General features: G+C 47.1%; 2 protein-coding genes and 1 long non-coding RNA gene across 3 annotated transcripts; 2 read left to right on the forward strand and 1 right to left on the reverse strand.

The window, feature by feature from the left end:
- The first annotated feature begins 3,168 nt into the window (after nucleotides 1-3,168).
- Nucleotides 3,169-9,974, forward strand: LOC121292801 (cysteinyl leukotriene receptor 1-like). The gene is made up of 2 exons (XM_041215218.1): nucleotides 3,169-3,339; nucleotides 8,102-9,974. Exon 2 carries the CDS (start codon nucleotides 8,112-8,114, stop codon nucleotides 9,243-9,245), a length of 1,134 nt encoding a protein of 377 aa, XP_041071152.1. The 5' UTR covers nucleotides 3,169-3,339; nucleotides 8,102-8,111; the 3' UTR covers nucleotides 9,246-9,974.
- A 1,714-nt stretch (nucleotides 9,975-11,688) lies between these two features.
- LOC121292807 lies at nucleotides 11,689-12,126 on the forward strand. Its single transcript, XR_005946330.1, has 2 exons — nucleotides 11,689-11,759; nucleotides 12,031-12,126. It is a non-coding gene; the product is annotated as an uncharacterized LOC121292807 (long non-coding RNA).
- Nucleotides 12,127-35,073: 22,947 nt separating this feature from the next.
- Nucleotides 35,074-103,553, reverse strand: aadac (arylacetamide deacetylase). Its single transcript, XM_041215203.1, has 5 exons — nucleotides 103,190-103,553; nucleotides 52,878-53,100; nucleotides 42,231-42,300; nucleotides 36,878-37,049; nucleotides 35,074-35,682 (listed from the first exon to the last, which is right to left on the reverse strand). Exons 1-5 carry the CDS (start codon nucleotides 103,325-103,327, stop codon nucleotides 35,074-35,076), a joined length of 1,212 nt encoding a protein of 403 aa, XP_041071137.1. The 5' UTR covers nucleotides 103,328-103,553.
- Between the last annotated feature and the right edge of the window lie 40,626 nt (nucleotides 103,554-144,179).

Genomic DNA, 144,179 nt, shown 5'->3' on the forward strand with positions numbered 1-144,179 from the left:
CACAGGATTCCCAGTCACTATAGGGCGACACCTATAGTAGCACTGCAGAACCTTGCCAAGCATAACCATGGACCAACACATGGAAGTCCATGATTGCCATGCCCTCTTAGGGCATAGTACTTGAAGAGAGAGAGAGAACTTTTGAGACATAGTCACTGTTGTAGGGTAAGGAAATCAGCAGCGGACTATACATATAAGCTCCCACAAACAGCAATGAGATAAATGACAGGAATATCTTTTCTAAGGTTTTGGTTGAAAGATAAATATTGGACAAGATACTACTCAAGATACTACTGTGGCATATTTTACATCCATCTGGGAGGGTATAAGAGTCACCATGTCTCACATGGATTTAATTGAAATTTTCTGGCAAAAACAGCTGTTGCGAAAATGTCTAATCTAATGATTCACGTTGTAGGAATGTAACTTGTGGTTTGGGGGCTGAAGTTTCTAAAAGTAAGATAATGAAAGCACCTGGGTCTGATAAACACCCCTACGATAATTACCATTCAAAGGATGGTCCATGATTACTTAAAGAGGTTATAGTTAGAGGTGTAAAAATAATAAACAATAGGTAATCCTCTCATGCCTTTGGAATGGAGCCAGTGAGTCTGGTACGCTTGAAGGTGTCTCCTAGAGTTTCATGTAATTTCATGATCATAAAAGGTTGGAAAGCAACTGATAACAGGGAAAGGTCCTAAAGTATCCATATACTTTTCGGATCAAAGGACAGGTTTTCGAAGGTGAAGATAATTAGTTGAAATCTCTGTCTGGGACATCCCATGTTCCCATGGAGATAGGTTGCAGGAAGGTAACCTTTTGCTTTGGGTTTATGTATGTGTTTTCTCACAGATATAGGCAGTTTATATCTGGAACTAGAACAACTTGGAAACAGGTAGAGAGAGAAAGCTGCCAACCATTGCAGTTGGAGCCTAGAAGCAGCTTTGAGAAGCAGAGAGATAATTTGCCAGACACTGTAGACTAGTGGTAAAAGAGCTATCAAAAACCAAGGGTGTTGAAATAAAAACAAAAAATGCTGGAAAAACTCAGTAGGTCTGGCAAGGTCTGTGGAGAGAGAAACAGTCCATATGACTCTTCTTCAGAGCACGTGAGAAACAAAGATAACATTTCGAGTCCATATGATTCTTTTACAGATTTCTAGCATCTGCAGTATTTTGCTTTCACCAAGGGTTTTGGAATCATTGAGCAAGAAAGCAGTGAGGCCTATGCTGGAGATAGGGTGTCCACAATTGTGAGCTGCTTAAATGCTAGCAGAAGGACCCCAAGAAATCTCACACCTCAGAGAATAGCAGGAACACTAAGGAAAATCAAAGTGAATTCCTGAGAGTTGTGGCACACTCTGGTTTAGCTCCAGGAGAAGTGAAGGAACCCCTAAGATCCTGTAAAGTGTAGGGGAACTCTTTGGGTGGAAGTAACATTAGAACAAGGAGTGTGCAGTCGAGATTTCAGGGCTTAAAGTATAAATGTTTATAATATTTAATGTTAATGTAATGTTAGTACTTGCTTTGTTTAACTCTTGTACAGTAGATGTTTTAGTATAAATCATGAAAACTTGTGGAGTAATTTTTTCAGTTAATAACTGGGAGTTCAAATTTCTTTTTAAAAGTTACTGGCCTCTCTCAAGATCATTACACAGCTAATAAATTTGAATTCACAAAATTGGTGAGCTTGGTTCCATTCAAGGAAGTGTATTCAGCACATTTAATTTCAACCTTCCAGTTATCTATACCTTGCCTTCTCATTGCAGTGTGACTGGATTGTAACAGTCCCTAGTATACTAGCCTCAATCACCATTTCCTGGCAACCTGCCCAGATATTGAGTGCCTCCTCTATGTAAAGAAATATTCCATAACATTGTCCCAAATCCCAACCTTTTACAACTCTGAACCTGTGTCTTCTTGCTCTGCTGCACCAAAATGGCAAAAAGTACTAAGCATTTCTAATTTGTGGGATCTTAATTAGACAAGGAATCTCAAATTTATTTCAAGGGGTACTAATGCATACTTAATACATTTATCTAAAAGCCTTCCAACTCTATTCATATGGAACAACTAAGTTGTTTAAAATAAATGTGGTAACACCATGGAGGGGAGAGGATTAACATATGAGTGACTGCATTTAAAGAAAGACTTGCATTCATATAGTGCCTTTCCTGAGCTCAGGATGTCCCAAAGCGCTTTGCAGCCAAAAGAGTATTATTGAGGTGTAGCAACTGTTATAATGTAGGAAATGCAACATCCAATTTATGCACAGCAAGGTTCCACAAACAGTAATGAGCACACAATATTTTTTTAGTGATATTGGCTGAGGGATAAATATTGGCCAGGAGAACACCCCTGCCCTTTTTTGAGATAAAGCCTTGGGATTTTTTTTTTTAAACAGCAGACTGTTCATCATATTATCTACAAGACATCACCTCTGACAGTACAGTATGTGCTTAGTAGTGGTTGGGGGAGGGGGAGGGGGATTGGGGGGGGTGGTGTGGTGGCTGGTGTGGTGGAAGACAGCCAGGACTTCTGTGTTCAAGTCCTGTGGAGTGGGACTTCAGCCCACCACCCACTGAGGCATGGCTAAAGACTTAAATCAAGTGTCCCCTCACTTCTCATTGCAGCAATTCAAGGCCTATGTTAAAAAATAGAGGAAAGGCAAAGGGAAATTATAAAGCAGAACTCGAACTGTGAACAGGAAAGCTGTAAGATTTGTAGACATCATAACTTTCCTTATTAGGGTAAAAAGAATAAAAACAACTTTAAACACCATGAAAAGGAAAACTGCAAGGGTCATTCCTCTGCAGCTGTTGTGAAGTCTTCTTTACTGATGGTCCTGGTTGTCTGGCACCTTTCCCCTTTTTATTTTGCTGGTATATTTTAGTCAAAATGAAGTTTTGGTGATGTATGGATTTTAAAGAAATGCCTGCATGGTATCCACCGGAACAAAGGAATAACTCAGCTACATATCTTTAACTTAGAAAGAGAAAATCACATGTCTGGTTCGCACCGGTTGATCAGTTTGTACTTCTGGCTCAGAATGGTGAATTTAATGCATATGACTGTGTGTTTTGGCTTTTTGCAACTCACTAGATTTTCATTAGTTCCTTGTTGCATATGGTGCTCCTGATACAGCCTCTCCTGGAAGCTGCTGTTGTGTGTTGTGGAAGCTGTGTGGGCGGTGACTGCACTGTTGACCACACTGCTTTTACTCAGATAAATAGCAGTGCCAAATGTTGTAGAAGTAGAGTTGTAATCGAGTTCGAGCAGGAGGACAGACATCAGCCAGTAGCTGTCCAACATATCTAATCACTTGGAGACAACTTGAAATGTGAGTGTTGCCTTTTACACTGTGTTGAAAGTACCATAATGTTAAGTAGGCTGCTGTTTTGAACTCAAAAACTATTAATTGAATACTAAATTGCTGATTAATTTATTATGGATTAATTTATTATTATGGCTTATGGAAGCTGATGGCTGTCACAGATTTTTAGAATGAATTAACGTTACAACACTGAAGGAGGACATTTGGCCCATTCTGTCCATACCAGCACTTTTAAAGATCTATCCAATTAGCTCCGTTTCTCCTGCTCTTTCCCCATAAACCTGCCAATGTTACCTTTTCAAATTTTGAAAGTTGCTATTGAATCTGCTTCAGCCACCTTTCAGGCAGTGCAACCTAACTCATAACAACTCGCTGTGCAAAACAATTCTCCTCACCTCTCCTTTGGTTGTTTTGCCAATGATCTTATAACCGCGTCCCTCTGGTTATTGACCTCCCACCAGTAGAAATGGTTTCTCATGTCGAAGTGCAGACGAACTTTTCAACATTTCTGAACCGGTACATTTCACCATTCTGGAATGTCCTGGAATCCTGTATTTTGTCATATTCAGTCCTCCCAGCCAATGAACATTTGTGTTGAAATCACAATATGAGTAACAAATGACTTTAACCTGTATTATGTGGCGTGCCGTCAGCTGTCGCAACCCATTCATTTTCAGTGGGCTAATTGTCAGGATATTTAAACAGACCAAAGATTCCCATACAAGTGGCTTTGGGCACTGGCTTGATATCGGCCCAGCTCCGACAGCAGCTCTCCCAGCTGTTAGACTGCATTGTTGGGACTACTACAGCCATTTCACATTTGGAAAGCTGGTCAACAGACCAGAAGCTGCAGTGAAAAGAGCTGAAGAGAAGGGAGAGTAGAGGAGGTGAGTCAAGAGGTTCAATGTTAGATGGCACCAACTTAGGCTGCTTAGAAATCTGTTGGCTGAGGGAGGAAGGGAAGACTGAGTGAAATAGGGAGTTTCACACTCCCAAGGTCCGGGTAAAGAAAGTGTTAGGAATGTAACTAGCACCTATCTAATGCATGACTTCTACCTGGAAGTTCAAGGGCAACCAACACATGGGAATACCACCACCTCCAAGTCACACACCATTCTGACTTGGAATTATATCACCATTCCTTCATCGCTAGTCAAAACCTTGGAATTACTCCCTAGCAGCACTACGGGTGTGCCTACACCACATGGACTGCAGCAGTTCAAGAAGGCAGCTCACCCCCACCTTCTCAAGGGCTGTTAGGAATGGGATTAATGCTGGCCTCGCCAGCAATGCTCTCATCCCATGAACATATAACGCCCCACTGGATTTGTTGCAGGCAGCTGCAGATGTTTTCCTACATTAAAGGCGCAAAGTAAATAGTTGCAGCATGGACTTGGTCATATGGCTTAGTGACTGGCTTCAAATTCTCCCAGTTATTCTGTGCTCTGACCAGAGAACAAGGCTTAATTACGTATGGCTTCAATGCTAACAATGCTAATGGATGCACCGTTAAAAAGGGTTACTCAATATAGAAAGAAAGACCCTGCATGAATAGCATCTTTCATGACCCCAGAATATCTTAGACCGTCTTACAATTAATTAAGTAATTTTGAAATGTGATCACCATTGTAATGTAGACAACATGGCAAGCCACCAAAGACAGCAGTGACCAAATAATTTGTTTTAGTGATAATTTAGATTTATGCCTTAAGAATCGAGAAGATTTTTTTTTTACTAAACAATTTGTTATGATCTGAATTGCACTGCCTGAAAAGGGTGGTGGAAATAAATTCAATAGTAACTATTGAAAGCGAATTGGATAAGTACTTGAAAAGGAGTAATTTACAGGGCTATAAGGAAAGGGAAGTACAGTGTGGAACTAATTGGATAGGTATTGTGGATGTACCTACACCACAAGGACCATGGTGATTCAATAAGAGAGCTCACCACCGTTTTATTTTTCAAGGGATTAAATGCTGGGTTTGCCAGTGGTGCTTAAATCCCATGAATGAATTTTTAAAAAAATTTTCTTCTCTATCAGTTTGAACCCTTATCAGCAATAAAATATACCAGAAGAATGCTTAGCAGAAATGTAGCTCTCCCTCCCCTCTCTCCCCGCCTAAGAGTGACAGATGTTTTTGACCAGTTACTGGAACCATTGGCATGTTCACCTCACTGTCACCATTTAACAGTACAGTTTGAATTAGGGTCCGAGTGAGCAGAGGGAAGCTGAATGTGTATCGACTGCATCAGTTGCTACGACCGTCAGAGCAGTCAGAGCTGTTTTATTCCACAAAGCCAATTGGTGAAGGATGATCCTGGAGCCAGTCTTTAGCCTCAGTCTTACATTTATTTACGGAGTGAGACATTACAAGCATTAACTTAACTACACCACAGTTTCAAGAAGTTTCTCTTATATTCTTTTGAATATACCAATTAACAAAAAAAGGGGACAAATTAATAAATTAACAAAAGGTCAAATAAACTAACAAAGAGGATAGCCCCTTAAAAGGGGCACTGTAACTAAGGGGCAAAACTACAAAAGGAAACTTAAACTCAAACAAAAAAGTCGTTATGGAGGCCAATGATGCACCCGAGCCCTCGCAGTGCCCACTGATCACAGAAGGGCACCGCGTGCTCCCTCTAAGTTTCATTATGTGTGCTCAAATGAAACCCCAATTAATGCACTCCACCTACTTACTATTAGTCACAATTAATGTACAATTAACAGAGTAACAGGCTGGGCACTTCCTTCATTGTGGATCTTGGTGATGCAGTGGGATAGACCTCTGAGGTCTAGGTCCTGATCTGCCTCAGACTAACGAGATGAAAGTTTCTCAATCACTTGTCTTGGATCTTTGACACCAAACTGTAATTATACGTCGGCTGGAGTTTTACAGCCACTTTGCGGTGAGGATAGGGCTGCAAAATGCGGCAAGCTATTCTAAACTCCACTGACTTCGGCTGGGACAGTGGAATCCCACCGGCCTAAAATTCCACCCGTCGATTCATTCAGTGAGGCCACAAGGTGGCTGGTGAGGGAATTGGGAAAAAAAAAAAGTCATATTGCGTGAGGAAGCAGGGTGTACATGTTTCTGGAACATAGGAACATAGGAGCAGGAAGAAGTCATTCAGCCTGCTCCTCCATTAAAACAGGTCATGCCTGATCCTCTACCTCCATGGAATTTTTTCCCCACTATCCCCATATCCCTTGATATCATTAGTATCTAGAAATCTATTGATTTCTGTCTCAAACATGTTCGATGATTGAGCCTCCACAACCCTCTGGGTTACAGAATCCCAAAGGTCCACCAGCCTCGGAGTGAAGAAATTCCTCCTCATCTCAGTCTTAAATGGCCTCCCCATTATTACGAGCCTGTGACCATTGGTTCTAGGCTCACCCACTCAGCAAATTTGGAAATATTTGGTCCCCATATCCAAATCATTTATATAGATTATGAGCAGCTGTGGCCCCAGCACTGACCCTTACAGTACCCCACTAGTAACAGCAGGTTAGGGGTAAAGCATGCTGTTACTACAGAGGACAGGAGACTTTACACTGTATCTGGTTTTGCTTCTCTTGAATCTATTTGATGCTGATACTGAATGCCTGAAATGTGAATAATTCTATTCACCAGCGCTAACCTTCCTTGCCGTGATGTGTGCAACTTTATTCTTTAAATAAAAGTAATTAATTGATATGCCTGAGAAATCTGAGCAGGCACTCTGTAAACACAAATCTTTCTTTCCCATTTAACGTATGAAACGAAAGTAAGAACTTATATTTGCAAAGTATCTTATTAGGACATCCCAATGAAGTGTCCTTTGAAGTGTAGTTACTGTTGTATTATAGGAAATGTGACAGCCAATTTTCACCTTGTAAACTGGGCAGCGCAGCAAAGGTTCACCAGACTGATTCCTGTGAGGGCAGGATTGTCGTATGAGGAGAGATTGGGCCGACTAGGCCTGTATTCACTAGATTTCAGGAGAATGAAAGGGGGTCTCATTGAAATGTATAAAATTCTGATGGGGATGGGCAGACTGGATGCAGGGATGATGTTTCCCCTTGCTGGGGGGGCGGTGGGGTGGGGGGGGTGGGTGGGGGGGGGTGTGGTCTAGAACAAGGGGGCACAGTCTCAGGCCATTGAGGACTGAGATGAGGAGAAACTTCTTCACTCAGAAGGGTGGTGAACCTGTGGAATTCTCTACCACAGAAGTTTGTGGAGGCCAAGTCACTGAATATATTTAAGAAGGAAAAAAATAGATTTCTGGACGTCAAGGGATATAGAGAGAAAGCAGGAGTATGGCATTGAGATAGAGGATCGGCCATGATCATATTGAATGGTGGAGCAGGCTCGAAAGGCTGAATGACCTACTCAGAAACATAGAAAATGGGAGCCTAAGTTCCGACAAACAGAAATATGACAATGACCAGATAATCTGATTTAGCGCTATTGCTTGCTGGATAAAATATTGGCCAGGACACAGCTAGGAGAGAACTTCCCGTTGCCCTTTTCTGAAATAGCGCTGTGGGACCTTTTATGCCCCCCTGTGAAGGCAGAGGCGGCCCTCAGTTTAACATCTCAACCAAAGGATGGCACCTGGGGCAGTGCTGCACTCCTTCAGTAGGGCACTGACAGTGTTGACCTGGGTAAGGTGCTGATGCCTCTGGAGTGGATCTTGAACCCACGACCTTTCTGACCCAGAGATTGAGCGCGGCTAAGACCTCACCGCTGACTAATAAAATGCCTATTGATGTTTTCAACAGAGACGAAAGGATGTTGACCAGCGCAGTCCCTCATGAAAGTTCTACAATGACAAACACATCGCACATGAATGGGTCAGTCTGCCTGGAAAATGAAGAGTACAAATACTGGGTCTACTCCACCGTGTATAGCATGGTGTTTGTTGTTGGCCTGCTCTCAAACACACTGGCTCTCTTTGTGTTCTACCGCATTGCAAAGAGTAAGAATGCCAGCACCGTCTACCTAATGAACCTTGCTGTCGCTGACCTCCTCTTTGTCCTGAGCCTCCCCTTGCGGATTGTCTATTATCTCAGAAACGGTGACTGGCCATTCCAGGATTTTTTATGCAGGCTCTCCACCTACACATTCTATGTCAGCATGTACTGCAGCATTTTGTTCCTGACCTGCTTGAGCATATCACGCTACTTGTCCCTGGTGCATCACACGAGGCACCAGAGGATATTCACCTTCCGCCGGTGCATCATAGCGTGCATCGTCATCTGGCTGTTTGTGGCAGTGAGCGCTGCTCCATTCCTGAACGCCGGGAGTCAGGCTTTCCACGGTAAAATCAAGTGCTTTGAGCCGGTGCTCAAGGTGTCCTGGAGCCGCATTGCCAAAATGAATTACTTTGCATTGGCCGTTGGATTCCTCATCCCTTTCGTGGTCATTCTGGTGTGTTACAGTCTGATGATAAAAAACTTAATGCGAAGCAGCTGGCAGTCCAGGCGGGTCAAGAGGGACGTGGCCATGATTGTGCTGGTCCTGGGAGTGTTCCTGCTCTGCTTCCTGCCTTACCATGTGCAAAGGACGGTGCACCTGCATTTCCTGGTTCACCACCACACCAACTGCGACCTGGAAAACATCCTCCGCAAGTCTGTCGTGGCCACCTTGTGCCTGGCCGTGGCCAACAGCTGCTTTGACCCCCTGCTGTATATTTTCGTGGGGCAGGGATTCAGGACGTTTGTCAAGGTGTGGCTGAAGAAAAAGGAATCGAACGTCTCGTACAGCTCTTCCAGCAGCAAGCTCTTCGTCAGCCTGGCGTTTGTGCAAGAGGGCAGGAAACTGGAGGCGTTGTCAGCAGGGCCGAGCAAGGAAGCCGAGGCTTGGCTCAGTGAAGCAGGCCAAGGAGAGCAGAATGGCACAACCAGCATGGAAGGTACATTTTAACACCCAGCAAAACCGCCCAACACGACTTCTCGACTCCCTCCATCGTCCTAGTTAGATGAGAAGAGAATTTTGTCCCCCGGGCCCTTGGCTCACTTGACAAAGAAGCGTTTAAGGCACAAAACAGTGGAGTATCATGATGGCGACAGTTGGGAAGATGGGAATATTTTCCAAAGTTCACAACCTTGTCAAGAGACCAATGTTGCCCATGTCATCCAATGAAGGTGTTAAAAAGTGTGTGGTGCGGGGGAGGAGGAGGAGGAGGAACTGGAAGGGCTGCCATCCTAGTCACTTGTCTTTTTTTTAATTTGTTCACAGGATGTGGGCTGTGCTGGCTAGGTCAGCATTTATTGCCCACTCCTAATTCCCATTGAGAAGGTGGTGGTGAGCTCCCCTTTTGAACTACTGCAGTCCATTCGGTGCAGGGACTCTCACGCTGCTGTTAAGAAGGGAGTTCCAGGACTTTGACCCAACGGCAATGAAGGAATGACAATATATTTCCAAGTTCGGATGGTGGGTGACTTGGAGGGGAACTTGCAGGTGGTGGTGTTCCCTTCTATCTGCTGCCCTTGTGCTTTTAGATGGTCGAGGTTGTGGGTTGCTATCGATGGAGCCTTGGTGAGTTGCTGCAGTGCATCTTGTAGAAGGTACACGCTGCTGCCACAGTGCGTCTTGTAGAAGGTACATAATGCTGCCACAGTGCATCTTGTAGAAGGTACAAGCTGCTGCCACAGTGCGTCTTGTAGAAGGTACAAGCTGCTACCACAGTGCGTCTTGTAGAAGGTACACACTGCTGCCACTGTGCATCTTGTAGAAGGTACAAGCTGCTGCCACAGTGCGTCTTGTAGAAGGTACACGCTGCTGCCACAGTGCATCTTGTAGAAGGTACACGCTGCTGCCACAGTGCGTCTTGTAGAAGGTACACGCTGCTGCCACAGTGCGTCTTGTAGAAGGTACACGCTGCTGCCACAGTGCGTCTTGTAGAAGGTACAAGCTGCTGCCACAGTGCGTCTTGTAGAAGGTACACACTGCTACCACAGTGCGTCTTGTAGAAGTTACAAGCTGCTGCCACAGTGCGTCTTGTAGAAGGTACACACTGCTGCCACAGTGCGTCTTGTAGAAGGTACAAGCTGCTGCCACAGTGCGTCTTGTAGAAGGTACAAGCTGCTGCCACAGTGCGTCTTGTAGAAGGTACAAGCTGCTGCCACAGTGCGTCTTGTAGAAGGTACAAGCTGCTACCACAGTGCGTCTTGTAGAAGGTACACACTGCTGCCACAGTGCGTCTTGTAGAAGGTACAAGCTGCTGCCACAGTGCGTCTTGTAGAAGGTACAAGCTGCTACCACAGTGCGTCTTGTAGAAGGTACAAGCTGCTGCCACAGTGCGTCTTGTAGAATGTACAAGCTGCTACCACAGTGCGTCTTGTAGAAAGTACAAGCTGCTGCCACAGTGCGTCTTGTAGAAGGTACAAGCTGCTACCACAGTGCGTCTTGTAGAAGGTACAAGCTGCTGCCACAGTGCGTCTTGTAGAAGGTACAAGCTGCTACCACAGTGCATCTTGTAGAAGGTACACACTGCTGCCACAGTGCGTCTTGTAGAAGGTACACGCTGCTGCCACAGTGCGTCTTGTAGAAAGTACAAGCTGCTGCCACAGTGCATCTTGTAGAAGGTACAAGCTGCTGCCACAGTGCGTCTTGTAGAAGGTACAAGCTGCTGCCACAGTGCGTCTTGTAGAAGGTACAAGCTGCTGCCACAGTGCGTCTTGTAGAAGGTGCACACTGCTACCACAGTGCATCTTGTAGAAGGTACACACTGCTGCCACAGTGTGTCTTGTAGAAGGTACACACTGCTGCCACAGTGTGTCTTGTAGAAGGTACACACTGCTGCCACAGTGCGTCTTGTAGAAGGTACAAGCTGCTGCCACAGTGCGTCTTGTAGAAGGTACACACTGCTGCCACAGTGCGTCTTGTAGAAGGTACAAGCTGCTGCCACAGTGCGTCTTGTAGAAGGTACACACTGCTGCCACAGTGCGTCTTGTAGAAGGTACACACAGCTGCCACAGTGCGTCTTGTAGAAGGTACACACAGCTGCCACAGTGCGTCTTGTAAAAGGTACACACTGCTGCCACAGTGCGTCTTGTAGAAGGTACACACTGCTACCACTGTGCGTCTTGTAGAAAGTACAAGCTGCTGCCACAGTGCTTCTTGTAGAAAGTACAAGCTGCTACCACAGTGCGTCTTGTAGAAAGTACAAGCTGCTGCCACAGTGCGTCTTGTAGAAAGTACAAGCTGCTGCCACAGTGCGTCTTGTAGAAAGTACAAGCTGCTGCCACAGTGCGTCTTGTAGAAAGTACAAGCTGCTGCCACAGTGCGTCTTGTAGAAAGTACAAGCTGCTGCCACAGTGCGTCTTGTAGAAGATACAAGCTGCTACCACAGTGCGTCTTGTAGAAAGTACAAGCTGCTGCCACAGTGCGTCTTGTAGAAAGTACAAGCTGCTGCCACAGTGCGTCTTGTAGAAAGTACAAGCTGCTGCCACAGTGCGTCTTGTAGAAAGTACAAGCTGCTGCCACAGTGCGTCTTGTAGAAGATACAAGCTGCTACCACAGTGCGTCTTGTAGAAAGTACAAGCTGCTGCCACAGTGCATCTTGTAGAAGGAACACACTGCTACCACAGTGCGTCTTGTAGAAAGTACAAGCTGCTGCCACAGTGCGTCTTGTAGAAGGAACACACTGCTCCAAAGTGCGTCTTGTAGAAAGTACAAGCTGCTGCCACAGTGCGTCTTGTAGAAGGTACAAGCTGCTACCACAGTGCGTCTTGTAGAAAGTACAAGCTGCTGCCACAGTGCGTCTTGTAGAAGATACAAGCTGCTACCACAGTGCGTCTTGTAGAAGGAACACACTGCTACCACAGTGCGTCTTGTAGAAAGTACAAGCTGCTGCCACAGTGCGTCTTGTAGAAGATACAAGCTGCTACCACAGTGCGTCTTGTAGAAGGAACACACTGCTACCACTGTGCAGCTAGGAGATGCACAGTCATTGTGCTGTCACTGTGTGTCAGTGGATCTATTGGTCGTACAGCCACATAGACAGAAGCCATGGTAGAATATGACTTTTAAAAGAGGGAGGACAAAGGAAACTCCTTAATCATATATGTTAAAAAACTTAAATGTAAAACAAAAACTGCCACATACATAATTTTCTCTTATTTGTCTGGACATTTTTATGCTTTATCACTCCAAAAATATTTAATCAAACGTCATTGTCAACCTGCTGAAGAATTCCTTCAAAATCTTTTGTGGACCAATCTCACCGTGTGCTTTTGGTATAAGTCATACAAAAGCCCAGGCTGTTGTGATGCCACTGTTCACCACCAGGGCAGCAGTTGGATTGAAGGAGATGTATGTAGACCTCAATGCCAGCAAAGATATGTTGGTCAGAATGGCCTGGTTCTGCATTATAATACCTATATAGTCCTATGTACTGCCACCTACAAGAGGTGCTACCATCCACAAGTCATCTCCAGACACTGGGAGTTGTGTGGGGGTGAAGATGGTGGTGAATAATTTACAACTGAAGGATCAGGCAATCTCTAAATTACACGAGGACTGAGGATTGCAGAGGGACCACATGGAGGGATAAGGGAACCCAGATCCTCACAACATTAGATCTACCACCACAGGGAAGAATATGTAAAATGAAAGCATGTACCACTGTCACAAAATTAACACTTCCTCCACCACCCCCTTCAACCTATCAGCAGCTCTGTGCGCCAATTAACTATGTTCGACCAGTCCCTTTTTTTAAATGCTTCAAATATAACTGGAAAAAGTATTATTTTGTATGATTGATACTCAATTATATTAGTAAATTGTTAATTTAAAAAGCTTGATGCACTTTTCTCTACTTGTTCATGTAATATTAACAAGTGTAATGTGTTCACTTTGTAAATGTGAAGTCACAAAAATTGTTGCTCCTTTGTATAATTCATTGTGTATTATTATTTTATAGATTATATTAAATTACTAAGGCGATTAGCTTCCTGTGTCAGCTCCAGTTCTGTGAGTAGTACATCTGGCCATTATATCAGAAGATCATGAGTTCAAGTCCCACTCCAAATACTTTGAGCACCATAATCAAGGCTGATACTCTAGTATAACACTGAGCAAGATGCAATCTTTTGGATGAGGCATTAATCTGAGGCCCTGCCTGTCAGGTGCCATTAAGATCCCATGGCACTTTTTAAGAAAGATTATCCCGCTCAACATTCTCCCCTCAACCCAACATCTGGTTGTTATCATATTGCTGTTTGTTGGAACTTGCTTTGCGCAAGTGCCTGTTGCAGTTCCATGCATTACAGCAGTACACATGAGAAGTACTTCATTGGCTATAAAGTGCCTTGGAACGACCTTGAGATCATAAAAGGTACTATATAAATGCAAATCTTCTTTTACATACAACACATTTATCAATAATGTCTACAATAGTTTTAATTCCTGTTGATTCATGATAAATACATAGATGGGAATTCTGCCTTTAAAACAAATACAAGCATATTGAAACAACTTGCTTACCAAAAGTGTGCCTCCCGTACAGACAAACAGTGCAGATGTTGACTCTATCAACATTGGTGTATCCATCGTTAATTACTGGAAGTTACATGACTGTTTTCCTCTGGCCTGTTGTTTGAGTGGCTGCTTGAAAGCAGTACAATAAAAAAATAACAATTTACAATTATAGGCCACGGGGGTGAACTTTGATTTTGGTGACACAGGAGGGGTGTGTAAGAGACTGACAATTCACAATTGTCCATCACCCACTACTGCTGAAGTATAATTTCGTGACTCCCGCCTCCACAAGCACATATTTTCTGCAGCTCTTCACTACTCTAATTTGATGTTGCCGACCTTAATAACAAGCTTGGGAATAGGAACACAGTGGGTCAGAGTGGGTCCTGTTTTACACAGAAGATACAGCACAAATAGACTATTCAGCCCAACTAGTCAGTGCTGGTGTTAATGATTTTTTAAAAATTTATTGATGGGATGTGGGCATTGCTGGCTAGGCCAGCATGAATTGCCCATCCCTAATTGCCCTTGAGAAGATGGTGGTGATCTACCTTCTTGAACCTCTGCAGTCCATGTGGTGCAGGTACACCCACAGTGCTGTTAGGAAGGCGGTTCCAGGATTTTGACCCAGTGACAATGAAGGAACAGGTGATACATTTCACGATGGTGAGTGGCTTGGAAGGGTACTTCCAGATGATTGTGTTCCAATGTGTCTGATGCCCTTGTCCTTCTAGATGGTCATGGTCATGGGTTTCGAAACTGCTGCCCAAGGAGGCTTGATGAGTTCCTGCAGTGCATCTTGTAGATGGTACACACTGCTGTGTCGGTGGTGGAGGGAGCAAACATTCGTTGGTGGGGTGCCAATCAAGTGGGCTGCTTTGTCCTGGATGGTGTCAAGCTTCATGAGTGTTGTAGGAGCTGCACTCATCCAGGCAAGTGGGGAGTATTCCATCACACTCCTAATTTGTGCCTTGTAGATGGTGAACATTTGTCTCCTCCCATTCTATCCACTTCCCTTCAGCCTTGGTTATGTATTAAATGAGTGTTATTGAGGCCAATTAATGGCTTCTTAAGGACCTCTCCCTGCCATTGCTAGGATTTTACCCACAATGGGGGAAGCCAGCATTGAGTATCCAGACCCACCCAGTAAAGCCTGGCGAGCATTGTTGCCAGGCTAGGGGCATGTTGTCTTCTACTGAGGCACCTTGTGCCCATCGAAGGACCACCACCAACCACCCCGCCCCCCCCCACCCCACAAGGTCTTTCACAAGCCCGTGTTTCCCCTCCTCCCCACCTTGTTGATCCCAGACCCTCCATTCACTTTGCCAGGGGCCTGCCAACCTGGCCCAGTGAGACCCCAGGGTTTACCTGCGGTACCAGCAGTGGACACAGCTCCCAGTGGCACTGCTGGGACAGAAGAGTTGCCAGCCATCTGACTGGCCAGCTGCTCTTAGAGGTGGAACTTCATCTCTAATGGGAGTAGAAGGCCTGTCATAAGCCAAATAAAGACCTGACCCCTGCAGGATGAGCCGGCCAAGTGCAGGCAGGCTCGTCACCAACTTTTGCGCCGGGGAGGGTGGGGACAGAATTCCTGAGCACCGTTTTCAGGAGTATAAGGAGTCTCCCTTTGCTTCCTCTTTCACAGTTCACAGTGGTGGCAGCATTCCTGTCCCTAAGATAAAAGTTTGTGGCTCCAGTTCCGCTCCAGGACTTGAGCGCAAAAATCAAAGTTGACACCTGAACGCAGCTCTGAGGGAGTGCTGCACTGCCAGAGATGCTGCCTTCCGGATAAGGTGTTAAACTCAGATCCTGTCTGCCTTCTTGGGTGGACGTAAAAGATGCTATGGCACCGGCCAATATTTATCCCTCAGCCGACATCACAAAAACAGATATCTGGTCATTTTCACAGTGTTTTAGGGAGCACGCAAGATGCACGTTTGGCTGCCATGTTTCCTACAGTACAACAGCGGCTACACTTCAGGAGTGCTTCATTCGTTGTAAAGCATTTTTGAACATCCTGAGATCATGAAAGACGCTCAATAAATGCAAGTCCTTTTTTTACCCCAGGATACTCTATATCATTGCGAGTTGGTATTCTGAGTACTTTCTAACAAATGATATAGGGGAGGAGGTAGCATAGTGGCATTGTCACTGGACTAGTATTTCAGAGACCCAGGATATTGTTCTGGGGCCCAGGATATTGTTCTGGGGCCCAGGATAATGATCTGGGGACCTGGGTTCAAATCCCACCATGGCAAGTGGTGAAATTTGAATCAAATAAAAATCTGCAATTAAAAGTCTACTGATTGCTGTGAAAACCCAGCTGCTGCACTACTACTCCCTGAACAAGGGCAACTAGGGATGAGCAATAAATGCTGGCCTGACCAGCAGTGCCCAACTTCCCATGAACAAGTTTTATTCTTAAAATAAAGTGGTAAACAAAAAGTAAAACGCCGTGGGTGCTGGAACTCAGGACTAAGGGGAATACTCAGCAGGTCAGCCAGTGTCTGGAGAGGGACAGAGTCGATGATTCAAGTTGACGTTCTCTCATTGAAAGCTGAAACGTTGGCCTGACAGGTTGTGGCTCAAGGGGATGAGCTTGCTAATAAGAGCCACTGTGTAGGGTCTCTTAGATTTAATTAATGAATCCAGTCTCATGAAATTTTACAGCATTGAGTGTCCGTTGGCAGAACGTGTGGTGGATGAATCCTTCCCTTCAAGGGCTTTGAAAGTTTTATAATTGTTTCACAAGAGTAGAGGAGAGCAGGACAGAGGAAAGAACATTTACTGATAGAGCAGCAATCCTGCTCCTCCCCTGACCCATAAAAAAAGCACCTGACATTCAAATTAACAACTTACTGGCTAGAGTGACCAACTCTTATGAAATAAAATGAGGGATGCTTTAACCATGGATTTAGAGGAGGGGGTGCTGGTGATCCTGGAAGCAGGGTGGAGTGGTGGAGAGGTGATCAGATCGCCCCCTGGTGGCCGAAAGCCAGAGCACTCATGTTCATGAAGAGAAAAGAGTCAAAGGCAAGAGCAGACTCCCAGGCTCAGTCCCCACAGGCTGTCCTAGAAATAAGGAAGCAAGGTATGCAGGGCAGTCAAAATAAGGGACAATCCCTTAAAATACGGGACAACTGATCAACCTGCTTCTGGCCCACATTACACCTCTCGGCAGGTCTGGACTAACGGAGAAGCCATGTTACTGCTTCCCAACTCAAGACCTGACTAAAATGGCAGATCAGGTTCTGGTGGTGTAATTGTGGCCTGATCTCTGCATATTTTAATGAGAATTGGATAAATACTTGAAGGGGGAAAAAGAATTGCAGAGCTATGGGGACGGAGCAGGGGAAATTGGGACCAACTGAATAGATCTCCCGGTGGAATGGGCCAAATGGCCCCTCTCTGTGCTATGTGGTTCTTTGATTCCATGACCCTGTTGTCTTTCTGCGGACGTTACACACACTGGCTCAATATTGGAATAGGGCAGAAAGGCAGCTTGATCAGAGGGGCTCTCATTGTTGCCACCAGTTTGGGGCTGGGAATTAAAACCAGGATCCCAATACCTTAACTACTTGCTGTCAGTAAACATTTGAAGATTTATAGGGGCGTCTTTGTCATACACGGGAGTAAACTTTTATTTAACTACCAGGGAAACTGTGGCCGTTCTCTTTAGAGCAACAAAGTTTAAGGGGAAATTTGATAGAGCTGTTCAAAATTATGAAAGGCGTTGATAGAGTAAATCAAGAGAAGCTGTTTCCAGAAACAGATTTAAGGTGATTGGCAAAAGAAATATTGGCAAACAAGAGGAGGCATTGCTTTACATGGTGAGTAGTTCTAGAATGCTCTGCAAAAAAGGTGATGGGAGCAGATCAAATAATTACTATCCAAAGATAATTGGATAAATATCTGAAGAGAAAAAAGTTATAGGGCTGTGGGATAACTTGGAAAACTCTAACCAAAGAGCCATCACAGGTACAATAGGCCAAACAGTTCCTTCTGTTCTGTATGATTCGATGATCCTGCTTAGGGCTAGAATGCAATATTTTGATCTTGAAACTTTCACTGTCTGATGGTAGCCTACAAATATTTGACATACCAAATAAAAATTCCTTTTCCTCATTTTAACAGAGGCATTAATCTGCTTAAAATATTTGTGAAGCTCACCCCTAAGTGATCATGAAGGGCACATAGCAACTGCAATCTGCACATTTCAGGAATTATAACTCTGGCTCCCCACATAACATGACAGACAACTTATCCTTACACATATAAAATGGCCTGATTTCTAAATTCAGTGTTGGTGTTGGTCACCCATTTGCAATATAGTTGTATACCTTTGCCAATTTACATGGTCCCTATGAGTTGTTCTAATAATGACATCTGCTGTGACTGGCAACTCATTCACATAAGAACATAAGAAATAGGAGCAGGAATAGGCCATTCGGCCCCTCAAGCCTGCCCCATCATTCAATAAGATTATGGGGCTGATCTCCTCAACTCCTCTTTCGTGCCAGCTCCTCATAGCCCTCAGCTCCCCAATATTTCAAAAATCTATCTACCTCCTCTTCAAATACATTCAGTGATCTGGCCTCCACAACTCTTTGGGATAGAGAATTCCAGACATTCACTACCCTCTGAGAGAAGAAATTCCTTTGCATCTCAGTTTTAAATTAGTGTCCCTTTATTTTATAATTATGTCCCCTAGTTTGAGATTCCCCCACTAGTGGAAACGTCTTCTCAACATCTAGCCTGTCAAATCCCCTCAGAATCCTCTACGTTTCAATAAGTTCACCCCTCATTCTTCTAAACTCTAATGAATAAAGGCCTAACCTGTTCAGCCGTTCTTGATAACTCAATCCCTTCATCCCAGGAATCAGCCTCGTGAATCTCTTTTGAACTGACTCCAATGCCAATATATCCTTTCGTAAATATGGGGATCAAAACTGTACACAGTATTCCAGGTGCAGCTTCACCAACACTGTACACTTGTAACAAGACTTCCTTATTTTTAAACTCCAACCCCCCTAGCAATACAGGCCAAAATTCCATTTGCCTTCTTAATTACTTGCTGCACCCGCATGCTAACTTTTTGTGTTTCATGCATAAGAACACCCTTGGTGCTGTCTCTCTCCATTTGAGTAATAGTCTGCCTTTTGATTCTTCCTACCAAAGTGCAAGAGCTCACACTTCCCTACATTAAACTCCATCTGCCAAGTTTTTGCCCACTCACTCAACCTATCTATATCCCCTTGCAAATTCCTTATGTCCTCATCATAACATGCCTTCCCATCTATTTTTGTATCGTCAGCAAATTTGTATACATTACACTCAGCCCCCTCCTCCAAGTCATTAATATAGATAGTAAATAATTGAGGCCCTAGGTCCTTGTGACACTCCACTAGTTACATCTTTCCAACCTGAAAAAGACCCATTAATCCCGACTCTCTGTTTTCTGTGTGTTAACCAATCCTCAATCCATGCTTAAACATTACCCCCAATACCGTGAGCTCCTATCTTGTGAAATAATCTTTTATGTGGCACATAATCAAATGCCTTCAGGAAATCCAAATACACTATAGCTGCCAGTTCCCCTTTATCAACTCTGCTTGTTATATCCTCAAAGAACTCGAGCAAATTTGTCAAACATGTTTTCCCTTTCACAAAACCATGTGGACTCTGTTTGATTGTGTTAAGCTTTTCTAAATGTCCTGCTATTTCTTCCTTAATAATGGGCTCTAGCATTTTCCCACCGACAGATGTTAGGTTGCCTGACCTATAATCTCCTGCTTTTTGTCTCCCTCCCTTCTTGAACAGGGGCGTCATATTAGTGGTTTCCCAATCTGCTGGGGCCCTCCCGGAATCCAGTAAGTTCAGGAATATTTTGACCAGTGTCTCCACCATCTCTGCAGCCACTACCTTTAAAACCTTTGGATGCAGGCTATCAGGTCCTGGTGACTTGTCTGCCTTTAGCCCCATTAGTTTGTCAATACTTTGTCCCTCGTAATAGAGACTGTTACAAGATCATTCATTAGCTCCTTGCTTATCTGATAGCTTTGGGATGTTTATAGTATCCTCCACCATGAAGATCGATGCAAAATATCAGTTTAAATTATCCTCCATTTCCCTGTCTTCCATTATCAATGTGAAAAGAATAGATACATCTTCCCTGTTGGGCTCTAGCTCAGAGAGGGCTGGTAATCTGGACATCGCATCAGCATTACAATGATCTTCCCATCTTCTGTACTTAATATCGTGCTGATAAGCAGACAAAATCAAAGCCCATCTCTGCATTTAGGCTGCAGCTAACATGGGTGCTGGAGACATTAGACTCAAATTAGCCATCAGTGGCTTATGAGGAGTTTTGATTGTGAAACTGTGACCATACAAATATTGATGAAATCTTCTTATTCCAGAAATCAAAGAGAGTGCTTCACTTTCTCTCTGAGCATAATTCCACTCACTGGCGCTGAGGGTCCGTGAGGCAAATGCAGTCAGTCTCTCCTCACCATTATACAACACATGAGAGATCACGGCACACCTATTCCATATGGAGAGGCATCACACTCTAGCTTAATCTTTCCAGATGTATCACAATGTACAAGCATTGTACCATCCACCGATTTACTTTTACACAGATGGAATGCTTTATCACACACCCTTGTCAAATTCTACGGAAAACACTTCCTTAAGAGTTCATTCAATGGATACAATAAAGTTGCCCAATTTGATCTGAATTTATGGTAGTAATTCACTAAGCCCCAAAAGATCTGACCCTAGAGGTACTCTGAGGGTTTGGCACATTTCTTAATGTTTGAACCTTACTCTTGGTAGCATGTAACCCACCTTTGTGTACCCTGTGACCCAAATACTCTACAGAGTTTTGAAATATTCCCCATTTATGTGCCTTCACCCGAAGCCCATGCTTTCCCATTGGCGTATCTTATTCAGCCTGTCATCCTGGGTCTGCCTGTTTAAAGCTGACTTATGTATATCATCCAAATAGCACACTACTCCCTGAATTCCAGCAGGAATTGAGCAGGAGTTGGGGCACCATCCCTTGAACCCTACTTGGATGATGATGCCTTGGCAATTTCCACTAGACATCCTTATGCATCAGATCGTAAGGGCATCAACCAATCCCTCATGGACAAAAGCAAGATACTGCGGATTCTGGGAATCTAGAACAAAAACAAAAATACCTGGAAAAACTCAGCAGGTCTGACAGCATCTGCGGAGAGGGATACAGTTGACGTTTCGAGTCCGTATGACTCTTCATCAGAACTAAGACATATAGAAATGAGATGAAATATAAGCTGGTAGAGAGGGGTGGGAGGGAACAGGGCAAAAGAGACAGGCGGAAATCCTGTCAGAGAGAAGAGCATGGACGCTGTTCAATAACCTTACGTGGTGACTGCCATTTCCTTCAGCCAGCGTTTTCTCCTTTTACGTTCTTTTGACATGCCTTGGCAAGATGACCCATCTTTTTGCAGCGATAGCAACCTGCCTTCAGAAATGGGCAATTCTGTGCTCAGTGTTGCCTAAGCACTGGTAACAGGTCTTTTTAGTTCCTCTGCTACTACTAACTGTTGTTATCTGGGCCCTGTGCTCACTCGCTGCAGCATGTTTATTTCAGTGGATGCGACTGGCGGCTGTTAAGTCTGACTTCTCTCGAGTCACGTTCTGCCACATCCATGGGCAATGCTGTTTGGCGAACTACGTCAAAAGCTAACTTTGGCAATGTCAGCAACTCACTGTGAATGTGTTCGCTTTTTAAACCACATACATATCAGTCCTGCAATACTCCCTCTTGAAATGCTCCAAAATTACAATGAATGGATAGTTTCTTTCAAAGCTGATAAAATCTCCATGTCCTTGATGGGCAACTGATTCCTGCTTCCAAACCGATCTGTGATCTCCAGTGGCTTGGGGCTGTGGTGTTTCTCAATCTTACACAAAATGTCCATCAGCGTTGTGTCTTTTGGCTTACCAGGGGCAAGCAAAGTCTTGAGCCTTTCATACACTTCCTTTTCCTTTCCCCTACTGCCTGATTAACAGCTGGATTATCAGGAACACCAAGGACATTATTAGCAGTGAAAAATATTTTCAGCTACTCCACGTACACACTGAAAGACTTGTGGTCAGGCCTGTCCTCTCCCAGATGCCCAATAATACCTGTTGATGCAGCCATCTTCGAAAGCCAGTCCACAAACATGTTCAAATAGGCTTTCCACTAACACTGTATTTTTAAACTACTTCTCAGCAAAAAAAAAATACCCCTCACAGCTATTCTACTGGTTTGCTGGAAGCTTCTACAACCCGAATTTGTTCAGACCGGGACATCCACAATCCCACCTCTTTGTCAGACTGCGAAAGTTTTTCAGGACAGAAAAGAGACAGTGTGCCACATGGAAAATCAAGTACTCAACTGAAACTAGTATATTCCGAATTGACTACATATACACATACATAAACAAATGGCCACAGGAGGGTGCTATTAGGCTATTACATTATTACAGTAACTACTTTTTGGGTGAAGAGGTTCTTCCTGAAATGAGATATTAAACTGCGTGCAGAAGAAAATAAAGATAAAGGACAACATTTCGAAATGTAGCAAAAACATGGAATAATTTACAAACATACGAAATAGGAGCAAAAGTAGATCATTCAGCCACTCAAGCCTGCTCTGCTATTCATTAAGATCATGGCTGATCTGTTTGTGTTTTGCATTCCACATTCCCATCTAACCCTGATAACCTCTGATTCCCTTGCCCAGCAAGAATCTATCTACCTCCATCTTAAAAATATTCAATGACCCCACCTCCACCGCCTTCTGAGGCAGAGAGTTCCAAAGTGACATGACCCTATTAGAGAAAAAAACTCTCCTCATCTCTGTTGTAAAAGGGTGCCCCCTAGCTCTGGACTCACCCACAAGGGGAAACATCCCTTCCACATCCACCTTGCCAAGACCGTTCAGGGTCTTATATACTTCCATCAAGTTGCCCCTCACTCTTCTAAACTACAGTGGAAACAAGCCCAGTCTGTCCAATTTTTCCTCATTTGTGCAATAGATAACAGCAATGGGGACAAAGGACACTGGTTTAAATTGAAGAAGTCAATGTCAGAAACTAGTCAAATCCTCACTGAAACAGGAGCTAATGTAGTGTTCAATTGTTCTGTGTTTGATTGAGAGAGTCCGGTAACTGATCTATGCTCACTGTGTTTGATTAGTTAAGCCTGGGTGTGGTCTCAGAGCAATATAAACAGACACCATGGATGCTACTAGAAGCTGAGCTATAAGCATGAATGCAGACGTTTTGCAATTGCAGAGATATTTTAAAACTCTTGAAAACAAACCTGTTGCACATTTATTAACTAGTGGCATATCTGCATTGCTCTGAGATAGATACAACAGTTAACAAAAAGAATGAGCCTTTGAGAGAGATGATGGAGTCACAAACTCCGGATTCATTTAGGACACTGTGCAAGCTCTGACATGATGATACTGATCAGTCATGAAGCCACCACAGCTCAATTCCATCCGGCTGTCACTCTCTTTTCACTATTGCACAGCATGTGTCACAAACTAATGATCAAGAACTCCTGGAGAATTTTCCACTTGCCTATTGAGATCTTTAGTATAGATGGCTTTGAGAAGGAGTGAAATAGGTGTTTGCTTATTCTTTTCATGGGATGTGGGTTTTGTTGGCAAGGCCAGCATTTGTTGCCCATCCCTCATTGCTCTTGGACCAAATGACTTGTTAGGCCATTTTGGAGTCAACCACATTGCTGTGGGTCTGGAATCACATGTAGGCCAGACCAGGTAAAGATGGCAGATTTCCTTCCCTAAAGGACATTGACAAACCAGATGAGTTTCATGGTCACCATTAGTGAGACTAGCTTTGTACACATTCCAAGTATTAGTCTGGGCCCCTGGATTACCAGTCCAGTGGCATTACCACTAAGCCACCATCTCCCCTCCATGAGGAAAAAAGGAATAGATAGATATGTTGACAGGCGAGATAAACCAAGGCGAGAGAAGGGTTGTGTGGAGCACAGATATTGGAATGGACCCATTGGCCTGAATGGCCTATTGACTTTTTGTCCAAAGCTCAGTCCGACACTGGGTAATCAAGGGATCTCCCGATATGTAGCTTTTATTTTCATGAAGTTAAATCATTTGCTCAGAATACCTTCCTCCAGCTTGGTCATGTTGTGTTGACCCTTTACTATCCAAATCACAAGAAAGACTTGCATCTGTATAGCCCCTTTCACAACCTCAGGATTCCCCAAAGCAATTAAATGCTTTTCAAGTATGGTCACTATCATGATGTGGGAAGTGCAACAGCCAATTTGCGTACAGCACATTCCCATAAAAAGCAATGTAATAATTTGGGTGTTTTTTTTTATATATTGGTTGAGAGGTAAATATTGGCCAGGAAACTGGGCATAGCTCCCAGGCTCTTCCTTGAATTTCTTTGTTATTCTTTCAGGAAGTGGGCATCACTGGCAAGGCCAGCATTTGCTACCTATCCCTAATTGCCTTTGAACTGAGTGGCTTGCTGGACCATTTAAGAGGACAGTTAAGAGTCAATCCCATTGCCATGGGTCTGGGGTCAAGTGTAGGTAGGTAAAGATAGCAGATTTCCTTCCCTAAAGGGAGCATTAGTGAACCAGATGGGTTTTACCCCTTACAATAATCAATGATAGTTTCATGGGTCGCCACTATTGAGGCTAGCTTCATTTTCCAGACTTACTAACTGAATTCAAATTCCACCAGCTGCTGTGGTGGGATTTGAACCCATCTCCTCAGAGCATTACCTGGGTCGCTGGATTACTAGTCCAGTGACATTACCACTATGCCGCTGTCTCACCCAGATCCTTGCGATTTTTACACTCACCTTACAGGCCAGACAGAGTCTCAGTTTGACATCTCATCAGAAAGACAGCACTCTCTTGGCACCGCAGTGTAATGACAGCTGCGAACATAGTGTTCAAATTTCTGTAGTGGGACACGAACCCACAGCTGTGTGACTTAGAGGCGAGATTACTGCCTACCGTGCCACGTCTAACACTCCCAAGGTGATACCAGTGCAGTGCTAAAGTAAAAAGAACGGTGCCTACAATTTTGCGTGTGAAGTGATAAACGGACTCAATTATAAACTAAGCAACGTTATCTTTGCGCTGAGCGCATTTCATTCAGTAGGTGAGAATGAGGAAGGGGAGAAGGTGAGATAAGCAGCGCTCGAGAAGTAACACGCAGTCTGTTTTAAATTCTTTCATGGGATGAGGGCATGGCTGGCTGGGCCAGCAGTTATTGCTCATCCCCAATTGCCTGTGAGGTGGTGGCGGTGAGCTGCCTTCTTGAACCGCTGCAGTCCGCGTGGCGTAGTGCTGTCAGGGAGTGGGGGTTGGGGGGGTGAAGTTCCAGGAAGAGCAACGTGTTGGGTAAACCAGTTTTGGTTTAGGAAGCAAGAAAATCCAGAAGTCGTGTGTCACTTTCAACAAAGTGATATCAGATAAGCTGCCACAATGATAGGAAACTATTACACAGGAAACCAACATACGAAAACTTGTTTTACCACATGACTGCCTTGCAGTAACAAGTGATCAAGCCACCTGTATAAAAACACAAACATCCAGTTGTTCCCGGACTTAATAGGGAACTTAATATTTGTTTCAAATACATTTACTGTAGCTGTCTGTGAATTCTTAAACTTTATTAGCTTCTTTACATGCTTGAGCTTTTCTTTCATTTTCCTTTGGTGTGTGTGCTCATCAATGTTAAGGATTAAGTACTGGCGAATGTAATTCTTCCCATTCCAGGTACCCACTGACAGCACTGGACACTCCCAGATGCAGCCTGATACACAATAAAACTTCCGCGACTTTTCCCATTTGAGATCCCTCAGCACCAATCGCAGACCAACACCCACCACTTACCACACTTTCTTGTAACTTGACCAAGCGGCCATTATCCATTTGTGACCCCTTTGCACAAGTGGTGTTTTGATATTCAACTGTGAAGTGCATCACATCAGATTCCCCCCCGCAAACCCCCCCCAAATCCTGAACTCACCTGAAATCACATGCACACTTTCAGCTGGCAAGAGCAGAACTGATGACCTGGCTTATTTTTCCCTCACTAACCCTGGAATATTGAGGCCAATTGTATAACCTCCCCCAGCACCTCGGGTCACAACAGTTGGGAGAGTCTTGGACAAGATGACATAACTTTCAAGTTAGAGCCAGGTCTTCCGGGAGAGGAGTTTGGACCACCTTTTTTCCACACACAGGCTGGTGGAAGTGTGGAACTGTCTTTCACAAAAAGCAGTAGATGCATTAAATTCAATTAAATAAACTTGGAATTAAAAGCGAAGACCAGCATCAGTGACCAGGAAACTACTGGACTGTCATTAAAACCTATCTGGTTCATTGTGGGGGAGAAAACTTGCTGCTTATACCTGGGTCTGGTCTAAATGTGATTCCAGACCCACAACCACGTGGTTGGTTCTTAAGAACATAAGAAATAGGAGCTGGAGTAGACCACACGGCCCGTTAAGCCCACTCCACCATTCAATCCGATCATGGCTGATCTTGGGTTAAAGCTCAGTTTTTCTACCCACTCCCCATTTCTCTTAATTCCCTGAGACACCAAAAATCGGTCTATTCCAGCTTTAAGTGCATTCACAGATGAAGCATCCACAACCCTCTGGGGTAGAGAATTCCAAAGATTCACAAGCCTTTGAATGTAGTAATTTCCCTTCATGTCAGTCCTAAATAATTGGCCCCTTATCCCGAGCCTGTGCCCCCAAGTTTTTGATTCTCTGACCAGCGGAAACAATCTCTCAGTGTCTCTCCTACGAAACCCCTTCAGAATTTTGTAGATTTCAATGAGATTGTCTCTCATTCTTCTAAATCCCAGCGAATATAGGCTCAGTTTACTCAGCCTCTCATCAGAGGGACCAGTCTGGTGAACCTTCACTGTACCACCTCCAATGCAAGTATATCCTTCCTTAAACATGGAGGCCAAAACTGCACACAGTATTCCAGATGTGGTCTCAGCAAAACCCTGTACAATTGTAGCAAGACTTTATTTCTGTGCTCCAATCCTCTTGCAACAAAGGCCAACATGCCATTTGCCCTCCTAACTATTTGCGGCAGCTGCATGCTAACTTTCTCCATTCCCAATACAAGCACACCCAGGTCCCTTTGAACACCAGCATTTCCAAGTTTCTCACCTTTTAAAAAATATTCTGCTTTTTTTAATTCTTATGACCAAAGTGAATAACTTCACACTTCCCTATATCATACTCCATCTGCCATTTTTGTTGCCCACTCACCTAATCGGTCTACATCTCTTTGCAGCCTCTCTGTGTCCTCCCCACAGCTTACCTTTCCAGCTCATGTGGTATCATCATCAGCTGCTTCTGAAATGGCCTAACAAGCCACTCCGTTGCCTTTGAGAAGGGGGCTCACCAGAGCCTGTTGAAGGGCAATAAATGCTGTTGTCAGTGCTGCCAAAATCTAATAAGTGCAAATTAAAAACATTGGGAAGAAAAGTCATCAGTTTTGTTTGCATTTTAGGCTAATAATTGCAGGCCGCTTGTGATGGCCTTTGACCCGGAAACTGTCACATTAAGGAAAATTTGCGCTTTAAAATGTCTGGGGAATCTGTAATTTCTTTTTTTTTTAATGCCGGAAAAGGATTTTTAAGAGTTTGCCGCTCTTGTAAATGGATCGATTATAACTCTTGGATAATAAGAAATACTGGTTCATCAACCTGCCGACCCTCGACCTGGAAGCAGTTCCAACAGCAAAGCGCTTTAAATATGGAGGTCACGTAGCAGGCGAAAGAATAGAGGAAAGGGAAGAGCTGGCAGACAGGAGGCTGAGTCAGAGAACTGGATTAATGACCAGTCAGAACACAATTTTAGGACCTTATGCTGTCATTCCTTTCACACTCGAGTGATTGAATGTCCAGAACCGGACATATTGTACGAAGGTAACAGCGATTCAGGTAGATCCACGCTACCACATCTGTCAGGAGCTGAGAGTTAAGAAGATTCTAGAAGTAAATGCGCCGTTGTGTAGAAGCTGGCACGGGTGGAATCTGCTGTGAAGAATAGGCCTAGAGACTCTGAGGTATTCTTTGCGGTATCTGATATTCCATGCGGACTGACCACGATTTGCCTATTCATTTATGTTTAATTTACGTTGATTCTGATTCATTTTAAAGCACAAGTTACAAGATGTCAAACCTTGTTCAGTAATTTTGATTCATTTGGTTTACAGATCCCCATGGAGATCATTACGCAGTGTTATCCGATTTATATCAGTTAGGTCATGTGCTCTGCATTTTTGGAGGAATATTTTATCCTCTAATTCTTCTACCTTCCTCTCCTGGGCAATGCACCATGTCAACCCAAGATCAGGCGAGCAAGAGAGACTTGTTTCATCTCAATCAGCCTCAGCTTAACAAATCATTCCACAAAACCATGTCCCCTGTCACCCTGCTCTCCTTCCCATTGCCTGCACTACCTGTACTATTAAATTCAAAAGCACCATTAGAATTCTCAAATATCTTTCTTAACATGTGGCATAAGTGATCTAATGTGTATTTTTTTTTTAAGAAGTGCGCAGTTGGGTACAGAACTCTGCTTAATTCACCATGTTCCTTGGAGTGAATCTAACCTTGCCTTGTTACATTAAAGAGAAAGTGTTCAGTTAACCAACGTAGGGCACTAGTTAGGATTCTTGGCTACCTGTTCATGTAGCACTGCTCTGTTCGTTATCTGAAGCTGAATGGGAAGAATTTTAGCTTTCAGTGGCAGCTCTATCCCTGTAGGTTCAATCAATGAGCTTGGCTGTCCGATTACTTATCAACAATGGAGGCAAACGGCTCAGGCAAAGAGGCTGCCACAATCAACATAGCTCCAATTGCGAGGCATCTCATCTCACAATCAACTTGAACTCAAAGAGACATTGCTTACAAAGAGGATAGCCACGCGTAACATGACTTGTCCTGCAGTCCAAAATCAAATCCTGCTCAAACGTGATGTTGAAAAGCACTTTGGCATTTCAGAGAAATGCCTCAAATTCCACTGAGGCTTTTGCTCAGTTCAAATTTTGTAGTCAAAACTGACTTGAAAACATTCAGTCCAGTCAAGCCACAAATAGCGTAAACAAAGCAATCGCCTTGAATTTCATTTAATATGTTCTGGATTTATGCCATTTCAATGTGGTCACTGGGCTGAAAATATTGAGGAAATTTGCATTCTACCGTGTTTGGGTCCTGTTGATGCTCTAAACGCAAGTTTCCATGATCTTTTCGATAATGTAAATCTTACGCCTGGCAAAGCATGTCAAGGATCGTTTGCGGGGTTGCCCTGTTAAAGTTCACCAAGCTTCCCGTGTTTACTCCACTCCCACAATCAGTGTATCTTCACCCCTGAAAAATACCAGCAGCTCCCACCTATCACACGAGACCACAATGAGTGAGAGGCTGGAGTGCTGAAGAGAGCACCAACTTTACTTTTCTGATTACAGCCTTCTGAGGAATATTTTTTGATCCCTTTCTTCACATTGTTTAGCCACCGACACCTACACTCTAATGTAGTGTTTTCCTCTCTTCCCAGATAGAAATTTTAGAATGTCCTCCCAAACCCCATGCCCAAACACAGAGTCAGATTGAGTTTGAACAAGGGATGTCTTTTCCACCACGGGTGCACCAGTCTCCGTCGTCAAAGGCCAGGAGAATTAGATAGTATGAGTGAGGACAGAGGTCTGTCAGCTACTTCCTCCCTTACCCTGTGTACAGGCCAAACCAGCCTACAAGGATCTCCCCGAGCAGCTGTGCACCCAACAGTTGTGCCTCTTTTTTTTATATTCATTCACAGGATGTGGGCTTCGCTGGCTGGGCCAGCATTTATTGCCCATCCCTAATTGATGGTGGTGGTGGTGGTAAGCTGCCACCTTATATTGCTGCAGTCCATGTGGTGTAGGTACACCCACAGTGCTGTTAGGAAGGGAGTTCCAGGATTTTGACCCAGCGACAGTGAAGGAACGGCGATATATTTCCAAGTCAGGATGGCGAGTGACTTGGAGGGGAATTTACAGGTGGTGGTGTTCCCATCTATCTGCTGCCCTTGTCCTTCTAGATGGTAGTGGTTGTGGGTTTGGAAGGTGCTGTGCAAGGAGCCTTGGTGAATTCCTGCAGTGCATCTTGTAGATGGCACACACACTGCTGCTACTGTGCGTCAGATGTAGAGGGAGTGAATGTTTGTGGATGTGGTGCCAATCAAGTGGGCTGCTTTGTCCTGGATGGTGTCAGGTGGCTGCTATGAATAAAAGTTTTTTTTTTATAGTTAATCATTGCATTTTGCACTTCAAAAATACTTTTCGCAGGATCTGCATTATTAGGCAATATCCATAGAATATCAACAAACTAGTTCAAGTCTACAGTCAAGTTGTGATAACTTTTGAACACTCTTTGGTGCCTCAGGCAGAACATCATTTTCTGTACAAGAGCCGAAATAATGAGTGATAGCTGAGCCTGGTCTTTTCCTCACTCGAGTGACGTATGTCTACGTGCGTCCCAGGGTGGGCCATGGCTCAGTGCAGAGCACCCTCACCTCTGAGTCTGAAGGTTACAGTTTCAAAATCCCATCCCAGAGACTTGAGTACAAAATCTAAGTTGACACTCCCAGCGCAGTGTTGAAGGTGTGCTCCACCATCAGCAGTGCTGTCTTTTAGACAAAATTGCTCATATCTTCAGATGGGGAGAGGGCTCCAACTCAATTTATGACGCTGAGGTGCGTTGGGACTCCGATGAAGTCTCAACGTGTGTACAACCGCGGTACTTATGTGGGAAGTTTGAAGTGCCAATTGTCGGTTTTACCCTGTCTGCATTGCTTGGAATTCCTACAACAGTGGGATGAAATGGCCAGAACCAAGGGCACTTGAGCTATTAGTGCTATATTTAACCAGGCTTTTACACAGATTTACATAGATCTTTTCATTGCAGATATAAAGCCAATGTAGTAAGTGAACAGGAGTGTTAAAGCATTTCAGCAACCCCAGCAAAATGCACTGCCCTCGTCCCCCACCACTGGCACCGTTCACCTCCCCTATCCCGGCAACGTTGACCCTCCCCCTCACCCCAGCAATGTTCATCTGCCACCCACCCCATCCCAATGTTCATCTTCACCCTCCCGGACCCCCAACCCCATTGAGTGCTCAACCTCTCCCACAACCCCCTCTCCCGACTTAGCTTCCGGAATCCCTGGCTCCCCGTCCAGCCAATATCAGAAGAATCAACGTTGTTGGGAAGTGAGGGGTTGGGAGCGGGAAGGGGGTGAGGGGAGGGTCCGTGAGGGGGGATGTTGGACGGTGTTTATAGTGACAGCTCCATTTAAAACAACATTAAGTCAATGAACTGAAGACAGACTGTAGCCACGATCTCCAAGTTCTATGATGAGAAAAGGGGCCATGGCTCCAATGGAATTACGCTCAACAATTGGCCACCTCACTCTTAGTGTCTGCAGGAGCTGGCATCAGAAGGTTCAAAGGCTCCAGGGTAAAATGGTAAGTGGGCAGATTAAAACTGCACCTAAGGATCGGGTACACCCTCTCCAATGAGGAACGGAAGATCTGGGATATAGTCAGTGTCACATTGAGGGGACCTTGGTGTTTTCAAATTGCCTTTCCGATATTACAGCAGAGACTACGCTTCAAAAATACTTTCCTGGTTGTAAAGCACTGGGGAAGATCCTGAGGTTAAGAAAGGTGCAAGAAAGAATGCAAGTCTTTCTTGTGACTTTCCAAGAATCAGTAGAGAACGATCAATATTGGAATATACGCTAAAGATTTTCCCCTCGTAACTCAGAGGTATGGCCAATGGTAGCACTAAACTGCTACTCTGGTTGAAGTCAGTTACCTCAGAGCAAAACAGGGTTCAACCATGGGAGTGGACTATAAATCCTTTTGCAACACTGTACAGTTCAGGGCTAGACTACTAACAGAGCTGAGGGTTATATTGGAGAAAACCTGCCCAGTTTTCCAAGGATTCATGTAACATGCGTTAACTATCGCAAATCCATTCTAAACAATCTGCAATACTTAATATATTGCAGTGAGGCTAGAATTATAGAAAAGTTATGGTGCAGAAAGAGGCCATTCAGCCCATCGTGTCTGTGCTGGCCAGAAAAAGAAACTAGCCACTCATTTTAATCCCACTTTCCTGTACCTGGTCCGTAGCCTTGCAGGTTACAGCACTTCAGATGCAGATCCAGGTACCCTTTAAATGAGTTGAGCGTTTCAGCCTCAACCACCAATTTAGGCAGTGAATTCCAGATACCCACCACCCTCTGGGTGAAAAAGTACTTCCTCAAGTCTCCTCTAATCCTTCTACCAATCACCTTAAATCTATGACCCTGGTAATTGACCCCTCAGTTAGGGGAAACAAGTCTTCACCGTATACCCTATCTAGGCCCCCCATAATTTTGTGCACCTCAATTAGGTCACCCCTCAGCCTCCTCTGTTCTATGGAAAACAACCCCAGCCTATCCAACCTTTCCTCATAGCTGCAATTTAAACCCAGGCAGCATTCTTGTAAATCTCCTCTGTACTCTCTCCAGAGCAATTATATCCTCCTGTAATGTGGTGACCAGAACTGTACGCAAAATTCCAGCTGTTGCCTAATCAGCATTTTATACAGTTCCATCATTACACCCCTGCTTTTATATTGAATACCCCACCAATTAAGGAAAACATTCCATATGCTTTCTTTACCACACCTTATCGACCTGTCCTGCCACCATCAGGGACTTGTGGACGTGCACTCCAAGGTCTCCTACTTCCTCAACACCTCTCAATATCCTCCCATTTATTCCCTTGCTTTCTTTGCCCTCCCCAAATGCATTACCTCACACTTTTTCAGATTGAATTCCATTTGCCACTTTTCTGCCCACTCAACCAAACCATTATCATCATTCTATAGGCAACAGCTATCCTTTTCACTATCAACTACACAGCCAATTTTTGTGTCATCTGCAAATTTCCCAATCATGCCTCCACATTTAGGTCTAAATCATTGATATATACAACAAACAGCAAGGGTCCCAACACTGAGCCCTGTGGAATACCACTGGAAACCATTTTCCATTCACAAAAACATCCAATGACCATTACCCTTTGTTTCCTGTCGCTGAGCCAATTTTGGATCCAACTTGCCACCTTCCCCTGTATCCCATGGGATCTCACTTTCCTGACCAGTCCGCCATGTGGGACCTTGTCAAATGTCTTACTGAAATCCATAGAGAAAACATGAACTGCACTATCATCAACAACAGCTTGCAATTATGTAGGCATAGAAAAATATTCAAAACATTTCATCGAGGGGTAAGGAAAACCAGACGTTGAGCTGACAGAGGAGAGGTAAGATGGAAACCTTGGTCAATTTTGAAAATTTTGAAGGAGAAGAGGGAAATTGAGAAGCAAAAGGATTTCGGAAAGGAATTTCAGAGCATGGAACCGAGCCGGCTGATTCGCCCAAAAGATTATTTGCAGGGTAACATCATACTCAAGAGTCTTTTAAATGAAGAAAGGATTTTTTACTCAAAATTTTATTCATTATGTTGGGGTACAAATAGACAGGTGATCACATTGTATTACATTGTGTTATGCACATCAGCACGAAAAACAGAGAACAAGGTTAATACTTAACATGGCACTTTATTATTATCCCGCTATGTTACAGGTACACCCAGAGCACAGTGACAGTGCTAGGACAGACAACATAAGACAGAAAAGGGGCAGTAATTGTTGGTTTGAGGATGAGAGGCAAGCAGAAAAGCTGAGGTTATAGTGGTCTCTGACTGGTTTTAGGGATCAGGCATTCTGGTTTGAAATGTAAATACCCAATAATTCTCAAACGAGAAAAAAAAGAGGACAATAACATTTTAGAAACAAATTCATTTTGTGGCTTTGCTGATACGTAGGTAGATGTATTCAAAGTCTGGCCGCTAGTTCTGGGCGCTGTGCCACTGAGTGGATGTATTGGGCTTGGAGCAAATACACCAGAATAATTCCAGGGCCTCAAGGATTAAATTATGAGCACAGGATGCATAGGCTAGGCTTCTATCCCTTGAACACAGAAGATCTAATTGGTTAAGGTGATTAGAGGATTTAACATAGAAACCATTTCCTCTGGTGGTCGGGGGGAGTCCAGAGCAAGAGGACAAAACCTTAAAATTGGAGCTAGGTCCTTCAGAGGTCATGCCAAGGAAGCACTTCTTCACACAAAGAGTAGTGGAAATCTGGAATACTCTCCCACAAAAAGCTGTTGAATCAAGAGGTCAATAGAAAATTTCAAAACTAGGTTTGATAAATTTTTCAACGGCAAGTTCAGCCCAGGGCTGGTCACGTAGCCAGAATGTCTGACACTCGCTTACCAGAGTTAATCTACTATGAAGAGCTCGAGTCTGGGTGCGCTGTCATGGCAATCAAAGGAAGCACTACAAGGACACTCCGAAGGCTACGCTTGGGAGTTTTGATATCGACCCCGAGTCCTGGGAGAAGCTCGGCCATGGTCGCTGCACCTGGCACAACCAAATAAAAACAAAAAGGTGTGGCCTCCCTCAAAAGCAAGTGTATGTCGGAGGCAGAGAAGAAACCCCAAGCCAGCACTTCATCCAAAACTCAGTCATCTACAATATCCTGTCCTGTTTCCAGAAGAGCCTTCCGGGCCATAGCAGCCGCCTACATACCCATCGGAACTCTACCCAGAGGATAGACATGGTCATTTTCCTCTCTAGGGCCGAACAGTATTCAGCAAGTTGGTCAATGGCGTTAAGGTGCAGACCAGCATAGTTCAATTGATTGGCAGAATAGGCTTGAGAGGCTACAGGTCCTCCTCTTTTAGCTATGTCATGGTATCGGATAGGGCAAATGGTCACACGCATGAGTGAATTCCCTATGGTTCCAAGTAATGACAATCAACCCCTCCTTACACAGTGATTGTTCTTTAAGTCTGCCATTTAAAATGATGACAAGCCTTGACCAGATGCATTTTAGTAGAGTTTACAGTTAAATACAATGATAATCGGGATGGTGGGGGCAGGGGGTGGAGAACATTTAAAAAAAATATACTTGCCAACAATTCACAGGTATGTAAGTACTGTGGGTACTTTAGTGGGATGCCTGAGGGGTCGGGGGGGTGGGGGGGGGGGGGGGGGGGGGGGGGGGTGGGGATATTAAAAATTATTCACAAATTCTTTCTCAGCCAGTCAATATAGTGGCTCACCATTTTCTGGCCAATTGCAAAATCGGTTGGCCATGTGATGAACATAAAGGCACCGTGGAAGGAGTCCTCGTAATGCACGTGCGTGACCTGGACACCCGCCTTCTTCAGTCTCATGGCATACATGGTGCCGTCATCTCGCAGCACGTCATACTCACAGGTTGCAATGTAGGCCTGCGGCAGAGCCTTGAGCTTCTCATCCTCCACCAGGAGGGGGGCGGCCCTTGGATCAAAGACCCCAGGAATCCTCACGGAGGAGTCCACGTTCTCTCGATCCGGGAGGGCGTACCGGTAGTCCTTCCTGAATTCTTCCGGCAGGTGGATGCTCCAGTTTGCAAAGTTACTCAGGCCCCTCGATTCAAGGGTGGCATGGCTGTTAGCCATCATGTTCTTCAGCAGCAACTTGTCACAGCTAAAATACTCACTCCAAAACCTGACCATTAAGGTCTTGGGCAGGATTGGCATGTTCTCATTTTGCTGGTAGGAGGGAGTGTTAAAGTCAATGGTCTGAAGCGCAGGGTAGATTAACGCCTGAATCTTGATCTCAGCGTGAACCTCTGGGTCTTCCTGGATCTGCAAGAAATTCCCTTCGTTATTAAGCACCCAAAAATTACACAACGAACAGATATATGTTTGCACAATAATACTCTGCAATCTTAAACACACGGCAATTTTCCACGCTGGGAAGCAAAACTGTAAATCTGAGATAGGAGGAGAAAATGTTAAATACCCAAAAAACTTGTCACTTTGATCTGACAAAACATTAATCTCAATTTTCTCTGCGAATCGAGCTGCACATCCAACTCAGTTCAGTTGGTAGTCAAGGGATTATAGATTCAAGCCCCACTTCGACCTTTGCCACATAATCTAAACAGACAAACCACGGAGGGAGTTCCACGCTATGAGAAATGAATGAGGTGTTAAACTGAGGCCCTGTCGGCTGAGTGACGTTACTTGACAACTTGATGAAGCGCTGGGTTTCTTCTGATGCCCTGCCCAGGAACAGCCCTACAATCGATGCCACAAAGCAGAATAATTGATCATTCGCTGTGGATTCTTCAGGGTGCAAAGCAGTCACTGCAGCTCAGAGTTAACTTGCCTTGTGAATTTCATGCGGGACGCTTTTGGAGGATGTGCTTGGTCACTACACAAAGGCAAATTTGTCTCTTTCCCAATGCTAATAGGCCTGATGGCTATTTCCAGTATTATGTGCTTCACCGTAATATTGATAGGAGTTAAATTCATGAAGATCCATCTCTTTTAAGTGTCGCAATGAAATGTGGTATGCTCGCACAACAACATGTTACATAGTTTGAAGCCTGTGCTTTGACTCTCACTCAAAACATGCCAGCCCCCTGCCTCCTAACTACCCAAACAATGCCCGGCAGTGATAGCAGAGCAACACAGGAACACAACCAGCAGGGCCACCCTTGTGCTTACTGGCTCATTTTAAATTCCAGAGATCAGGACCAAACCTCGACTTGAAAAAGGGAAAATGGGCAAGGTTAGAGGGTTAGGAGTGGAGGAGAGGCACACTCGTTGTGTAGATCTTTCGAAGGGCACCATGGACTGAATGGCCTCCTTCTGTGCTGTGTGATTCTGTACCAGGAAAAGGAGGGGCAGTCCCCAATTTTGTAAGAGCTGTGGGATATTAAGTAAACGGTCCCTTCAGGTGAAAACATGCACTTCAAAACACATCAGTTAACCAAAGCAAAAACATGCAGGGTTGAGTGCTGTCACAAGCCATTAGTGATGTTTGTAACTGTACCTGCTGGGCTACTGCAGCAGCCAAGTTCCCACCAGCGCTGTCTCCCGACACAGCAACTCTACCCGGGTCCACCAAGTATTGAACCAACACATCTCGCTGTAGGAAGTACTTCACCACAGTGTAAACATCATTGAACTGATCAGGGAAATGGTGCTCGGGTGCTAGACGGTATCTGGAAAATTAAATGGGCGTAAGGACAAGGCTGATGCCTATCAGAATTCTGCACAGTATTGACAAAGGTTGCATGTTGGCTCTCCAGGGCAAAAATCACTTACGACCTCTAACTATTTACCATCTATCTATTTAAAAAATAATTTGGGGTGTTAAGGGTTCAGAATTCAACTGCCTCAGCCCTAAGCTCTTGAATTCCCTCCCTAAACCTCTCCACTTCTTCTCTCTCCTCCTATGCGTCGCTTCTTAAAACCTACCTCTTCGACCAAGCTTTTTCAGTTGCCTGTTCTAAAATTTCCCTGCTGGGCTCAGTCAACTTTTTTTTTCTCTGATAACCAGCTCCTGTGAAGTGCCTAGGGATGATTTATGAACCAAAGGAGCTTTTCTTTTTTAATGCAAGTTGATGCTGATGGACTTTTGCATTAATAACATGAGTAGTGCAAATGAGGACATATTCCAGTGTCTTGAAATGTTGTATGGTGTCCGGTAAAATGGTCTTATCGACCTCTTGCAGTAGGGTTACTGCTATCCACCCACATGCAAAACTGGCAACACGGGTCAGTTTGCTTACTTTAGGATGTGTATTCGACAAATACCCGGACTCAAGTGGGCCTGATTTTAATATAAAGCAGTGTGCACCAGAAAGGGAGCTAAAGACCACAACGTAGGGTTGAATTTTGCTGCCTCTCCTCCACAACCCCAGAGGCGGGGAAAGCCGTGAGGAGCTGCATAGCAGCTGATTTACATACTTAAAAAGGTCCAATTGAGAGTCTTTTTTTTTGAACAGTGCCAGCTAAACGGAGGCAGCCTTCCAGAGGCCGCCCATGAGAAAGCTTTTTAAGTAACTGAGAGGGATATTCAGGCAGGGAAGGCAGCTCCACGGCTCCAACGATTTTCCCCAGAGGAGTTAGCCCTCCAGCGCTCAGTCATTCAATTATTTTCAATTCTCTCTCTGTCTACCTACTGTAGGCCCCATGTCACTGCCTTAACAGTGACTGCTACTCCCAGTAACGTTGCCTAGGCCGCAGGGCTACCAACCAGCCCTCCGATTGGGTCGGCAGCTCTTGGGGGTGGGCCGCCATCTTTATTAAGCCCGCCAGGAGCAACTTAATTGGCTGTAAAATGCAGCCCCGAGTCCTGCCGTCTGCCGAAAAGGGGTTGCCCACCCTGCCCACCACATCTGGCCCTGGGGGCAGAACCTCTTATCACCTCCAGAAAATCCATCCCTTTAGTGTCGATGGTCACATGGTCTTTATATACCCAGAGACTGAAAGGGGGGGTCAACCAACACTCATCAATTGAATAGAAAATAAATATGGTAAGATTTACTAACAAAGGTAATTAATAGAGGTCTTTAAAATTATGAAGGGGTTCGATAGGGTAGCTGTAGAGAAGCCATTTCCACTTGTGGGCTGAAGAATGAGGGAGGCGTCCAAAGCACACAAATATAAGATGGTCACTAATAAATCCAGCTAAAAAACAAAAATCAGAAGAGACTTCTTTATCCAAGGAGTAGTTAGAATGGGAAACTCACTCCCACAAGATGTAGTTGGGGTGAATAGCAATAGTTTATGGTGAATCTAGATAAATTGATAAAAGGAACAGAAGAACATAGTGATGAATTAAAGCGGAAGGAATCTAAACGCCAGAACAGACCAGTTGAGCTGAATGGCCTGTTTCTGTCTATCGTGTAGATTCTATGTAATGAGACAAAAAATGCATGGTCGACAAATATGATTCATGTTAACAAGGAAAAGCCAAGGGAAATTTCATTGTGAAACATGTTATCACTAAGTTGGTTGGTGTGAGAAATAGCAGAGGTCGTGCTGGTCAAGTGGGATGTGCTTGTCTGAAGCTGTTTTCAAAGCATATCGCTGGGCAGAACAGAGGGAACATGCTCCTAATCCCCCCGTGTTCAAGGAGCAGCTCCAAGTTTCTGACCCTGAACTCGGGAGTGTCTGATGCTCTCTGAATATCCAAAAGTTGAGAGTTCTCCGCACTAACACCTCCCAGCTTGATTGGTACAAATGTTATCAGGAGGGAAACAGACACATCAGGCAGAATTTAATGTCGGCAATGGGGGTTGCCTACATTAGTTAGGGGGGAGGCGGTGGCATAGGGATATTGTCACTGGACCAGCATTCCAGAGATCCAGGGTGATGTTCTGGGGACCTGGGTTCGAATCCCACCATGGCAGATGGTGAAATTTGAATTCCATAAAAAAATCTGCAATTAAAAGTCCGATGATGACCTGGAAGCCATTGCCGAATGTTGTAAAAACCCATCTGGTTCACTAATGTCCTTTAAGGAAGGAAATCTGCCATCCTTGCCTGCTCTGGTCCACATGTGACTCAAGAGCCACAGCAACGTGGTTGACTCTTAAATGCCCTACGAACAAGGGCAATTAGGGATGGGCAATAAATGCTGGCCTAGCCAGCGAGGCCCACATCTCATGAACAAATTTTTTTAAAAGTCTTGACCATTGGCTGCAGAGCCGGCAAAAGCCCAGTGTCAACTCTGCTGCATTCAGTGCCAATCAGGCATTTACTGGGCAGCAGTGGGCCTTCCTAGGATCAAGGACCCAGAGGGTGGAAGTCCAACCCACCGAGAGCTGCCAGCCAATCAGGGGCTGGCAGCTCTTTAATGCTTGGCAGCACCACCAGGGATGCAGTGGTTCCCACTGACAATGCACACACCCAAGGCCCAGGATTGCCGAGGGTCTCAGGGCACAGGTGAGTGACAGCGGATGGAGATCACTGGGGAGGGAGTTCAACAGCAAATTTATCCCCCCCCACCAAACTCAACGTGGGAGGGGATTGAATTCCGTCCATGGGTTCAGATAGGAAAACAGGAGGTGCCCAGTGAGGTTGCCAGCTAGCCTAACATCTGTCATTGGGAAATTATTTAAATCTATTATTGAGGAGGTTATTGTAGGGCACTTAGAAAATCTTAATGCAATCAGGCAGAGTCAACATGGTTTTGTGAAAGGGAAATTGTGTTTCACTAACTTATTATAGTTCTTTGAGGGAGTAACAAGCAATGTGGATAAAGGGGAACCTGTAGACGTGGTGTACTTGGATTTCCAAAAGGCATTTGATAAAGTGCATCATCAAAGGTTACTAAACAAAAATCAGAGCTCAAGGCATAGAGGGAAAACACATTAGCATCAATCATGGGTTAGTTATCTAACAGGAAGCAGAGAGTAGAGATAAATAGGTCATTTTTGGGTTGGCAAGCTGTAACTAATGGATTACCACAGGGCTCAGTGCTGGGGCCTCAACTATCTACAATCAATATCAATGACTTGGACGAAGGGACGAACGTATGGCTGCTAATGCTGATGTCAAAGATAGTTAGGACAGTAAGGTGAAGAGGACGTAAGGAGTCTGCCAAAGGGTATAGATAGGTTAAGTGAGTAGGCTAAAATTTGGCAGATGGATTATGTGGGAAATGGCATGTTGTCGATTATTGCAAGGAGTATCGAGTATAAAAAAAAGGAAGTTTTGTTACAGACAGTTGCATAGGGCTTTTGTGAGACCACATTTGCAGTACTGTGTACTGTTTTGGTCTCCTTACTTAAAAGGATATAACTGCATTAGAAGCAGTTCAGAGAAGGTTCATTTACTGATTCCTGGGATGAAGGGGTTGTCTTACGTGGAAAAGTTGGTCGGGTTGGGCCTGTATCCATTGGAGTTTAGAAGAATGAGAGGTGCTCTTGTTGAAACATACAAGATCCTAAAGGGTGGATCCCAGAAGGAAAAAACAGTAAAAACTGGGAAATAAGAATACAGTTCTGAACTGGTCTTGTATACCTTAAAATGGAACATCAGTAAAAACTGGGAAATAAAGAGTACTGCTCCAAACTGTTTTTCTCCTTCTGGGATGCTAAGAGGATGTTTCCCCTTGTGCAAGAGACTAGAACTAGGGGGACACAGTTTAAGAATAAGGGATGTCCCATTTAAGACAGAAATGAGGAGAATATTTCTTCTCTCAGAGGGTTGTTAATCTGTGGAATTCTCTTCCCCAAATAGCTGTGGAGGCTGGGTCATTGAATATTTTTAAAGCTGAGTTAGATAGATTCTTGATTGACATGGGAGTCAAAGGTTATGGGGGAGCAGACAGGAAAGTGGAGTTGAGGCAAAAAGCAAATCAGCCATGATCTTATCAAATGATGGAAGGGCTGAATGGCCTACTCCTACTCCTAATTGGTATGCTCGTATTCAGCATGCACAGTAAAAGAGTTGAGGTGCATGCTGTGCACTGCATGTAGGAACAAAACACTATTTAATGACTGGATAAAGGGCTGTAGATTTAGATTCTAGGACATGCTCACTGGAGCACGGTTGTGTAGTGATTACTGGACTAGTAATTCGGAGGACTGAACTAATAATAGAGAATGTGAATTTAAACTGCGACAGTTTAAGAATTCAAAATAAGTTTATTTCAAAAGTTTTTTTTTTGCAAACAAGCTGGTAACAGCAAAATGATGGGAAGGACCTAACCAGTTTACTTATATACCTTAGCGAAGGAAACCTGCTGTTTGCACCCAGTTTGGGCTTGTCTGGGAGTCCAGACCTATATTAACATGGTTGAATTTTAACTGCCCTCTGAAGTGGTCTGGTTAGCCACTCAGTTGTGTTAAACTACTTCCAGTGTTTAAGAAAGCTCACCACCAGCTTCTCAGGGCAACTGGGGTTTGGGCAATAAATGTCAACCTTGCCAGTGATGTCCACATCCCAAGCATGAACAACACAAAAAGTAGGACGTCTAAACAGTGCTAGGAATGACCGCTTATTTTTATATTTCTACGTGTAACTGACAAAACAGATGCCCCTTTTGTGCAGCAGCTTTTTACCCCCTCTGTAGCTCTGGTCTTTGGATGTCTGCTTTCTTTTTTGCCAATTCTCTGGTTCATGTGTGCACATTGGGTCTTTAAAACAATACGTTAGCCTGTCAAGAACATCCTGAGCAATTACGCTAACTTCAAAATACCCTTAACAATCTTCATAAAGCTATCAAAACCATGCTTTATTGTCTTACAGACCCATTACAATTGCTCTCGACAATCCCAGGAACCATTTAACAAGAGCGTCATTAAGCATGGTTACAGGTTCCAAACGTAATCAATCATCCGCTCTCCAACTGTGTCCCATAATGAGAACAAAGCACAGCAAGTTCTTACTCAACAGAAACTATGACAGCATTCAGCTCGGTGGCACTCCTTCTTGACAGGAGATCATATGGTTGCATTTCTGAAAAAGAAGTGAAAGATCAGATGAACTGCAGTATCAAAAACATCACCCAGTTCAAAATAGCCTCCAAAGAATATAATGGACAAACATCCCCACTCCCCCACCAAAAACCCCAAGGGGGAGTAGCTGGCTCCACATGAAGAAAGAACTGGCATTTATACCTCACCCAATTTTTCACCGAAACGTCCCACAAACATTTAATGAGATTACTGACTTGTTAATCACTCACAGGTTGTGGGCATCACTGGCACAGTCAGCATTCATTGCTCTTCTAGCAAGAAGACGCCATTGGCCTTCCTGTCAACTGAGTGGCTCGCTAGGCCATTTTGGAGGGCAGTTAAAAGAGTCAACATTGCTGTGTGTCTGGAATCACATAGGCCAAAACTGGTTAACGACGGCAGATATCCTTCGCTATAGCGAATCAGCTGAGTGTTTCCAGTAATTACATGGTCATCATTACTGAGACAGTACTAGCTTATTTTATTTTGCTTAATTATTTGAATTTAAATTTCCCAGCAGCCGTGGTGGGATTTGAACTCACGTCACATTATTCCCGGTCTCCGGATTACTGGTCTGTAACGTAGCCACTACGCCGCTACTGCACCCACAATTTTACAACTACACCAGTTGAAAGAGGCGGCGGGGGGGTGGGGGTCAACCAGGTGACTGGGTGAGCTCGCTGCTCTTGTTCAAACAGCAGCATGGGACCTTTCACGTTGGCAGATGAGGCCTTAGTGTGACAGAAGCTTGTGTTGCCAATGGTGCTTACAGTTGTTCCAGGAGGGTTCAGCGTGTGACCTACGCCCTCCAACTGCCCCACTCCCACTCTGCTCCCATTGGCCCACCTGACACACCCGCCCTCGTGGCGCTCTGCCATTTGTCGACCAATTGGAAGGCAATAAAGGCTCCTCGTTCCCCGGTTGAAATGCCCTCGGCTGTCAGTCGAGCAGCCTTTTACTCAATCGCCAACACACTTTATATTTCCCATTCATAATTTGGAAACGTTCAAAGAGAACGAAGAAGAAAAAAAAAAAACACACAAACAATTTTTAACGGCCCAGTGACTGTTCACCAGAATTGCTCTCAGCAATGTCCTGGAGATTAGTACATAGTCCCCCGAAGACTTCAGGAGTTGGCAATCCTAGATTAAATCCACGGTCGCTTGACAGTCAGAGAGTGTTGCAGCAGAGCTGAGCTGACAATGTAATGAAAATAAAAATAACCAAATATCCTGTCATACTTTCCACTGCCACTAAGTAGCACTGTTGCACTTCACAATGACTGTAATGAGCAGTTTGCAGAAGTACAGTGGAGTCATTTGCCAACTGATATACAGCAGTGTGCAAAGAATCTTTAATGTCAAAAAAGCTACCAAGTCAGATCAGATCGATGCTTCCAATTGAAACGAATGGATTCAATAAAGCTTATGTTTATTCAATTAGTTATTTACGGAGGAGGATGGTTGCTCAGTTTCTGGAGGGACAGTGAAGCCTGGCCGCTGGTACGGGGCTTGGGTCTGAGAGCTGAGTGGACATTTGGCCCCGAGAGGGCTGCAAACTGGATTTAAAGTTGACTCGGCCTGACAACAGCGCTCAATACATGACTCAACTCACCCAAAAAGAATGCTGCAGTTACATGACACTCTCTAGGATAAGGCTATATCTTACAATATCAGCAAAGGTGAGTGACCATAACAAGACCAGAAGACGTAGAAGTAGTAGGCCATTCGGCCCATCAAGTCTGCTCCACCATTCAATGAGATCAGGGCTGATCTGATAATCCTCAACTCCACTTTCCTGCCTTTTTCCCCCATATGCCTCGATTCCCCGAATGATTAAAAATCTGTCTGTCTCAACCTTGAATATACTTGACAGCTCTGCAGTTATGCCGTTAGGAAGGATTATAATTTTTGAGATTTTGGTTTTCCTTTCCAGCCTGTTTTACCTCTCACTCTTTGTACCCATTCCACAGAACAGTGTTGGCTTTTGCAAAGTTTAGGGAAAACCATAGACAGCAAACTTCAGAGGCAAGAGGACTGCCACTGAACCACTCTTTGTCATTTCTGAGTCAAAGGTTGACCCACTCCAGAGACTTGAGCACATAATCTAAGCTGAAAAGGCCAGTGCAGTACTGAGGGAGCGCCAGAGGTGCTGCCTTTCGGATGAGACATTAAACCAAAGCTTCTTCTTCACACTCTCACGTGGATGCAAAGATCCCACAGCACTGTTTTGAACAAGAGCAGGGAATTTCTCCTCAGTGTCCTGGCCAATACTTATCCTTCAACTAACATCATTAAATTATGTCATTATTACATAGCTACTTGTGGGAGCTTGCTGCGTACAAATTAGTTGCTTGTTTCCTACATTACATCAGTGACTACATTTCCAAAAAAAAAATTGCTGAAAAGAGAGACATGTTGCCAAAACTTTTCATCTTGCACTCATCAGGACAAATGCAAGAATGCCAAATTTCAAACGATCACAACAATTTATACTACAGGAGAAAATGTTGTCGAGTGACTGATAAGTCGATTGATTGGTAAGTCTACTCAGATTGCTATGTAAATTGTTTGCCCTATGCAGGAGTAATGGGGGGTGGAAAACAGTGATCCACTTCCCTCACCAGCACCTGGAAAATTTCCCCAGCAGAGGGGACGTGTCATGGAGCCATCCTGACAGGGGCCCCTCCATATTTTCCCAGCCCTCCCGACTCCAAGCCAACCACCACAGGGCCGGCAAAATTCAGCCTAATATTTCAGACAATCTATTCTGCCTTGCTGTTAAAGATGTACCTCACACAAACTTAGGTCGAATGTCACGGCTGCAAAATTCGGCTCCCCAGCACCCGTGGTTTTAATGCTCCGAGCGCTGGTTTAGGTACAAAAAACAAAATGGGATCTGCCTTATTCCAACAGACTTTCAGTGCAACCTGCCCTGAATGCCATGTTGAGGGTGATGGTGTTGGCATTACAAGCATACTTCACAACTATGCAAAGTATGTAAATCATGCAATGCAGATTTGATGCCCAGCCTGTCATTTCTGATGCCCTGACCCTAGTTAGTGCCATCTCTATATATTACATACATACAGCTAAACATGCATTCAGCTGCCAGAGGGATCCTCACACCTGTGCTATTTAAAGGAAGCCATCTAATTTGCAGATTAGCTGCTTTCGACTATTTACTGACTCCTGCAGGAGGAGGACAGGATTGTTGAAGGAATACAGGAAATTTGTTGAAGTCTGCAGGAATTGATGCTGGGCTTTGGGAAGAATTTGGTTGCTACTGCAAGGCTTCAGAATACACAGTGGCAATAGTTGCATTTTCCCTTGTGGACATGGAGCAGCGGCAGCAAAGAAGACAAACTGCTGACAGAGAACAGCGGAGGAGGACTCTTAGCAGGAGGCCTAATCCACCTAGAGTCTTCAGGGAATGCTTCTCCCACCTGCACCTAAGCCAGGAGCTGTGTGTTTGACAGCTTTGTTTCACCAAGGAGGTGGTCACAGAACTGTGCCCCCTCTTGGAAGCAGACTTGCAGCCTCAGAGCAGGGCGAGGACGGCACTGCCAGGGACTGTGTTCTTGAATTTTTCCAGCAGAGGAACCTTCCAGGCTTGAAAAGGTGACATAGCAAACATCTCGCAGTTCATCATCCATTGTTGCACGCAGAAAATCACAGAGACTCTGTACACCAGGACGGGGGATTTCATCATCTTTTCCCCAAACATAAGAGAAGAGGGAGGAGCAGACACAGCTTTGCCAGGATAATGGACTTCCCCAAGGTGCAGAGTACCACTGAGTGCACACACATGGTTTTGCAAGTGCTGTATCTCAATGCTGAGCAAAACTGCCAAGGTTAGCACGTACTCAATATCCAGTTGCATGGCCAAGCCCAGCACATCATGCAGGCGAATGCCCACTATCCTGGCAGCAGTCATGATGAGTAGGGGTGTGAGGCTGGCAACATCTGTATGTGTACGAGGGTAAGGTAGAGCTTCTGAATGGTTAAGGCCGAGTCTTGGCTGCTGCTGTATGAATGATGGGGGCTGTGGTGCAATGAGCTGTTTTTGAGAGGTTGGTGATATGGTGGGCAGGAGATTTTGTGTACATACGAACATACAAAATAGGAGAAGTAGGTCATTCGGCCCCTCGCGCCTCCTCCGCCATTCAATAAGATCATGGCCGATCTGTTCGTGTTTCAAATTCCACACTCCCATCTACTCCCGATAACCTTTGCCTAACAAGAATCTATCTATCTCCACCTTAAAAATATTTCAGTGACTCCGCTTCCACTGCCGTCTGAGAAAGAGAGTTCCAAAGTTGCACAACCCTCTGAGAAAAAAAATTCTCCTCATCTCTGTCCTAAAAGGGCGACCTCTAATTTTAAAACAGTGTCCCCTAGTTCTGGACTTACCCACAAAAGGAAACATCCTTTTCCAGTCCACCTTGTCCAGACCATTCAGGATCTCGTATACTTCAATCAAGTCACACCTCACTCTTCTAAACTCCAGTCTGTCTAAGCCCAGTCTGTCCAACCTTTCCTCATAAGACAACCCGCCGATTCCAGTAAACCTCCTCTGAACCGCATCCAACATACTTACAACCTTCCTTAAATAAGGAGACCAAAATTGTACACAATATTGGAGATGTAGTCCCACTGATGCCCTGTATAATGGAAGCATAACATCCTTACTTTTATGTTCAATTCCTCTCGTAATAAAGAATAGTATTCCATTACGAACGTAGGAACAGGAGAATGCCGTTCAGCTCATCAAACCTGCTCCATCATTCAATACGATCGTGGCTGATCAAACACTTCAATGCATTTTACCCACACTATCCCCATAACCCTTTATGTTATTGTTAATCAGAAATCTATCTTTTTAGGCTTCTTAATTACTTGCTGTACCTGCATACTAACTATTGTGACTCATCCACTGGAACACCAATATCCCTCTGCAGCTCGGAATTGTGTAGCCGTTCTCTATTTAAGTAATACTCTACTTTTTTTATTCTTCCTGCCAAAGTGAAAAACTTCACATTTTCCCACATTATACTCCATCTGCCAGATTTTTCCTCATTCACTCAATCTAACTATATCCATCTGCAACCTCCTAATGTCCTCTTCACAACATACTTTCCTACCTATCTTTGCGTCATCTGCAAATTTAGCTACCATGCCTTCTCACCCCTCATCTAAGTCATTGATTTGAAGTGTAAAATGTTGAGGCCCCAGCACAGATCCATGCAGGGCTCTACTCATCCCATCCTGCCAATCAGAAAGAGACCCATTTATACATACTCTCGGTTTTCTTCCAGCCAGCCAATCTTCCGTCCATGCTAATACATTACCTTCTACACTATGAGCTTTTATTTTCCGTAATAAATCTTTGATGTGGCACCTTATCAAATGCCTTCTGGAAATCCAAGTACAGCACATCTACAGGCTCCCCCTTTCCACAGCGCGTTTTACTCCATCAAAGAACTCCAATAAATTGATTAAACATGATTTCCCTTTCACAAAACCATGTTGACTCTTCCTAATTACCTTGAGTTTCTCCGAGTGCCCAGCTATAACCTCCTTAGTGATCGATTCTAACACCTTCCCCACGACAGACGTCAAGCTAACTGGCCTATCGTTTCCTGTTTCCTGCCTCCTTCCCTTCTTGAACAGAGGGGTTATATTTGCTACTTTCCAATTATGGAATCTTTCCAGAATCCAGTGAATTTTGGAAAATTAACACCACCTCATTGGCCACCTCTTTTAGGCCCCTAGGATGAAATCCATCAGGACCCGCAGACTTGTCAGTCCACAGCTCCATCAGTTTGCTCAATACCACAGTATTACGGTATCTTTACAGTGCAGAAGGAGGCCACTCAGCCCATCAAGTCTGCACTGGCTCTCTGAAAGAGCGTTCCACCTAGCGCCACTCCCCTGCCTTATCCCCATAACCTTGCACATTCTCTCTTTCCAATCCAATTCCCTTTTGAATACCTCAATCGAACCTACTTCCACCACCCTTTCAGGGAGTTTGTTCCAGACACCAACCACCCTCGGGGTGAAAAATATTTTCCTCACATCACATTTACTCCTTTTGCCAATTACTTTGAATCTCTGCCCTCTGGTTCTTGATGTTCTCTTGATGTTTCTCACTATTTACCCTGTCCATAACCCTCAGGATCTTGCATTCCTCTAACAATTCTCCTCTCAGCCTTTTCTCCAAGGAAAACAGATCCAAGCTCTCCAATCTATCCTCAGCTACAGTTCTTCATCCCAGGAATCATTCTTATGCATCTCCTCTGTACCGTCTCCAATGCCTTCACATCCTTCCTCAAGTATGGCACCCAGAACTGTACGCAGTACTCCAGCTGAGGCCTAATTAGTGTCTTACACAAGTTCAACATGACCTCCTTACTCTTGTACTCAATGCCTAAGATACTATATGCTTTATTACTGCTCTTTCAACATGCCCCGACATCTTCAATGACCTATGTACGTATACACCAAGGTCCCACTGTTCCTGCACCTCCTTTAGAGCCTCTCCATTTATTTTATACTGTCTCACCATATCTTTCCTGCCAAAGCGAATTACCTCACACTTCTCTACATTAAACTTCATTTTCCACTTGTCTGCCCAATCCACCAACATGTCCATGTTCTATTGAAGCTCAAGACTATCCTTAACACAGTTGACAACATTTCCAATCTCCCGATCATCTGCAAATTTTGAAATCGTGCCCTGCACACCATAGTCTAGGTCATTAATATACAATCAGGAAAAGCACGGGTCCCAACAGACTCCTGAGGAACTCCACTCCAAACCTTCCTTCAGTCTGAAAAGCATCCATTTATCACAGAGAAAAACAGAAAATGCTGGAAAAACTCAGGTCTGACAGCATCTGAGGGGAGAAAAACAGTTGACGTTAAGAGTCCATGTGACCCTTCTTCATTTATCACTGCTCTCTGATTCCTGTCACTCAGCCAATTTCCTATCCAAGTGCCTACTTTCCCTTTTATTCCATGACCTAGAATTTTGCTCACAAGTCTGTTGTGTGGCACTGTACCAAATGCCTTTTGAAAATCCATATACACCACATCAACAGCGTCTCCTTTATCAACCTTCTCTACTACCTCCTCTAAAAACTCCAGCAAGTTAGCTAAACATGATTTTCCCTTGATGAACCCATGCTGGGTTCCCTTGCCTAAGTGATCATTGATTTTATCCCGTGCTATACTTCCCAGAAGTTTCCCTACCACTGAGGTCAAACTGACTGGGCTGTAGTTGCCAGCGTTATCCTTGCACTACTATCCTTGCATTTACTAGCCTTCACCACTGAACATCAAACTTCTTGCAGGATTGCAGTCAGGACCTCAGGTTGCTTTAGAGACATGCAAATTAGCTAAAGTGTGTGCTAACGATGCACACTGCTGGTCCCCCTACTGAGCGTGCAAAAGTCAACAGCGAACATCAGAAGGTCATCCATCCTAATATCTCATTGTGGAGCTCAATGTTAACTTTTGTTTGAAAACATTCCTGTGAAGCTCCTTAGGATATTTTACTATGTGGACAACAGGCCCACATTGATATCTCACTGAGACAGATTTGAAATCTCATCTATTAAGTATCTTTTAAAACAAAAACAAAAACAGAATTACCTGGAAAAACTCAGCAGGTCTGGCAGCATCGGCGGAGAAGAAAAGAGTTGACGTTTCGAGTCCTCATGACCCTTCGACAGAACTTAAGTTATCTTTTAATCCTTATCGGATTTTAATCTTTGTATCCTGTATTTTAGTTAACAAGTTTATCGCTTATACCTAAGTAACTTTCAGCCGTAGTTTTGTAACACACTGACCTTTATCTAGCCTGCTCGGTTATTTTTAAATTGAACCACTAAGATTAAAAGGGGGCTAGGTACACACACACACACACACACACACACACACACACACACACACACACACACACGCTTAGCTCATGGGCCACCTTCAGGAAACATCTTTTACGTGGTCCTGACACACCTCTGACTTCTGCATTGTAGACGGGAGAGGGTCTTTGGAGAAGTTAGAATGTTCAGCCATCTGTACCAACAGCCAAGGCATTTAGACAGCCGGTCCAGCTGAGTTTCTGGCTAATGGTGACTACAGAATGATGATACTGGAGATTCGGCGATGCTTAATGCCATTAAATGTCTGACTGCAAATTGTGTGGAGAACACTTGAACCACATGCTGTCTGAAGGTAAGTGAATCCCATCTGCATTTGAAGGTTCAGGTTATTATCACAGCCCCTGATATTCTCTCAGCAATGGAACTTCCCTTGGCTTAAGCCCAAAAGCATTCGGTTTGTTTTCAGACAGTGAACGACTGAACACCAACACATCCATTTTAGATTGTACATCATGCAGTAAAATTGGGGTTCTAATTTTTTTACCCCCCATGAGTAAGGGTGCTTCCTGAAGTTCTCTATCTCTTCGTGTTTTAAAAATTCCTTTCAACCATGTGTTCAGTCATTGCAACCCCATCCTCTAAACCCAGCGTTCCTTTATCTTTTGTATAACAGCTTGGGGTGTTTGGCTGTGTTGATGATGCTGCGCAAGTCTGAGTTGTTACAAGTATGCACATTCCAACTGCACCACACAGCCTGCACAGAACTGACAGAGACACAGCAACAAATTCCACCACAGAGACAACAAAGAATAAGTTGCAATGATAATGGGGCAAATGTTTTTTTTTAAACTGGCTACATAGGTGATTTCTTTTTTAGGATGCATCACTCCCTGGGTAGACACTCCTACCACCACTGCGCCAACAGCGTCACCCCCACACTGCCAGCCCCATGTTTTACCAGCTCCAAGGGACACCATTCTTTCAAAGCTCATACACCATCCAATCAGTATATAAGTAAACCAGCACAGCTATTCTCAACTGTGCAATGGGCACCAGAGCACAGAAAGGAGAAATTAGCATCCATCGTAGAAGCAAGTGGACACTGCCCGGTCATAAACAAGCTCCCCATTATAGAATTATGAAAACATTGGACATATTCCCAGCTTGCTGTGATAATTAACTTTCGATTTCTAAATGTGATCTATTATGCACTTCACTACAATGTAGCCTGAACAGTATATCACATCTAATGGAAGCAAACAATGACCTTTGACTTTGTGACCTTGATAACAGCCTGTGTAAAAAATTTGCCATATTTTACCAGAGACATTAACCCGTTTGAAATAAATAGAACAAAGGCCTCCCTTAAAATAAAGAAGGAATTTCATACAAAATGCCTTAAGTGTTTACACGTTAGTAGGCAATATTTATCTCTTGGCCTATATCACCAATTCAGATTAACCCAGTTACGGAACCCAGTAAATCTGGGATCTTGCTGTGCATCAATGAGTGTGCAAGATGCTGCAAGTTCTTTCTTCTTTCCTCTTTTAGAATGAGCCATCCCTTCAAAGCCTGTTTATTTTTACCAAGTGGAACTGAGAATGCAGGTGGGCTCCAGGCGTCTGGCAATGCTTGCAGAATTGGCTGCTCATTGAGAGGGTGACAGGCTCAAGTTGGACTCCGTCCCAATTTTTTTTCCCCTCAAGGCCTTCGCTCATCACCTGCTAAGATGGGTGTAACTGAGGCCGGAAACTCAGTGCCAAGGGGGAAACTGCAGAATGAGATCCTCTCCCACAAGTTATCTCTATACTGCTTCACAGTTCAGTAGATAGCAGGCTCACATTTGAGTCACAAGGTCACAGGTTTCAGTTCCACTCCAGAGCTTTTCTTTATTCTTTCATGGGATGTGAGCGTTGCTGGCAAGGCCACTATTTGTTGCCCATCCCTAATTGCCCTTAAACTGAGTAGTTTGCTAAGCCCCTTTTCAGAGGACACTCAAGAATCAACCACATTGCTCTGGATCTGGAGTCACATGTAGGCCAGACCAGGTGAAGGCAGCAGATTTCTATCCCTAAAGGGTATTATTGAACCAGATGGGGTTTCACAACAATCAGCAAAGGTTTCATGGTCACTACTACGGAGACTAGCTTTTAATTCCAGATTTTATTAATTGAATCCAAATCCCGCCAGCTGCCAAAGTGGGATTTGAACCCATGTCACCAGAGCATTAGCCTGGACCTCTGGATTACAATTCCAGTGACATTACCACTATGCCACCATCTCCCCACCTCGAGCATGTAATCCAAGCTGACATGCCAGTGCAATACTAAGGGGCTGCTGCAGGCACTGTTGCACATGCCATCTTTCAGATGAGATGCTAAACAAAGGTCCCACTTGCTCTCTCAGCAGCAAGTAAAGGTATTCCAAGAGGAGCATGGGAGCTCTGTTCAGTGTGTTTTATCCTGCAACTTTTATCCTGCAACCACCTTTGTTAAAATAGCTTAGCACATTATTTATCTCATTGCTGACTGTGGGACTTTGCTGTATGCAAATTGGTTACCATGGTTCCCCCATTACAGGAGTGACTACACTTCAAAAGTTCTTCATTGCTGGCAAAGATGCGTTGGAGCACGGAAGATGATATACAGATACAAATCTTTTTTTCATTCTTTCGAGGGTAATTTTAAACTTACTTGAACTTCCTAGACACCATCCACCACCATGCATGAAAATCACTGCTCGCTTCAGTCCTGGGCGATGGCCGCTCGGCTCGTAAACGCGAACGGGGACCTTGTTAAACGTGGTGTCCGTCACATTGACATTTTCATCGGACGAAGGAGCCACCGACTCTGCCACAGTGAGGACCATCATCATCTCCATGTAATGTTTGAACCCAACGAGTTCAGTCAGCTCTGCCTAGATTCAGACAAAGAGAAGCAGATATGCAGGTTACCCTGACCATTAGAACAGGTGCATGAGCCCCCTCCAGCCCTACAACCCTCAGAGATCGCTGTGCTCCTCCAATTTTGATCTCTTGCGCATGCTTGATTTCCTCGTCTCTGTTACTGTCAGTGATGGCTTCAGCTGTCAAGGTCCCTAAGCTCTGGAATTCCCTAAACTTGTCCTCCCCCTCTTATCTCTCTCTCTCCTCCTTTAAGTCTCATGTTGAATCCTAACACCTTGACCATGCTTTTGATCAGATATTCCATTCTCTCCTTATGTGCCTCAGTGTCAAATTGTGCTTGGCAGTGCTCCTATGAAGAGTCTTGGGACATTTTGATTTCCACTGCAGAAGGCCGCTAATTCACTGATGCCCACTTTTGCAGGCCAAAGACCCATTTCACGCCCGCTGTCCCATTTACCGTGGAATCTTAGAACTAAACAATGTTACTGCACACAAACCAACCATTCGGCCCATCACGTTTAGACTGGTATTTTTCTTTAACTAAGCCACCTAATCTAACTCCGCTGTCGGTGCTTGCTATCTCCCTGTCCCTTAATGGTTCTCTTTTTCCAAGCAATTCTCGAGATCCTTTTTTCAAAAGAGTGTGCAGTTAGTAACCGAATGCGCAATTCCTTGCGTACTGGAAACTCCGAGAGCATGACCTGACCGTGGAGTGAGCTGATATCGTAGGCTGGGATTGAAACAAATAGAAAAGAGTCAGTGCCAGTGTCAAATTACTCCTTAGAAAACTAGGGAACATAAATAAAAACAAAAAAACTGCGGATGCTGGAAATCCAAAACAAAAACAGAATTACCTGGAAAAACTCAGCAGGTCTGGCAGCATCGGCGGAGAAGAAAAGAGTTGACGTTTCGAGTCCTCATGACCCTTCGACAGAACTTGAGTTCGAGTCCAGGAAAGAGCTGAAATATAAGCTGGTTTAAGGTGTGTGTGTGGGGGGCGGAGAGATAGAGAGACAGAGAGGTGGAGGGGGTTGGTGTGGTTGTAGCGACAAACAAGCAGTGATAGAAGCAGATCATCAAAAGATGTCAACAACAATAGTACAATAGAACACATAGGTGTTAAAGTTAAAGTTGGTGATATTATCTAAACGAATGTGCTAATTAAGAATGGATGGTAGGGCACTCAAGGTATAGCTTTAGTGGGTTTTTTTTTTATTTTATATAATGGAAATAGGTGGGAAAAGGAAAATCTTTATAATTTATTGGAAAAAAAAAAAGGGGGAAACAGAAAGGGGGTGGGGATGGGGGAGGGGACTCACGACCTAAAGTTGTTGAATTCAATATTCAGTCCGGAAGGCTGTAAAGTCCCTAGTCGGAAGATGAGGTGTTGTTCCTCCAGTTTGCGTTGGGCTTCACTGGAACAATGCAGCAAGCCAAGGACAGACATGTGGGCAAGAGAGCAGGGTGGAGTGTTAAAATGGCAAGCGACAGGGAGGTTTGGGTCATTCTTGCGGACAGACCGCAGGTGTTCTGCAAAGCGGTCGCCCAGTTTACGTTTGGTCTCTCCAATGTAGAGGAGACCACATTGGGAGTAACGAATGCAGTAGACTAAGTTGGGGGAAATGCAAGTGAAATGCTGCTTCACTTGAAAGGAGTGTTTGGGTCCTTGGACGGTGAGGAGAGAGGAAGTGAAGGGGCAGGTGTTGCATCTTTTGCGTGGGCAAGGGGTTGTGCCATAGGAGGGGGTTGAGGAGTAGGGGGTGATGGAGGAGTGGACCAGGGTGTCCCGGAGGGAGCGATCCCTACGGAATGCCGATAAGGGGGGTGAAGGGAAGATGTGTTTGGTAGTGGCATCATGCTGGAGTTGGCGGAAATGGCGGAGGATGATCCTTTGAATGCGGAGGCTGGTGGGGTGATAAGTGAGGACAAGGGGGACCCTATCATGTTTCTGGGAGGGAGGAGAAGGAGTGAGGGCGGATGCGCGGGAGATGGGCCGGACACGGTTGAGGGCCCTGTCAACGACCGTGGGTGGAAAACCTCGGTTAAGGAAGAAGGAGGACATGTCAGAGGAACTGTTTTTGAATGTAGCATCATCGGAACAGATGCGACGGAGGCGAAGGAACTGAGAGAATGGGATGGAGTCCTTACAGGAAGTGGGGTGTGAGGAGCTGTAGTCGAGATAGCTGTGGGTGTCGGTGGGTTTGTAATGGATATTGGTGGACAGTCTATCACCAGAGATTGAGACAGAGAGGTCAAGGAAGGGAAGGGAAGTGTCAGAGATGGACCACGTGAAAATGATGGAGGGGTGGAGATTGGAAGCAAAATTAATAAATTTTTCCAAGTCCTGACGAGAGCATGAAGCAGCACCAAAGTAATCATCGATGTACCGGAGAAAGAGTTGTGGAAGGGGGCCGGAGTAGGACTGCAACAAGGAATGTTCCACATACCCCATAAAGAGACAGGCATAGCTGGGGCCCATGCGGGTACCCATAGCCACACCTTTTATTTGGAGGAAGTGAGAGGAGTTGAAGGAGAAATTGTTCAGCGTGAGAACAAGTTCAGCCAGACGGAGGAGAGTAGTGGTGGATGGGGATTGTTCGGGCCTCTGTTCGAGGAAGAAGCTAAGGGCCCTCAGACCATCCTGGTGGGGGATGGAGGTGTAGAGGGATTGGACGTCCATGGTGAAGAGGAAGCGGTAGGGGCCAGGGAACTGGAAATTGTTGATGTGACGTAAGGTGTCAGAGGAATCACGGATGTAGGTGGGAAGGGACTGGACAAGGGGAGAGAGAAGGGAATCAAGATAACGAGAAATGAGTTCTGTGGGGCAGGAGCAAGCTGAGACGATCGGTCTACCGGGGCAGTTCTGTTTGTGGATTTGGGTAGGAGATAGAAGCGGGCCGTCCGAGGTTGGGCAACTATCAGGTTGGAAGCTGTGGGAGGGAGATCCCCAGAGGAGATGAGGTCAGTGACAGTCCTGGAAACAGTGGCTTGATGTTCAGTGGTGGGGTCATGGTCCAGGGAGAGGTAGATAAAAGGTGTGGCTATGGGTACCCGCATGGGCCCCAGCTATGCCTGTCTCTTTATGGGGTATGTGGAACATTCCTTGTTGCAGTCCTACTCCGGCCCCCTTCCACAACTCTTTCTCCGGTACATCGATGATTACTTTGGTGCTGCTTCATGCTCTCGTCAGGACTTGGAAAAATTTATTAATTTTGCTTCCAATCTCCACCCCTCCATCATTTTCACGTGGTCCATCTCTGACACTTCCCTTCCCTTCCTTGACCTCTCTGTCTCAATCTCTGGTGATAGACTGTCCACCAATATCCATTACAAACCCACCGACACCCACAGCTATCTCGACTACAGCTCCTCACACCCCACTTCCTGTAAGGACTCCATCCCATTCTCTCAGTTCCTTCGCCTCCGTCGCATCTGTTCCGATGATGCTACATTCAAAAACAGTTCCTCTGACATGTCCTCCTTCTTCCTTAACCGAGGTTTTCCACCCACGGTCGTTGACAGGGCCCTCAACCGTGTCCGGCCCATCTCCCGCGCATCCGCCCTCACTCCTTCTCCTCCCTCACAGAAACATGATAGGGTCCCCCTTGTCCTCACTTATCACCCCACCAGCCTCCGCATTCAAAGGATCATCCTCCGCCATTTCCGCCAACTCCAGCATGATGCCACTACCAAACACATCTTCCCTTCACCCCCCTTATCGGCATTCCGTAGGGATCGCTCCCTCCGGGACACCCTGGTCCACTCCTCCATCACCCCCTACTCCTCAACCCCCTCCTATGGCACAACCCCTTGCCCACGCAAAAGATGCAACACCTGCCCCTTCACTTCCTCTCTCCTCACCGTCCAAGGACCCAAACACTCCTTTCAAGTGAAGCAGCATTTCACTTGCATTTCCCCCAACTTAGTCTACTGCATTCGTTGCTCCCAATGTGGTCTCCTCTACATTGGAGAGACCAAACGTAAACTGGGCGACCGCTTTGCAGAACACCTGCGGTCTGTCCGCAAGAATGACCCAAACCTCCCTGTCGCTTGCCATTTTAACACTCCACCCTGCTCTCTTGCCCACATGTCTGTCCTTGGCTTGCTGCATTGTTCCAGTGAAGCCCAACGCAAACTGGAGGAACAACACCTCATCTTCCGACTAGGGACTTTACAGCCTTCCGGACTGAATATTGAATTCAACAACTTTAGGTCGTGAGTCCCCTCCCCCATCCCCACCCCCTTTCTGTTTCCCCCTTCTTTTTTTTCCCAATAAATTATAAAGATTTTCCTTTTCCCACCTATTTCCATTATATAAAATAAAAAAAAAACCCACTAGAGCTATACCTTGAGTGCCCTACCATCCATTCTTAATTAGCACATTCGTTTAGATAATATCACCAACTTTAACTTTAACACCTATGTGTTCTATTGTACTATTGTTGTTGACATCTTTTGATGATCTGCTTCTATCACTGCTTGTTTGTCGCTACAACCACACCAACCCCCTCCACCTCTCTGTCTCTCTATCTCTCCGCCCCCCACACACACACCTTAAACCAGCTTATATTTCAGCTCTTTCCTGGACTCGAACTCAAGTTCTGTCGAAGGGTCATGAGGACTCGAAACGTCAACTCTTTTCTTCTCCGCCGATGCTGCCAGACCTGCTGAGTTTTTCCAGGTAATTCTGTTTTTGTTTTGGATTTCCAGCATCCGCAGTTTTTTTGTTTTTATCTCTGTGTTTAATTGACTGCCACTGCTCTTCAAGAAATGCCTACCTCCTTGAAGAAGTTCTGTTCCTCTCTGCGACAAGATTTCCGGATCTCTCTGTTGCCTCGTTCACCTTCATTGCTTTCCATTTCTCTCCTAGTGTTTGACAAGGTGTTTACTAAAACCCGCTTTCACAGCCATATCTCCTTTCTCAGTGACTGTCTCCGTCTCCGACTTACCCCACGTGGATTTCAACTGAAATTCCACCCCTCATGTTTCGAACCCACCCAGGATTACAGGTATCTCCGGGACATAAAACGTTTCTCGGACTGCTGTTCCCGTCACATTCTGAAATCCACTCTCAGTGCCATGCGCCGCCATATGAACACACTCGACCTCTCCCTCCAGCAGCACCGCCGTACCCTTTTTCAAAGCTGCGCGTGCCCCCAGTTTCATTTTATTCTTCGGCTCATCCGACGCCTCAACAAGAAACTTTTTCTGTTTCTCTCAAGTGCTAAGGAACGCAAGCTCCAACAACTCATCGACACCAACACCCATCTAGGACCCTCCACCCCTGCCTGTCCCTCCGTCCCCACCCCATCTTCCAATCCCAGCCCCAGCCGTGTATTCACTATACCCCCTGACCTTCCCCTCTCCGATGCTGAACGTTCAGTGCTCAGCAAAGGACTTAGTTTCATACCCTTACGCCCTCACCTCAATGAATTTCGGGCTCGGCATGATACTGAACTCTTCTTCCGCCGTCTTCGTCTCCGGGCTCACTTCTTTGGGCAGGAGTCCTCTCCCAGTTCAACGGATCCTTTTACCCATCTTCAATATTCTCCCTCCACCTGGACCCCTCCCTCTGGATTCTTACCTTCTCTCGATCTTTTCATTGAGAACTGTCGGCGCGACATTAGTCGTCTCAATTTCTCTGCTCCTCTCACCCATTCTAACCTGTCTCTCTCTGAATTTACTGCACTCCATTCTCTCAGGTCCAACCCTGACATTGTCATCAAACCTGCTGACAAGGGTGGTGCTGTTGTTGTCTGGCGCACTGACCTCTACCACGCGGAGGCTGAGCGTCAACTCGCAGACACTTCCTCCTACCTCTCCCTGGACCATGACCCCACCACTGAACATCAAGCCACTGTTTCCAGGACTGTCACTGACCTCATCTCCTCTGGGGATCTCCCTCCCACAGCTTCCAACCTGATAGTTGCCCAACCTCGGACGGCCCGCTTCTATCTCCTACCCAAAATCCACAAACAGAACTGCCCCGGTAGACCGATCGTCTCAGCTTGCTCCTGCCCCACAGAACTCATTTCTCGTTATCTTGACTCCCTTCTCTCTCCCCTTGTCCAGTCCCTTCCCACCTACATCCGTGATTCCTCTGACACCTTACGTCACATCAACAATTTCCAGTTCCCTGGCCCCTACCGCTTCCTCTTCACCATGGACGTCCAATCCCTCTACACCTCCATCCCCCACCAGGATGGTCTGAGGGCCCTTAGCTTCTTCCTCGAACAGAGGCCCGAACAATCCCCATCCACCACTACTCTCCTCCGTCTGGCTGAACTTGTTCTCACGCTGAACAATTTCTCCTTCAACTCCTCTCACTTCCTCCAAATAAAAGGTGTGGCTATGGGTACCCGCATGGGCCCCAGCTATGCCTGTCTCTTTATGGGGTATGTGGAACATTCCTTGTTGCAGTCCTACTCCGGCCCCCTTCCACAACTCTTTCTCCGGTACATCGATGATTACTTTGGTGCTGCTTCATGCTCTCGTCAGGACTTGGAAAAATTTATTAATTTTGCTTCCAATCTCCACCCCTCCATCATTTTCACGTGGTCCATCTCTGACACTTCCCTTCCCTTCCTTGACCTCTCTGTCTCAATCTCTGGTGATAGACTGTCCACCAATATCCATTACAAACCCACCGACACCCACAGCTATCTCGACTACAGCTCCTCACACCCCACTTCCTGTAAGGACTCCATCCCATTCTCTCAGTTCCTTCGCCTCCGTCGCATCTGTTCCGATGATGCTACATTCAAAAACAGTTCCTCTGACATGTCCTCCTTCTTCCTTAACCGAGGTTTTCCACCCACGGTCGTTGACAGGGCCCTCAACCGTGTCCGGCCCATCTCCCGCGCATCCGCCCTCACTCCTTCTCCTCCCTCCCAGAAACATGATAGGGTCCCCCTTGTCCTCACTTATCACCCCACCAGCCTCCGCATTCAAAGGATCATCCTCCGCCATTTCCGCCAACTCCAGCATGATGCCACTACCAAACACATCTTCCCTTCACCCCCCTTATCGGCATTCCGTAGGGATCGCTCCCTCCGGGACACCCTGGTCCACTCCTCCATCACCCCCTACTCCTCAACCCCCTCCTATGGCACAACCCCTTGCCCACGCAAAAGATGCAACACCTGCCCCTTCACTTCCTCTCTCCTCACCGTCCAAGGACCCAAACACTCCTTTCAAGTGAAGCAGCATTTCACTTGCATTTCCCCCAACTTAGTCTACTGCATTCGTTGCTCCCAATGTGGTCTCCTCTACATTGGAGAGACCAAACGTAAACTGGGCGACCGCTTTGCAGAACACCTGCGGTCTGTCCGCAAGAATGACCCAAACCTCCCTGTCGCTTGCCATTTTAACACTCCACCCTGCTCTCTTGCCCACATGTCTGTCCTTGGCTTGCTGCATTGTTCCAGTGAAGCCCAACGCAAACTGGAGGAACAACACCTCATCTTCCGACTAGGGACTTTACAGCCTTCCGGACTGAATATTGAATTCAACAACTTTAGGTCGTGAGTCCCCTCCCCCATCCCCACCCCCTTTCTGTTTCCCCCTTCTTTTTTTTCCCAATAAATTATAAAGATTTTCCTTTTCCCACCTATTTCCATTATATAAAATAAAAAAAAACCCACTAGAGCTATACCTTGAGTGCCCTACCATCCATTCTTAATTAGCACATTCGTTTAGATAATATCACCAACTTTAACTTTAACACCTATGTGTTCTATTGTACTATTGTTGTTGACATCTTTTGATGATCTGCTTCTATCACTGCTTGTTTGTCGCTACAACCACACCAACCCCCTCCACCTCTCTGTCTCTCTATCTCTCCGCCCCCCACACACACACCTTAAACCAGCTTATATTTCAGCTCTTTCCTGGACTCGAACTCAAGTTCTGTCGAAGGGTCATGAGGACTCGAAACGTCAACTCTTTTCTTCTCCGCCGATGCTGCCAGACCTGCTGAGTTTTTCCAGGTAATTCTGTTTTTGTTTTGGATTTCCAGCATCCGCAGTTTTTTTGTTTTTATCTCTGTGTTTAATTGACTGCCACTGCTCTTCAAGAAATGCCTACCTCCTTGAAGAAGTTCTGTTCCTCTCTGCGACAAGATTTCCGGATCTCTCTGTTGCCTCGTTCACCTTCATTGCTTTCCATTTCTCTCCTAGTGTTTGACAAGGTGTTTACTAAAACCCGCTTTCACAGCCATATCTCCTTTCTCAGTGACTGTCTCCGTCTCCGACTTACCCCACGTGGATTTCAACTGAAATTCCACCCCTCATGTTTCGAACCCACCCAGGATTACAGGTATCTCCGGGACATAAAACGTTTCTCGGACTGCTGTTCCCGTCACATTCTGAAATCCACTCTCAGTGCCATGCGCCGCCATATGAACACACTCGACCTCTCCCTCCAGCAGCACCGCCGTACCCTTTTTCAAAGCTGCGCGTGCCCCCAGTTTCATTTTATTCTTCGGCTCATCCGACGCCTCAACAAGAAACTTTTTCTGTTTCTCTCAAGTGCTAAGGAACGCAAGCTCCAACAACTCATCGACACCAACACCCATCTAGGACCCTCCACCCCTGCCTGTCCCTCCGTCCCCACCCCATCTTCCAATCCCAGCCCCAGCCGTGTATTCACTATACCCCCTGACCTTCCCCTCTCCGATGCTGAACGTTCAGTGCTCAGCAAAGGACTTAGTTTCATACCCTTACGCCCTCACCTCAATGAATTTCGGGCTCGGCATGATACTGAACTCTTCTTCCGCCGTCTTCGTCTCCGGGCTCACTTCTTTGGGCAGGAGTCCTCTCCCAGTTCAACGGATCCTTTTACCCATCTTCAATATTCTCCCTCCACCTGGACCCCTCCCTCTGGATTCTTACCTTCTCTCGATCTTTTCATTGAGAACTGTCGGCGCGACATTAGTCGTCTCAATTTCTCTGCTCCTCTCACCCATTCTAACCTGTCTCTCTCTGAATTTACTGCACTCCATTCTCTCAGGTCCAACCCTGACATTGTCATCAAACCTGCTGACAAGGGTGGTGCTGTTGTTGTCTGGCGCACTGACCTCTACCACGCGGAGGCTGAGCGTCAACTCGCAGACACTTCCTCCTACCTCTCCCTGGACCATGACCCCACCACTGAACATCAAGCCACTGTTTCCAGGACTGTCACTGACCTCATCTCCTCTGGGGATCTCCCTCCCACAGCTTCCAACCTGATAGTTGCCCAACCTCGGACGGCCCGCTTCTATCTCCTACCCAAAATCCACAAACAGAACTGCCCCGGTAGACCGATCGTCTCAGCTTGCTCCTGCCCCACAGAACTCATTTCTCGTTATCTTGACTCCCTTCTCTCTCCCCTTGTCCAGTCCCTTCCCACCTACATCCGTGATTCCTCTGACACCTTACGTCACATCAACAATTTCCAGTTCCCTGGCCCCTACCGCTTCCTCTTCACCATGGACGTCCAATCCCTCTACACCTCCATCCCCCACCAGGATGGTCTGAGGGCCCTTAGCTTCTTCCTCGAACAGAGGCCCGAACAATCCCCATCCACCACTACTCTCCTCCGTCTGGCTGAACTTGTTCTCACGCTGAACAATTTCTCCTTCAACTCCTCTCACTTCCTCCAAATAAAAGGTGTGGCTATGGGTACCCGCATGGGCCCCAGCTATGCCTGTCTCTTTATGGGGTATGTGGAACATTCCTTGTTGCAGTCCTACTCCGGCCCCCTTCCACAACTCTTTCTCCGGTACATCGATGATTACTTTGGTGCTGCTTCATGCTCTCGTCAGGACTTGGAAAAATTTATTAATTTTGCTTCCAATCTCCACCCCTCCATCATTTTCACGTGGTCCATCTCTGACACTTCCCTTCCCTTCCTTGACCTCTCTGTCTCAATCTCTGGTGATAGACTGTCCACCAATATCCATTACAAACCCACCGACACCCACAGCTATCTCGACTACAGCTCCTCACACCCCACTTCCTGTAAGGACTCCATCCCATTCTCTCAGTTCCTTCGCCTCCGTCGCATCTGTTCCGATGATGCTACATTCAAAAACAGTTCCTCTGACATGTCCTCCTTCTTCCTTAACCGAGGTTTTCCACCCACGGTCGTTGACAGGGCCCTCAACCGTGTCCGGCCCATCTCCCGCGCATCCGCCCTCACTCCTTCTCCTCCCTCCCAGAAACATGATAGGGTCCCCCTTGTCCTCACTTATCACCCCACCAGCCTCCGCATTCAAAGGATCATCCTCCGCCATTTCCGCCAACTCCAGCATGATGCCACTACCAAACACATCTTCCCTTCACCCCCCTTATCGGCATTCCGTAGGGATCGCTCCCTCCGGGACACCCTGGTCCACTCCTCCATCACCCCCTACTCCTCAACCCCCTCCTATGGCACAACCCCTTGCCCACGCAAAAGATGCAACACCTGCCCCTTCACTTCCTCTCTCCTCACCGTCCAAGGACCCAAACACTCCTTTCAAGTGAAGCAGCATTTCACTTGCATTTCCCCCAACTTAGTCTACTGCATTCGTTGCTCCCAATGTGGTCTCCTCTACATTGGAGAGACCAAACGTAAACTGGGCGACCGCTTTGCAGAACACCTGCGGTCTGTCCGCAAGAATGACCCAAACCTCCCTGTCGCTTGCCATTTTAACACTCCACCCTGCTCTCTTGCCCACATGTCTGTCCTTGGCTTGCTGCATTGTTCCAGTGAAGCCCAACGCAAACTGGAGGAACAACACCTCATCTTCCGACTAGGGACTTTACAGCCTTCCGGACTGAATATTGAATTCAACAACTTTAGGTCGTGAGTCCCCTCCCCCATCCCCACCCCCTTTCTGTTTCCCCCTTCTTTTTTTTCCCAATAAATTATAAAGATTTTCCTTTTCCCACCTATTTCCATTATAGAAAATAAAAAAAAAACCCACTAGAGCTATACCTTGAGTGCCCTACCATCCATTCTTAATTAGCACATTCGTTTAGATAATATCACCAACTTTAACTTTAACACCTATGTGTTCTATTGTACTATTGTTGTTGACATCTTTTGATGATCTGCTTCTATCACTGCTTGTTTGTCGCTACAACCACACCAACCCCCTCCACCTCTCTGTCTCTCTATCTCTCCGCCCCCCACACACACACCTTAAACCAGCTTATATTTCAGCTCTTTCCTGGACTCGAACTCAAGTTCTGTCGAAGGGTCATGAGGACTCGAAACGTCAACTCTTTTCTTCTCCGCCGATGCTGCCAGACCTGCTGAGTTTTTCCAGGTAATTCTGTTTTTGTTTTGTAACATAAATAAAAGTTTGTCCTTAATAAATTCACTGACGAGCTCAGGAGAAACTCCTTTTCCCAGAGAGACATTAGAACGTTAACTACTCCATGTGATAGTGAGGTTGAGGCCAACAGCATAGAAGCATTTAAGGGGAAGGTAGCTAAATACACAAAGAAGAGAAAAAATAGCAGAATGCAGGGCGAGATAAAGTAGAGTGGGAGGAGGGTGTTACTCACAATAAGAGGTTGTAGTGGAAGAATTAATCCAGGCTGAACTTTTGGTTCAAACTGATTTATTTTCAAGACAACTCCTCAGTGCTACTGACTTCCAAGTAGCTTTCACACAAATTGTTCCAGCTGTATCATTTTATTCCATTTAATGCCCATCACCTGTTTAACTAGCAATTGCCTTTAACAAGATAAAAACAAAAAAACTGCGGATGCTGGAAATCCAAAACAAAAACAGAATTACCTGGAAAAACTCAGCAGGTCTGGCAGCATCAGCGGAGAAGAAAAGAGTTGACGTTTCGAGTCCTCATGACCCTTCGACAGAACTTGAGTTCGAGTCCAGGAAAGAGCTGAAATATAAGCTGGTTTAAGGTGTGTGTGTGGGGGGCGGAGAGATAGAGAGACAGAGAGGTGGAGGGGGTTGGTGTGGTTGTAGGGACAAACAAGCAGTGATAGAAGCAGATCATCAAAAGATGTCAACGACAATAGTACAATAGAACACATAGGTGTTAAAGTTAAAGTTGGTGATATTATCTAAACGAATGTGCTAATTAAGAATGGATGGTAGGGCACTCAAGGTATAGCTCTAGTGAGTTTTTTTTTAATAATGGAAATAGGTGGGAAAAGGAAAATCTTTATAATTTATTGGAAAAAAAAAGAAGGGAGAAACAGAAAGGGGATGGGGATGGGGGAGGGAGCTCACGACCTAAAGTTGTTGAATTCAATATTCAGTCCGGAAGGCTGTAAAGTCCCTAGTCGGAAGATGAGGTGTTGTTCCTCCAGTTTGCGTTGGGCTTCACTGGAACAATGCAGCAAGCCAAGGACAGACATGTGGGCAAGAGAGCAGGGTGGAGTGTTAAAATGGCAAGCGACAGGGAGGTTTGGGTCATTCTTGCGGACAGACCGCAGGTGTTCTGCAAAGCGGTCGCCCAGCTTACGTTTGGTCTCTCCAATGTAGAGGAGACCACATTGGGAGCAACGAATGCAGTAGACTAAGTTGGGGGAAATGCAAGTGAAATGCTGCTTCACTTGAAAGGAGTGTTTGGGTCCTTGGACAGTGAGGAGAGAGGAAGTGAAGGGGCAGGTGTTGCATCTTTTGCGTGGGCATGGGGTTGTGCCATAGGAGGGGGTTGAGGAGTAGGGGGTGATGGAGGAGTGGACCAGGGTGTCCCGGAGGGAGCGATCCCTACGGAATGCCGATAAGGGGGGGTGAAGGGAAGATGTGTTTGGTGGTGGCATCATGCTGGAGTTGGCGGAAATGGCGGAGGATGATCCTTTGAATGCAGAGGCTGGTGGGGTGATAAGTGAGGACAAGGGGGACCCTATCATGTTTCTGGGAGGGAGGAGAAGGAGTGAGGGCGGATGCGCAGGAGATGGGCCGGACACGGTTGAGGGCCCTGTCAACGACCGTGGGTGGAAAACCTCGGTTAAGGAAGAAGGAGGACATGTCAGAGGAACTGTTTTTGAATGTAGCATCATCGGAACAGATGCGACGGAGGCGAAGGAACTGAGAGAATGGGATGGAGTCCTTACAGGAAGTGGGGTGTGAGGAGCTGTAGTCGAGATAGCTGTGGGAGTCGGTGGGTTTGTAATGGATATTGGTGGACAGTCTATCACCAGAGATTGAGACAGAGAGGTCAAGGAAGGGAAGGGAAGTGTCAGAGATGGACCACGTGAAAATGATGGAGGGGTGGAGATTGGAAGCAAAATTAATAAATTTTTCCAAGTCCTGACTAGAGCATGAAGCGGCACCGAAATAATCATCGATGTACCGGAGAAAGAGTTGTGGAAGGGGGCCGGAGTAGGACTGCAACAAGGAATGTTCCACATACCCCATAAAGAGACAGGCATAGCTGGGGCCCATGCGGGTACCCATAGCCACACCTTTTTCTCTCTGTGTTTAATTGACTGCCATTGCTCTTCAAGAAATGCCTACCTCCTTGAAGAAGTTCTGTTCCTCTCTGCGACAAGATTTCCGGATCTCTCTGTTGCCTCGTTCACCTTCATTGCTTTCCATTTCTCTCCTAGTGTTTGACAAGATGTTTACTAAAACCCGCTTTCACAGCCATATCTCCTTTCTCAGTGACTGTCTCCGTCTCCGACTTACCCCACGTGGATTTCAACTGAAATTCCACCCCTCATGTTTCGAACCCACCCAGGATTACAGGTATCTCCGGGACATAAAACGTTTCTCGGACTGCTGTTCCCGTCACATTCTGAAATCCACTCTCAGTGCCATGCGCCGCCATATGAACACACTCGACCTCTCCCTCCAGCAGCACCGCCGTACCCTTTTTCAAAGCTGCGCGTGCCCCCAGTTTCATTTTATCCTTCGGCTCATCCGACGCCTCAACAAGAAACTTTTTCTCTTTCTCTCAAGTGCTAAGGAACGCAAGCTCCAACAACTCATCGACACCAACACCCATCTAGGACCCTCGACCCCTGCCTGTCCCTCCGTCCCCACCCTTTCTTCCAGTCCCAACCCCAGCCGTGTATTCACTATACCCCCTGACCTTCCCCTCTCCGATGCTGAACGTTCAGTGCTCAGCAAAGGACTTAGTTTCATACCCTTACGCCCTCACCTCAATGAATTTCGGGCTCGGCATGATACTGAACTCTTCTTCCGCCGTCTTCGTCTCCGGGCTCACTTCTTTGGGCAGGAGTCCTCTCCCAGTTCAACGGATCCTTTTACCCATCTCCAATATTCTCCCTCCACCTGGACCCCTCCCTCTGGATTCTTACCTTCTCTCGATCTTTTCATTGAGAACTGTCGGCGCGACATTAGTCGTCTCAATTTCTCTGCTCCTCTCACCCATTCTAACCTGTCTCTCTCTGAACTTACTGCACTCCATTCTCTCAGGTCCAACCCTGACATTGTCATCAAACCCGCTGACAAGGGTGGTGCCGTTGTTGTCTGGCGCACTGACCTCTACCTCGCGGAGGCTGAGCGTCAACTCGCAGACACTTCCTCCTACCTCTCCCTGGACCATGACCCCACCACTGAACATCAAGCCACTGTTTCCAGGACTGTCACTGACCTCATCTCCTCTGGGGATCTCCCTCCCACAGCTTCCAACCTGATAGTTGCCCAACCTCGGACGGCCCGCTTCTATCTCCTACCCAAAATCCACAAACAGAACTGCCCCGGTAGACCGATCGTCTCAGCTTGCTCCTGCCCCACAGAACTCATTTCTCGTTATCTTGACTCCCTTCTCTCTCCCCTTGTCCAGTCCCTTCCCACCTACATCCGTGATTCCTCTGACACCTTACGTCACATCAACAATTTCCAGTTCCCTGGCCCCTACCGCTTCCTCTTCACCATGGACGTCCAATCCCTCTACACCTCCATCCCCCACCAGGATGGTCTGAGGGCCCTTAGCTTCTTCCTCGAACAGAGGCCCGAACAATCCCCATCCATCACTACTCTCCTCCGTCTGGCTGAACTTGTTCTCACGCTGAACAATTTCTCCTTCAACTCCTCTCACTTCCTCCAAATAAAAGGTGTGGCTATGGGTACCCGCATGGGCCCCAGCTATGCCTGTCTCTTTATGGGGTATGTGGAACATTCCTTGTTGCAGTCCTACTCCGGCCCCCTTCCACAACTCTTTCTCCGGTACATCGATGATTATTTCGGTGCCGCTTCATGCTCTCGTCAGGACTTGGAAAAATTTATTAATTTTGCTTCCAATCTCCACCCCTCCATCATTTTCACGTGGTCCATCTCTGACACTTCCCTTCCCTTCCTTGACCTCTCTGTCTCAATCTCTGGTGATAGACTGTCCACCAATATCCATTACAAACCCACCGACACCCACAGCTATCTCGACTACAGCTCCTCACACCCCACTTCCTGTAAGGACTCCATCCCATTCTCTCAGTTCCTTCGCCTCCGTCGCATCTGTTCCGATGATGCTACATTCAAAAACAGTTCCTCTGACATGTCCTCCTTCTTCCTTAACCGAGGTTTTCCACCCGCGGTCGTTGACAGGGCCCTCAACCGTGTCCGGCCCATCTCCCGCGCATCCGCCCTCACTCCTTCTCCTCCCTCCCAGAAACATGATAGGGTCCCCCTTGTCCTCACTTATCACCCCACCAGCCTCCGCATTCAAAGGATCATCCTCCGCCATTTCCGCCAACTCCAGCATGATGCCACCACCAAACACATCTTCCCTTCACCCCCTTTATCGGCATTCCGTAGGGATCGCTCCCTCCGGGACACTCTGGTCCACTCCTCCATCACCCCCTACTCCTCAACCCCCTCCTATGGCACAACCCCATGCCCACGCAAAAGATGCAACACCTGCCCCTTCACTTCCTCTCTCCTCACCGTCCAAGGACCCAAACACTCCTTTCAAGTGAAGCAGCATTTCACTTGCATTTCCCCCAACTTAGTCTACTGCATTCATTGCTCCCAATGTGGTCTCCTCTACATTGGAGAGACCAAACGTAAGCTGGGTGACCGCTTTGCAGAACACCTGCGGTCTGTCCGCAAGAATGACCCAAACCTCCCTGTCGCTTGCCATTTTAACACTCCACCCTGCTCTCTTGCCCACATGTCTGTCCTTGGCTTGCTGCATTGTTCCAGTGAAGCCCAACGCAAACTGGAGGAACAACACCTCATCTTCCGACTAGGGACTTTACAGCCTTCCGGACTGAATATTGAATTCAACAACTTTAGGTCGTGAGCTCCCTCCCCCATCCCCATCCCCTTTCTGTTTCCCCCTTCTTTTTTTTTTCAATAAATTATAAAGATTTTCCTTTTCCCACCTATTTCCATTATAAAAAAAAACTCACTAGAGCTATACCTTGAGTGCCCTACCATCCATTCTTAATTAGCACATTCGTTTAGATAATATCACCAACTTTAACTTTAACACCTATGTGTTCTATTGTACTACTGTCGTTGACATCTTTTGATGATCTGCTTCTATCACTGCTTGTTTGTCCCTACAACCACACCAACCCCCTCCACCTCTCTGTCTCTCTATCTCTCCGCCCCCCACACACACCTTAAACCAGCTTATATTTCAGCTCTTTCCTGGACTCGAACTCAAGTTCTGTCGAAGGGTCATGAGGACTCGAAACGTCAACTCTTTTCTTCTCCGCCGATGCTGCCAGACCTGCTGAGTTTTTCCAGGTAATTCTGTTTTTGCCTTTAACAAGATGATTGCCACTTGACAGAGGGCGGGTGGAGCGCATGGGACAAGTCAGGCCAAGCAGCCTGTTTCTGTGCTGTAAATTCTATGTCATTTCACTCTTCGTAAGGTGTTAATATCAGCATTGGAGGCAGTCCAGAGAAGGTTCACTCGGTTGATCCCGGAGTTGGAGGGATTTTCTTAGGAGGAGAGGTTCAGTAGGTTGGGCCTGTACTCATTGGAGTTTAGAAGAGTGGGAGGCGACCTTATTGAAACATCAAATTCTTAGGGGGCTTGACAGGGTAGCTGCTGAGGGGCTATTTCCCCTTTTGGGAGAGTCTAGGACCAGAGGGCATAATCTCAGAGTAAGGGGACGTCCATTTAAAACAGAGATGAAGAGGAATTTCTTCTCTCAGAGGGTAGTGAATCTGTGGAATTCTTTACCGCAGAGGGCTGTAGAGGCTGGGTCATTAAGTATATTCAAGGCTGAGATAGACAGGTTTTTAATCAGTCAGGGAATCATGTGTTATGGGGAAAAGGCAGGAAAGTGGAGTTGAGGATTATTAGATCTGTCATAATCTAATTGAATGGCAGGGCATTCTCGATGGGCCGAATGGCCTACTTATGCTCCTACATCTCATGGGCTTATGGTTTGAGGGGGAGAATCCTGGGGGCAGATTGCTCACCAGTTTTTTTTTTCTAACATTTAGAGTACATTTGCTCTAATAATGCAGACCAGGACTCAGAGGAGCAACTCCAGTGCACTGCTTTACCTATATTTATATTCCAATAGCGTGGCTGGAGTGCAGGTGTGCTGGTTGCAAAGTGGATTCAAATACATTGCAGGCATGGCAGAGGTGCAGATGCAAAGTATCAGATTTGCAATGTCACCACAGGGATCACACTGCCACTGGAATAAATGACAGGAATTTCCTTGGTGGGATTCTAGTGATCGGCTGCTGGAACTTTGCCAGACGATTGACAGAAACGCTGTCCATGTGCTCACCCCTAGAATGGTTACAGCACAGGAGGAGGCCACTTGACATGTCTCTGCAAGTTTCAAAGAAGGATGAAGGGACATGCGTTTATATAGCGCCTTTTCACAACCTCAGGGCACCCCAAAGGGCTTTACAGCCATTGAAATAACTTTTAAGCCCTGGCACTGCTTATGTAGGCAACATAGCAATCAATTATATTTATTCTTTCATGGGACGTGGGCATCGCTGGCAAGGCCAGCATTTGATGCCCATTCCTATAAACCCTTGAACTAAATGGCTTGCCACCCCATTTCAGAGGGCAGTTAAGAGCCAACCATGTTGCTGTGGGTCTGGAGTCACATTTAGGCCAGGCCAGGTAAAGATAGCAGATTTCCTTCCCCCGAGGACATTAACAAACCAGACGGGTTTTTACAACAATCGACAATGGTTTCATGGTGACCGTTACTGAGACTATTCCAGATTACTAACTAAACTTCAATTCCACCAGTTGCTGTGGTGGAATTTGAACTCTTGTCCCCAGAACATTAGACTGGGCCTCTGGATTAGTAGTCCGGTGACATAACCACTACATTACCATCTCCCCTAATTTGCGCACACAAGCTCCCACGAATTGCAATGAGATAATGCCCAGGTAATCTGCTTTAATGATGCTGGTTGAGATTTAACTACTGGCCTGATCACTGGGAGAACTCTCCCGCTCTAATTCAAATAGTACCATGGAATGATTTACAGCGAGGGCAGATGGGGCCTCAAATTAACAGCACATCTGGCAGTGCAGCACTCTCTCAGTATTCTGTTGGAGTGTTTGCCTGAATTATGTGCTCAAGACTCTGGAGTGGGGCATGAGCCAACTGTCTTGTGACTCAGTGGTGTGGGTGATCCAACACCTGGGCTCAGTGAAGGCACTCTTACTGGTCTAGTCTGCTGCAATCAATCCTCATCCAGCATTTATTCTGTAGAATGCTTATCTTGTGAGGAAAGGTTGAACAGGTTAGCCATATACTCATTGGAACTTAGAAGAATGCAAGGTGATCTTATTGAAACATTTAAGATCCTGAGGGGACTTGACAAGGTGGATGCTAAGAGGATGTTTCGCCTTATTGGAGAAACGAGAACTAGGGGACACAGTTTAAGAATAAGAGGTCTCCCTTTTATGGTGGAGGTAAGGAGAATTTATTTCCTCCCTGTTAGTCTGTGGAATTATCTTCCCCAGAAAGCAGTGGAGGCTGGGTCATTGAATTTATTCAAGGCTGAGTTAGGTGGGTTTTTGATAGACGAGGAAGTCAAGGGTTATGGGGGTGCTGACAGGAAAATGGGGTTGAGACCAGAACCAGATCAGCCATGATCTTTTGAATGGCAAAGCAGGCTCAATGGGCTAAATGGCCTACTCCTGCTCCCATGTCCCTATGACCTATGACCCTAGAATGGATATAAAGGGAGAATGATGAAATAAACTAGCTGACTAGAACCTCAAGTGTATTTAAATCCTTAACACTTGGGAGAAATCCCCTGCTCTTCAAAGTGTTGTGTGACCTTTTATATCTACCTGACAGGATATACAGGGCCTCAGTTTAATGTCTCATCTCAAAGAGGCATCTCCAGCAGTGCAGCACTCACTCAGTATTGCACTGGGACTGTCAGCCTAGATTTTGTGTTTAAGTTTATTTTCTGTTACTTGAACCCACAGCCATCTGGTTCAGAGGCAAGTGCTCCCAGTCAGCTATGGCCCATCTTTGACCAAAACTATGATAGTGTAATTGGAAGGAATCCCAAAGGAATTCCTAGCAAAGCAATTTATTGGTCCTATGCCAGAGGCTGCATCTGACTGTCGACCCAATGCTTGTAGAGTCAGTTACACACACACACACACACACACACACACACACACACACACAGTTATTTAAGGTAGACCTCTGCCTGTAATTGAGAGTGGGGGCTACTGAGAAGTAACTGAATGTCACTATGGCTCCCTGCACCCCAACCACCTCCAACCCCAAACCCTGCCCTCACAACCTTTTCTTCCTCTAAGAAATGTCTGGGAAGTTCCCACTATCCCAATAGAATGGTTGCACCAAATAACGGAAACTCAAAAAGGATCAACAAAAAGGAAACTGGAAAATGAATTCCACGATAAATGGTTAAGGAATAGCTTCAAAATGCTGTCTCAAGCCTTACTTTAGGGTTCTTTAAAACCACTTCCATAAACTGGACAGTTTCTTGCAGCCTTCGACATCCACTTTATGTGGGAGGGTAAATGACTGGAGATTTTAACCAGTGTAAATGCTACAAAGTCACATGAGCAACTAAATGATGTAATTGGAGCCAACCTGTTGTTTCTTTCAGCACTTTTTTACAAAGCAGATGACACAATTAGATTTGGCTTCTTAAACAGCCGATTTGTTTGGTACCCCCTCCTTTAGTGAACAAAACTGATCAATATCCTACTCTGCTGGTACTGCCTTCCCAATTAGTTCAGGTGACCTCCAGGGTCCATGTTGCTCAGAATGAAAACTTGTGCTTTAAGCCACTCAACATTTTGGTCTCTGCTCTCAGCCTTTGTGTCCTTTTTGTTTGCTTTTTTAACTCTCTCCTTTTAAGTTGGTTCTGCTTCTTTTCCTGCTCTCTCACTTTTACCTCAGGTGTACATTTCAAGGATCTATCCATGGTCACTTCCCATGTCTCATCTACTTGAGGCCCTTTTAGCAATATCATTCAAAACACAATGTCAGTTCCCACATGTAGGCTGGTGATACCCAGCTCTATTTCACCACCTTCTCGCTCGACACCACCACTGTCACTAAATTGTAAGAATGCTCATCTGGCATCCATGTTGGAAAAGGGGAAATTTCTTCCACCTAAATATTGGTAAGAACGAAGAAGTTCGGTTGCCAATCCAATCTACGTTCCCCAACTACCGACTCCATCCCTATCACTGGCAACTGTCTGAGGCAAATTGTTCGCAACCTTGGTATCATATTTGACCCCGAGATGAACTTCCAACCATATATCCACACTATTACCTCCTATTTCCACCCAAATAGCATCACCCAACCCACCCACTGCTAACCCCCACTCACCCCCCCAACTACCTCAGCTCATCTAAGCTGAACCCTTCATTCATGTCTTTGTCACCCCTGTACTTGACTATTTCAACAGACTCCTGGCAGACTTCCCACATTGTTCTCTTTGTAAACTTCATCCAAGACTCTGCCACAGGTCTCCTGACTCACACCAAGTCCTGTCTACCTATCACTCCTATGCTTGCTGACCTACGTTAGCTCTCACTTAAGAAAGGCCTCTATTTTAAAGTTCTTATCCTTGACTACAAATTTCTCCAGTGCGTTGACTCTCCCTATTTCTGTAATCCTCTCCAGCCCACAACTCGAGATATCTGCTCTCCTCCAATTCTGGCCTCTTGAGCATCCCTGATTTTAATCATTCCACTACTCTTGGCTGAGCCTTCAGCGGCCTGGGCCCTAAGTTCTGTGATTCCTTCCCTAAAGCTCTCTGCCTCAATACTTCCCTCCTTTAAGACTCCCCGTAAAACCTGTTTTGCCAAGCTTTTAGTCATCTGACATAATATCTCCTTAAGTGGCCCCGTGTCAAATTGTGTTTGGCAACTCTCCTGTGAATCACCTTGAAATGATTTACTGCCTTAAAGGTATAAATGTAAATAAATATAACTGGATGTTGTTACAGTTTGTCGATCCCTTGTTAGTTGGAAAATTCTGAACCTTTTCACCTGCAGATCAACAATGACAGCCAATCCTAGATAATACATTGGCTGTATTGCCCTTTATATTCGGGGGTTACCACTGGCCAGAAACTGAACTGGATTAGCCATATAAATACAAGTGGCTACAAGAGCAGGTCAGAGGCTAGGAATCCTGCAGCGAGTAACTCATCTCACGACTCCCCAAAGCCTGCCCACCATCTACAAGGCACAAGTCAGGAATGTGATGGAATACTCCCCACTTGCCTGGATGAGTGCAGCTCCCACAACACTCAAGAAGCTTGACTCTATCCAGGACAAAGCAGCTCACTTGATTAGCACCACATCCAGAAACATTCACTCCCTCCACCATCGACGCAGAGTAGCAGCAGTGTGTACCATCTACAAGATGCACTGCAGGAACTCACCAAAACTCCTTAGACAGCACCTTCCAAACCCACGACCACTACCATCTAGAAGGACAAGGGCAGCGGACACATAGGAACACCACCACCTGGATGTTCCCCTCCAAGCCACTCATCATCCTAACGTGGAAATATATCGCCGTTCCTTCTCTGTCACTGGGTCAAAATCCTGGAACTCCCTCCCTAACAGCACTGTGGGTGTACCTACACAACATGGACAACAGCAGTTCAAGAAGGCAGCTCACCACCACCTTCTCAAGCACAACTAGGGATGGGCAATAAATATTGTCCTAGCCACCAACATCCCACGAATAAATTAAAAAAAATCTCATAACCTTTCAGCACAGAAGGAGAGCATTCAGTCATCATGCTTATACCAATTCTTTGAAAGAGTTATCCAATTATTCCACCCCACGCCCCCACCCCTTTACCCCATCAGATTTGCATATTTTTCTTTTCAAGTATATATCCAAGTGAAAGTTACAGTTGAATCTGCTTTCAGGCAGAGCATTCCAAATCATAACAACTAACTGTATAAGAAAAAAAAATTCTCATCCCATCTCCGTCCCTGGTTCTTTTGTCAGTTATCTTAAATCGATGTCCTTTACTTATTGACCCAAACATCAGTGAATGCAGTTTCTCCTTACTTACTATCAAAACTCCTCAAAGTGAGACCAATAGCATAGATGCATTTAATGGGAAGCAAGATAAGTAAACAAGGGAGAAAGGATTAAAAAGATATTTTGATAGGATGAGATGAAGTAAGGTGGGTGGAAACTCATGTGGAGCATAAACACAGCATAGGCTGGCAAAAGGCCAGTTTCTGTGTGGTAGAATTTTATGTAAATGAATAGATATTTTTTTTCTATCTTTCTGTTTCAGTGCTATTATTGTTATTATACACTGTCACTTAAAACTAGATTACGGGTGAATTTCAGATCTAGACAGCTAAGTCTCAAAACATACAATTTTCTTTGAAATATCACCACTATTCCTGGTCCATTAGCTGGCGCTTCAACACTCAAACCACATGTGCAGTTGGGAGGATGTTCCTTCCAATTCAAATAATACTATGCCCTGTGGCACAATCCTAAGCCATCAGACATTAACACGGCAGGAAAGCATGTGCACCACCCAACAATTTCACTTCTTGACAGTCTCCAAGCTCAGTCACGCAGTAAAGTTCATTCGTCATCACAAAGTACTGTGTATGAAATGCCATGCACACTATATAATGTGATATATCAACGTGAGCACAAAAACAATTGTAATTTTCTTCTTTAAAAAAGAATTCACTATTATATCAGTTCCAAGCCAGTTGAAGTATGAAACTAGACACTAATAATTTTCTTGATAATAGGTTTGTTCACAGGATGTAGATTTACATCTGCTTACTTTCTATCTAGCAACCCTGTGTCCCAGCAGTCTCTGTCGATACTCTTATGGGTACCCATGGAATAAAATAGGCTGATTCGTCAAATAATCCAATTAAACAAACGGATAGAGCCTTAAAGGGGCACTGTAGCAAAAGTCAAAATTTCAAAGACTTAATCAAAGTCTCTTTATTTTTTTTGGTTAGAACAAAACAAATTAACGAGGGGAAAAACTAATTAACGAATTAAATTAAAGTGATAACCTCTTAAAGGGGCACTCTGACAGAAACGAAAACTCCAAAGGAAGCTTATCTAATTAAATTAAAATGTCATTTTGGGAGTTAAGACTCCTTATACTCTTTTCAGCAAAGTCTCTCTTTATAAAAATGCTCTAAGTACTTAATTAAACAATGTCCTTCGCCTGTGTATTTTAGCAATATAATTAACATACAATTAACATACACTGCATGAGTGGTAATCTGGTGAAGTGGGCCATCTCTTGATATAGAACGTGCCTGATTTTCATTCCATTGATTAGATTTGCACTGTTTAGTCACTGAACATCTGGTATAACCCAATGGAAATGAAAATCAAAATGGTTCATGTGCCCAGCTTCCTACTCTTTGGGAGAACTCTGTCAAAGTTCAAATGCCAATAACATATTGCAAGCTTCCCATTTACCTGTACATTTTAACATTATACTAACAAATAGCCTGTGGGATGGCATTTCCAACAGTTTTTTTAAACCCGAATGAAAAGCTGGTCTTCAATAACCTTCACAATTAGGGGGTGGTGGTGGCCTGATGGTATTGTCACTGGACCAATAATTCAGAGACTCAGTGTAATGCTCTGGAGACCAGATTTGAATCCCACCATGGCAGACGATGGAATTTGAATTCAATAAAAATCTGGAATTGACGGTCTCGTGATGACCATGAAACCAATGTCGATTGTCGTAAAAACCAATCTCGTCCTTTGGGGAAGGAAATCTGTTGTCCTTAAGCCACTCAGTTGTTTCCAACTGCTTAAAAAGGTCAATGAAAAGGAATGAAACCAGGCAGACCACCCAGCATTGACCTGGGCACCGGAAACGTCAATGGCAAACCCAGCACTGTCAACCCTGCGAAGTCCTCCTTACTAACATCTGGAACTTGTGCCAAAATTGGAAGACATAGCCTGACATAGTCATCCTCACAAAATCATAACTCACAAATAATGTACCAGACACCACCATCACCATCCCACCCAGAGGTGGCAGCACAATGGTATACAGTTGGGAGGGAGTTTCTTTTGGAGTCTTCAACATCAACTTCGGACCCCACGAAGTCTCATGGCATCAAGTCAAACATGGGCAAGAAAACCTCCTGCTGATTGTGACATTCCCCCCCCCCCCCACTCCTCAGTTGATGAATCAGTGCTCCTACATGTTGAACACCACTTGGAGGAAGCGCTGAGGGTGGCAAGGGCACAGAAATTACTCTGGGCGGGGGACTTCAATATCTGTCACCAAGAGTGGCTCAGTATCGCCACCACAGACGAGCTGGCAGAGTCCTAAAAGATTGAGCTGCTAGACTGGGTCTGTGGCAGGTGGTGAGGGAACCAACAAGAGGGGAAAATCATACTTGACCTCATCCTCACCAACCTACCTGCTGCAGATGCATCTGTCCATGACAATATCAGTAGGAGTGACCAACCCACAGTCCCTGTGGAGAAGAGGTCACGTCTTCACACCGAGGATACCCTCCATTGTGTTATCTGGCACCACCACCATGCTAAATGGAATAGATTTCAAATAGATCTAGCAGCTCAAAACTGAGCAACCATGAGGTGCTGTGGGTCATCAGCAGCAGAATTGTACTCAACCACAATCTGTCACCTCATGGCCCAGCATATCCCCCACTCTACCATTACCATCAAGCCAGGAGATCAACCCTGGTTCAATGAAGAGTGCAGGAGGGCATGCCAGGAGCAGCACCAGGCATACCTAAGAATGAGGTGTCAACCTGGTGAAGCTATAACACAGGACTACTTGCATGCCAAAGAGCAGAAGCAGCAAGTGATAGACAGAGCTAAGCAAATCAACAACCAATGGATCAGATCTAAAATCTGCAGTCCTGCCACATCCCACCGTGAATGGTGGTGGACAATTAAACAACTCACTGGAGGAGGAGGCTCCACAAATATCCCCATCCTCAAATAGGGGGAGCCCAGCACATCGGTGCAAAAGATAAGGCTGAAGCATTCGCAACAAACTCCAGCCAGAAGCACCCGAGTGGATGGTCCATCTCAGCCTACTACAGGGTCCCCAGCATCAAAGATAAAAGCAAAGAACTGCAGATGCTGGAAATCCAAAACAAGAACAGAAACAGAAATACCTGGAAAAACTCAGCAGGTCTGGCAGCATCGGTGGAGAAGAGCACAGTTGACATTTCGAGTTCTCATGACCCTTCAACAGAACTAAGTAAAAATAGGAAAGGGGTGAAAGGGAGGAACAGCACCTCATTTTCCGACGAGGCACTTTACAGCCTTCCGGACTGAATATTGAGTTCAACAATTTTAGATCATGAACTCTCTCCTCCATCCCCACCCCCTTTCCATTTCTTGCCCCTCCTTTTTGTTTTTTCCAATAATTTACACAGATTTTTCTTTTCCCACCTATTTCCATTATTTTTAAATGTATTTCCACCCATTGTTTTATCTCTACCTTTTAGCCTTTTCAGTATTCCTTCACCCCACCCCATCCCCACTAGAGATCTGTACCTTGCTTGTCCTGCTTTCTACCCTTAATTAGCACATTCCTTTAGATAATATCACCACCTTCAACACCTTTGTCCTTTTGTCTGTGACATCTTTTGGTTATCTCCACCTATTACTGGCTTCTTGTCCCAACAACCACCACCCCCTACCCCTTCTTAAACCAGCTTATATGTCACCCCTTTCCTATTTTTACTTAGTTCTGTTGAAGGGTCATGAGGACTCGAAACGTCAACTGTGCTCTTCTCCGCTGATGCTGCCAGACCTGTTTCTGTTTTTTGTCCCCAGCATCAAAGATGCCTGTCTTCAGTCATTTCGATTTACTCTACATGATATCAAGAAATAGCTGAAGGCACTAGATACTACAAAGGCTATCAGCCCTGACAATATTCCGACAATAGTACTGAATACTTGTGCTTCAGAACTACCCAGACCCCTAGCCAAGCTGTTCCAGTATAGCTACAACACTGACATCTACCCAGCTCTATGAAAAATTGTCCAGCTATGCCCTGTACATAAAAAGCAGGACAAATCCAACCTGGCCAATTACCACACCATCAGTCTACACTTGATCATTAGTCAAGTGATGGAAGGAGTCATCGACAGTGCTATCAAACAGCACTTGCTTAGCAATAACCTGCTCAGTGACACTCATTTTGGGTTCTGCCAGGGTTACTCAGCATCTGACCTCATTACAGCCTTGGTCAAAACATGGACAAAAGACCTGAACACCAGAGGTGAGGCGAGGTGACATCAAGGCAGCATTTGACTGAATGTGGCATCAAGGAGCTCTAGCAAAACTGGAGTTAATGGGAATCGGGGGATAACTCTCCACTGGGTGGAGTCATACCTAGCACAAAGGAAGATGGTTGTGGTGGTTGGAGGTCAATCATCTCAGCTCCAGGACATCACTGCAGGAGCTCCTCAGGGTAGTGTCCTTGGCCCAACCATCTTCAGCTGCTTCATCAATGAATTCCCTTCCATCATAAGGTCAGAAGTGGGGATGTTCACTGATTATTGCACAATGTTCAGCACCATTTGTGACTCCTCAGATACTGAAGCAGTCCATATCCAAATGCAGCAAGACCTGGACAATATCCAGGCTTAGGTTGACAAGTGGCAAGTATCAATCATGCCACACAAGTGCCAGGCAACAATGGGGGAAGCTATTCATCCCTTGGACATTCAGTGGCATTACCATCACTAAATCCCCCACTATCAACATCCTGGGAGTTACCATTGAGCAGAAACTGAACTGGACTAGCTACGTAAATACTGTGGCTAGAACAGCAGGTCAGACGCTAGGAATCCTGTGGCGAGTAACTCACCTCCTGACTTCTCAAAGCCTGTCCACCATCTACAAGGCACAAGTCAGGAGTGTGATGGAATACTTCCCACTTGCCTGGATGAGTGCAGCTCCAACAACACACTGGAAGCTTAACACCATCCAGGACAAAGCAGTCCACTTGATTGGCACCCCTTCCACAAACATTCACTCTCTCCACCACCAACGAACAGTGGCAGCAGTGTGTACCATCTACAAGATACACCACAGGAACTCACCAAGGCTCCTTAGACAGCACCTTCCAAATCCATGATCACTACCATCTAGAAGGACAAGGGCAGCAGACACATGGGAACACCCCCACCTGGAAGTTCTCCTCCAAGCCACTCACCATCTTGACTTGGAAATACATCACCATTCCTTCACTGTCGCTGGGTCAAAATCCCGGAACTCCCCCCACTAACAGCACTGTGGGTGTACCTATACCACGGGGACTGCAACAGTTCAAGAAGGCAGCTCACCACCACCTTCTTGTGGGCAATTAGGGGGGGCAATAAATGCTGGTGTAGCCAGAGAAGCCCACATCCTGTAAATGAATTTAAAATAAATTGAACTGTGAGACAACAATGGGTAGAAGTGTTGATATTTAGTTCAAAGAACAGCAGAGGTTGTATTTCGTACCTTTACATTCTCTACTGTAAAGCTAAAATTGGCTTTAGAAGGCCACTAACACCTGCAATTATGCTGCAAACCCCAAGAAATACCCATAGTTAATTAAAATGTAGTCTGGCTACTTCCCAATAAAGGGAGATGAGGAGCCTGAAAAAGTGGAAAGCAAGATGTTTGAGAAATGGAGTCATCTCCGCCCATAACAATCAATAGAAATCCAGTAAAAAGTTCCCATTATGCGTGTAGGGTCTAATTTGGTGACACAAAATTTGCATGTTAACAAGGAATGGAAACATTGAACCTGCCATATCGGGCATTTTGATACCTTAATGAAATTTATTAGCAGTATAGGTATATAAACCAGTGAATTATAATGTGAATCGAGACATTAATACTGATACACAATATTTTAATAAATGTGTGAACATTTGATCTTAAGATATCAAGATCGTTGTTGACTGTACGGAATTGATAGAACTTCTAATCATAAATAAGTTTCTCCCCTAACAAAATACTTTCTTGGTACTTGGTAACAGGGTTTATGCATGAAGAATCGGCACTTGAGTAAGGTACAGGAAGGCTCCTAGAGACCATATACCACCCAAAACCTCTGGCCGAGGGAGGGGGAACTGTAACGAGCAAAAGACCTCCCTTAATACTCTTTGCAGCCAAACAGGCCCTTAGTCTTCCAAATTAAGTTGCCCTCAGTGTAACTTCCAAAGTCCAAACTCGAACTGCAATAGCACAAACAGAAAATCAACAATGTTCCCCTTGCATTGAAACATAGTGGAAAAAAATAGAGGGATAACCACGTTATAAAAGGAAAGGTTTTTGCCTTTGCGGATTAAAACTTTGATAGCATTTCTTCATGGATATTGCTAGCTCCATTCAATGCAGCTGTGTCTCTTGAGTTAGCCAATGAGAGACTTAATCTCGGGCAACAAGATACACGATTATTCACACGAGCACCGTCATACTCAATTTAGAATGCAACATGGGAAGTGAAGCTTACTCAACTTGGCAGTTGCAGAGAGATGAAAGTGCTAGCAAGATCTAATCTTTCAAATTAAGACAAGTGTTTCTCAGTGAATAGGTTGGGAGTATTTTCTCCAGAAAAGGGAAGGCTGAGAGATGACCTGGCAGAAGTCTTTAAAACGATGAAGGGACTTGATAGGGTAGATGTAGAGAAGATGTTTCCAATTGTGGGAGGAGCCCAATACTAGCGGCCATAAAAATAACAGTCACTTACTAATAAACCCAATAGGAATTCAGGAGATACAAGATGAGAATGTAGGACTCATTACCATATAGAGTTGCTGAGATGAATAGCACACATACATTTAAGGGGAAGCTAGATAAGCACTAGAGAGAAAGGAGGAGAAGGTTATGCGGATCAGGTGGGAGCTCGTGTGAAGAATAAACACTTACATAGATCAGCTGAAACGAGCTGCCTGATGTTTAAAATTTCTATTTTTTTTAACCCATACATGGAATCTGGGCATCAATGGCAAGGCCAGCCTTTTTGCCATCCCTAATTGCATGAGAGTGCGTGTTGGTGAACTGTCATCTAGAAGCAACCCTGAATGGCTTGCTAGGTCATTTCAGAGGGAAGTTCAGAGTCAACCACATTGTTGTAGGTCCGGACTCACATATAGGTCAGACCAGATAAGGACAGCAGATTTCCTTCCCTAAACGTGGTGGGTCTTCACAACAATGCATTAGTTTTTTGGTTACCATGACCAATATTAACATTTTGTTTCAGGTTTAACTAGTTAGCTAAATTGAAATTCCACAGCAGCCATGGTGGGATTTAAACTTTGGATCACTAAAGCAGACCTTTAGATTGCGAATCCAGTTGAAAAAGAGCTGAAAGAGGGCGACGAGCATCTCGCTTGCCAGCTGGAGACCCAGCAAGTGCCCCATGTCGCACTCACTGGGGAAGACCCGCCGGAATTAAGCGCCCATCAGGATTTAGGAGCCCGAGGGTTGCGGGGGTGAGGGGTGGGTGAAAATAGTTTTTTCTGTTCATTCATGGGATGTGGGCATCTCTGGCTAGGCCAGCGTTTATTGCCCACCCCTATTTGCCCTTGTTCAGGGGGGCAGGGCATTTAAGAGTCAACCACATTGCTGTGGGTCTGGAGTCACATGTAGGCCAAACCAGGTGAGGATGGCACATTCCTTCCCTCGAGGACATTAGTGAACCAGATGGGTTTTTATGACAGTCGGCAATGGTTTCATGGTCATCATTAGACTTTCAGGGCAGTATCTTCAGCCCGGCGAGCGGGGGCAGGGCCCAGCGAGCGGGGGCAGGTCCCGCTCGCCAAGACGTAAAATGACACGCGGGCCAAATCGGCTGCATGCCAGCCAAACTGTTAAGGGCCTATTAAGGCCTTTTAAATATCAATTAAACTAATAAACTGAGCTGCCCGTCCAACCTTAAGCTTGGCAGGCATGCGTGAAAGAGCGTACTCCCAACTTAGGGAACCTCCCCCCCCACCAAACCTGTACAGGGAACGCCTGGCACTTCCAGGTGCACGTCACGCCAGGCGGGCCTTAATTGGCCCACCCACGTAAAATGGCAGCATGGACCCAATTGGGGGCGCCAATCAGGTCCACACCTGGCCCCACACAATCCCCCCGCGAAGGGGGAAGTCTACCCTTAATTTCAGATTTTTTATTGAATTCAAATTTCATCATCTGCCTTGACAGGATTCAAACCCAGGTCCCCAGAAGATTCTCCCAGGACTCTAGTCCAGTGAAAATACCACTTTGCCATCGCCTCCCCAAATCCCACAACACTCCTACCCATCAACAGCTGCTGGTCAATGAGAGGCCGGTATCTCTTCGCTGCCTGTCAGCACCAACAGGAACTGTAGCTGCTGCCGATAACGCACCCACCAGGGGCCTAGGATTGTCTAGGGGCCTAGGCCACAGGTGAGTGATGGGTCACAGTGGGAGGAGGGGTGGGGAAAAAACAAAATCACTGACTAGGTGGGTGGAGGGGATCAGAAGGGAAGTGGATCTCAAGGCTGCATTTGATCAAGTATGGCATCAAGGAGCCAGAGCTAAACTGGAGTCAGTGGGAGTCGGGGGAAGACTCTCCACCAGTTGGAGTCATGCCTAGCACAAAGGAAGATGGTTGTGGTTGTTGGAGGTCAGACATCTCAGCTCCAGGACATCACTGCAGGAGCTCCTCAGGGTAGTGTCCTAGGCCCAACCATCTTCAGCTGTTTCATCAACGACCTTCCTTCCATCATAAGGTCAGAGGTGGGAGGGTTTCCCTGATGATTGCACAATGCTCAGCACCATTCGCAGACTGCTTCAGTATCTGAGGATCATGTACAAATGCAGCAAGACCTGGACAATATCCAGGATTGGGCAGACAAGTGACAAGTAACATTCACACCACACAAGAGTCAGACAATGACCATCTCCAACAAGAGAGAATTTAACCATCACCCCTTGATATTAAATGGCATTACCATCACTGAACCCCCCACTATCAACATACTGGGGGTTACAATTGATCAGAAACTGAACTGGACTAGCCATATAAATAATGTGGCTACATGAGCAGGTCAGAGGCTAGGAATCCTGCTATGAGTGACTCACCTACTGACTCCCCAAAGCCTGTCCACCATCTACAAGGCACAAGTCAGGAGTGTGATGGAATACTCCCCACTTGCCTGGATGTGTGCAGCTCTAGCTACACACAAGCTTGACACCATCCAGGACAAAGCAGCCCACTTGATTGGTGCCACATCCACAAACATTCATTCCCTCCACCACCGACGCACTGTAGCAGCAGTGCATCTACAAGATGCACCTCAGAAATTCACCAAGGCTCCTTAGGCAGCACCTTCCAAACCTACGACCACTATAACCTAGAAGGACAAGGGCAGCAGATGGATGGGTACACCACCTCCAAGTTCCCCTCCAAGCCACTCACCATCCTGACTTGGAAATATATCGCTGTTCCTTCACTGTCACTGAGTCAAAATCCTGGAACTCCCTTCCTAACAGCACTGTGGGTGCACCTATACCACATGGACTGTAGTAGTTCAAGAAGGCAGCTCACCACCACCTTCTCAGGGGCAACTAGGGATGGGCAATAAATGCTGGCCCAGCCAGCGACACCCACATTCCATGAACAAATAAAAAAAATGACCCCCACTTCCTGTGCCGAGTCCCTTGGTCAGATACTGAGTGACCCCCTCCCCCACCCACCCCAACCTGCTCCACCCCCGCCACCACTGCTTCTAATCTCACTGCCGGGACAGCATTAAATTCCACCCAGAATGTGCAAAGCAAGCCCTGCAAAAAGCAGAGAGTGGACCAATCCATCCCCAGTTTGACCTGCATATGTGCTAAACAAACAGCAGTACGGAGCAGTCTAATTGATCTCAGCCACAATTTCTATTTTTTTTATATTTCTGTCCAGTGATCACTGCTAGAAAGGAAATGTGTCTGGACATTGATTAAGAACCAGAGGAGCCTGCCAAAAGCTTGCTTGTCTATCAAGTGTGCCCAGCCTGCAGCCCCTAGAGCCAAAAGCCACTTCCATCACTGCTGAAATTGCAAAACCCAGCAAGGCTGATAAATAGCTTCAAAGAAAGCTGACAACTCAAAGAAGAACAGCATGTGACCACAAAACAAAACTAAATCAAGCCCTTTAATGAAGGTCAGTGCTCCAAGGCAACTGGCTACACTAAATTCCTTTCTCTGACATTGAATTCAAGGTTTTTGAGAGTTTGCATTCCATCCTTCAGATTCTTTTGTTCCGTGACAACTCAAACCAAATGGCCCCACGCGTGCCAAATGGGGAGAAGTGGTTAAACTGGGAGTGCAGTCGGACATGGACTTGCCCTGACATAAGCTGCAGCTATGCAGGATACTCAGTCGGCTGTAATTCAGAGGAACGGTGGTGAACAAAGGCACCTAAAAGTTCCAGCAATGATAATAGGTGTTTTTGTCTGGAAAGTGAGTTCTGACAGTGACGTATTTCTGTTGCGGTTGTTGGGGGGGGTGGGAAGGGGGGGTAGAAATCCGCAGGCATGACGGCAGCAGACGACTAGGATTACTAATGCTTCTTGGTGCATTAGAAGTGTGCTGTGATTTGTGATTTGAAGCCCAAAATAATTTCCCCAGGAACGGCTTCATCAAAATAACATTAGCTAATTTATGACTCGTGAATTTTGCATGTTTAGAAAATACTGCTCAGTGAATAAAACACTGCAGGCCTACATATATACTGGTGCCATAGTCGAATGAGGTGACAATGAAACTAATTATGCCTTATTTAGCAACAACAACTTATATTTATATAGCACCCTTAACGTGATCAAACATCCCAAGGTATTTCAAAGCAGCATTATAAAACATACCAACATACCAACATATGAACAAGGAGCAGGAGTAGGCCATTCAGCCCCCGGGCCTGCTCTGCCATTTAATAAGATCATGGCTGATCTGCTAGTGACCTCAGATCTGCATCCCGCCTACCCCCAATAACCTATCACCCCCTTACTTACCAAGAAACTACTCACCTCTGCCTTAAAAATATTCAAAGTCTCTGCTTCCACCACCTTTTCAGGAAGAGAGTTCCAAAGACTCACGATCCTCAGAAAAAACATCACCTCATCTCCGTTTTAAATCGGCGACCCCTTATTTTTAAACAGTGACCCCTTGTTCCAGTTTCTCCCACAAGAGGAAACGTCCTCTCCACATCCACCCTATCCGATCCCCTCAGGATCTTATATGTTTCAATCAAGTCACCTCTCACTCTTCCAAACTCAGAACCATAATATAACACTGAGCCACATTCGAAGAGATTAGGTCAAATGGCCTAAAGCTAGGTTTTAAGGAGCGTCTTAAAGAAGGAAAGGGAGGGTGAGCAGTGGAGAGGTGTAGAGAGGGCATTCTCAAGCTTAGAACTGAGACAACTGAAGGCAAATGGTGAAGCGATGAAAATTGGGTGTTTTCAAAAGGCTGGCATTATTGTGAAGGTAATCTCAGAGGGTGCGGGGCTCAAGGAGGTTACAGAGATAGAGGGACACGGTCATGGAGGGATTTGAAAACAAGGATGAGAATTTTAAAACCAAGGTGTTGCTTGACTAGGAGCCAGTGTAGGTCAGCAAGGATAGGGGTGATAGGGGAATGAGTTAAGAAATGGGCAGCATGGTTTTGGATGACCTCAAGTTTATGGAGGGTAGAAAGGGAGAGGCCAGCCAGGAGTGTGCTGGAATTGTCTAGTCTCTGGGTAATGAAGGCATGAATGAGGGTTTCAGCAGCAGATGAACTAAGACAACGACAAAGTCAGGCAATGTTACTTACATCATAAAATTATTAAAAAGTCTTAAATAAAGGCATACTAATACAGTGAACTGTACAATCAGGAGCTGGAAATATCGTTATCTGTACTATCTTCATTGTGTTTCAAAGCGACACCTATTGTCCTCTATTAAGTCGTCATTGTCTGTTTGCAAACCTGTCAGCTGGTTGAATGGTGTAGACTTGCTTACTCAAATAACAGACCCTGTCTTATGGTAAGATCTTTTAAAAATTCGTTACTGACAAGTTAGGCTACAAGTAGATAGAAAACAAAAACAGAATTACCTGGAAAAACTCAGCAGGTTCTGGCACAAGTAGATAGAATCGCATTTGGTCTTACATTCAGGTGTACTTGTGCTATTAGGTTTCTGTGGCTCAGTTGAAAATACTGAGGATTGTGGGTTCACATACTACACCAGAGCACATAACGTAGGCTGACTTTCCAGGGCACTGCTGAGTGAGTGCTGCACTGTTGGGAATGCCCCTTTGAAAGATAAAAGCCAAGGACCTGTGTGCCCTGCCAGATGGATGTAAAGGATCTCATCAAATCAGGGGAGAGGCAGTCTCCTGAGTGTTCTGGCCAATTATGTTTCCCTCAACTGTCACCACTAAACTAGATCACTTGGTCATCAGGACATTGCTGTTTGTGGGAGTTTGCTGTGTACAAATGAGCTACCACCTTACAAGAGCAACTGAACTTCAGAAGTATTTAACTGGCTGCAAAGTACTTGGGATCTGGGTGTCCTGGTACATGAATCACAAAAATTTAGCATGCAAGTACAGGAAGTGATTAGGAAGGCACTTAGCATATTGTTTTTTGTGAGGGGAATGTGTGATGAACAATATATAATTTTTAAGTTGAATTTTTATATATACACATTTTTAATGAGGTTTAACAGCCCCTGGAGTTAAAGGGATGGGTTAAAAAGGGGTTAGAAGTTCAGTGATTTTGGAAGAAACACACAAAGTAGAAAAACTGGGCTGTTGCCTGGTGACTGCTGGTCAAGTGACAGAGAAAAAGACAGGGGAAGAGTTGTGTGTGTGTCAGAGTGTGAAGACAGGGATTTTTCAGCTTTCTGACAAAAGTACAGAGCTGATGGACAGTAGTTAATCAAATATTCAGTTATAGGACTCAGTAATGTGATCAGTTTAGTGGTATTGTTACTGGAACATTAAATTTAAAGTGCGGTTACTTTTGGTGTCTCAGGGAGAGATACGAATTGGGTAAGAAGCATCAGCTGAATTCTCAAGAATTCACCGGAAGAAAACCGTTTGCATGTGCGCCAGTCCCAAGCAAGGAGCCTTTGTATCAAGCTAGTGGTAACTCTTCACTGGTTTGTGTGTCTGTAAAGATATTGCTGAGTAAAAGAATGTTGGGAGGTTCAATCAGCTTCTTGTACTTGTATTGCGATCTTTCCAACCTTTTTGTCTGGTGTAATATAATTCATTTTTCTTATTTTAATAAATATTTTATTCTGTGTTAAAAGTTCATCAGCAGATTCCTGTGAATTTGTTCAGTAATTTACCTCCATGGTTTATAAAACAATGTTAGGATCGATCAAGCCAGGTTTCACTCCGAGATACGAATATACAAACATATGAATTAGGAACAGGAGTCGGCCATTCGGCTCCTCGAACCTGCTCTGCCATTCAATAAGATCACAGCTGATCTGAATGCAACCTCAACCCCACATTCATGCCTACCCGCGATAACCTTTCACCCTCTTGTTAATCAAGGATCTACCTAGCTCTGCCTTAAAAATATTCAAAGACTCTGCTTCCACTGCCTTTTGAGGAAGAGAGTTCCAAAGACACTCAGCCCTCAGAAAAAATTTCTCATCTCTGTCGTAAATAAGCGACCCCTTATTTGTAACTAGTGACCCCTGGTTCTAAAGCCTCCCACAAGAGGAAACATCCTTTCCATATCCACCCTGTCAAGACCTCTCAGGATCGTAAAGGTTTCAATTAAGTCACCAATTACTCTTCTAACTTCCAGTGGATACAAGCCAAATCTGTTCAACCTTTCCTCATAGGACAAACCGCACATTCCTGGTATTAGTCTCGTAAGCCTTCTCTGAACTGCTTCTAATGCATTTACATCTTTGAATAAGGAGACCAGTACTATACACACTACTCCCGATATGGTCTCACCAGTGCCCTGTACAACTGAAGCATAACCTTCCTACTTTTCTAATCAATTCCCCTCACAATAAATGATAACATTCTATTAGTTTTCCTAATTACCTGCTGTACCTGCACACTAACATTTTGGGATTCATGCACTAGGACACTCAGATCCCCCTGAATCTCGGAGCTCGGCAATCTCTCACCGTTTAGATAATAAGCTTCTTTTTATTCTTCCTGCCAAAATGAATGCTTACACATTTTCCCACATTATACTCCATTTGCCAGATCTTTGTCCGCTCACATAACCTTTCCATGTCACTTTGTAGCCTCCCTACATCAGGCTAGGCATGTATCCACTGGAGTTTAGAAAAATGGCAGGTGATCTTAGTGAAACGTAAAACATTCTGAGGGGACTTGACAGGGTGGATGCTGAAAGGATGTTTTCCCCTGTGGCAGAGACTAGAACTGGGGACACTGGCTGGGATTTTCTGGCCCCATCGCGGGCGGTGCCCCAGCCAGAGGTCCATTGACTTGAGGCGGGACCAGAAGATCGCGGTGGTGGGCGGGTGCAGAAAATCCCGCCCACAGTTTAAAAATAAGGGGCCTCCCATTTAAGACGGAGTGGAGAATTTTTTTCTCCGAGGGTCGAAAGTCTTTAGAACTCTCTTTCCCAGGCAATGATGGGGCAGGATCATTGACTATTTTTAAGGCAGAGTAGCTAGACTCTTGATTAACAAGGGAGTCAAAGGTTATCAGGGGTAGGCAGAAATTTGGAGTTGAGGCCACCATCAGATCAGCCAAGATCTTATTGAATGGCGGAGCAGGCTGGAGGGGTCAAATGGCCTACTTCTGTTCCTCATTCATATGTTGTAAAAGGTGTTATATAAATATGCAAATCTTATTTTTCTTTCAAGTGATTCTTATATTTTGAAAAATTTCATTTGATCTCTTGGGCAAACAATGCCATAGTTTTCCAAACTTCTGAACAACCAAGTAGCTCTATGTTATTTCTGGTATATGTCAGCCCACTCCACACGCATGAAGTCACTTACACATCCCACTCTCATTCAGTTAAACATGGTCTCCACATAGTCCATATACACAGGTCATTAACGAAGACATTGCTTCTTGCCAGCTACACAGGGTCCAATAAAAAAATGAACTTTACCAGTGTAGTGTAATGTATCCAAGTTAACTAATGATATAAAGCTAGGTGGGAAAGTAAGCTATGAGGAGGACACAAAGCAACTGCAAAGGTATGCAGACAGGCTAATAGAGTGGACAAGACCATGGCAGAAGGAATATAGGACTTATGAGCGGGAGTAGGCCATTTGATTCTTTGAGCCTGATCAACCATTCAATAAGATCTTGGCAGATTTGGCTGTGGTCCCAACTCGCCTTTCCTGACTGCCCCCCCATGATCCCAGGCTCCCTTGTCTATCAAAAATCTGTCTAAATCTTCCATGAATAAATTTAATGGCCCAGCCTCCACTGCTCTTTGGGGAAGAAAATTCCAACTACTAACAATCCTCTGAGAGAAAGAAATTCTCCTTGTCTCAGTCTTAAAAGGGAGGCCTCTTATTCTGAAGCTGTGTCCCCTAGTTCTAGTCTCCCCCACAGGTGGAAACAACCTCCCAGCAACCGCCCTATCAAGTCCCCTCAGTATCTTATGTTTCATTAAGATGACCTCTCATTCTTCTAAACTCTAATGGGTTTAGGCCCAACCTGTTCAACCTTTCATAGGGTAAGACCTTCATTCCAGGATTGAGTCGCGTGAAACTGCTCTCAACTGTTTCTACGCAACTAGAACCGTCTTTAAATAAGGTGAAACTATATAGAGTGCTCCAGATACAGTCTCATCAATGCCCTGTACAGCAGCAGTAAAACTTCCCTACTTTTATATTCCATTCCCCTTGAAATAAACATCAACACTCCATTTGCCTATCTAATCGCTTGCGGCACGCTAACTTTTTGTGACTCATGACTCATGCACCAGGACATCCTGGTCCCTCCTTACTGCAGTATCTCTCCCATTTAAATAGCTTACTCCTTTTCTATTCTTCCTGCCAAAGTGGACAAGTTCACATTTTCCCACATTATACTCCATCTGCCAAATTTTTGTCCATTCACTTAACCTGCCTATATCACTTTGCAGACTCTCTATTTCCACTTGATAACTTACTTTCCTAGCTATATTGGGGTCATTGGCAAATTTACCATACATTTGGTCCCTTCATCCAAATCATTGATATATATTGTAAATAGTTGAGGCACAAGCACTGATCCCTGTGGTACTCCACTCATTACAGCTTGCCAAACTAATAAAAGGTCCATTTTCCCTACTCTGCTTCCTGTTAGCTGGCCAATGCTTTATTCATGCTAATATGACATACACCATGTTCTCTTATCTTATGTAGTAACCTTTGATGTGGCACATTATCAAGTACCTTTTAGAAAGCCTTGTATACCACATCTACAGGTTCCCCTTTATCCACCTTGCTTGCTACTTCCTCAAAAAAACTCTTAAAAAATTTTCATAGGAAGAACATCAGAATATTTTTTAAAAGGTGACAGTCTCGTAACTGTTGGCAGACAGAGGGATTTTGGGTATCCTTGTACATGAATTACAGAAAGTTAACATGCATCTAGAGCAAGCAATTAGGAAAGCAAATGGTACGTTAGCTTTTATTGCAGAGGGGTCAGAGTATAAGATTAAGGAAGTTTTGTTGCAATTATATAGGACCTTGGTGAGACCACACTTGGAGTACTGTGTACAGTTTTGGTTTCCTTACCTAAGGAAGGATATGTGTGCTTTAGAGAGGATGCAACTAAGGTTCACTGCATTGATTCCTGCATAGCTTGTTCAACGGGGAGAAATTGAGCAGAGTGGGCCTGTATTCTCTAGAGTTAAGAAGGAGGAGAGGTGATCTCATTGACACATGTAAAATTCTTAGAAAGCTTTTCTGAGAGGCTTTTCCCTCTGGCTGTGAAGTCTAGAACTAAGGACCATAGTCTCAGAATAAGGGATCAGCCATTTTGGATCTGAGATGAGGAGAAATTGCTTCACTTAGATGGTTACGAATCTTTAAATTATTGAGTATATTCAGGGCTGATATAGATTTTTGAACACTAGGGGAATCAGGGGATATAAAGATAGGGCAGAAGAGTGCAGCTGAGGTAGAAGTTCTAGCCATGATCTTAGTGAATGGTGGAGCAGGCTCGATAGGCCATATGGCCTACTCCTATTTCTTTGGTTCTTTATAGAGCAACATACCTCCTTTAAAACCTTAAACTTTACACGTTCAGTATTAGAAGGCATCCCTTTGAAAGAATTGGCTCATTAACTTTACAATTTGATTTATTCTCAGACTGTGTGTACTGATTCATGCTGACAGTTGTACAATGCCAGAAACTGACAGTTTAGCCCTACAAGGGAATTCTCTGGCTTTGTTATTCACAACATACAACCACAGCAAGCTCCCCACAAACAGCAATGTGATAATGACCAGATCATTTGTTTTAGTCATTGTTAGACACTGGGAAGAAGTGCCCTATTCTTCTTCGAAATATTACTGGGATCTTTTACGTCCACCTGAATTGAATGAAGAGAGTCTTCAGCCAATTCATCACAATCTTCCAGAAACAACTAGAATATGTAAAAAATATATAAAGACAAAAAACTGTGGATGCTGGAAATCCAAAACAAAAACAGAATTACCTGGAAAAACTCAGCCACCGATGCTGCCAGACCTGCTGAGTTTTTCCAGGTAATTCTGTTTTTGAACTAGAATATGTAGTCTGATAGAAAAATATACTTGAGGAGCTGAGAGTAAAACTGTAGTCATATTATAAGCATTGGTCTGGGATCAGTAACTGTTAAGAAAGAAGATGTACTGTTGACAAACTTGTTCCTTTTTAAAAGGGTATGGTAGCGTGGTGATTCCATTACTGAACTAATAATAAAGAGAACGCAAGGTCAAATCCTGCGAGTGTTTGAACATTTGATCTCAAGTTTAAGAAAACCAGAAGCTGTGATCAGTAAAAATGATCATGTAGCTATCAGATTGTTCTAAAAATGCCTTGGTTCACTGATGTCCTTTAGGAGAAAGAAACCTGCAGAACTTACCCAATCTGGGCCTTTTTATGACTCCAGTCCCACACCAACATAGTTGAGTCTTAGCTGCCCTAGCTAGGCACTCAGCTATAGCAGGAGAAGGTCCCTCCATCAACCTCTAAGGGCAACTAGAGGTGGGCAATAAATATGACCTTGCCTCTGAAACTCCCCTGGCTCTGGCCAGGGATAATAAAGCTAATAGGCATTTGAATCACTGTTCACTTTTATGCTCAGCTGATGAGATTGGGAGCAAATACAAAATATGCTTTTAATAATGCAAAGCGGAAACTGTTTGACTACTATAAAATGACAACACGTGGCAAAAAGACTGTTCATTCGCAATGATTTCAACATGTAGTAGACACACAGGTCTTGTTAGCTATTTAGCTGCATCTTTTATAGCTTCATTGGTGTCTGCCACCTTTCAGTCCTTTCAGTTGCAAAACGATGCCTTGTTGGCGAGATGTAAACCAACTTCATGTCCCTTCTCTTCTATCAAAGGAGGAAAATTTATCGAAGAGTTTATGATCAGATTACAATGTTTACATCCGCTTTAAGAGTGATGTGCTACTTATAGCTGTGTGTACTGGATTAGTGTCTTATGAAATGCCTTATGAAATCCTTGTATCTAATTCTAGCACCGGAAAGCCATGTCAGGTTATCCCATGACATTGCCCCCTCGCCTAAGGCTTGTGCTACACTGCATTTTAAAGGTCAGATAAGAAATAGAATTGGCTGAGGTGCAATCTCAAAAATGCAATTTAAGTCGTCAATTTATGAATTTTCAATCATAAACCAGTGCATAAAAGACTGACTCATTGACCGGTTTTAAAGGTCAGATAAGAAATAGAATTAGCTGAGGTACAACCTCAAAAGTTGATGACTTAAACTGCATTTATGAATTTTCAATCATTAACCAGTGCATAAAAGGCTCACTCATTGACCAGTTTTCCAGGGACTGGTTTGAATGCATTTGAATACATAAAGCTCACCTACAAGAACATCAAGGTAAAGTTAGAGAAGTGCTGCTCTATTTAAGTAACCCTTTCATTACTCTTACACCAGTGTAGTGCTAGGAGGGAGTGCTGCACTGTCAGAGGTAGACGCTGTCTATCAGATGAGATGTTAAACAAAGTCCCCTCTTCAGTTGATGTAAAAAGATCCCATACCACTATTTTGAAGGCATTAAGAGCACAGCAAAAATTGCCAGGATCCGAACTTGAGCATAGCTTCAATGATTTGGGATTGATCTGCAAAGCAATCTCAATCTCAGTTTGATTTCCAAAAGATACCCTTCATGAACATTCTTTATACTAGACACAACAGTGGAGGATTGTTTAATGTACTTTGCCTTTCCCTGCCAAAACACACAGGATGGATGAGAATCTCCCCCAGTGCCATGGCTCTCAGAAGATTTGTCCTACAAGAAACAGATATGAAGAATTTATCCCCCTGATGTGGAGTGTCACCTGTTTGAGCGTGAATTTGTGGCTGGAGCTGCAGACGATGGAAATGGATGGGAATTCTTGAGGAGGCCACTGGCCTGTGTGTTCAGATTCCCGATGCATGCACCCATGGGCTATTAACTCTGGTTGGGCATATGCTTGGATGCTTAGCCACAGGACCTCCTGCCTCCAACCATCCTGTCCCCACGCTCTCGCCATTGGCTGCCAAACATTTTGTTTTTTACATTCACTCATGGGACTTGGGTGTCGCTGGCTAGGCCAGCCACCCAGTTACCCAATTGAAAGATTCTTGATTCTGAATCAAACAGCTTTTTAACCCCATCTCCAATACGATTCTACCAAATAAGCAAAAAAAAATGCTCAAAGAAAGTGAAAATAAAGGTGGTTTTGTTCATTCCTCAATGATTTTTCTCCCAGCTTGGGCACAGCAGAGTCCTGGAAATCAATCTTCAATGCCTGGAGGCTCCAGGACAATTCTGGCAACCCCAGCATTTCCCTTGGAGAAAGCTTTGCAGCAGGATCATGTTAATCTTATTTATCCTGCAATGCTGATTTGGCTGGCATGATGTTCTGAGCATGAAACTGGCATAAAGCAGAAGAATTCAGCAGGATTTATGAGTGAATGTCTTTCATGCTGGGCAGCCAGAGTTTATGGATAACCACTGCAGTGTACTCAGAGGCTGTTCTGACTGGGTTTGCAGATAGTTTGTCAGCACCATCCTTCTGATGAGCACATCTTGCCATTTCACTCTGACTAACATCCTAGACCATTTTTCCAATTCTCCACCTACAGTTCCACTTCTGCCTATAGCATGAGAAATTCACCGTTTTCCCGTCACAGATGTATGTGTTGCCTTGCCAGCTCATTTAGACTCGTATAGCACAGAAAGAGACTATTTGACACATTGTGCTGTGCTAGCTCTCAGAAAGAAGTAGCAAGTAGCATTTGTGCCACACAAGGACCATGTCAAACAAAAAAGAATCTAAACATCTCCCCTTGACGGTCTATGGCATTATCATTGTTGAATGACCCACCATCAACATCCTGGGGACTATAATTATGAGAAACTTAGCCAGCACAGCCAAATAAATGCTGTGGCTGCAGTGTCAGGTCAAAGGCTAGGAATCCTGCGGTGAGTAACTCACCTCCTGACTCCCCAAAGCCTGTCCACCATCTACAAGATATAAGTCAGGAGTGTGATGGAAGGCTTTCCATTTGCCTGAATGAGTGCAACTCTAACAACACTCGAAGCTCAACAGCATTCAAGGCAAAGCAACCCACTTGACTGCACCCCCCCCATCCACCATTTTAAACATTCATTCCCTCCACCACCGAGGCACCACAACTGCAGCGTGTAACATCTTGACTATTGCTGAAAAAGGAAATTTTGTCAAAGCTTTTTGTCTTGCACTCATTGACAAGGACAATCGCAAGAATACCAGTGTCAGGGGAAGCAACAGCTTTATACTGTATGAGAAGAGAGTGCTGATTGGTTGACAAGTGGACCCTGTTTGGTAGAGGTGTTGCCATGGAGAATGCACCAATTAATGGTGACTGACAGTTAACTGCCAAGTATTGAAATTTAAACCTTGGAGTTTGACTCTGATTGGTCAAGGCATTGTCCTGAAGATTTCAAACACTGCTTGGAAGTTAACTGTCAGTCACCATTAACTGGTGCATTCTCAATGGCAATGCCTCTACCAATCAGTCTCCACTTGTCAACCAATCAACACTCTCTTCACTTACAGTATAAAGCTTTGCTTTCCCTGACATTGGTTTTCTTGGATTATCCTGATGAGCGTAAGATGAACACCATCAATTAAACATCTTTTTTCAGCAAAATACTTTAAGTTCTGTACTACCAAACGTCTATTTATGTAACGCTACAAAACACATTGCAGCAACTCACCAAAGCTTCTTCGACAGCATCTTCCAAACTCCTGACTTCTGCCACCTAGAAGGTCAAGGGCAGCAGATGAATCTGAACACCCCCACCTGCGAGTTCTCCTCCAAGCCACACACCATCCTGACTTGGAACTGCATTGCTGTTCCTTAACTATCACTGGGTCAAAATCCTGGAATTGTTGGGGGGGGTGGGGGGGTGGTGGAGGCAGGGTAAAAGGGTGGAAGCGCAGGGAGAGAGATGGTGATATAGTGCTAATATCACTAAACTAGTAATCCAGAGCCCTGGGCTAATGCTCTGGGGGCATAGATTCAAATCCCTCCACAGCAGGTAGAATTCAGTTATTTTTTTTAAAAACTGGAATATAAAGCTAGTCTCAGCGGTGGTGACAAAGACAGTCATCATTGATTGGTGTAAAAACCTATCTGGTTCATTATTGCCCTTTAGGGAAGGAAATCCGCTGTCTTTACCTGGTCTGGCCTACATGTGACTCCAGCAATGTGACTGACTCTTAAGTGCCCTTTGCAATGGTGAGCAAGCCACTCAGTTCAGGGGCAATTAGGGATGGGAAACCAATGCTGGCCTTGCCAACAATGCCCACATCCCATGAAATAAAGAAGAAGAATAAAAAGTAAAAATCCTGGAACTCTCATCCCAACAGCACTGTGGGCATACTTACACCAGATGGACGGCTGCGGTTCAAGAAGACAGCTCATCACCTTCAAAGGCAATTAGAGATGGACAATAAATGCTGATCTTATCACATCCAATGAATGAATAGATGATCCCGCTTCCCTCTTTTTTCATTAATCTGTAACTGTATCCTTTTTAAGTAGATGGTTGCCACTGAATCTGCTACCTTTCGGGCACTGCATTCCAGATCATAAAACTCACTTCATAAAAAAATTCCTTATCTTCCCCTTGGCTTTTTTTTTGTTAAGTGTTTTAAATCCATGTCCTCTGGTTACAGACGCTCCTCCCAATTCTGTCCCTAGCTATCTTATCAATAGCCTTAATTTCAGGAGAAGAACTATAGCTTCTCTAGTTTCATCAAACAGCTCTTCAGGTAAGTTCTGCATTCTGGATATTGTTCTAGTAAATATCCTCCAAGGAATTGATGCTCTGGTGCCCAGAATACAGTACCTTAAGAATGAATAAGTAAAAATGCACATGCTAACTGGTGGTCCTCACAGCTTCACACAACACAAACTTGCTAAACTTATAGAAATGAAAAGTAAGGGAGTTATGCTGAACCTGTATCGAACCTTGGTTACACCACTCAGAGTACTGTGCGCAGTGTTGGCCCTCATATTGTAAAGAGGATAGAGAGGCACTGGAGAGAGCGCAGGAAAGATTTGCAAGAATGATACCAGAAATGTATAGGTAAACATAATCAGCAAAGACTGACAGGCTGGGTCTCTTTTCTCTTGAAAAAAGGCTGACTGGGTGGCCAACTAGATGTCTTTAAAATTATGATAAGTTTTGATAGGGTGGATATTTTTCCTCTTGTGGGGAAGAGCATAACTTGAGGCGAGCAATATAGGATAGTCACCAAGAAATCCAATAAGAAACATCTTTACCCAAAGAGTGGCAAGAATGTGGAACTCGCTAACATAGGGAGTGGTTGAAGAGAATAGTGTAGATGTACTTAAGGAGAAGGTTGACGAGCAAATCAGAGAAAACAGAATAGAGGGTTACAATAATTTAGATGAGGAGAGGAGAGAGGAGGCTTGAGTGCATCATGAACACATGCATGGACAGGTTAAGCAAAATGGCCTGTTTCTGTACTGTAGATCCCACGTAAGCCAATACCCTAAAGCTACTGAACTTTTAAAATGCAATTTTCTATAATTTTCAGTAATGCGGCCAACTTCTGCAATGCACACAACTCGAATGTACACAGTGGAACTGGAGTACAGTCTTGCTGAATTTATATTCAACTTGATGAATAACCTCAATGGTGGACACCCAAATCCCATGAAGGAATAAAGAAAATACTGGGTTATCCCAATCATCTCCTCGCCAGCTGCCTACCTTGCAACCTCCATAAATTTCAGTTCATCCAAAACTCCACTACAAGTGCAGTTCATCCATCACCCCTTTGTTCACTGGCTTACAACCTGGTCTGATTCTTTTGTTACAATAACAACTCATATTTATATAGCACCTTTGTGGTAATAAAACATCCTAAAGTACTTCACAATATATGGCCCCAAGCTAAATACGGAACTACTAAGTCAAATGATCAAAGGCTTAGTAGAGGAAGTAGGTTTTAAAGGAACATCTTAAAGGAGGAAAGTGAAGTAGAGAATCACAGAGGTTTAGGGAGGGAATTCCAGAGCTTTGTGCCTAAGCAACTGAAGGCACGGCAATCAACAGTGGAGTGATTAAAATTGGGATGCTCAAGAGGCCAAAATTAGAGGAGTGCAGATATCTCGGAGGGTTGCAAGGCTGGAGGAGGTTATAGAGGTTGAGGTTGGGTTTGGGGTGGGGGGGAGGCGGGGGGGGGGGTGGTTGTGAGGCCATGGAGAGCTTTGAAAACAAGGTTGAGAATTTGAAAATTAAGACATTGCTTTACTGGGTACAGGAGTGATAGGTGAACAATACCTGGGGGGTGCGGTGGTTAAGACACTGGCAGTTTAGAGGATAGAATTTAAGGACATTAAGAGTGCCCCATAACCTCACCTTCTTCCTATCTCTGAAACCTCCTCCAGTTCTACAACCCTCTGCAGTCTCTGCATTCCTCCAATTCAGACCTCTTGTGCATCCCCGATATCTATCGCCCCACCATTTGCAGCCATGTCTTCTGCTGGCTAGGCACCAAACTCCAAAATTCCCTGGCTCATCCTCTCTGCTTCACTCTCCTCCTTTAAAACCTCTCTTCTGTCCTAATATCTTTTTATATGGCTCAGTGTCACCTTTTTAAAAAAAAAAACACTGCTGTGAGGCACCTTTTGACATTACACTGGATTAAATTCATTTTTGGTTCCTTTTTCAGTTATTGTTTGTCTGGACATACAAGACAACCTAAATGCAAATCCATGTAAAGTGAAGCCTTTCATCAATAAGTGAAAGCAGTTCACTTGTTTTTTTTCAAACATTAGAAATGTTGCTGCCACTCAGAGGCTGATAAGCTGGATAACATCAATGTCTTTGAACACAAGTACAAAGCTCTACTCTCTTTGTCTTTGATTTGTGAGTGATGCGAGTTGCACATCATTATAGCAGTGTAGAAATTTATCGCATCTGTTTCAAAATGACTTTGGCAGCACTTTATGTGGCTCAGCAGTACTACTGTTGCCTACTGGGTCATATGTTCAAGCCCCACTCCAGAGACTGCAGTATGTAATTTATGATGAAATCTCTCATCCAACATCAGCAACAGATTAACCAGTCACTGTCCTCATTGTTGTGTGTGAGACCTTGCTGTGCACATGTTGGCAGCTGTTTCCCTACAGTACAAAAAAGGAAGGACTTGCAATTATATGTGAGCCTTTCATAATGGCTGGACCAAAACATTTTGCAACAATGACGAATTGCTGTGATTATTTTTAAAATGATGTGAAAAGCACTATACAAATTCAAATCCCTTCCTTTCTTACAACAAAGGCTGCAGATACCAATTGGTCTCTCAGTGATATCTGTGGAATGTATTGTATCCCCAACAGCTCAAGTGCTGCAAATCTCCACCAAGCTGAACAACAAAGGCTTGTATTTACACATCACCTCTCATGACAACAGGATGTTTCAAAGTGTTTTCGAGTGAATGGACTGCCTTTTTTGAAGTGGTTTTTTTTTCCATTCATAGGATGTGGGCATGACACCAGCATTCATTGCCCTAGAAAAGGTGGTGGTGAGCTGCCTTCTTGAACCTCTGCAGTCCATGTGGTGTAGGTACATCCACAGTGCTGTTAGGGAGGGAGTTCCAGGATTTTGACCCAGTAAGAGTGAAGGAATGTCAATATAGCTGCAAGTCAGGTGGTGTGTGGCTTGTGGCATTCCCATGCATCTGCTAGGTGATAGTGGTTGCGGGTTTGGAAGGTGCTGTCGAAGGACCTTTGGTGAGTTGCTGCAGTGCATCTTGCAGATGGTACACACACTGCTGCCACTGTGCATTAGTGGAGGGAGTGAATGTTTAAGGTAGTGAATGGGGTGCCAATCAAGTCAGCTGCTTTGTCAAGCTCCTCGAGTGTTGTTAGAGCTCCACTCATCCAGGTAAGTGGGGAGTATTTCATCATATTCCTGACTTGGGCCTTGTAGATGGTGGACAGGCTTTGAGGAGTCAGGTGGTGAGTTACTCACTGCAGGATTCCTAGCCTCTGACCTGCTCTTGTAGCCACAGTATTTATATGGTTAGTCCAGTTCAGTTTCCAGTCAACGGTCACCCCCAGGATGTTGACAGTGACTGTTGTAATGTGGAAAACACAGTAGCCAAATTGCACCTGGCAAACTCTTACAAACTGCAATAAGATAAGATAATGATCAGATCTGGTTTTTTTGTGATGTTGATGGAGGAATAAGTGTTGGACCAGGATAACTCTCCTGCTTCTCTTCCATATAGTGTTCATCGAATCATCACCTGAGAGGGTCTTGTTTTAAAGTCTCATCCCTATGATGGTGTTTCTGACCAGTAACACTCTCAGTACTACACTGGAACTGTATTAATTTTTTCTGGTTAAGTCCTTGGAATGGGTCCATGAACCCATAGCCTTCTTGCCTAAGAGACCTGTATGCCACCAACTGAGCGGCTGCTGACATCTAAATCGACGTAAAATACTGCAGGTGCTGGAACTCTGAAATAAAAATAAGCGCTGGAAAAACTCAGCAGGTCTGGCAGCATCTGCGGAGAGAGAAACAGGGTTGACGTTTCGAGTCCAATATGACCCTTCTCCGGCTTCCGATGCTGCCGGCCCCGCTGAGTTTTTCCAGCACCTTTTGCTTCTATTACTGCCAAGACCTGCCTTGCTGCTAATTTATGGAAAATTTCGGTGCCAGCGCGATTGCAACCAATTTGAATGTGAGACTCTTACAGCCAGTGTCAGAATGATGGGCGGAGATGGATTCGGGTTGGGCAGTAGGTGGGGGAGGTGGAGGGCGGTGTGACTGATGTTCGCGTAAGATCGAAGATATTTGCGGTGCACTTAGGCAAGTCACCTACGACCCAAATCAGGCAATCTTCTAGGCCAAAACAAAACAAAAAACAGAATTACCTGGAAAAACTCAGCAGGTCTGGCAGCATCAGCGGAGGAGAAAAGAGTTGACGTTTCGAGTCCTCATGACCCTTCCGCAGAACGGCCGATGCTTGCCAGACATGCTGAGTTTTTCCAGGTAATTCTGTTTTTTGTTTTGGATTTCCAGCATCCGCAGTGTTTTTTTTTGTTTTTATAATCTTCTAGGCCACATAGTCACGCCCGATTGCGCAAGATCTGAAGGCAAAATAAGCAGCAGGTCCATATGAGAGTCAGTCACCTGCTTCCGAGTGAAAGGAAGCAATAAGCAGGTCAATTTGCTGCAATCGAGTTTGGGGAAAGTGCAGCAAGTGGAATGACCCTCGCAGATGTTTAGAGGCAGGTGCTTGACACACTTACAGAGCATTTCTGCGCTTGTTAATCAAGTGCAAGGCGCTAACACATTTGAAATTAATAACACACCGCTAAAGATTGCGGACAGGATGTCGCTTGGCCATATTCAGGTATGTTCCGAACACACGAAGCGTTCACCTCCAAACATTTCTGGACATACATAAATTAAAATACCGATCTATTAAACTTAAAAACACATCCCACACCACCAGTATAAACTCGGTACTTTGCATCAGTTTGTTTTAAAAAGATATATAATAATGCCATTAGATTGCTTTTCAAAATAACAAATGAAGGGACACTACACCGCTTAGGGACAATCACGAGAATATAAGCAGATCGCAAGCGGTAACATTGTCCCAGGGCATCCGCTGTAGGAATTGTTTCTGGGGTTTTTTTAAAGGCAAGTCTTTCCAATCTCGGTGCTACTGGTCCGGTACTTTCAGGCTTTATTTTCACTTTACCCTGAGCTGCGACCGTGTCTTGCCACATCACCCATGTGTTAGTTAATCTGGGTATCCCAATCTGAGGAGAATCCCAGCCGTTTACTCACAGCCTCTCTCGCACCGCGAAGCGCAGATCAGGCAGTCGTTACAGGGGGTGGGGGAGAGACGGGCGATAGCAGGGCATAGCGTGTTTGTATGCAGGAACATTCTCTCTCTCTCTCTCTCTCTATCTTGCGGGATCTTGGCACCTACCAGGTGTTCCAAACTTCGGAAACAAGCATCCACCAGCATCAACTTCAATCTCTCGTCCACAGCCTCCGGCAGTGGGATATACACATAGTACGCCAGCAACGTGCTGACTATCGCCAACACTATTAGCTTGGTTCCCATCTCCACCGGCGGCTCTCTCCCTCTCTTGGCTTCCGCCCCGGCGACGCGTTGCTCTCGACCAACCGGTCCCCAAAAATTAGAGGGTCGAGGGGAAGGTGGTGGGAGTGGGAGGATAAATCGAATCAGTACTCCGGCTGTCTGCGGGATTTCTGCTGGTCGAGCTGCCGCAAGACGTGACAAAGTTTCAGGTCGATTTTTGGTGTGTGTGTGTGTGTGTGTGTCCAACAGATATGACAGCACGTGTTAATATCAGCTGATTGTATTATTCAGCTGTTGATATGAGCCCTGGAGCGATCCATTGTTACTTTATCTGGCTTTCATAGCGTCCCGCAATGGGCAGAAAGGCGTCCCCGGCTGCGGGGCCCGATCGGAATACACACCTGCCTTACGAAAGCGAAATTATCAGTGCTGACTCTTAGAAGCAACTTTAATGTGCCCCGAGGTGGTGGGTAGGTAGGTGGGTGGGTGGGTGGGGAGGTGCAAGCTGTCGAACCACTCCTCAGTGGGGCTCTCAGTTTATGCACTCACTGGCATCCCGCGAATAGTGAGACAAAATTTAAGGCATTTCCTGGGTAAGGATCCCCACCTCCACAGCCCTGTTTCACAGACTGACACATACTCAGAGATCTCCTGCAAGTGTGGACACAGTCCGCTCTGGGCTGCTGGAAAGTACACAATGTAATACTTTTTTTTTGTTGGCTGAGAGAGACACGTCACCGAAGCTTTCCCGTCCTGCGCCGGTCAGGACAAACACAAGAAAGCCAAATTTCAAATGATCACAACCATTTTTATATGGCAGCGTGAAAAGGGGCTGATTGGTTGGCATGTCAACTCTGACCGGAGGGGTTGCCATGGAGAAAGCAGCCGAGAAGTGTAACTCTTTTAGAGTTAAAACAATTAGCCGAGAAGTGTAGGCTCGCCAAGCTCCCAGATAGTTCAAAAAATGCACTAGGCTTGAACATATTCCTTTTGTTTGCAGATAATTTGCATAGTTTGCTATGAATGTATATCGCTTCTAGCCAGTGTGAATGAGTCTGGTTGCTTGGCTGATCATTGATTGGTTGTTAGTCCGGAAGGCTAGACTGAATATTGTATTTAACAACTTTAGATCCTGAACTCCCTCCCCCATCCCCGCCCCGTTCCTGTTTCTTCCCCCTCCCTTTTGTTTTTTTCCAATAATTTATATAGATTTTTCTTTTCCCACCTATTTCCATTATTTTTAAATCTATACCTTTTATGCCCTGTTAGTCTTATTTTACCTCACCCCCACCAGAGCTGTACCTTGCGTGGCCTGCCATCCATTTTTAATTAGCACATTCTTTTAGATAATATCACTACCTGCAACACCTCTTTGTTCTTTTGTCTGTGATATCTTTTGATCATCTGCTCCTATCACTGCTTGCTTGTCCCTACAACCACCGCCACCTCCCCCCCCCCCCACCCCACCCCACCCCACCCTGGCCACTTCTCTCCCCCCACCTTAAACCAGCTTATATTTCACCCCTCTCCTATTTTTACTCAGTTCTGTTGAAGGGTCATGAGGACTCGAAACGTCAACGTTGTTCTTCTCCGCCAATGCTGCCAGACCTGCTGAGTTTTTCCAGCATCCTTTTATTGTTTGTTATAAATTGCTGTGATCATTTGAAATTTGCCACTCTTGCATTTAGCCTGATAAGTGCAAGACAAAAAGCTTTGACAACATGTCTGTCTTCTCAGTAATATTCAAGTTCTGTATTACCAAGCAACTGAATGTAACAAGTTAATTAAAACATTTGTAATTACTATAAATTCTGTGTGGATGGGAGGGTAAAAGACAAAAACTGTCCAGCAGGTTGGGAAGTCAGCAGGAATCCAGTGACTTCTGCACTTAACTCGAGTACAGTCATCAGTACACAGGAAACCCCTGTGGGACAGGTGGGTCTGATATTTACATATGCTACAAGGCATTTAAATGGAGTTTTAACCCAGGAAACACCGAGGTTGCAGAAATTAGTTCCAAAGTATTGGGAATCACCTCTGAAACTGTGAAGGAACAATCTCAGAACAAGTCCTTTGAACAAAAGCCTTTCACTTAGACATATTCTGCATTGACCATTGTCTGCCATGGTCAAAGTCACCAAAGCCCTTAGTTCTTTACCTCCAGCTCCAGCTCCTTCCAGGAATCTTCAGGAGAAATTTTCCAAAGTTCACCAGCTCCTATCCACAGGCAAATCTCTCAGGTGACGGATTACATGTTTACTAGGGCCAACACTCAGGAGACCAGTCAGAAAGACAGGGATTTGCTGCTCTGCTTGGATTCCCACAAGTACAGGGAGTCATGGACTGCACACAAGCAGCAATTACGTGGCCCTCAGATCACCCAGTGATATTCATCAGCCAAAAGGGATTCCACTCTATAAGTGTTAAGCATCTGCCAAAAGCATCATGCATTTGAGTGGAACATATCCAGGAAGCTTCCATGATGTATTGATTCAGACTCTCACAGGTATTCACACCTTGAAGCAGAGTCAGCTGGTAGCTCCTTCAGGACAAAGGCAGCCCTCTGAGGACCTGGCTGTGGCACCTGTGTGGAGCCCTGCCATTAATGCCCAGGTAAGGAACAACAGAAGCTAAATCAACTCAAGAGTGGTCATTTCACAAGACATCAAGATGTTGAAGATACAATTCAGGTGTCTTGGCAGATCTAGGGACACCCTTCAGTATAGACCGGTAAGGGTGTCCAGAACAGTAATGATCTGCTGTGCCATGCACAACATTGCACAGTCATGAATGGTGGTGGACAATTAAACAACTCACTGGAGGAGGAGGTTCCACAAATATTCCCATCCTCAATGATGGGGGAGCCCAGCACATCAGTGCAAAAGACACGATTGACGCTTCTGCAACAATCTTCAGCCAGAAGTGCCAAGTGGATGATCCATCTTAGCCTCCTCCAGAGGTCCCCAGCATCACAGATGCCAGTCTTCAGCCAATTTGATTCACTTCATGCGATATCAAGAAACAGCTGAAGGCACTGGATAGTGCAAAGGGTATTGGCAATGACAACATTCTGGCAATAGTAATGAAGACTTGTGCTCCAGAACTTGCAGTGTCTCTGGCCATTCCAATGCAGCTACAACAGTGGCATCTACCCATGAATGTGGGAAATTGCCCAGATATGTCCTGTATAGAAAAAGTAGGACAAATCTAATCCAGCCAATTGCCACCCCATTAGTCTACTCTTGACCATCAGTCAAGTTATGGAATAGTGCTATCAAGTGGTACTTACTTAGCAATAACCTGCTCACTGACACTCAGTTTGGGTTCCACCAGGACCACGAAGCTCCTGATCTCATTACAGCCTTTGTTCAAACATAGACAAAACAGCTGAACTCCCGAGGTGAGGTGAGAGTGACTGCCCTTGAAATCAAGGCAGCATTTGACAGAGTGTGACATGAAGCAGCCCTGGCAAAACTGGAGTCAATGGGAATCAGTGGCAAAACTCTCCACTGGTTCAAGTCATGCCTAGCACAAAAGAAGATGATTGTTGGTTGTTGGAGGTCAGTCATCTCAGCTCCAGGACATCACTGCAGCATTTCCTCAGGGCAGTGTCCTAGGCACAACTATCTTCAGCTGCTTCATCAATGACCTTCCTTCCATCATAAGTTCAAAAGTGGGAATGTTTGCTGAATATTGCACAATGTTCAGAACCATTTGTGACTCCTCAGATACTGAAACAGTCCATGTCCATGCAGAAAGACATGGACAATGTACCGGCTTGGGCTGACAAGTGGCAAGTAACATTCATGCCCCACAAGTGCCAGGCAATGACCATCTCCAACAGGAGAGTATCTAACCATCGCCCCTTGACATTCAATGGCATTACCATCGCCGAATCCCCCACTATCAACATCCTTGAAGTTACCATTGACCTGAAATTGAACTGGACTCGCCATATAAATACTGTGGCTACAAGAGCAGGACAGAGGCTAGGAATCCTGTGGCAAGTAACTCACCTCCTGACTCTCCAATGCCTGTCCACCATCTACAAAGCATAAGTTATAGTGTGATTGAATACTCTACACTTGCTTGGATGAGTGCAGCTCCAACATCGCTAAAGGAGCTCAACACTGTCCAGGACAAAGCAGCCCACTTGATTGGCACCCCATCCAAAAACATTCACTCCCTCCACCACCAATGCACAGTGGCAGCAGTGTGTACCATCTACAAGATGCACTGCAGGAATTCACCAAGGCTCCTTAGACAGCACCTTCCAAACCTTAACCGCTTTCATCTAGAAGGACAAGGGCAACAGACACATGAGAACAACACCACCTGGAAGTTCCCCTCCAAGCCACTCACGATCCTGAATTGGAAAAATATCACCGTTCCTTCACTGTCGCTGGGTCAAAATCCTGGAACTCCCTACCTAACAGCACTGTGGGTGAACCTACACCACATGAACTGCAGCAGTTCAAGGAAGCAGCTCACTACCACCTTCTCAAGGGCAATTAGGCATGGGCAATAAATGCTGGCCTAGCCAGTGATGCCCATATCCCATGAATGGATAACAAGATAGTGAGGATTGGAGCTACAGATGGAGGGAGGTGATAAGTGTTCTGCATTTTCAGAGGAGGAAGAGGAAGAGGACAGGCTGGAGGAGGAGGAGACAGATATGGCAAGGGCGCATAGCGCCACACACAGGTGCCCGTGTTGGACTGATTCAGACACACTTCAGCTAATCTGAGGTAGTGCAGCCATCTGGTCCATCAATTCTGAATCCGCTGTACCCCTCGGCCCCCAGCACATTCAACATCCATCTCTCTGACAGATACCTATTGCTTTTCATTTGTTTTTCTCATTTTTCACAAGGCATAAGTCTACTCGACAGGAATAGGTAATAATGGAGAGCATTGGACAATGGAGCTTTGAAATATAACATAAAGTTCATAAATATTAAACAGAAATAGGGCAATGCAGCACAGTGTTGAACACTCAATCAAATACTCTCGTGGGACTACAAATGTTTTCTCTTCCTTTTCCTGTTAATTCTACATAGTACAGACACTGTGGCTTCAGCAGAGCGAGAGACAAGCTGCTCCTTCCCCTGGTCTGACTGTTCAGATGCTCATGGTCAATGTCCTTTGGGTTTTGGATACTGTGAAGGTCCCAGCAAAAACTGCCCTGCCTGGACCTGTGCAGGGGCAGATTTGGCCATCAGGTTAAGGGCAGCATCTCGGGCTCTATCTGATGATATGACAAGGGATCAGAGTGGAGGAGCTTTGAGCAGAGCCTCCACTTCCATGTACCCTTTCTCCATCTTCCATCTTTTGACCCATCCGCACTTGCCTGCCCGTCAAGAGCAGGAGAAATCCTTGCTGCGCATCAGTGAGGCACTGACTGACCAAGGTGAGGCTTTCCTCCATCCTGCTGAAGGTGGCAGTCTGAGTATGTAGGCCTTTTGTCAGCACCAGCATGTACTCGGTTGTTTGTTCCATGCAGGTAGCCATCTTTCCAATGATGTAGACAACAGCACGAAGAACTGAGCCATCACAGCACTCATGCTAAGACAGTTCTTTCAATCTATCTTGGATTGTGCACAGCACCTCTGAACAATCTTCCAGAATCTCTCACATTTTCTGCTGCTCCTCCAGAATCGTCCTCTTCATCAACAATCCCCAAGGCTCAGCATCTGTATCCAGCTGAGCAGGGCTTGGAGGATTCTCCAGCCTCCAATTGAGAATGCTCCAATGCTGTCCATGTCTCCACAATCTACTCCTGCTCACTTGTGATGTGTGGCTCACCACTGACAACCCAGCTACCTGTCCTGCAAGCCCACACCATGTTGTGTGTATCTGAGCTGGTGGACGGTATTCATGAGTCATGTGATGGTGCATCTTCAGAGTGGGTGATTTCCCCTGAGGAGTCTTCATCCTCCTCCTGCACCATTCCTTCACTGTCATTGGATCAAAATCCTGGAACTCTCTCCCTAACAGCACTGTGGGTGTAGCTACACCACAGGGACTACAGCGCTTCAAGATGGTGGCTCACACCACCCTCTCATGGGGAATTAAGGTTGGGCAATATATGCTGGCCTAGCCAGCAATGCCCACTCTCTGTGAAAGATTAAATTTAAAAAAAACAGAACTCGTACAGCACATTATCCAGAAGCAAGGCACCGCATTTCCTGTTGCACACCTATTTGGCCACTCCCAGCCATACAAGTTTGTTCTCTGCAACAGACTTCTTCCAATCTGTGGAGGAAAGAATCTTGCCTCCACTGCATGATGTCTGAGGATGCATCTAAGAACCATGGTGAAGCCTTTGCACATTGACCGCCTCACCTCCCCTCCCCCACCATCTGTTAAGTTGCTGACTCCGTTCTGACAGTTCTAGAATGCTTTTTCTCTGACCTTTGCTGGGTCCCTTTAAATACTGAAACTGAAACAGATAAACAGTAGGTTATCATCACTGGCTCTAATTAATCGGGAAAAGTCAGATGCAAATGCCGTGGCTGATTTCAAAAGCCAGTGACAAGCACGTGGCTGAAACTTTCGGCGTCCCCAGGCTGCCGACCTCCTGACTGAGAGCAGGTCGGAAGTTTTAAATCCATCCCAGATTCTTTCAAATCCATTCCAGATCTCTTCGGTTAAAGAACCTCATTCAAAACCTTATGCAAAGACACATTTTGATAGTCGCAGAATAGTTGTAGTGAATGCATTCTGTTTAAGGGGGAAACTAAGTACAGCGGAGAGGTGCCAAAATGAATGTACTTGAACAAATTACTTCATTTTCCAAACAATCCACAACAGTCCTTCAATCAACTTAAACATTTTTTAAAAGATCTTCTCTCTTTCTCTTATTGACTTTTTCTGTCAGAATCATCCTACACTTCTTTATTGCCCTTCTTCATCTTTTTACTTCCCTAGGTAAAGGTTTTCAATATATAACATTTTAACCTTTTACATTTTTTTTTACTTTTGGCTATTCCCCCTTGGTCTCGTTTTCAATGTACAGCCTACGGAGCAATGGAATAAGTTATTTAAAGAATCTTCTTGGTTCAGTACTTGCTGGGATTTGACTAAACTAACAATGGTGTGATTGTTTACTTTGAAAGTGTGTCCCATGATAAACTGAAAGCAACACCAGTACCAAAATTGTTCTTATCTAAGTCATAAATGACCATCCTATTGAATGTGACAAAGGCAAACCTTCTTTCCTTGTCTTTCTCAACCAATCTGCAGCCTCTGACATGGTTGACCACACCAGAAGTGGACCCATAAGGGAAGGTAAAAATCTTCTCTTCATGACCTTTTAGTTCAGAATGCTGCTGCTGAACCCTGGGCTGACACATACAGTTTTAATTAGTGAAATTTTAATTATGTTTATTCATTCATTTCACATTATAATATCATTCTAATTAATACAGTGCAACAGTGGAATTATGACTGGGAAAAATTGGTATTTCATGTTGTACAACATAATGAACATCCCGATTTCCACTCAGCATTTGACAGAAGGGTTGCATGTCTATGCTTTTATTGGCAAATTTTTTCAGCATTAATCACAGAAGTGAATTAATTAACTTTCCCACTCCAAGTGTGAACACATTGCAATTAGTTTCAGATTGGAAATATTTGACGTGAATTAGAAGCAGTGTTACGACCAGGTGAAGAAGGGTATAAGGGCTGCCTCTTATTTTCTCACACCTCAGTTGATTGAAATAGGTTTTTTTTTATTTTTGAAAGGATGAACATGCCAATTCAATGTATGTACTTAACTGTTTATGTCCTGATTACAAAGAACTCAGTCAAACAGGTTTCCTTGAGTTTAAAGAAGGGGCTAGTTTTTATTGTGCTAAAAATCCACCCAGGTTAAGATACACACACACACACACACACACACACACACAAAAGCATGCAAAAATATGAGTTACAAAGTAAAGGAGGATAACTTTTGGCCAAATTAAGATTCAACAAGAAAAGGCAAATAAGGTTGTAAGTCCTGATGCTGTTGTTCCCAATGGAGGGAGTTCTTAAAGCTGTAGTCCTCGGTTTTCCTCTTGGAAATGCTGCTGTAGAATTTGTAGTCTTCAGGTAGTATATTCACTGTTTGTTGTCCACAGACTGATATAAGGCAAACAGGGTCCAAACTTAGTTGGCAGAGAGAGAGAGGTGAAAGCAGTTTTCTGTCTTGCTGCTGGTGTCTCCTGTATTCTGAAGTTATTTCTGCAGACTGCTGCAAAGCAAGCCGAATCTTTGTAATAAAAGAATTTCAAAAAGGTGGTGAGCCATTTTGATCACATGGCCGCTCTCTCCCTTACAACTGTATATTCCACTGAAGGAAATTGATTAGCTCATGTCTGGACAGACCTTGACCATTGTGTCAAGGCCTGGGTGATTTTTTTGTAAGGTCGAAACACTCGCTTCTGAATGGCCCATTCTTCCATTTGATGAGCTAGGAAGAAAATATCAACATTTCCAGGGTAGCCATTGTCTCTGTAGACTCTCCATCTCCATCCTGACTAAATGGAATGTAAACTATGGCAGCCATTTAGGTTTCAACCCATCCTTGAAGTAATCATTGACATTAACAGGTGTGAAATTCCACCGGAGGGTTGTCTTGGCATGACCATTTGTAATCTACACTGGAAGCTTCCAGAAGCTTGACCAACTTGCAGTTGCAGAATGATCAGGTGACCTCTGGCAGCCATCATAAGTCAGTGTCTTTGTTTAACAGTTGAAACTGCCTTTTGGAGAATGCTCCATATGTGAATCCAGCCGATTAAATTAAAATGTAATATTCGGACATTAACACACCCCTGTAACAACAGTCATAGGCCGGAAATTTCCGGTCCATCGTGTCAGGGACAGGGCTGTAAAATGCAGCGAGCCATTCTAAACTCCATTAGCTTCAGCAGGAACATAAAATCCCACTGCCGTAAAATTTTGCCCACCGTCCTAATACCAATTCCAGAGCACCCTACTCAGCAACTACAAATTTCATTTATATACTGGTTTACACACAGTATCCCCCCGTTTTATCCCTTAACCATTGACCACCTTGTCTTTGGCTGCCTAGGCCATAAGCTTTGGAATTCCCTCCCTAAACCGCTCCCGCTCTCCACCACTCTCTCTATTTGACCAAGCAATTGGTCACCCATCCTAATGTTTCCTTTGACTGGTGTCAAATCCTGTCTGGGGACTATTTACTCTGCTATATAAATGCAAGGTGTTGTTGATACCACATTCACATACATTCAGCTGTCAATGAACTGTTGAGTTCAAGCTGTTGACATAAGTGAGAAAAAATAGGGATGCCAATATTGATTCCTGGGGCACCTTGTTCAATGTTTCTCTCCTTTCTGAGTTTCAGCATAATTCTGAACCTTCAACAAGTTCCTTATCTATTCCAAATTTATGCATACCACATAAAAATCCAAGGTCTTAACTGATTTGTTCCAATGTCAGAAACCACAAGAAACATAGCTTCTGATCCCCTGACTCAAAGTCAGAAAGCTCCCATCAAGAACCAGAAATAGCACAGGATTAATTACTGAAGAGGTGCTGCCGGTGTGAATCTAACTCTACCATACCATAAACACTTTGTTCATTTTATGAGACTTGTCCATTGTTGGAGGTCAGGCTGGTCATGAAATATTAAATATGAGTACAATTTGGCTCTCACCCAGACCTGAGAACATTTATTATCACAGGCACTGACTTGCTGACTACAAACAATTTGCAAAAATAAAATACTGCGCATGCTGAAAATCTGAAATCAAAACTGAAAATTCTGGACGTACTCAGCCAGCCAGGCAGCATCTGTGGAGAGAGAAACAGAGTTAACGGCCCAGATCTTCCATTCCCCGTGGGGTCATACCCCCCTGAGGTACCCCACAAGATGCAGTGAGGGCTCTCCCTGGAAACCCCTCATGCAAGGGCTGCATGGGAATCACCTTGGAGGTTTAAACTTCTGTGGAACAATTACCCTGACCTGGAAACTTCCGAAACTCCAACTTAAATCGGAGACTTTGGATGGTTCTGACTCTCTTAGCAGAATAGTTATCCAAGGAAATCTAGAAGGAATAAAACTGCTTTTAACTCCTGGGTAACTATGGTACTGACCCCTCCAACGCCCCCAGTTGACCCCCAATTACCACACCCAGCTCCAACTATCCCACAACCGCTGACTAATCCCCCACAACAACCCCAATCTTCCGACTGCCCCCCCAGCCCTCTGACCACCTGACTAAACCCCCAGCCTGCACTAGCCCCCATCGCACCAGACCACCCGTCCCCCCTTCGACAGTGATACAATGGTGATCCCCCTCCCACCCCCGCCCCGGACAGTGATCCAACGGTGATCCCCCACCCGACTATGATCCAAAGGTGATCCCCCACCCGACTGTGATCCAACGGTGATGCCCCAACCGACTGTGATCCAATGGTGATACCCCACCCACCGCCCCGCCCCCACCCCGACTGTGATCCAACGGTGATCCCACACCCGACTGTGATCCAACAGTGATCGCCCACCCGACTGTGATCCAAAGATGATCCCCCACCCAGCCCCCCCGGCGACTGTGATCCAACAGTGATTCCCCACCTGCCCCCTTCCCCGACTGTGATCCAATGGTGATCCCCCATCCACCCCCTCCCCGACTGTGATCCAACGGTGTTCCCCCATCCACCCCCCTCCCCGACTGTGATCCAACGGTGATCCCCCATCCACCCACCTCCCCGACTGTGATCCAACGGTGATCCCCCATCCACCCCCCTCCCCGACTGTGATCCAACGGTGATCCCCCACCCACACCCCCACGACTGTGATCCAATGGTGATCCCACACCCCCCGACTGTGATCCAACGGTAACCCCCACCCACCCCCCCCCCGACTGTGATCCAATGATGATCCCTCACCCAGCCCCCACCCGACTGTGATCCAACGGTGATCCCCCACCCAACCCCCGCCCCGACTGTGATCCAATGGTGATCCCCCACCCACCCCCCCCGACTGTGATCCAACAGTGATCCCCCACCCCCCCACTGTGATCCAGCGATGACCCCCCACCCCCCCTAACTGTGATCCAACGGTGATCCCCCACGCACACCCCCGACTGTGATCAAATGGTGATCCCACACCTACCCACCCCCCCGACTGTGATCCAACGGTGATCCCCCACCCACCGCCCCCACGACTGTGATCCAACGGTGATCCCCCACCCGACTGTGATCCAATGATGATCCCCCACCCACCCCCCCACCGACTGTGATCCAATGATGATCCCCAACCCCCTGACTGTGATCCAACGGTGATCCCCCAACCCCTGACTGTGATCCAACGGTGATCCCACGCCCACCCCATCCCCGACTGTGATCCAACGGTGATCCCCCACACCCCCGACTGTGATCCAACGGTGATCACCCACCCACCGCCCCCCACAACTGTGATCCAATGGTGATCCCCCACTCACTGTGATCCAATGATGATCCCCCACCCACCTCCCCAACTGTGATCCAACAGTGATCCCCCACCCACCCCCCTCCCCGACTGTGATCCAACGGTGATCCCACACCTGACTGTGATCCAACGGTGATCCCCCACCTACCCCCCTCCCCGACTGTGATCCAACGGTGATCCCACCCCCGACTGTGATCCAACGGTGATCCCCCACCCACCCCACTCCCCGACTGTGATCCAACGGTGATCCCCCACCCATCCCCTCTCCGACTGTGATCCAACGGTGATCCCCCCACCCACCCCTGACTGTGATCCAACGGTGATCCCCCACCCCACCGACTGTGATCCAACAGTGATCCCCCACCCACCCCCCTCCCTGACTGTGATCCAACTGTGATCCCCCACCCACCCCCCTCCCCGACTGTGATCCAACTGTGATCCCCACCCACCCCCCTCCCCGACTGTGATCCAACGGTGATACCCCACCCACCCCAACTGTGATCCAACGGTGATCCCCCATACACCCCCCTCCCCGACTATGATCCAACAGTGATCCCCCAACCCCCCCCGACTGTGATCCAACAGTGATCCCCCAACCCCCCCGACTGTGATCCCCCAACCCCCCCCCCCGACTGTGATCCAACAGTGATCCCCCACCCACGTCCCTCCCCGACTGTGATCCAACAGTGATGCCCCACCCAACCCCCTCCCCGACTGTGATCCAACGGTGACCCCCCGACTGTGATCCAACGGTGATCCCCCACCCACCTCCCTCCCCGACTGTGATCCAATGGTGATCCCCCACCCAACCCCTCCCTGACTGTGATCCAACGGTGATCCCCCCCGACTGTGATCCAACAGTGATCCCCCACCCACCTCCCTCCCTGACTGTGATCCAATGGTGATCCCCCCTGACTGTGATCCAACAGTGATCCCCCACCCACCCCCGTCGCTGACTGTGATCCAATGGTGATCACCCACCCCCCCGACTGTGATCCAACAGTGATCCCCCACCCACCCCCCTCCCCGACTGTGATCCAACGGTGATCCCCCCGACTGTGATCCAACAGTGATCCCCCACCGACTGTGATCCAATGGTGATCCCAACCCCGACAGTGAACCACGGTGATCCGGCACCCGCCCCCGACTGTGATCCAATGGTGATCCCCCACCCCCCGACTGTGATCTCCCAACCCGCCCGACTGTGATCCAACGGTGATCCTGCCGACTGTGATCTAATGGTGAACCCCCACCCGCCCCCAACTGTGATCCAACGGTGATCCCCCATGCACCCCCCTCCCCGACTGTGATCCAACAGTGATCCCCCACCCACCCCCGACTATGATCCAACGGTGATCCCCCACACACCCCCCCCCGACTGTGATCCAACAGTGATCCCCCACCCACCCCCGACTGTGTTCCAACGGTGATCCCACACCCACCGCCCCCGACTGTGATCCAACGGTGATCCCCCAGCCCCCCCGACTGTGATCCAACGGTGATCCCCCAGCCCCCCCGACTGTGATCCAACGGTGAGCCCCCCGCCCCCCCAACTGTGATCCAACGGTGATCCCCCACCCCCCCCGACTGTGATTCAACGGTGACCCCCCACCCCCCCAACTGTGATCCAACGGTGATACCCCACACACCCCCCTCCCCGACTGTGATCCAATGGTGATCCCCCACCCAACCCCCACCCCGACTGTGATCCAACGGTGATCCCCCACCCAACTGTGATTCAATACAAAAACAGAATTACCTGGAAAAACTCAGCAGGTCTGGCAGCATCGGCGGAGAAGAAAAGAGTTGACGTTTCGAGTCCTCATGACCCTTCGACAGAACTTGCGTTCGAGTCCAAGAAAGAGTTGAAATATAAACTGGTTTAAGGTGTGTGTGTGGGGGGCGGAGAGATAGAGAGACAAAGAGGTGGAGGGGGGGGCGGGGGTGTGGTTGTAGGGACAAACAAGCAGTGATAGAAGCAGATCATCAAAAGATGTCAACAACAATAGTACAATAGAACACATAGGTGTTAAAATTAAAGTTGGTGATATTATCTAAACGAAAGTGCTAATTAAGAATGGATGGAAGGACACTCAAGGTATAGCTCTAGTGGGGTTTTTTTTTTTTCTCTGTTGTCTTGCTCACCTTCCTTGCTTTCCATTTCCCTCCTAGTGTTTGCATCCGCAGTTTTTTTGTTTTTATCTCTGTGTTTAATAGACTGCCACTGCTCTTCAAGAAATGCCTACCTCCTTGAAGAAGTTCTGTTCCTCTCTGCGACAAGATTTCCGTATTTCTCTGTTGTCTTGCTCACCTTCCTTGCTTTCCATTTCCCTCCTAGTGTTTGACAAGGTGTTTACTAAAACCCGCTTTCACAGCCATATCTCCTTTCTCAGTGACTGTCTCCGTCTCCGACTTACCCCACGTGGATTTCAACTGAAATTCCACTCCTCATGTTTCGAACCCACCCAGGATTACAGGTATCTCCGGGACATAAAACGTTTCTCGGACTGCTGTTCCCGTCACATTCTGAAATCCACACTCAGTGCCATGCGCCGCCATATGAACATACTCGACCTCTCCCTCCAGCAGCACCGCCGTACCCTTTTTCAAAGCTGCGCGTGCCCCCAGTTTCATTTTATCCTTCGGCTCATCCGACGCCTCAACAAGAAACTTTTTCTCTTTCTCTCAAGTGCTAAGGAACGCAAGCTGCAACAACTCATTGACACCAACACCCATCTAGGACCCTCCACCCCTGCCTGTTCCTCCGTCCCCACCCTTTCTTCCAATCCCAACCCCAGCCGTGTATTCACTATACCCCCTGACCTTCCCCTCTCCGATGCTGAACGTTCAGTGCTCAGCAAAGGACTTAGTTTCATACCCTTACGCCCTCACCTCAATGAATTTCGGGCTCGGCATGATGCTGAACTCTTCTTCCGCCGTCTTCGTCTCCGGGCTCACTTCTTTGGGCAGGAGTCCTCTCCCAGTTCAACGGATCCTTTTACCCATCTCCAATATTCTCCCTCCACCTGGACCCCTCCCTCTGGATTCTTACCTTCTCTTGATCTTTTCATTGAGAACTGTCGGCGCGACATTAGTCGTCTCAATTTCTCTGCTCCTCTCACCCATTCTAACCTGTCTCTCTCTGAACTTACTGCACTCCATTCTCTCAGGTCCAACCCTGACATTGTCATCAAACCCGCTGACAAGGATGGTGCTGTTGTTGTCTGGCGCACTGACCTCTACCTCGCGGAGGCTGAGCGTCAACTCGCAGACACTTCCTCCTACCTCTCCCTGGACCATGACCCCACCACTGAACATCAAGCCATTGTTTCCAGGACTGTCACTGACCTCATCACCTCTGGGGATCTCCCTCCCACAGCTTCCAACCTGATAGTCTCCCAACCTCGGACGGCCCGCTTCTATCTCCTACCCAAAATCCACAAACAGAACTGCCCCGGTAGACCGATCGTCTCAGCTTGTTCCTGCCCCACAGAACTCATTTCTCGTTATCTTGACTCCCTTCTCTCTCCCCTTGTCCAGTCCCTTCCCACCTACATCCGTGATTCCTCTGACACCTTACGTCACATCAACAATTTCCAGTTCCCTGGCCCCTACCGCTTCCTCTTCACCATGGACGTCCAATCCCTCTACACCTCCATCCCCCACCAGGATGGTCTGAGGGCCCTTAGCTTCTTCCTCGAACAGAGGCCCGAACAATCCCCATCCACCACTACTCTCCTCCGTCTGGCTGAACTTGTTCTCACACTGAACAACTTCTCCTTCAACTCCTCTCACTTCCTCCAAATAAAAGGTGTGGCTATGGGTACCTGCATGGGCCCCAGCTATGCCTGTCTCTTTATGGGGTATGTGGAACATTCCTTGTTACAGTCCTACTCCGGCCCCCTTCCACAACTCTTTCTCCGGTACATCGATGATTACTTCGGTGCCGCTTCATGCTCTCGTCAGGACTTGGAAAACTTTATTAATTTTGCTTCCAATCTCCACCCCTCCATCATTTTCACGTGGTCCATCTCTGACACTTCCCTTCCCTTCCTTGACCTCTCTGTCTCAATCTCTGGTGATAGACTGTCCACCAATATCCATTACAAACCCACCGACTCCCACAGCTATCTCGACTACAGCTCCTCACACCCCGCTTCCTGTAAGGACTCCATCCCATTCTCTCAGTTCCTTCGCCTCCGTCGCATCTGTTCCGATGATGCTACATTCAAAAACAGTTCCTCCGACATGTCCTCCTTCTTCCTTAACCGAGGTTTTCCACCCACGGTCGTTGACAGGGCCCTCAACCGTGTCCGGCCCATCTCCCGCGCATCCGCCCTCACGCCTTCTCCTCCCTCCCAGAAACATGATAGGGTCCCCCTTGTCCTCACTTATCACCCCACCAGCCTCCGCATTCAAAGGATCATCCTCCGCCATTTCCGCCAACTCCAATGATTCAATGATGATCCTCCACCCACCCCCCCGACTGTGATCCAGCGGTGATTCCCCAACCAACCCCCCCCCGACTGTGATCCAGCGGTGATACCACATCCACCCCTCCGACTGTGATCCAATGGTGATCCCCACTCGCCCCCCTCCCCGACTGTGATCCAACGGTGATCCCCCACCCCCCCCGACTGTGATCCAACGGTGATCTCCCAAACCCCCCGACTGTGATCCAACAGTGATCCCCCACCCCCCGACTGTGATCCAACAATGATCCCCCACCCGACTGTGATCCAACAGTGATCCCCCTCCCACCCCCCAACTGTGATCCAACAGTGATCCCCCACCGACTGTGATCCAATGGTGATCCCCCCTACTGTGATCCAATGATGATCCCTCACCCCCCGACTGTGATCCAACGGTGATCCCCCCCGACTGCGATCCAACGGTGATCCCCCACCCACCCAACCCCCCCGACTCTGATCCAACAGTGATCCCCCACCCACCCCCACCCACTGACTGTGATCCAACGGTGATCCCCCACCGACTGTGATCCAATGGTTATCCCACACCCCCCCCGACTGTGATCCAACAGTGATCCCCCACCCGACTGTGATCCGAAAGTGATCCCCCATCCCCCCCGACTGTGATCCAACAGTGATCCCCCACCCGACTGTGATCCGAAAGTGATCCCCCATCCCCCCCGACTGTGATCCAACAGTGATCCCCCACCCGACTGTGATCCGACAGTGATCCCCCACCCCCCCCGACTGTGATCCAACAGTGATCCCCCACCCGACTGTGATCCAACAGTGACCCCCTCCCACTCCCACCCCCTAACTGTGATCCAACGGAGATCCCCCACCGACTGTGATCCAATGGTGATCCCCCCGACTGTGATCCAATGATGATCCCCCACCCCCCGACTGTGATCCAACGGTGATCCCCCACCCCCCGACTGTGATCCAACGGTGATCCCCCCCGACTGTGATCCAAGTGATCCCCCCACCCCCCCAACTGTGATCCAACAGTGATCCCCCACCCGCCCCCGACTGTGATCCAACGGTGATCCCCCCCGACTGTGATCCAACAGTGATCTCCCACCCCCCCAACTGTGATCCAACGGTGATACCCCACCCACCCCCCTCCCCGACTGTGATCCAATGGTGATCCCCCACCCAACCCCCACCCCGACTGTGATCCAACGGTGATCCCCCACCCAACCCGACTGTGATTCAATGATGATCCTCCACCCACCCCCCCGACTGTGATCCAGCGGTGATCCCCCACCCACCCCCCCGACTGTGATCCAGCGGTGATACCACATCCACCCCTCCGACTGTGATCCAATGGTGATCCCCACTCGCCCCCCTCCCCGACTGTGATCCAACGGTGATCCCCCACCCCCCCAACTGTGATCCAACGGTGATCTCCCAACCCCCCCGACTGTGATACAACGGTGAGGCCCCACCCACCCCCCTCCCTGACTGTGATCCAACAGTGATCCCCCACACACCCCCTACTGTGATCTAACGGTGATCCCCCACCCCCCCCACTGTGATACAATGGTGATTCCCCCCGACTGATCCAACAGTGATCCCCCACCCCCCCTCCGACTGTGATCCAACAATGATCCCCCACCCCCCGACTGTGATCCAACGGTGATCCCTACCTCCCCCAACTGTGATCCAATGGTGATCCCCCACCCACCCCCTCCCCGACTGTGATCCAGCAGTGATCCCCCACCCTCCCGACTGTGATCCAATGGTGATCCCCCAGCCACCTCCCCGACTGTGATCCAACAGTGATCCCCCACCCACCACCGACTGTGATCCAACGGTGATCCCACCCCCGACTGTGAACCAACGGTGATCCCGCACCGCCCCCCCGACTGTGATCCAAAGGTGATCTCCCAACCCCCCCGACTGTGATCCAACACTGATCCCCCTCCCACCCCCGACTGTGATCCAACGGTGATCCCCCACCCACCCCCTCCCCGACTGTGATCCAACGGTGATCCCCCACCTGCCCCCGACTGTGATCCAACGGTGATCCCCAACACACCCCCCTCCCCGACTGTGATCCAACGGTGATCTCCCCCGACTGTGATCCAACGGTGATCCCCCACCCACCCAGCCCCCTGACTCTGATCCAACAGTGATCCCCCACCCACTGACTGTGATCCAACGGTGATGCCCCACCGAATGTGATCCAATGGTGATCCCCCACCCCCCCCGACTGTGATCCAACAGTGATCACCCACCCGACTGTGATCCAACAGTGATCCCCCTCCCACTCCCACCCCCCAACTGTGATCCAACAGTGATCCCCCACCGACTGTGATCCAATGGTGATCCCCCCCGACTGTGATCCAATGATGATCCCCCACCCCCCGACTGTGATCCAACGGTGATCCCCCCGACTGTGATCCAACGGTGATCCCCCACCCACCCACCCCCCCCGACTCTGATCCAAAAGTGATCCCCCACCCACCCCCACCCACTGACTGTGATCCAACGGTGATCCCCCACCGACTGCGATCCAATGGTTATCGCCCACCCACCCCCGACTGTGATCCAACAGTGATCCCCCACCCGACTGTGATCCGACAGTGATCCCCCATCCCCCCCGACTGTGATCCAACGGTGATCCCCCACCCACCCCGACTGTGATCCAACGGTGATCCCCCACCGACTGTGATCCAATGGTTATCCCCCACCCCCCCCCCGACTGTGATCCAACAGTGATCCCCCACCCGACTGTGATCCGACAGTGATCCCCCATCCCCCCCCGACTGTGATCCAACAGTGATCCCCCACCCGACTGTGATCCGACAGTGATCCCCCACCCCCCCGACTGTGATCCAACAGTGATCCCCCACCCGACTGTGATCCAACAGTGATCCCCCTCCCACTCCCACCCCCCAACTGTGATCCAACGGTGATCCCCCACCGACTGTGATCCAATGGTGATCCCCCCGACTGTGATCCAATGATGATCCCCCACCCCGCCAACTGTGATCCAACAGTGATCCCCCACCCCCCGACTGTGATCCAACGGTGATCCCCCCAACTGTGATCCAACAGTGATCCCCCACCCCCCAACTGTGATCCAACAGTGATCCCCCACCTGCCCCCGACTGTGATCCAACGGTGATCCCCCCCGACTGTGATCCAACGGTGATCCCCCACCCACCCAACCCCCCCGACTCTGATCCAACAGTGATCCCCCACCCACCCCCACCCACTGACTGTGATCCAACGGTGATCCCCCACCGACTGTGATCCAATGGTTATCCCACACCCCCCCCGACTGTGATCCAACAGTGATCCCCCACCCGACTGTGATCCGAAAGTGATCCCCCATCCCCCCCGACTGTGATCCAACAGTGATCCCCCACCCGACTGTGATCCGAAAGTGATCCCCCATCCCCCCCAACTGTGATCCAACAGTGATCCCCCACCCGACTGTGATCCGACAGTGATCCCCCACCCCCCCCCGACTGTGATCCAACAGTGATCCCCCACCCGACTGTGATCCAACAGTGACCCCCTCCCACTCCCACCCCCTAACTGTGATCCAACGGAGATCCCCCACCGACTGTGATCCAATGGTGATCCCCCCGACTGTGATCCAATGATGATCCCCCACCCCCCGACTGTGATCCAACGGTGATCCCCCACCCCCCGACTGTGATCCAACGGTGATCCCCCCGACTGTGATCCAAGTGATCCCCCCACCCCCCCAACTGTGATCCAACAGTGATCCCCCACCCGCCCCCGACTGTGATCCAACGGTGATCCCCCCCCGACTGTGATCCAACAGTGATCTCCCACCCCCCCAACTGTGATCCAACAGTAATCCCCCACCTGCCCCCGACTGTGATCCAACGGTGATCCCCCCCGACTGTGATCCAACAGTGATCCCCCACCCCCCCCAACTGTGATCCAACGGTGATACCCCACCCACCCCCCTCCCCGACTGTGATCCAATGGTGATCCCCCACCCAACCCCCACCCCGACTGTGATCCAACGGTGATCCCCCACCCAACCCGACTGTGATTCAATGATGATCCTCCACCCACCCCCCGACTGTGATCCAGCGGAGATCCCCCACCCACCCCCCCGACTGTGATCCAGCGGTGATACCACATCCACCCCTCCGACTGTGATCCAATGGTGATCCCCACTCGCCCCCCTCCCCGACTGTGATCCAACGGTGATCCCCCACCCCCCCAACTGTGATCCAACGGTGATCTCCCAACCCCCCCGACTGTGATACAACGGTGAGCCCCCACCCACCCCCCTCCCTGACTGTGATCCAACAGTGATCCCCCACACACCCCCGACTGTGATCTAACGGTGATCCCCCACCCCCCTCACTGTGATACAACGGTGATTCCCCCCGACTGTGATCCAACAGTGATCCCCCACTCCCCCTCCGACTGTGATCCAACAATGATCCCCACCCCCCGACTGTGATCCAACGGTGATCCCCACCTCCCCCGACTGTGATCAAATGGTGATCCCCCACCCACCCCCTCCCCGACTGTGATCCAGCAGTGATCCCCCACCCTCCCGACTGTGATCCAACAGTGATCCCCCACCCACCACCGACTGTGATCCAACGGTGATCCCACCCCCGACTGTGAACCAACGGTGATCCCGCACCGCCCCCCGACTGTGATCCAAAGGTGATCTCCCAACCCCCCCGACTTTGATCCAACGCTGATCCCCCTCCCACCCCCGACTGTGATCCAACGGTGATCCCCCACCCACCCCCTCCCCGACTGTGATCCAACGGTGATCCCCCACCTGCCCCCGACTGTGATCCAACGGTGATCCCCAACACACCCCCCTCCCTGACTGTGATCCAACGGTGATCCCCCCGACTGTGATCCAACGGTGATCCCCCACCCACCCACCCCCCCCAACTGTGATCCAACAGTGATCCCCCACCTGCCCCCGACTGTGATCCAACGGTGATCCCCCCCGACTGTGATCCAACAGTGATCCCCCACCCCCCCCAACTGTGATCCAACGGTGATACCCCACCCACCCCCCTCCCCGACTGTGATCCAATGGTGATCCCCCACCCAACCCCCACCCCGACTGTGATCCAACGGTGATCCCCACCCAACCCGACTGTGATTCAATGATGATCCTCCACCCACCCCCCCGACTGTGATCCAGCGGAGATCCCCCACCCACCCCCCCGACTGTGATCCAGCGGTGATACCACATCCACCCCTCCGACTGTGATCCAATGGTGATCCCCACTCGCCCCCCTCCCCGACTGTGATCCAACGGTGATCCCCCACCCCCCAAACTGTGATCCAACGGTGATCTCCCAACCCCCCCGACTGTGATACAACGGTGAGCCCCCACCCACCCCCCTCCCTGACTGTGATCCAACAGTGATCCCCCACACACCCCCGACTGTGATCTAACGGTGATCCCCCACCCCCCTCACTGTGATACAACGGTGATTCCCCCCGACTGTGATCCAACAGTGATCCCCCACCCCCCCTCCGACTGTGATCCAACAATGATCCCCCACCCCCCGACTGTGATCCAACGGTGATCCCCACCTCCACCGACTGTGATCCAATGGTGATCCCCCACCCACCCCCTCCCCGACTGTGATCCAGCAGTGATCCCCCACCCTCCCGACTGTGATCCAACAGTGATCCCCCACCCACCACCGACTGTGATCCAACGGTGATCCCACCCCCGACTGTGAACCAACGGTGATCCCGCACCGCCCCCCCGACTGTGATCCAAAGGTGATCTCCCAACCCCCCCGACTTTGATCCAACGCTGATCCCCCTCCCACCCCCGACTGTGATCCAACGGTGATCCCCCACCCACCCCCTCCCCGACTGTGATCCAACGGTGATCCCCCACCTGCCCCCGACTGTGATCCAACGGTGATCCCCAACACACCCCCCTCCCTGACTGTGATCCAACGGTGATCCCCCCGACTGTGATCCAACGGTGATCCCCCACCCACCCACCCCCCCAACTGTGATCCAACAGTGATCCCCCACCTGCCCCCGACTGTGATCCAACGGTGATCCCCCCCGACTGTGATCCAACAGTGATCCCCCACCCCCCCCAACTGTGATCCAACGGTGATACCCCACCCACCCCCCTCCCCGACTGTGATCCAATGGTGATCCCCCACCCAACCCCCACCCCGACTGTGATCCAACGGTGATCCCCCACCCAACCCGACTGTGATTCAATGATGATCCTCCACCCACCCCCCCGACTGTGATCCAGCGGAGATCCCCCACCCACCCCCCCGACTGTGATCCAGCGGTGATACCACATCCACCCCTCCGACTGTGATCCAATGGTGATCCCCACTCGCCCCCCCTCCCCGACTGTGATCCAACGGTGATCCCCCACCCCCCCAACTGTGATCCAACGGTGATCTCCCAACCCCCCCGACTGTGATACAACGGTGAGCCCCCACCCACCCCCCTCCCTGACTGTGATCCAACAGTGATCCCCCACACACCCTCGACTGTGATCTAACGGTGATCCCCCACCCCCCTCACTGTGATACAACAGTGATTCCCCCCGACTGTGATCCAACAGTGATCCCCCACCCCCCCTCCGACTGTGATCCAACAATGATCCCCCACCCCCCGACTGTGATCCAACGGTGATCCCCACCTCCCCCGACTGTGATCCAATGGTGATCCCCCACCCACCCCCTCCCCGACTGTGATCCAGCAGTGATCCCCCACCCTCCCAACTGTGATCCAACAGTGATCCCCCACCCACCACCGACTGTGATCCAACGGTGATCCCACCCCCGACTGTGAACCAACGGTGATCCCGCACCGCCCCCCCGACTGTGATCCAAAGGTGATCTCCCAACCCCCCCGACTTTGATCCAACGCTGATCCCCCTCCCACCAACGACTGTGATCCAACGGTGATCCCCCACCCACCCCCTCCCCGACTGTGATCCAACGGTGATCCCCCACCTGCCCCCGACTGTGATACAACGGTGATCCCCAACACACCCCCCTCCCTGACTGTGATCCAACGGTGATCCCCCCGACTGTGATCCAACGGTGATCCCCCACCCACCCAGCCCCCTGACTCTGATCCAACAGTGATCCCCCACCCACCCCCACCCACTGACTGTGATCCAACGGTGGTGCCCCACCGACTGAGATCCAATGGTTATCCCCCACCCCCCCCGACTGTGATCCAACAGTGATCCCCACCCCCCCCCCGACTGTGATGCAACAGTGATCCCCCACCCGACTGTGATCCAACAGTGATCCCCCACCCCCCCCCGACTGTGATCCAACTGTGATCCCCCACCCGACTGTGATCCAACAGTGATCCCCCTCCCACTCCCACCCCCCAACTGTGATCCAACGGTGATCCCCCACTGACTGTGATCCAATGGTGATCCCCCCCGACTGTGATCCAATGATGATCCCCCACCCCCCGACTGTGATCCAACGGTGATCCCCCCCGACTGTGATCCAACGGTGATCCCCCACCCACCCAGCCCCCCGACTCTGATCCAACAGTGATCCCCCACCCACCCCCACCCACTGACTGTGATCCAACGGTGATCCCCCACCGACTGCAATCCAATGGTTATCGCCCACCGCCCCCCCCCCCCCCGACTGTGATCCAACAGTGATCCCCCACCCGACTGTGATCCGACAGTGATCCCCCATCCCCCCCGAATGTGATCCAACAGTGATCCCCCACCCGACTGTGATCCGACAGTGATCCCCCACCCCCCGACTGTGATCCAACAGTGATCCCCCACCCGACTGTGATCCAACAGTGATCCCCCTCCCACTCCCACCCCCCAACTGTGATCCAACGGTGATCCCCCACCGACTGTGATCCAATGGTGATCCCCCCGACTGTGATTCAATGATGATCCCCCACCCCCCAACTGTGATCCAGCGGTGATCCCCCACCCCCCCGACTGTGATCCAATGGTGATCCCCCACCCAACCCCCTCCCCGACTGTGATCCAATGGTGATCCCCCACCCACCAAGACTGTGATCCAGCGGTGAACCCCCACCCAACCCCCTCCCCGACTGTGATCCAATGGTGATCCCCCACCCCCACCACCGACTGTGATCCAACAGTGATCCCCACCCCCCCAACTGTGATCCAACGGTGATCCCCCACCCGCCCCCGACTGTGATCCAACGGTGACCCCCCCCCCCCGACTGTGATCCAACTGTGATCCCCCACCACCCCCGACTGTGATCCAGCGGTGATCCCCCACCCAACCCCCTCCCCGACTGTGATCCAACTGTGATCCCCCACCACCCCCGACTGTGATCCAACAGTGATCCCCCACCCACCCCCACCCACTGACTGTGATCCAACGGTGATCCCCCACTGACTGTGATCCAATGGTGATCCCCCCCGACTGTGATCCAATGATGATCCCCCACCCCCCGACTGTGATCCAACGGTGATCCCCCCCGACTGTGATCCAACGGTGATCCCCCACCCACCCAGCCCCCCGACTCTGATCCAACAGTGATCCCCCACCCACCCCCACCCACTGACTGTGATCCAACGGTGATCCCCCACCGACTGCAATCCAATGGTTATCGCCCACCGCCCCCCCCCCCCCCCCCCGACTGTGATCCAACAGTGATCCCCCACCCGACTGTGATCCGACAGTGATCCCCCATCCCCCCCGAATGTGATCCAACAGTGATCCCCCACCCGACTGTGATCCGACAGTGATCCCCCACCCCCCGACTGTGATCCAACAGTGATCCCCCACCCGACTGTGATCCAACAGTGATCCCCCTCCCACTCCCACCCCCCAACTGTGATCCAACGGTGATCCCCCACCGACTGTGATCCAATGGTGATCCCCCCGACTGTGATTCAATGATGATCCCCCACCCCCCAACTGTGATCCAGCGGTGATCCCCCACCCCCCCGACTGTGATCCAATGGTGATCCCCCACCCAACCCCCTCCCCGACTGTGATCCAATGGTGATCCCCCACCCACCAAGACTGTGATCCAGCGGTGAACCCCCACCCAACCCCCTCCCCGACTGTGATCCAATGGTGATCCCCCACCCCCACCACCGACTGTGATCCAACAGTGATCCCCACCCCCCCAACTGTGATCCAACGGTGATCCCCCACCCGCCCCCGACTGTGATCCAACGGTGACCCCCCCCCCCGACTGTGATCCAACTGTGATCCCCCACCACCCCCGACTGTGATCCAGCGGTGATCCCCCACCCAACCCCCTCCCCGACTGTGATCCAACTGTGATCCCCCACCACCCCCGACTGTGATCCAACAGTGATCCCCCACCCACCCCCACCCACTGACTGTGATCCAACGGTGATCCCCCACCGACTGCGATCCAATGGTTATCGCCCACCCCCCCCGACTGTGATCCAACAGTGATCCCCCACCCGACTGTGATCCGACAGTGATCCCCCATCCCCCCCGACTGTGATCCAACGGTGATCCCCCACCCACCCCGACTGTGATCCAACGGTGATCCCCCACCGACTGTGATCCAATGGTTATCCCCCACCCCCCCCGACTGTGATCCAACAGTGATCCCCCACCCGACTGTGATCCGACAGTGATCCCCCATCCCCCCCGACTGTGATCCAACAGTGATCCCCCACCCGACTGTGATCCGACACTGATCCCCCACCCCCCCGACTGTGATCCAACAGTGATCCCCCACCCGACTGTGATCCAACAGTGATCCCCCTCCCACTCCCACCCCCAACTGTGATCCAACGGTGATCCCCCACCGACTGTGATCCAATGGTGATCCCCCCGACTGTGATCCAATGATGATCCCCCACCCCGCCGACTGTGATCCAACAGTGATCCCCCACCCCCCCGACTGTGATCCAACGGTGATCCCCCCAACTGTGATCCAACAGTGATCCCCCACCCCCCCAACTGTGATCCAACAGTGATCCCCCACCTGCCCCCGACTGTGATCCAACGGTGATCCCCCCCGACTGTGATCCAACAGTGATCCCCCACCCCCCCCAACTGTGATCCAACGGTGATACCCCACCCACCCCCCTCCCCGACTGTGATCCAATGGTGATCCCCCACCCAACCCCCACCCCGACTGTGATCCAACGGTGATCCCCCACCCAACCCGACTGTGATTCAATGATGATCCTCCACCCACCCCCCCAACTGTGATCCAGCGGTGATCCCCCACCCACCCCCCGACTGTGATCCAGCGGTGATACCACATCCACCCCTCCGACTGTGATCCAATGGTGATCCCCACTCGCCCCCCTCCCCGACTGTGATCCAACGGTGATCCCCCACCCCCCCAACTGTGATCCAACGGTGATCTCCCAACCCCCCCGACTGTGATACAACGGTGAGCCCCCACCCACCCACCTCCCTGACTGTGATCCAACAGTGATCCCCCACACACCCCCGACTGTGATCTAACGGTGATCCCCCACCCCCCTCACTGTGATACAACGGTGATTCCCCCCGACTGTGATCCAACAGTGATCCCCCACCCCCCCTCCGACTGTGATCCAACAATGATCCCCCACCCCCCGACTGCGAACCAACGGTGATCCCCACCTCCCCCGACTGTGATCCAATGGTGATCCCCCACCCACCCCCTCCCCGACTGTGATCCAGCAGTGATCCCCCACCCTCCCGACTGTGATCCAACAGTGATCCCCCACCCACCACCGACTGTGATCCAACGGTGATCCCACCCCCGACTGTGAACCAACGGTGATCCCGCACCGCCCCCCCCGACTGTGATCCAAAGGTGATCTCCCAACCCCCCCGACTTTGATCCAACGCTGATCCCCCTCCCACCCCCGACTGTGATCCAACGGTGATCCCCCACCCACCCCCTCCCTGACTGTGATCCAACGGTGATCCCCCACCTGCCCCTGACTGTGATCCAACGGTGATCCCCAACACACCCCCCTCCCCGACTGTGATCCAACGGTGATCCCCCCGACTGTGATCCAACGGTGATCCCCCACCCACCCAGCCCCCTGACTCTGATCCAACAGTGATCCCCCACCCACCCCCACCCACTGACTGTGATCCAACGGTGATGCCCCACTGACTGAGATCCAATGGTTATCCCCCACCCCCCCCCCCGACTGTGATCCAACAGTGATCCCCACCCCCCCCGACTGTGATCCAACAGTGATCCCCCACCCGACTGTGATCCAACAGTGATCCCCCCCCCCGACTGTGATCCAACAGTGATCCCCCACCCGACTGTGATCCAACAGTGATCCCCCTCCCACTCCCACCCCCCAACTGTGATCCAACAGGTGATCCCCCACCGACTGTGATCCAATGGTGATCCCCCCGACTGTGATCCAATGATGATCCCTCACCCCCCGACTGTGATCCAACGGTGATCCCACCCGACTGTGATCCAACAGTGATCCCCCACCCACCCCCACCCACTGACTGTGATCCAACGGTGATCCCCCACCGACTGCGATCCAATGGTTATCGCCCACCCCCCCCCCGACTGTGATCCAACAGTGATCCCCCACCCGACTGTGATCCGACAGTGATCCCCCATCCCCCCCGACTGTGATCCAACAGTGATCCCCCACCCGACTGTGATCCAACAGTGATCCCCCACCCGACTGTGATCCAACAGTGATCCCCCTCCCACTCCCACCCCCCAACTGTGATCCAACGGTGATCCCCCACCGACTGTGATCCAATGGTGATCCCCCCGACTGTGATTCAATGATGATCCCCCAGCCCCCCGACTGTGATCCAGCGGTGATCCCCCACCCCCCCGACTGTGATCCAACGGTGATCCCCCACCCAACCCCCACCCCGACTGTGATCCAATGGTGATCCCCCACCCACCAAGACTGTGATCCAGCGGTGAACCCCCACCCACCACCCCCCCCCCGACTGTGATCCAACAGTGATCCCCCACCCATCCGCCCCCCGTCTGTGATCCAACGGTGATCCCCCACCCCCACCACCGACTGTGATCCAACAGTGATCCCCACCCCCCCAACTGTGATCCAACGGTGATCCCCCACCCGCCCCCGACTGTGATCCAACGGTGACCCCCCCCCGACTGTGATCCAACTGTGATCCCCCACCACCCCCGACTGTGATCCAGCGGTGATCCCCCACCCAACCCCCTCCCCGACTGTGATCCAATGGTGATCCCCCACCGCCCCCGACTGTGATCCAGTGGTGATCCCCCACCCACCAAGACTGTGATCCATCGGTGAACCCTCACCCACCCCCCGCCCCGACTCTGATCCAACAGTGATCCCCCACACTGCCGCCCCCTGACTGTGATCAAACGGTGATCCCTCACCCGCCCACCCCCCGACTGTGATCCAACGGTGATCCCCCCCGACTGTGATTCAACAGTGATCCCCCACCCCCCCCAACTGTGATCCAACGGTGATCCCCCACCCACCCTCCTCCCCGACTCTGATCCAACAGTGATCCCCCACCCACCTGCCCCCCGACTGTGATCCAACGGTGATCCCTCACCCGCCCAGCCCCCCGACTGTGATCCAACAGTGATCCCCCACCCACACCCCCCTCCCCGACTCTGATCTAACAGTGATCCCCCACCCACCCGCCCCCCGACTGTGATCCAACGGGTGATCCCTCACCCGCCCACCCCCCCCGACTGTTATCCAATGGTGATCCCTCACCCATGCACCCCCCCCACCCCCGACTGTGATCCACTGGTGATCCCCCACCTGTGCGAACATTTTTTTTTACTGATCATCACGCCTCTGCTTTCCCCAGAGGGATCACTGCCCCTTACCTCCACCCATCCCTCCTCGTTCTAAGAAACAAAGCCAATCTTACAAATGAATATTCGCTGTGTGAACTTCATCCAATACAAGGCACATGTTACCCTGACCCCTCCCATCACTTTCCATCCAATTAATGGAGCTTACCTCCATAACGTTTACTGTGTGTATCATCCCTAAGTGCTGGAAAAAAGTATCTGGTTATTGAGTATTTTGGTCTCTTTCTGTCTCTCTCTCTTTCTCTCTCTTTCTTGGTCCCTCTCTTGGTAAAGTGGCACATATTGAGTGGCAGTTCAGTTAAAATGGAAAGGGTGAAGCAACAGAATCAGGGAGGGAAAACTCCAGATATAAATTGCCTATATGACCTATGACTGGTTAATTGAACAAAAACAACACACACGCCAGTTGTATAGGCTTAGACCTTCTTGTCAGTTGGAAAATGGGCTGTGTGTGTGGTGGGAAGGATGTGAAAATTGGGCAGGGTATAAAATGAGTGGTCTGATCCAATATTGTCCACTTGCATGATATAAATATGAAATCGTCATCAATAAATTCATTAAGGAAATCGGGAGAAGCTTCTTTACTCAGAGTAATGAGAATGTGGAAACCGCTACCACAACAAATAGTTGAGTTTAATACTTGTAGATGCATTTTGGAGGAAGATAGATAAGTACATGAGGGATAAAGGAATAGAGGAATATGCTGATAGGGTTAGATGAAGTAGAGTTAGAGAAGGCTTGAGTGGAGCATAAACACTAGCATGGAGAATCTTCTGTGCTATAAATTTCACGCACAAATTTCATATAAGATGAATAATGTTGCTACCAACGTTGTAATATATCTGCCTCCACCACAATTTCAGGTAGTTCATCCCAGATCCTAAGTGCTTGCTGCCTAAAAAAGTTTTCCTGCATGTTGCCACTTCTTCTTTCCCCAATCACCTTAAATTTATGCCCTCCGGTTCACGATGCTTCCTGTCACCGTAGTTATGTTTCCTGAGAGTAACGCAATACAATTTCATCAGTGACAATCCGAATGCAGTCCTGTTATTGCTGAAGTCACCACATTCTAGCCACCACACAATGACTTAGACTGAAGAGTACAGGGCATATTTTCAAAATTTGCAAATGACTCAAAATTTGGAAGCATCATGAACTGTGAGGAGGATAGTGATAAACTTCAAAAGAACATAGACAGGCTGGGTGGAAAGGGTGGACAAGTGAAAAGAATTTAATGCAGAGAAATGTGAAGCGATTCCATTTGGTATAAAGAATGAGGAGAAATAGTATAAAATAAAGGGTACAATTCTAAAAGGGGTGCAAGAGCGGATGGACTGAGGGTATAGTGCACAAATCATTGAAGATGGCAGGACAGATTGAAAAAGTGCTTAATAAAGCATACAGGACCCTCGGTTTTATAAATAGGGGCAGAGTAGAAAAGCAAGGAAGGTATGGTCAACCTGTAAAAAATACTGGTTAGGTCTCAACTGGAGTATTGGGCTGGATCTTCACCCCCAATGTGGGTAGCGGGAGTAGGGAAAATTCCCAACTTGGCCTGCCCAACTCAGGAGCAAGTGCCCACAAAGGTGGGATCTTGACTGGCAGGCGGGTGGTTGGGGGATGGTGATGATGGCGAGTGCGGGCTGGAGTCCAGCCAGCTGACTCAGGAAAGAGGTCGGAGGCAGCCACAGGGGCTGTCCGGTGCTATGTCGGGCTGGTTAAAAGGACCGCCTCAGTGCTGCGTGACTTCATCCCAGTAAATATAAAAACAGAAAAATCCTCCAGACCTCACCCCTCACACCTCCTCATGCCCCACACACCCATTCCCCATCCATGCCACCTCATGTCCATCCACCATCCCATGGCCCCTCATGCCCGCTATGCCAAGTTATAGCACACCACTCACAACCCCTGGCCCCATCATGCCCCCATGCCAAGCTATGGAACTCCATCCACCCCTCTGGGCATTCATGCCCCATCATTATGTATGCTTGGCTGAGAGCCCAGAATCCCATTACTCAGTTGAAACACCTGAGTTCCAGAGAAAACATTGCTTGATTGACAGCTCAGTCTCTCTGATCTCTGTGGTCAATTTCACAATGTTTATTTACAGAAGGTTAAGTGGTTTCAAGAGCTTGCCATTTCTGCTGTTGATACTTTAAAGGGTCTGGATGATTGTCACTTTTATTGCCCTGCAGCGAAACAACCTTTTTTAACATAGGGGAAAGTAATGAATTAACAACTTTATTTAATGTTTCTTTTTACGCATATTATTCTCACTATAGGGTTCATAAGTTCTATATAATGTATAGTGAGTCAGTGGGCACTGAAGTGCTATAGATTGGCATGAGGGTCCATATGGGATGGGCAGGGTGCGGGTGGAGTGCCATAGCTTGGCATGGGGACATGAGGGGCCATGGGGCGGGTGGGTTGAAGGGCAGGAGATGACATGGGGGCATGAGGAGGACCTTTTGAACTTACCTTTTAAAAGGTACAATGGTTCGTGTTTCCTCTGAGGGGCCATGAACCACAACTCTTTAAAAACCTGGCTTGGCTCCATGAAAATTGCGGAGGAGTAGGACATGGAGACAGCCAGGTTGGCAGTTCTGGATGCAGGTTTTTGAGCTGATCCAGACAGCGTTCTTTAAAGGCACTCCAGAAAAATCAGACAGCCTGGGAATGGGGTCTGGAAGCCCATAACTCGGGACCCGCCTGCCATTTTTAAAGGGGCCCCGGGTCATCCAGCCCACTGTATCCAGTTCTGGGCACCACAGTTTAGGAAAGATGAGAGGGCATTAGAGAGGGGGCAGAGAAGTTTCAGAGAATGGTTCTAGGAGAGAGAGGTACTTCAGTTATGTGGATAGTTTGGAGAAGCTGGGGTTGTTCTCCTTGGAGAAGAGATGACTAAGAGGAGATTTGATAGAGGTGTTCAAAACAATGAGGGGCTTGGACAAAATCGATAGAGGGTGTGAAAAATGATGTTTCTCCTCTGAATCGCCCGCCACATCGTTACCTCACCGTTTCCTCACTCCAGGCGCCATATCTAAACTGCAGCCACACACACAGTTCTCAATGCTTGCAGCCCAGGGCTGCTTCAGTGAAGACATGGCCCTGAAAGCCAAGAAGAGTTCAGTGACCCATCACTGGAAGCCTTTTGGAGGCCCCGCCATGATATCCTCCACGCCCGCTCTGGCCACAGGTGGTCCAGCAATCTCACCACTCCAGCTTGGTAGGCGCTGGCAGTGGTGACCAGTGCCAATGCTGCAAAGAAGAGGTTGGCCATCCAGTGCAGAAAGTGGATGAACCATCTCATCCATGCCACCAGGTTAAGGCAACCATCTCAGCACTCTAAACTCACACACTCAAGACAAATCACACATGCACTAGCATCTCACTCACTGCCAGCTCAAGGGACATCACCACTCACTCTCTCATACACACCCTCACATCTCCATCTGGCCTCATCTCCTCTGGAGACTGCCTCCTCAGCCCTCACCGTCTTGAGACCACTTGCACAGATCAACATGTGCCCCCCACAAACATCCTGGGATACCCCCCCTTCCTCAGTACAGCCCTCGTCCTGCAGCCTCTTCCCTTACCTGAGGCCCTAAGCAAGCCCTAGTCCTGCAGCCAATGAAAAGCCACCCCCGCCTTACCGTCTGGTAGGTAAAGACCTGCTTGTGAGCCCCTCTAAAAGTGATGTGGTGCTGCCTGTGAAGCCTGGCGCTGATGAATATTAGTGCTGCTTGAAGCAAGGTAGGCAAACAAACCTTGAAGTCCAGAGCAAAGTGCAGCTCGCCAGGTGCACGTCACTTACGTACAGTTGCGAATCACATTGGCGTGTGCCCAGATGACCCAGCATGGGCGGGGTGGGGGGGGATGATTCTGGCGAGCAGGGCTTATAATGAGACATTAAAGTATTGAAATTAGGTTCCCGATGTGCGGCAGTGGGAAACGCGGTTCGCCATTGACGGGTGGAGCGGACAATCACAAACTGGTTTCACAACGGCGTAAAACCGATTTTTGGCAATCTCGCCATATTGTCCGCTCACGCCGCCAAACATGCCCACTGCCAACGGGAGCGGAAAATCCCACCCTATGATTCTGAAAGCTTGCTTCTTGACAATCGTTCACAAACAGCGCAGTCAAATAGAGTAAAGCACATTCTTACAATAGTATCCGTACTCAATGAAAGCCTGTTATGGGAAAAGTAACTGTTATGCTGTGTGGTTTTCACATGAGGGGTAACAAATGATAAAAGCTTGAGCGCAGGCTTTGATGTTGGCGCTTGTCATTTGCTGGCTTTTATTACTAGTGAGCTTGTTCCTTGACCTTTAACCTCCAAGATGGACTTACATTTAATGCTGCGGGGCAAATCAAATGTTGCAATTCACAGCCACTGTTCTGATCACATTACATAGACCCTGCAGAGACTCAGACACCCATGGATCTGCACATGATCATTTACATTGTCTCATTATATTTTAGTTCTTCCCTCTATTTTTCACTGCTGCCAAAGCTGAGAGCCAAAGTTCACCCCCAGTAATACACCCTGACCTCTCATGACTGTAGTGTATTGAAAGTTGTATTGTGCATTTTGTCCCCTTAAGGCTGTTTAATGGGTGGATATCCTATTACCGAAATACTGAAGGCATTCTGTGAATCACAACAGTTTTATTATTCAACTATAGTTCAATACAAATACCAGTCTTCCCTTCTGGATCCACTCCCTGTTCAGAAGCAAACTCCCCTTAGTGGGAAAAAACCCAGCTTCAAAGTACAGGCTTCAATGAGCATCACCTGCTCTCGATTCACCCTGAAGCTTGTCCTGGTTTACTCTTAAAGGGGGTGCTTTATTGACCCCTTTAATCACATTTTGGTTTAAAGTTTGTAAGGTTCCTTTAAACTTTGTTCTTGGTTTTACAGCTGACCTGAATTAGGGGTTGTGCCTGATTTATCCCAATTTTGTTAATTTAGTTTAATTGTTTTGACTCTATAAGAGTTACTCTTAAAGGGACGAGCATTTCTAACATTGTCAGAGACTACCATACACACGTACCTGCAGAGGGGACTCTGCAAGGGAGAGTTAATAAAGAACCCATGTTTAACAGTTTGTGCAGTTCTAATTCTAAAATGTCTCTGGTGGAATAGATAGCTGTTTCTGTTCCAAGAACTTCACAATAAGTGCTGTGAGACAGCCCATTTCCCTGCCCCAACCCCTCCCCTCCACCATCAGCCCCATAACCTCACCATGCACCCCCCCCCCCACCCATTTGGAACCTCTGCTCTAATCATTCCATGTTTTTCCATTGCTAGTTCTCTCCCCCCTGGAGGACACTCCCTCTCCTGCCATTCGTCCCCTCTGCAGAATCATGAAGACAGTAGAATACTGTGCCTACTTCAGGGCCTCAGTTGCTAGCAAGGAGGGAAAGCCATCCATGACCAACTGTCACAGATTTAATCAGGGCAAAGGTGGGAAAAAGTGAAGGGATCCGGCTCCCTCCAATCTGATTAACTGCCTTCCCACCACTAGGGAGGGTATTAAATTCTGCCCAATGTTTTCAATTACTGGGGAGACAAAAACTAGACCCAATAAATACTAGGTAACCAGTATTAAATCCAGTAAAGAATTCAAGAGAAACTTTGTTATTCAGAGAGTACTTAGAATGCGAAACCCACTATGGTGTGGAGTAGACGAGGCAAATTGAATGGATACCTTTAAGGGAAAGATAGATGAACACATGGGGCTGGATTTTATACCCCCATCCATTCACCACTCCCCCCAGCAGGTGTGTTTCCGATGGGGTATGAGGGTAATATATGAGGGGTGGCAAGCCCACCAACTTCTCACCCACTCCCAAGCTATCCCCCATAATACAGTGGGAAATCAGCAGTCTATCCACCATCTTCAAGTAAATAATTAACAGTCAGTTGAGCTTATTACAAAGTCAACTGACCCAAATAATAAGCTGCCCATGCCATAACATGGCTGGTGTGGGCAGGTGGGTGGGAGTGGGAGTGGGTAAGCTATTTTTTGAGGCAAACTGCTTAAAAGGTGGGATGGAAGGGGATGGTATGTCGTTTGAAGGGGGTGCCCCGATATGCACAGATGATACCCCCATTATTCCTCCCTGTCTGGCCTAGCCTCCACCCTCCCCTCCTTCCTCCCCTCCCCCGCACCCTCTAGGCTCGCTGATGAGGCCCCAACACCCCCCCCCACCCCACCGACAAAGCCCCTTCCAAAACTTGGGACTCACCAGGGCTGCTTTCATCCATGAGCCTGCTTGCAGTACCGGCAGTGCCCACTACGGAGTTCTGGTGCTGTTGGGACTGCTTGAGCTGCCAGCCACACAGATTGGCTGGCAGCTCTTGAGGGTGGGCGGGGCCCCCCTCGCGCTGAGTGGGCGGAAGTCCCTCTCTCACCTCGTCCGTCCCACCCGCAGTGCGAGCCGGCCTTGTTCAATGTGGGTCAGCTGGGGTCTGACATTTCTTCTTGGCGGTGGGGGGGTGGTGCTGGGAGATGTGAGCGGTGACTGTAAAATTCAGCCCATGAGGGAGAAAGTAAGTAAGTGGTATGCTGGTAGAGTGAGATGAAGTAGGGTGGGAGGAGGCTGGCGTGAATCATGAACGCCAGCATAGGCCGGTTGGGCTGAATGGCCTGTTTTTGTGATATAAGTTCTTTTTAATGCTGCGTAAAAAGTCATAAAAATCACAGGAAGTGGTTCCCAATACAGTGAGGGAAATTCCTGGAATTCTAAGTGAAAAAAATAGATCCTGCCTTTGAGCTGATTTTCACTTGCATCTCCAGTTCTGATGTTCCTATATTTGCACGTACCAAGTCATTTTGACCACCTCGGCCTTCTACACGCTGTGCATTCGGGAGGAGTGCATCACCAACCCTTTATAGAAATCAGCAGAGAAAATTGAGAAGGATGAGCAACCCATTCTGGCAGATTACCAGATTCCCCTGAGGATAGAAGATTGAGGGATCATTTCTCTAAGGCACTTAAAATGTTAAAAGGATTAGAACATGCGAGCATTCAGACATAGGAGCAGAAGTAGGCCATTCAGCCCCTTGAGCCTATTCTGCTATTCAGTTAGATCATGGCTGATCTTCATCTTAACTCTACTTTTTATGCCTTGGTTCTATTTCCCTTAATATCCTTCCCTAACAAAAATCTAACGGTTGCAGTTTTGAAATTTTAATTGGCTCAGCCTCAATAGAGCTTTACAGGGGAGTTTTTTTTTATTAAATACAGGTTTCTGTCATTATTTCTCCAGTGGGGGAACCAAGAACAATAGGGCATAACCTTAAAGCTAAAGCCAGGCTATTCAGGGGTAAAATCAGAATGCTCTTTTTCACCCAAAGGGTAATAGAAATTTGGAACTCTCTCCCTCAGAAAGCTATGGGTGTCAGGGCAAATGGGAGTTCTCAGGACTGAGATCACTTGAGTTTTGTTAGAATATCAAAGGATATGGAACAAAGAGGGAAAAATGGATTTGAGGTATTGATCACCCGTGATCTAATTGAATGTCAGAACAGGCTCGAGAAACTGAATGGCCGACTCCTGTTCCTACATTCCTCTGTATCTCCAGGAGATAAAGGTTAAAATCCACCTTAATCAATCAACATACATCAGTGGAGCTGTTTGTGATTAAAAGGAGAATGCTAAAACCAAGTGGATAAACATTGTTCAGCATGGAAAGCAAAAGATTTCTGAAGCCTCACTCATCCAGTATCAGAAAGCAGTTAAAAAATCTGGAATGTTGCTTTGAACTGAGTAAGTGGGCCGGATGTTGTGGCGAACATGCCAATAAGTCATTTGGTGTGTACTCCCAACTGTTGAAGCTTCCCATTCAGGGACCAGTTTCATAAAACATCCTCTAGAAGTCACTGTCAAGAATTTAAAAGTTCAGACCTCCTTTCTGAAAAGGACATAAATTCAAAATGCTCATTTTGTTTAAACATTTAATGATAACAGAAACATTAAAATGGCCATCTGCCCACCTCACAGAGGTTGCTACCTTCGAATGCGTTCATTGGCACCTAGAACCCATCCTCAGGGACTCTCTGACGGACAGGTTCAGTGTGTAGCCCTCTCTCCTTTGTCTCCGAAGATCATGGGTTCAAGCCCACCCCAGAAACTTAAGTGCAGTGGCATTTCAGTGCAGTGCTTTTGGAGGTACATTCTATTGGGTGAGACATTAAACCAAGGCTCTTAGATGGATGTAAAAAAAATTCCATGGTACTATATGAAGGTTCTCCTGGTGTCCTGGTCAATATTTGTCCACCAGCCAAAATCTGAACAGACATTCTGCTTATTTATCTCTTTACTATATAGGAGCTTGTTGTATGCAAACTGGCTGCAGCACCTCCTGCACCACAACAGTGACTTGACTTAAAAATTGTATTTCTTTGCCTGCAAAGTATCATGGGACATCTCGAGACCTTGAACAGGCTACATAAATGCAAGTTCGTTCTTATTGGCTAGAACTGTCATTTACACATTCAGTGGGGGCTCCACCAATCTCCACATACTTCCCATGCCATAGATCCATGTCTTAATAAAACCTGAATATAAAAATTATAGGATTACACCTAGATGCAACATAACAGTGGAATCAAAACAAGTAAAATAATCTTCATATCTGGGTAGCCTAATAATATCTGATGGTAAAAGTGATCAAGACATCAGGAAGCACATAACACTTGCAAACCAAACCTTCACAAAAATGTCAGAGATCTTTAGAAATAAGAACATCCCTTTGGAAAGCAAAGTGAGATTACTAAATTGGTCCATCTGGTCAATGTTACAACATGGATGTGAAAGTTGGAATATATCAAAACAATGGAAAATAAATTAAAGGCAATGAGATGTCGCTTCTGAGATGTATGATGAAGATTAGTTGAACAACACACACAACTAATGAGGAAGTTTTGAAGAAAGCAGGCACACAAGAACCACCTTTGCAGATGGTCACCGAGAGACGACTATAATTCTTTGGGCACGTATTTAGGAAAGAGTAACTAGAACACTAGGTAGTGACTGGTCCAACCGAGGGTAGCAGAGCAAGAGGAGACAAAGGAGGAAAAACACCAACAGTTTAAGAAGCAGAACAGCTACAAGTTTTGAGAACAACACCAAGATGTTGGCTACTATCCAGACCATGAAAGTTGAGGAGCCGTGATGGCCAACTTTGTAAAACACCGCAACTGCAGAAGATGATTATAGCAATCCTCAGATTCACCTTGCACTATGAAATCTTCCCTCAGGCCTTTCTCAGCAATTGTTTACTGATAGTTAACAGTTATGGCAAATTATTTATTTATTGAAAGCTTGGCACCTCTCGCAAACACCATGCGGTGTCAGCGCTGAAGCAACTCAGCCAGAACTTGTGATGTTTATGCTTCTTCTTTTGTTTAAGGAAATGTGAGATAAGGTTCACCATGGTGGTGTTGCTAACTTTTGTCATGGGACCCGACACAGTTCATGGCAAGTTCACTTGTGTCATTTCACTTCTCCCTTTGACATTTTATGGGCTTCCATGATACAGAGGGAGTTTCGCCCTTAAAGGATTATCCAACACCACCTGGCTGAAAGGAAAATAAACTGAAAATCTAACAACCCGAGACTGTGTGAGTTCAAATCCTACCACAGTCAGCTCTGGACCTGAATCCAATTAAAAAATAAAAATTTGCTTTTAGTTTGTGCCCTTCAAACCTGTAGGACTTTTCAAAGAACTTTACAGCAAATTAAGCCGGTGAGCTTGGCTGACCCTGCCTCCTCCTGCTGTGGACACGTGTCTGTGCGGTGACCACCAGAATGTGAGACGCATTCTACCGAACTACATCTGGTACCCACCGAGGTGCGTGTCTTTAGGCTGGAGGAGGGTGCAGGTGACTGCTGACATCCCTACAGGTGCACTTTCTTCCTCCTCCCCAATATCCTCAGTCCTCTGTGGGCTGGAAGAACTGCTGGACAGGGCCTCCACTTGTTCCCTTCCCCTCTTCCTGCTGACCCCAGTAAGCAAGAGAGGAGAGAGTGAGTGACTGCATGAGCTGCCTCCAACATGGAGGAACGTATGACCCTTAGCTTTCTATGTGACTACATTACCCATGGAGACTTACTGGCTGGATGTTGCCCACCAACCTCTCCATCCACGCAGGCTTGGTCTGGTTCCTCCCCTGTCATCTCGGCTCCCACTCCTCAAACTCAGTAAGGTTCCTCAGGTCAGGCAGGCCCCTCCCATCTTCTCTCTCTCTCCCCTGTTGTGCTGTAACTTTTCCTGTGCAAAGAGAAAAGATGGGGTTGAGAGCAATTGGGTTTCATGTATCTTTCTCACGCTTCCAGTCTTACAAATAATCCATTAGATTGTGTGCTATGCAATTGATGCACTGCAAGTTGTCCACAAGGGTTCTGGGCAGTACCTTCCAGAGCAGTAAGCCCATGCAGATAGAGGGATAAGACTCAGGAGGCATTTCATTAGTGGTGCTTGCTGGTGCGCTCAACACCTAACCCTCTTTCCCCCACCATCCCCCCTCCCAGACAGCATCTGACCTCTCTGTGTGGAAGGGTCAGGGACCCACAGTGACCTCTCCACCTGCAGACTAGATGGACTGCAGTGGAGCAATGGGGCATCACCTTGTCACGTTGAGCAGCCCTTTTATGCCACTGAGGCCTATGTCTCCTGCACCATTCAGCGAGGGTGAGTGTGAGCGGCCAAGGGTTACCCTGGCAGCGTAGATGAGGTTATTCACACGTTTGCGGCACTGCAGGGCAGTCCTCTGGTGGAGACCCTGGGCACTGACCAGCCTGGAGACTTCCTCCCGTGCAGGGTTGGTCTGATGGCTCAGCCTCCTCCTTCCACCCTCCGGTTGGAGGGCAGCCATCCTGACCCTCCACTGCATTGAGAAGGACTTCTCGGGGTGCTTCACTGAATCTGGGTGTTGGGGGAGCCTGTGGTTGGGATGGGGATTAGGGAGGGGGGTGCGGGCGGGGGGGGCGGCATTGACTCCTTCAACAATGGGCAAGTGTGACATTTGAAATATGGTGCCCAGATATGATAGCGGGGAGCGTGCCATCCAGCCCGCCCCACCAGGAAAAACATCAGGAAAACCCCGGCTGTATAATTAATGAGGCCAGGATTACGCGAATTCCCACCATCGGCCTCTGCAGCGGGAAACACTCCCGGTTCCCACCCCGGCCACAGGATTTAGTCCGCCCCTTCATCCAAGTCATTAATATGGAGGGTACAGTACGCAGCTGAGGCTTAGCTACAGCAGGTCAGTTAACAGCAGAAAGCGCAGTTCTCCTTCAGGATTGCAGCGGAGTCAGATTGTGTGTTCAAATCTCTGGACTTTGTTATATATTGGGAAGAACTTATAAAGACACATACCACGATGGCCGGACCACACGTTTAATGATGTCATCGTGCACTGAGCACGCTGATAATATGAGTACATTACGCTTGTTTTCCCTTTAAAAAAGTTATTTTTAATAAGCTACACACCACAGCTTCAAAAACAAGCAAACAAATCTTTACGAATAAGCACATTTGGCAAAATAACAAGTGACATTTTTTCTTCTTAACCTACGCCTATAAATCAAGTCTAACAATTGGTTTACAAAGTCTTCCTGATTTCTTACGGGTTTGTTATAGTCTCAGGTTTTGGATTGTCAGGTTTTCAATTCAGGACTCACAGTAGATCTTAATTCTTTTTTCCTGAACATCTGCCACATTTCTTTTGAACCACGTTTATATCTTTTGAGGTTCATAATCCCAGCAAGTTTATCAATAGCCTGTTTTATTCCCTGTATGTTCCTGGTTAATTATCTCTTCATAATTAGCTTTCAAACTCTTCCTCCCTTACTTGGTTCAGTTCCAGTTCTGATCTTTAGTTTTCCTCATTAGCTAAAATCTATCTGCACTCTTTGAAATGATCCATTTGACCATAACCATGGTTGTAAGAGAGTTTTTGGCAGCCTATTTCTGCCATCTTGGCAAATTTGTACATTTCCTAACCATTGATTCTAGATCATTGTCTAGACCAGGCCAATAAACAAAACTTTTGCTGATAGGTTTCATCCTAGCTATGCTCGTATGTTCAGTATGACGGTCTGCCAGAATCTTGTCTCTTAAAGTGCTAG

This window comes from Carcharodon carcharias, chromosome 2 (genome assembly GCF_017639515.1).
Source record: "Carcharodon carcharias isolate sCarCar2 chromosome 2, sCarCar2.pri, whole genome shotgun sequence".
NCBI lineage: Eukaryota > Metazoa > Chordata > Chondrichthyes > Lamniformes > Lamnidae > Carcharodon > Carcharodon carcharias.

Bases quoted from the DNA above. Each gene is read 5' to 3' on its own strand.
- LOC121292801 (XM_041215218.1), top strand. From the start codon at position 8,112: ATGTTGACCAGCGCAGTCCCTCATGAAAGTTCTACAATGACAAACACA.
- aadac (XM_041215203.1), bottom strand. From the start codon at position 103,327: ATGGGAACCAAGCTAATAGTGTTGGCGATAGTCAGCACGTTGCTGGCG. The intron at 53,101-103,189 runs GTAGGTGCCAAG...GTCTGAATCTAG, and splicing joins TCCGAAGTTTGGAACACCTG to GCAGAGCTGACTGAACTCGT. The intron at 42,301-52,877 runs GTAAGTTTAAAA...CTTCTTTTTCAG, and splicing joins ATGGTGTCTAGGAAGTTCAA to AAATGCAACCATATGATCTC.